The sequence below is a fragment of the Lithobates pipiens genome, unplaced genomic scaffold (genome assembly GCF_037356315.1).
Source record: "Lithobates pipiens isolate NorthernLeopardFrog02 unplaced genomic scaffold, aLitPip1_a1.2 Scaffold_16, whole genome shotgun sequence".
Classification (NCBI taxonomy): domain Eukaryota; kingdom Metazoa; phylum Chordata; class Amphibia; order Anura; family Ranidae; genus Lithobates; species Lithobates pipiens.
The window spans coordinates 464,507,971-464,652,149 of record NW_027507748.1 but is presented as its reverse complement, the minus strand read 5'-3'; positions in this window follow the sequence as shown (position 1 = coordinate 464,652,149).

Here is a 144,179-nt window from a genome sequence, read left to right as displayed (position 1 = left end):
GAGCCGGCTACACCCCCCAGCATGCACTCTGCTGAGGAAGAGAGAGAGATCCCAGGAACAAGCCGAGGGAGTAAGTGCTACACTGTAACAGCCAATTACAGGAGACAGGAAAAAGAAAGAGAGGACTGTGCTGGGGAAACCAGAGAGAGTGCCATGCTGCCCAACACTACCAGAGAGCATCACGCTGCACAGCACCACCGGAGAGCACCACACTGCCCAGCACCACTAGAGAGAGCCCTACACAACACAGGGTGAATGAACATCCAGCCAGAGGGATCACTGCTGCTGTTTTGCTGGGTCTGGTAAGAGGGCCCGTTGGCCATTATGCATTACTGATCTTAGGGACTTGTATTTTTGCTAGCTGTTTTTTTTTTGGTAAGGTTATCTGAAAGATGGGTTTCAAATGTTTTTGGCAGGGGCACAGTTTCAGTGCTTGCCAGAGGCGCCATTCACACTAGATATGCCTTTGACTATCAGTCCTTATTTCTATAATCTTGGTTCCACTTTCCTGTTACAGTAGTACTGTAGGTCTTGGTTTTAAAAAATTAATTTATTTATTTCATTACAGGTACTTATATAGTGCCATCAAATTATGCATCGTTTTACATATATATTGTACATTCACCTCAGTCCCTGCCCTCAAGGAGCCTACAATCTAAGGTCCCCAACTCACATTCATTCATATACTAGGGCCATTTTTTTAGACAGGAGCCAATGAACCTACCAGCTTGTCTTTGGAGTGTGGGAGGAAGCCAGAGTACCCAGAGAAATCCCACGTAGACCCAGGGAGAACAGGCAAACTCCAGTGACATGTTTAGGATAGCCTTTAGTGAGAGCTTGCCTGACAAACTTCTCTCTTTCTTGAAAACATACAGTAAGTCAATTTAAGTGTGGCTATTACTCAGCTCAGCTAGGATAGAACACTGGCATGTGGGGGCAATAAGCTAGACTAAAAAAAGTAATTAAAGCTTTTTTTCCAAGCAAAAAGCGAAGTATGTTTGTACAGGACTATGCAGAGATAAAACCATGTAATATTTCAGATTGGCTTTAATAGGCTTTAGATCTTTGTAATTTGTGGGCTATACAGTATGTAGTATGTACTATATACATACACTACAAACTATTTAGCAGAGTTCTTTTAAGTAGTAGAAAGGCATGTAAGGATACAGAGGTTTGGAAATCCCTTTAATTGGCTTCATAGTGCAGAAAAACATATAGGCATCTCCTGTAAATAATTAACTAAGTGACAAAGTTCCTTGTAAAAGTTGTTTTTAAACATAATTAGTCATGGTGTTTAAGCTTGGGTTGCTGGTAGGAGGTTGATATTGAACACAACAGAAAGACGATGGATAGAGAGGTCTTACGTGGAGGCAGGGAACTAATCACTAACAAACACACAAGGTGCGACATTATAATTAGAACAAGGTCTCTTAATAAGATGACATTTAATTGATGGTTGTTAGTGATCACTCATCATTCACCAATGTCTTCTGCAAGTCTCACTTAGCCATTGTACCAAAATAACCTAACTCTGGCAACATGGAATAAGAATGTCCTCCCAACCTTGTTTTATGACAGGAAAGAAAACAATACATTGACTCAAACTCAATGACCTGTATTGTAAGGTTAGTGTGAAATCACCTTAACGTGTCAATCTAACTAAAAATGATATTTTGGTTGTACGTAGATATTATTAGGTTGAAATACTGGGAATTCCCAGTATGTAGGATTTATGTCCTTCAATTGAGACTGAGTTTTAAAAACATACAGGCTGATTTACCAAAGAAGTTGAGAATGTTAACGTAATGAAATGCGTAAAGATTCACTTTAATGATGCAATCATGTGCAGTTAAAATAAGTAAACAGTCTTTTCCCAATATTGGATAATGGAAGTTAATCTTTACATATTTTATTGTGTGAACATTTTCAAATCCGTTAATAGATCAGCCTCATAACTATCAGTAAGAAATACTGTATACATTTCTCTGTAAAGCTCATTGTTTCCACAGGATTTACAATTCTCAGTTGGGATAAGCCAAATCTTGGTTTATTTTCAAGGCTAATTTGCATTTAATTAAACAATTGCATGGGTAGCTAAGCACTGCGATGACAGACATGTATGAATGCAAAAAAAATGTATATTTCAAAATAACCATTCAGTTGGGAGAGGGTCTTTTATTGCTGCTAAAAGTGCAACATTAAAAATACATACCGTAATTCCTTTAGGGCTCATGCCTACAGCAGTAATAGGCCATACAGCATATAGAATGGAACATTTTTCCTTGCCTGGGAGTCACAGGTGTAGTGTACAGCTACAAACAGTCAATCTGTTCAATTAAATGACAGGCTGACAGTTGTTGAAAGTACAGATACATAGGGACATCATAGTGGTTATGTGCATACAGGGACACATACTGTGATGCACATACCCTACCATACCACACACATACCCTAAATGCAGACAGTCTGTGTCTGGAGTAGGGCATACATCCCTGTACACATGTAACCTCTCTGATATCTTTTTTTTTTTTTATTGACAATGTTGTTGTTGTTTTGAATAGACGGGCTGTCCGTAGCTGTACACTGCACCTGTCATTCTCGGGCAAAGAAATGCACACATTCTGTATGCTGTACAGCCCTTTACTGTGGTGTGCACAAGCCCTTAAATAATAAGGTTGGGGAATGCCATTTATCTATGCATGAAGTTACAGAGAAGTACAATTTAGCCTTTAGAAATGACTTGTTGGTTTACAAACAGTAACCATGAATCTGTAATTGGGCACGCATAGCACTACCAATGCTTAAAGTGCTACTTAACCCAGGACCCTGCATTCACTATATCTGGTCTCCAACAGTACACAGAACATGGAAATGCAGTTAGTTTAATAAATATAAACTGCTAAATAAATTTTCTTATCAGCAGTTAAAGCAGTCATGTGACTTCTATCCGTGTCTGGTTAAAGCTTATGAGGAGTTTTCATTATGCTCTGACTGTCCTATAAGACTGCCATACCCCTGAACCTCTGTCTAGGCAGCGCTGATTGGCCCTGTGCTGATCACAGGTACTCTGCCAAGAAAAAATAACTGTCTAATAATACACACCAAACTGAGCATGTGCAACTTGCCCCCAAGGCTTTGTTCTATTCAGCAGATAGATTGGTGCCTGTGGAAGAAGGGGGTGATCAGAGAAGACAAGATCAAACAGCCTTTTTACACAATACATAGGATTAACCCCTTAGGTTTCACAGTTGGTATAACAAGCATACTTTACTGTATGTACAGACTGATTTCCCTGTTGTGGGTTCAGTAACACTTTAAAGATCAGATACCCGACCGACCTCTGGTTGTAAACAATCAGTCTGGGATCTATCATTTTGTTTGCAGTAAACCTACTGCTGGTAAATGACAGGTCCCTTAAAGTCTGCTGTCTGTAAAAAAAAACGGCAGGTATGATTATGAAGGCATTGAATTTACATTGGGGACATTTATTTATTTTTTAACAAAGAACTTTGTTATGCTCTGGGTGTTTATTAAATTTCAAATAAGTAACAAGGGGTACTAATGTACACCATACTCATTTCCTAGGGGGACAGATTCTGGGGAGCCATTATTCTAAAGGGGTATTCTAGATTCTAATAAATACCCTCTTCACACATCCTCTTGGGATAGATGTGAGGATGAGGCTCCTGTTCATTCAATGTGGAATCAAGGTGCCTTGCAAGGAAAGCAGGCTTTGTGTCCCCCCACTACAATAGCCCTCCCAATGTTTGGAGGTACTAACGCTGTTAAAAATAAAGGTAAGGAAAAATAAAGAAAAAGCATGCTTTTTAAGTGTAATCTCATATTTTCAGATTATAAATATAAACATATACTGTATATACATATATTATTATTTTTCTGCTATGGGATACATTTATACCTTCTGCTCCCCTAGACCAATTGTCCAGTGTCCTAAAAAACACCTACACATCTCATTCTCCAGTCAACTGGTTAAGCTTAGTACTGTATAACGCTAACATAGTCTGACATCATAGATGCACAAGGCACATCGAGGCTAGAAGCTAAAAAGCTTAAGAGACTGTGTGGCCACTCTTCACCAGTAATCCTAGAACTAAGAGAAGATTAACTGCTGCTCTACCCTGTTAGATGTCCTGTATAAGGTGTTGCAACCAGAGTTTGTGAACTATAATTACACAGTACATTATACTAATTAAATACATGGCAAAACTGTGCTAGGACAGTAAAGGATCCCGCAGGACTGTACCGGCTGGTTGGGTGACACTGTAGAACCTACTGGTATACACAGGAATATTTTACTGACAGTCACGTGACATGAGGCATTGAAGGCTGTGTGCTGCCCTTGACTATCTCTGAGCTTCTCCAGAGCATAGGCTTTGGGCCAGCTTATTTATCTAAACAAACCAAATTAGTTCAGTGATACCACCAAGGATCCCAAGATGTTCTTTTTTTACAAACACCAGCAAGATGGGGATCTGTCCTGTTGCAATGGTAGTGTGAATATGGCCATTCACCAAACTGGGATCAAGACTTGGTACAACATGGGGAAGGCAAATATTCTGTGTGATTTTGGCATAGTAAGTGGGCATATTTCTAGGGTTTACAAGCAAAGAGTGTCTGTTCCCTTGCTCTACAATGTTTACAAGCATTTATTGAAATTATTTAAACATCTTGCCACATATTCAATATTAAAGAATATATTGTCTCTGTCTGTATAAACTGCAGTTGGCTTGGTAGATGGTAAAAACAAAAATAATCATAAAAGTGTATGTAGCACTGACCCCCAAAGGAGCGGCTGGTTTTCTTGGGCTTATCGTTTACCTCCTCCGCCTTGTGGCTAATCGTTCTTGTTTAGGGGTTCCCGAGGTTGATGGCCCAATGACTGCAGAGACTGACACCTGAATTCCTTTTGGAATTTTTATTTTCTTAAAACATTGAACAGAAACACAGTCTCTCAATTGGGAATAGAGTGTATAGGTATGGAAGCTCAGGCACTTTGAAACTGCTGACACTTAATAAATGTCTCTCTCTCAACAATCCAGGGAGTAGCCACTCGCAACTGGATATTTCCACTGTCGGATAAATCATGGTTTATGGACTTAGCAGCCGACACAGGACTCAAACTTAGCAAACTCTCTGCCACAGACTTGGTTGCAAACTTTTAGGTGAACACAGAAAGTCTCTCACAGGAACTTAGTTGTAACAGAAGGATAGGAATAGGAACCTTCTTGCGGTACCAGCATCTTGCAGCCGGTACGGCGATACCGTAAGAAATGTGGATTCAATTATTGTTCATACAGCTCAACATCCAGGCTCTTACCGAGCAGCCAGCCTCATGCGTGGCCCTCTTCTGCAGAGTCCTCCCCTGGTTGCATGACGAGTTGCTGGGCCTCTCCAAAACCCGAGATGGCACCGGACTACTTAAATATCCTCCTTCCAGTTACTGTGCCTTGGACTAGCCAGTTCCGAGACTCGGAAACAGATGGATCGACACTCCAGGCCATGAGGGCCTCTGGGGGCTGGTCAGGAGGACCAGGACCATGGAGTCAGAACATACTTCTGGACCGGAACCCAGAACCAAGTGACTTCAGCACCTTAAGTACCCTCTCCCAGAATACACAGCGAGACGACACATCCACTGATTGGCTCAGAGAGAGAGATCGGTACCCAATGCTTCCAACCAGACTGCGTTCCAATGCCTGTCAAAGGTGCTAACTACACCTATGACCAGGCAGAACATTAGTACAGCCCAGCCAAACTGATGCCAAAACCACAATTTAGAATAATTAACCGCAAGATTCAACTATATTCTTGGGAAAAAACTAAATTTACAGACATAGCGCGTACTCTTCAGGAGTACCTGCGCTACATGCATATAAAGGCAAAACTTTTTTTAGGTTTAGATGAAGTAGGATAGGGTTAGAAATCACATTTTCTCCACTGTCTGTTTCAGCGATGTAGAAATTCACCCATCTATATGTCCAGGGGACCATTGTGAGTAGGACAGAAAGGTAAGGGAAAATCCAAAACTTTAAGTTGTCATACGAACAAGAGTTGAGAGGAAATCTTTCAACGGAGATATTTGTTCTGTTGGCAACTGTCTAAAAGGAATTTCCCCAATTTTAGAGAAAGATTTTCTTTTACTTTGTGTTGTGCTAGTCAGACAGGGAACCTTTCACTATTAAAAAAAAATTGCCTTTTAGATAAAAGTCTCTACATTTACTTAAATAACAACAAAAAAAAAAAAAACCCTTCCTGATCCAAAAATGTGAGGAATAAACTCTAGTTTATACAGCTGATATCCTCCATGGCACTGCATTATACCTGTAACAATGAAAAAAAGAAAAACAGTTAATGAAAGGGTAAAAAAATATATTTAACTTCCACCCAGTTTTGTACTATTCATTTCATTTTACTACTTCAAATTGCCTATTTTAGCTTTTAAATATATAACTTTTTTATTATTAACCTTCACTTACCATGTAGTGGACTGATCAGGCACTACATTCGGGTAAACTGTAAGTCAGGGATATATTGTGAAGATAATTGCACAGAATGATATAACTTCAAAGGTTCCTCCAAAAATTTCCATGTAATTCTTTTCATAAACAACATAGGTAAGGTAGAGTACATTGGTGATGTTACACCAGCATAAATAATATTTTACTGTGAAACCTCACGTAAAAAAGAAAAAGCAAATATAAAATTGGAACTCTTTATCTCTAGTTTCACTAGTGGGATTTGTCTTTGTGAGTCAGCAGCATGCCAATCTCATCTATTTTGCAAAAAACATTTACACATGAGGGGCCCTGTAATAAGTGGTTAAAGTATCAGGCCTGAATAAATTTGTTTGCAGGTTCATTTCCTCAGTGAGACTCTTACATTCCTCATGATCTTAGCCAAATGTATTTACTTTTGATGTCACAGGATGTGCAGGAGAAGAGAAGATGTGTATCTGTATTTGTCATGCCAGGCAAACTGTCTTAATTCTGAATTGCACGGAACAACCACTATATGAGAAACCTCTGGGGTGTACTGTATAAAATGTGAAGATGAATGTGTAAAAGCTGTAGGAAAATATCTTAAATTCATTTTTGGGGTGAACATTTCTTGATTTTTAGAGGTACTAACTTATAAAGGTTGGGGGAAAAAAAAGGAAAAAGCGTGCTTTTTAAGTGTAATCACATATTATAAGATTTTATTTCCTTTTTTTATATATCGCTATATATATATATATATATATATATATATTTATATAGTGCCTTAAAAAAAGTATTGTTACCCCTTAAAATTTTCCACATTTTATCATGTTACAACCAAAAATGTCAATGTATTTTATTAGGATTTTATGTGCTAGACCAATACAATGGGGCACATAATTGTGAATTGGAAGGAAAATGATAAATGATTTTCCAAATTTTTTCCAAATAAATATGAGAAAAGTTTGACGTGCATTTGTATTCAGGCCCCTTGAGTCAATACTTTGTAGAACCACCTTTTGCTCCAATTACAGCTGCAAATTTTTTTTGGGGATGTCTCTACCAGCTTTGCACATCTAGAGAGTGACATTTTTGCCCATTCTTCTTTGCAAAATAGCTCAGGCTCTGTCAGATTGGATGGAGTGCATCTGTGAACAGCAATTTTCAAGTCTTGCCACAGATTCTCAATTAGATTTAGGTCTGGACTTTGACTGGGCCATTCTAACACATGAATATGCTTTGATCTAAACCATTCCATTGTAGCTCTGGGTGTATGTTTAGGGTCGTTGTCCTGCTGGAAGGTAAACCTCCGCCACAGTCACAAATTTTTGCAGACTCTAACAGGTTTTCTTCTAAGATTGCCCTGTATTTGGCTCCATTGGTCTTCCCATCAACTCTGACCAGCTTCCATGTCCCTGCTGAAGAAAAGCATCCCCACAACATGATGCTGCCACCACCATGTTTCACGGCAGGGATTGTGTGTTCAGGCTGATGTTCAGTGTTAGTTTTCTACTGCACATAGGGTTTTGCTTTTAGGCCAAAAAGTTCAATTTTGGTCTTATCGAACCAGAGCACCTTGTTCCACATGTTTGCTGTGTCCCCCACATGGCTTCTCAAAAACTGCAAACAGGACTTCTTATGGCTTTCTTTCAACAATGGCTTTCTTCTTGCCACTCTTCCATAAAGGCCAGATTTGGGGAGTGCATGACTAATAGTTTCTTCCACCTGAGCTGTGGCTCCCTGCAGCTCCTCCAGAGTTACCATGGGCCTCTTGGCTGCTTCTCTGATTATTGCTCTTCTTGCCGAGCCTGTCAGTTTAGGTGGATGGCCATGTCTTTGTAGGTTTGTAGTTGTGCCATACTCTTTCCATTTTCAGATGATGGATTGAACAGTGCTCCATGAGATGTTCAAAGCTTGGGATATTTTTAATTAACCTATCCCTGCTTTAAACTTCTCCACACTTTGATCCTAGACCTGTTTGATGTGTTCCTTGGCATTAATAGTGCTGCTTGTTCACTAAGGGTCTCTAGCAAACCTCTGAGGGCTTCACAGAACAAGCTGTATTTAAACTGAGAATAAATTACACACAGGTGGACTCTATTTACTAATTAGGGGACTTCTGAAGGCAATTGGTTTCACTAGATTTTAGTTAAGGGTATCAGAGTAAATGATGCTGAATATAAATGCACACCACGATTTTCAGATATTTATTTGTAAGAAAATTAGAAAACCATTCATCATTCTCCTTCCACTTCACAATTATGTGCCACTTTGTGTAGGTTTATCACACAAAATCCCAATAAAATACCTTTACATTTTTGGTTGTAACATGACAAAATGTGGAAAATTTCAAGGGGTACAAATACTTTTTGAAGGCATTGTGTGTATATATATATATATATATATATATATATATATATATATATATATATATATAATTATATTCCTACCCAGGGGAAGATTCATACCTCCTTCTCTCCTAGACTGACTGTCCAGTGCCCTAAAAACCCAACCTCATCCCCCAGTCAACTGGCTAGGCTTAGTATAATGCTGGTATAACATCATAGACATACAAGGCACATTGAGGCTAAAAAGCTTAAAGTGGTTGTAAACCCTTACAAACCCCTTTGACCTACAGGTAAGCCTAGATAAAGGCTTACCTGTAGGTCCAAGAAATATCTCCCAAACCTATACGGTTTAGGAGATATTTGCCCGAAGACGGGCACCGCTGTCTACGGTAAACTCATCAGGGTTTACTTCCTCTTTATGAGACTATGTGCCCATGCTTCATTAGTAAGCCTAGAGCTAAGGGAATATTATTATTACATTATTTTTTGATTCATTATTTATTTTATTTTTTTAATACCTTTTTCTCTCCAATTGTCCAAATCATCTAGTCTGACATATCTATAGGTAATGCCTCCTCCATTTTGTGCTCCAGCGTGTAATGCATGGAGCTTATGGCTTTGAGTTAATTTCTGGTATTGAGCCCATTTTTTGTGCACATTTTGGTTACCTTTTTCGCATCTGCAGGATAGCACACCTCCTTTATAAAGCAGTTATGCCATTAGCAAATTAGCTACAGACGAAGTCAGTACTAATCCACAAAACATAAAGTTATTCAGCACGTGCCCTCAGTACCTTATTGAAGTATTTTATGGGTATGGACTCCCTGGCATTTAATTAGATTGCCAATTCTTTGTCACTTTGTGTTCCAATGTAAGCATTTTGGGAGAATTCAAAAAAGCTACTGAGCCACTTTTCTAGGGTTAATTCCTCTTGGTAATATAATTCTCCATATTCATGAAGCATATGTGACACTTTTGGTTCTGACAGGGACTTGTGTACCAAATTCAGGTAGTTCTAAAATGCACCACTTTTACATTGTGGTGCAATGAATGCATCAAATTTAAAATAGAATATTTACAGTTCGTATCTTATAAAAGTAGAGCTAATTAAGATCAACCCTCCTTTGGCATACAGACAGAGAAACTGATACAGGCAGATTTTGCGAAAGTGCCTCGCATGCATTCTAAAAGTGGCATAGCATAAGTCAATTCAAGTACAAGTTCTAGACAGGTACAATCATTTTGTCTCATGCTGCCCGAGAGACACTTTAGCAAAATCTGTCTTCACCAGTCTTTAGGAATTCCAGGGTTTGACTCTACATCTATTTGTTTGCATCTTTGCATGTATTAGGATATTTGCAATCATGTTTGGTATATAGGTGGTCAGTGCACATTTATATACATTTTTGTGTCCAGTTACTTTTGTAGCTATTGCTGGTATTATCATTATGGTATGTTGTATACATTTGGTGTTATATTTATAAATCCTGAGTGTTCCCCAGATATAGTAGGTGCTCCTGCTAAACACAAAAAATGCAACAGAAGGTAGAGAAAACAGCTGTCATTGATGGAGTTTCCCTTCACATTGGGGAGATTTCCTTTCATTTCCTGTTATGTCCCTGTGATCTCTAGTTTCTCTTTAGTATTTTAGGCATATCTGAGATAAAAAAATAAAAAAAGCATAAACTGCAAAAGGAGAAAATTTATTCTTACCTTTACAATGAAAATCAGCTTACTACCACTTACGCTTGCTGAATGCATTACAGGCATTGCTATTATAACAGAAACAACCATCTCCCCCTCCTAAACACAAATGGAAACCATTCTCATTCTGATATGGGGTAGTGCCCCGTAGTCAGGGGAGGCCTCCCGGCTTCTACATACTGAGAGGGTAAAACAAAGTGTTTGAAAAATGTGATTGTCTGCTTCATGTGAGACTCTTCTTTGAGCACATCAGTTTTTTCATCCCTTCTTCTAGGCTATTGTGTTAAGGCTAACTAAAATAAGCAACCTTGGCAAGAAAATCCCCTATCTGTGTAGATATGAGCACTTACAAAGTGTTTTAAATCTTTGCAGTCTTTCAATGAATCTTGGTGCATGTCTGTAATTTATAACGTGAATGGGGTGTCAGACACATTATCACACCTTTCGGTTTATGAAGAACATTACAACAAGATTTTCTGCTTTGTCCATACATACCACTTAGATTGTACACTTCGATTTATACCCAACACTGAAAGAATGAAGGGTGATTGCAGCATACAATAGAGACAAGTCTTCTTTCAGACATTTTCATACATAAGGCCTATTATTATTTGTAGAAAGGCCATGTGTTTCATGAAGTGTTACTCAATATAATTCCCCTGCCAGCATACTGTCAATCAATATGTAAATAGCATACTGCCTGCAGGATAGAGGGAACGGTTGCTGCAAACATATGAGACCTTCTGTGGGACTTTTGGACATATGGAGACCATGTGCAAGTAACAGGATGGGATGATGTTCAGCTTCTGTGAGTTTTAACCAAGGCTGAACAATCAAATTAGTTCATATAAAAACACTAACTTACGATGTTATGCTTCTGTTTATTATTGGAGTCTAGATACAGAATAATAATCCATCTAGGAAACACATGAATATGAACATCTTTAAGCTGGCCAAACTTAAGGTCATACAAATGTACCTCTCACCAAGGGCCTCACCATGCTCAACCTGGATGGATCCAAATTCAGTGTGCTGTTGATAGTGCTTTGGCTGAGGCTCCTATAAACTTTCACAATCGACTACATGCAAAAGCCTGCACACATCCACATGTTGTACAATCTTCTTTAGTAAGACGTGTTTCTTTACTCCATCTATGCGCAGTAGGGTGCCATTGAACACACCTGTCCTGAGGAACTATAGAAGCTGCTATTTATAACCCATCAGTCTGAAAATGCCTGTCTAATTATACTTATACAATGGTTTTATTAAATTCAGAGTCACTGGTTTGATTATAGGGCAGTAATTCAGAAAGAACTGAAAAACTAGTATAGCATTGGCACAGTGGCCAGTAGCACGTATGCCCTGCAGTACTGAAGTGCTTTGTTTGAATATTGGCCAAACACTATTTGCAAGAAGTTACATGTTCTTCCTGTGCTTGATTGAGTTTATTGTAAAAGGCCTTCAACCATATCAGTCATGGGGCCAGCAAACTGGCCTATAAAATCATCCAGTTACAGGGAGGGGGAAGCTCTGTGCATGTTATTTAACTGGTGCAGAGAAAATGGCAGTGTCCCACCACACCAGATAGTGCTGTGCTGTGTGGCAGAGCCACATATTTTCTGAACTGGACAGAACTACAGATCCTATTACAGATATGTAATATGTGTTTCACCTGTGTATTTACAGTAGCTGTTTGGCTACAGTTCAGCTTTAAGGAGCAAAATCAAATGTTGCATGTCACAGGATTTCGGAACAGTGTGCTTAAAGTGGAAGTAAACCCATTGATTTAAACAGTTAAAAAAAAAGGCATGCCCGGGAATGCTAACTGCACATTGGCTGTGCTCTCAGCCAAACTATCAAACCATCCAATGGCTAGTGTCATAACGAATCACATGTGCGGCACCATAGCAGTTGAAGATTAAACAGAGGCAAAGATGGCAGCTTCCTTGGCTGAAAACGATAGGGGAGTTTACTTCCACTTTAAGATGCAGCAGGGTGGCTTCCACATGCATTTACAGGTGTTTTTGCTGGCTAGCTTGAAAGTGTGCTGGGGATCCCTGTTGTGGTAGTTTCAAACAAATTGCAGTGGCTGCCACTATTGCTTTTTTAATTTGATTCAGACACATGCTGGAAACCTTCAGCTGCCTTGTAAAGGTGATATTTACATAGTTAGTCCATCCAGGTCAATCAATAAAGTGATGTATAGGCGTATGGTGATGTATAGGCTTATGGTGTTCTTTTAGGGCTGGTTCACTCTGGAATGTGCGCATTAGAACATAAATGTCCCAGCCCATTCCTGCGTGATCTGGTTTTGACAGCCCATTGAATGAATGGGCTGCCAAACACACAGGAACATCCAAAAAGTAGTATAACCATTACTTTATCAGATTGCTTCACACCAAACCGCATGGTAAAGCATTACCATGCGGTTTGGTGGCCATAAACACAATGTTAACAATTAATGACATCTCACAAGGGCAGCATATTCACGTGTGGTGCGGGAAAGGTGCATGTGCGAACTGCCCTTAAGGTGGATGGGTCTTCCCCTGGGTGAGTATATTCTCTGTTTGTGCATTTCTAGATACAGTATGTTCCTTAGTTGAGAAACTCTGGTGGTTTAGAGTTAGGGACCGCACTTATTAGAGGCGCCTTGACGTGGTAGTGTGGCTTCCACATGTTTTTGCAAATATATGCAAATAAATCCTCTGTTTTTAACCTGAGTGGTTAAACAAATTAGCTAGCTTTCTTTGCTGGCTAGCTTGAACATGTGTTGAGGACAGTAGGGTTCTGAACAGAATGCTAGATGTTGCCATAACTGACAATAATAGACTTTTCTCAATAAATATGTTTAGATGCCACTAAAGTAAGACTAAGTTTTGCTTCATGCAGAGACCTGTCTAGATACAAGAACTTTAACTGTCATCTCAGAAGTGAAGTGAAAGGAAGCATACAGAATAAAAGCAGATTCACAGTCACTTGACTAAACATCGGGAAATATACTCTACAGACCAGATTTATTGTTGGCTGGTTTTGACACCTTGTTGGGTCTTTGTCCCTTATACTGCAGTTATACTGCAGTATAAAGTATTATCAAGAAGGCATTTGTAATGTTTCATAATCTCATTATATTGGAAATAACAAACAGACCTCTCATTGATATATCTGCAAAAAGAACCTCCCCCCTTTAAAAGCAGATAATCTGTTTTTACACATATTATATATACTTGTTTTAGTATTCAAGCTCTTGTCTGTCAGGAGCATCTAGTGCTCCTGCTCCTCATTCGAGCATCCGTGGTTTTGGCTATGACACTGTCCTTGTCTGTCTATCCACCTTCAGGCTAATTAATGTGATCAATCTCTGGGTGGAAACCAAGCCTGTTATAAGCCTGTTATGAGTACCAGTAGGCCTGCTTGCCTTATGGGAAAAGGGTCTGTTATTGGTGAAGAACACAGTAACCTGCATTGGGGTAGACGTGACATTGTCTTTTTTCCTCATATCCATACAGCAGCTGACCCCACATTCTTTTGGACATTGTTCTGCATAGCAGATTCCTCTGCTCCTCATTGGTAGCCACTTTCTTGCCTAGGAAAGACTAGCTCAGATTCTTCAGGCCTAGACTCAGGATTCAGGCAAAGAACCTTTCACAGCAGGCCTGGGAGGCAAGGAGGACTACACCGTTTATACATACATCTTGTGGGTCCTTTCTATATGGTCTCCCCAAATATGCCAAATATGTACCCTTACCAAGCATACATCACTAGCATAAAGCCCCCCACATTTTGGCCTATGTGAAAGTTAAAATTCAGAACCCATTGCATTTGATCTTCTAACCCTATCTATTGGAGAACACTTCAGAGAAATAAGCAAAAGCAAGCAATATGCTGGCCTTAGGGGAAACTTACCAAACCCAGATATTGTGAACAAACAGAGCCCAGGCTGACTACAACCTAGCTACCAACAATACATTTAGACTAGGGACACTCCAGCATATGACAGTGTCCTTAGACTATCTTTGGACACAGAACTGTCAATGTCAAGGTCAAATTTTTACTTCTTTTCCTCCTAAGCCAACTGTCTTGTGCTGCAACTCCAGCTGTCTACCCAGTATCCTGTTTGGACTTAGCATCCCACTAACACAAATAAATGGTCACTAAAGGCATGCTAAAGAGCAGGGAGATTGAAAGACACACTTTGCCCATTCTGTGCCAATATAGCTTTTTGTGATAACTAGAACAGCAGGGTAAGCTATGGTTTCACTTTGTCACTAATTAAGGTCTTTGAGTGCAGGAGCAGAACAGTACAAAGCATGGATAAAAAAGTACACTGTACAGTACTCTATTGACAAAAACAGCAGCAATAAATAAATAAATGCAGCTATAAGGACCCAGCTGTATTGCGTTGGCAGGCAGATTTGCAGTCTGGAACCATTTATTATACACAGTGATATGTTATTGACAGTCAAAAACATGATGTGTTGTTGGCTGTGTGCCACAACTTGGAGCTCTTCTGCTATAGGCCAAGAAGGTTCTGATTTGGTTGGTTGTCATTTGATTTGTTACAATAAACAACAACAAGGGACCTTCTTTCAGGCACTCAGAAAATAGTGATCCATGGTATATTACAGTTGTTTACTTATTCAACTGGTATCAGTATTACTGTTTAGTGTACCACTATTGCTACTACAATCATTACTGCCAGTGCTAATATTATATTACCACTACTATCACTGCTTCTTTATACAATGCAATTAAAAGAGATTTTACTGATTACCACTTGATAGTCAAAAACATCTATTACCAAATATTTCTAACAAAACATTTCCATTATATTGTATTATGCCGTGTACACATGGCCAGACTTTTCGAAAGCAAAAGTCCGATGGAACGAGTCTGTCAGACAATTCGACCGTGTGTGGGCTTCCTCGGACCTTTGCTGTCGAAAAATCAGACTGACTTTAGGTTTAGAACATGTTTCAAATCTTTCTAATGGACTCAAGTCCAGTCGAAAAATCCATTTGTCTGTACGCTAGTCCGATAGATGAAAACCGACGCTAGGGCAGCTATTGGCTACTGGCTATGAACTTCCTTATTCTAGTCTGGTCATACGTCATCACGGTCAAATCTATCTGACTTTGGTGTGATTGTGTCTAGACAAGTCCGTTTCGGCAGAACTCTGCTGGAACTCCGTCAAAAAGGCCTTCGGAGCTCAGTCCCACGAAAAGTCTGGCCATGTGTACATGGCATTAGACTACCAATAGATATTAGATGGTGTGGATGAAGAGGTAATTTCATGTTGAATGCTTGTCATTCATTTAAAACCTCTTTAGTAGAGTAAAACCTTCAGAAAAAAAAAAAACATTCTACTGAAATTTTGTTTCTGCGAGGTGAACAGCTTTTTTCATGGCTATTTTTCTCTAGTCATATACAATATATCTGAATGATATTATCAGGCAACATCACATGCTCATTTTGCAGACAAATTATTAAGTAATTAAGATGATCAGTTTATTTACTGTTTATGGAACAATGTTCCACATAAATGACAATTTGTATGAAAAATTGTTCACAAGTCTGATGAGCATTCAAAAAGGAAAACAATTCAGTAGCTGAACTAAACAAGCAACATTAAACCAATGAATATGCTAACTGAACAGGGGGTAAAACTTTTCCTAAGAGGCAGCAATAAAACCTCCATGAAAACTTTCTTGACTACCTGTAAAGAATTGAAGATAACATTATACTTACCAGGTGCCTAGTGTCTGTCTCAATGAAACTATATACCCCTTGTGTTTAGGTCGGTGTCGTATTCCTATTACATAAGCATTAGGACTGTATTCAGTTTTTAAGCTGGACAAGCTTGAGTTGATTGTATTTTTGTGAATAGAAAACAAGTTTACAGTGTTAATGACTGGTGTGATTGGTGGGAACTGTTCTGGTCCAGTGACTACATAATAATTATTTAGTACCAGACTTTGTTTTAGCCTGCAATATAATTAATTAAACACTGCAAGTTGCCAAGAGGTAAATTGATTGGATCTTCACTCCTTGGTGGGTAAATTTGACTTTTTTTCATTTAGATGTTAACTCTAGTAGGAAACTAGGAAACTAGGAAATTACAACACTATTGGGTGGGTTTTTACTTCCAAATTGCTAGTAGTTTGTAAACATTGATTCATCTGGTGCTGTTGAACTGGGACAATAAATTAATGGATTGGTTATTTTTTCTCAGTTCTGCATCTTGTAGTTATTTAATCTTCGCACACTATAGATGCTCCACTAAAAATCCTAAAATCATAAAACATAGAGTGGTTTAGGATAGAAAATAGATTAAGAAAGGGATACTTTTAGTAATAAATATTTGAATGTATATGTAAAGCACTTATTGAAATGGCAGTGCTATATAATAACCTGAAATTAATAAATACATTTTACATTTATGAAAACGAATAAAGAAATGTAGTAGAAGAAAGGGTGGATCTTCATTGAAAAAGCAAATCAGAAGTAGATCTGAAATTTTGTGTTTTCCTGCTCTCTGTTAAGGTCACGTCTATAGGTCACATATCCCAATTTTAGGAAAATAAAATCCCTTTGGCAGGGAGCAGTGATTTAATAACGTTTAACATGAAGCATTAAAGATGTACAATTCCTTTAAATAATATTCTTGCAGGATGCAATGAACTTGCCTATAAAGTAGCACATCTGTTCAATGTTTACACCATACAACAGCAAGTTGAAAATGTCCAAAGAAAATTTTAATTGCTAAATACCAGTTCCTGGCCACTTAGTTTTGTTTGTAAACAAAGGAATTCCCTTTATCTTAACAATACCCTTATCCTAGATGAGAGTCTGGTACAGTTGTTAATGGGCCCATGCAAAAATAACAAAACACATACCAGACCCTTACCCATGATGAGGGCCTGGTATTACTGTCAAGGAGCACCCCACGCAGAATAAAAATGGTGTGTGCGTGATCCCCTGAAAAATCCACACCAGACCCTTATTTAAGCATGAATCCTGGCTGTCCAGGTGAGGGGAGGATAAGTGTGTGCCCCCCTCTGAAACTTATCAGGCCACATGCCCTCATGAAGGTACACGAGGGTAACTTTCCAGGGGGTACCTTGTTGATTCAGATAAGGATCTCTTCCTCACAACCCTACCCCAGTGGTTGTGAGCATCTGTGAGAGGGGTGCTTATCAGAAACTGGAAGCCCTTTTAAAAACAAGTGGACCCCCAGATACTGGTGCCCTCTACTTATTCACAAAGAAAATCTAAACACACCACACCCTTTGATGCATTGAACAATGCCTTCCAACATGCCAAAAACTAAAAAAAAAATGGAGACCACCAAGATGATATACTCCTGATTGAGACTTGCGCTAAATAATAGGTATAAACAAAAACAATTATTGCGAAGGTATACAGACTAAATATAAAAGTGCAAGCTGCTGGCAACAACACAACAGAATCAATCGTGATAAAGGTGAAATAAAATGTGAAATGTTGCCACGTTAAACATAGATATTGAATAAACAAGTGTCCATAAAGTTTGAACAACTAGTGCTATACCAAATAGTGCAGATGAATTCTTTGATGAACATCCAGTAACATTGAGTATAGTTGATGTGTATTTTCATCACCCAAGTGTACCTCCACCGATATTTATATAAAATGCCACCTTGCCAGAGGTCTAGGCTCTAAATCATAAGAGTCTAGACAGGCGTGATAGGCAAGTTTAGAAGATCCAATAAGCTTCCTCTAATATATTGCAGGAGGTGGTACTGTCATGGCTGATGGTAAAGTTTACTCCATAATAGGGCCCATGAAGGTAAGATAAAACAGCCGCATAGTGTAAAACTGCTTGACAGTTTATTAAAATAAATCAGTGCTAAACACTTATAGAAATCCTTTGATTAGAGTCCATGTCCATGAGGTACCATGCACGCCAACATTGTATACTGGTGACTTATAGGATGTCTAGGATCTATTAATGCTTGTTTTATACCAAATTTCTGTATGTGTTTAGCACTGATTTCTTTTAACTACTTAACCACTACAATACAGGGCACTTTCACCCCCTTCCTTCCCAGCCCAATTTTCAGCTTTCAGCGCTCTAGCGCTTTCAGTGACAATTGCGCGGTCATGCTACACTGTACCCAAATGAAATTGTAATCATTTTGTTCGCACAAATAGAGCTTTATTTTGGTGTTATTTATTCACGACTCCGTTTTTTTTTTTTTTTTGCGATATAAGCGCAAAAATAGCGGAAATTTGGAAAAAAAACAATATTTTCTTTTTTCTATTTGAAAAGAAATCCAATAAAATCAAATTTTGTCATAAATTTAAGCCAAAATGTATTCTGCTACATGTTTTTGGTAAAAAAAATTCCGTTAAGTGTATAATAATTGGTTTGTGTGATCACGGACATATGTACGCAAATGATCATGTACATATGTGTGCAGGTGATCACGTACATATGTGTGCAGATAATCATTGGGACATGTGATTTTAGTGGGACATATGTGGGGGACATGTTTTTATTATTAGGGACATGTGTTTTTATTATTTGGGGACATGTATGTTTTGGGGACATGTGTGTTTTGGGGACATATGTGGGGACTGTGTTTGTACTGTGTGGTGTGTTGTGTGTTTACACTACACTGATGATCAGTGAGTAAAAAGCTGTAAAAAGCAGCCCATACTCACTGATCATCAGCCGGCTGCAGCGTTCTGCTCTCCTCTCCTCAGCGGTGACTTCCGTGTGAGGAGAGGAGAGCCGATTGCCTAGCAACCGGCTGTTTGTTTACATCACATGACGGCCGTGATTGGACACGGCCGTCATGTGATCAGGAGGGCCAATCACAGAGCCCTCCTGCCAATCTGAGATGTGCCGTGTCCGGGTGACACGAGCACATCGGGATCGCGGCGCTGCGCGGGCACGCGCGCGCGCGATCCCGCTACTCCTGAAGGACGTTCCTGAACGTCCTATCAGGAGTAGACGGCTCCCACCCGGCCATATATATGCATTGGCTGGGTGGGAAGTGGTTAAGGACCGGGCCTATTTTTAAGACTTGGTGTTTACAAGTAAAAATATATTTTTTTGATGGAAAATGACTTAGAACTCTGAAACATTATATATTTTTTTGCTTATTGGATCTTCTAAACTTGCCTATCATGCCTGTCTAGACTCTTATGATTTGGAGCCTAAACCTCTGGTAAGGTGGCATTTTATATAAATATCGGTGGAGGTGCACTTGGGTGATCAAAATGCACATCAATTATATTCAATGTTACTGGATGTTCATCAAGGAGTTAATCTGCACTATTTACAACAGCACTAGTTGTTTACACTTTATGACTAAATAAAAGATACCTGACAGCTGAATTGGGATTAAGACCATATTTGGTCAGTGAGGTCAACCACCATGCCTGTCCCTTTTTCTACATTTACCTGTTAACTGGGTATCCACAGCTGACAGCTGAAAAGCCAGAGGGGGTGACTCGCTGTTTCTTTAGGACACCAACAGCTGCCAGCTCCCTGAAGGTCCAGTCACACAAGCTTTTCCACCCGGAAGACTCTGCTTCCGGGATCTGCTGATCAGGCGGAGATGGACCTGTCAGAGTCCTGCTTTTCTCTATGAGCAGATTGGATGAAAATGGACCACCTGTCCATTTTCATCCAATATTCCAGACGGATGGAAAATAGGGTCTCCATCTGTCTGGATTTCACGGAAAGGATCGGATCAGATAGAGGCGGGTGAAAATGGACATTTCACTGCTGACATCTGCCGCTCTATAGGAGTGAATGGAACATCAGATCAGGTCTGCCTGAAAAACTGACAGGTGGACCTGATTGGAAAGCCCGTGTGAAAAGGCCCTGATAACCAGCATGAATGGGAAGCTGTCACTTTTATCAGCAATAGTAATACTGCTCCTAAATGTACCAATTTCTGCTATATTAGCAAAAATATAAAATGTAAGTTCTATATAAACAGTCCATCCCTACTTATAAACAAAGCTTTTTTTTTTCACACAATGAAAGGGATTTTTTGTTTATCCTTTATGTTTCAGCCAAATTCTCCCCCTCATACCTACTCAAAAATATTTATTCTATCTTATTATATCATATACTCTAATGCTTTCATTTTCTGCTCTACTCAAGAGACACTTCTTAGAACCTATAAGTTATTAACAGGCTGAAATGAGAAGTGATCTCAACATTTAAAACGTATCCAATAAACTTTTATATAACAATTAGTTATTACAGAAGTAAGTTGTCCAGCATTTGCATACCATGTTGTTGCTAATTAGCAGGATTTATGGGAGATGACATAAATTGTGGCCTAGGGTGGCGAACTTGGTAGAGTAATGGAAGACTGTCTTTTAAGGTCTTTTAAGATATATTTCTTTATAAGTCGTCAAGGGCACAAATATTAGGAAACTAACATAATGTCACATTTCCTGAGGAGCACAGAATGGTACAGCCATAAAGAACATGAAATATTGTCTTTGTTATCACTGACCATTAGATCAAACATTTATATGCCATGCATCTTAATCATCATTTACAGCACCATAAATGAACTAAAAAGCTATTGGAAAAAAAAAAAAAAAAGCTTGGACAAAAACAACCTTCATTTAACTTAGAAAGAGAGTGTATTCTAAAGACATGAACATGTGGAAGGTTTAGAGATGGAGCTGTCTGCATAATTTATAGTCATCCATTAGTATTTATTAATTTTGATAAAACCGCTAAGGCTTTTGGAGATAACTATAGATATACTGAAAGGGTGTTAAATGATTACTAACAAGTCTAGGGTTGCTATCTATTTATATACTGCTATAGGATGTTGCCTATTTTATTACAACACATATTATACATTTACAAAAGTAACAAATTGGTTGTAGATGTGTGTGTGTGTGTCTGCAAATAACTTATTCCACGAACACTGACAACCGTTTATCTACAGAGATGTTAGCGATCTTTTTATGTGCCTGCTTACATTTTGTTTCTATAGCAGTGCCTTCCCTTGTTTTATTTTCTAACCAAAACCATTAGTTGGGGAATGTTTTTCAATTATTTACTTTTCTCTGTCTCTTTATATTCATAACATAACAGACTAGGCAGCAAGTATAATTGCAGAACTTTTTTAATAACATTTTTATTAATTCACTTTTAAATGAGAAGAAGGTACAAATGCAAAATATGAAAGAAATGTATAACATGGCAGTTAACCATGAGTTTAAGCCAGAGTAAATATTAAAGTAATTGTAAAGTCTCGTTTTAAAAAAAAACATTTTGAAAACCATTTATCATTTTCCTTCCACTTCACAATTATGTGCCACTTTGTGTTGGTCTATCACATAAAATCCCAATAAAATAAATTTACGTTTTTAGTTGTAAAATGACAAAATGTGGAAAATGTCAAGGGGTGTGAATACTTTTTCAAGGCACTGTAGTTATTCATTGGAGTTGGAGATATGAGCACAATGTCTCCCGAGGCAAGAGACGTCCCCTGCAAGACTTTTTGCAGTTATCAGCAACACCTCAAAACAATACAACTACAATAAAGTGAAAAAAGCAAAATAAAATAAAATGCTAAATAAGAGCGCAATTTAAAAAGGCAAGCCATACACTGCTGCTAGTCATACAGTATCTGCTAGCAATGTAAGTGATTCAAGCATGAATCTTAATAGCTCTGGTGAGGCAGCCTCCACATAGCAAGGCTTTCCTCAATGGGCACCCAACAGTAGCTCAAACCATAAAGGTACAAAAAGGAATGCCAGACCAAAACCAGATAAGAGATTTAAAGATAACTTTAATTGTTGGTAAAAAAAAAAAAAACATATAAAGACTGCCAATGTGTTTCAGGATAACACTGCTCATCCCTCATCAGGGCTTAATACCAGATACAACTTGAATGGACATGGAGTTACATGGAGCAACAACTTGACAGCAGTTGCTGAGTCTTTTTTTTACCAACAATAAAATTGTCTTAGAATGTTTATCCAGTTTTGGTCTGATGCACATTTTTGTATTTCTATGGTTCAAGTCACAGTTATTACATGTAATGGCAATACAGTCTGGCCCAGGGTTCAACACCACCTAGGTATGGACAAAGTGGGAGCAGTAACACACAGATTGGGTCATCCTTTGCATTTCTCCTGTAGCTATGTTCACAGACAGCACTTCACATACCATAAAGCCATAATTGGTTCACACAGGCTGAGGTCAAAACAAATAAGTACCCACACTGGTTCCAGATATGACTACTGTACATTTAGACCCCTTTCACGCTGAGGGCGTTTTTCAGATGCTATAGCGTTAGAAATAGCGCCTGTAATCCTCCCTTAAACTGCTGCTCCATTCATTCCAGTGTGAAAGCCCGAGGGCTTTCACACCGGAGCGGTGCACTGGCAGGACGTCAGGAAAAGTCCTGCCAGCAGCTTCTTTGGAGCGGTGAAGGAGCGGTGTGTTTACTGCTCCTCCACCGCTGCTCCCCATTGAAATCAATGGGGCAGTGCTGCATTACCGCTGGCAAAACACCGCTATTGCGGCATATTGTGGGCGGTTTTAACTCTTTCACGGCCGCTAGCTGGGGGGTAAAAGCTCCCCGCTAGCGGCTGAAATGCACTGCAAATCCGACAGTAAAACTCTGCTAAAAATAGCGGCGTTTTACCGCCGATGCTATGGGCACCGCAGTGTGAAAGGGGTCTTAATGATATTAGTACTATTTATAAGTACATTTAATGATCTTTAACTAATGCATTACAATTTTTTAATATGTGTGTGGAGATGAGCTTTTAAGAACTCCAAGCATATACAATGTAATGCAATTTAATATAGTATTTTAAATAATTGTTTATAATTTCTGAAGTTATAGAAAGTTTCTCATCCCTAAATCAATAGAAATGATAGAATAGGAGAAATTTGGACATTTCAGGCACCACAAAGACAACATATGAAATCTTAAAAAAGTCAATTTATTTAAACATCCATTAAAATAGCTAAACATAAATAAAATACCCATCTAAAACCTTGAATTCTTTGTGTTTAGGTTTAATATTACAACAGCAAAAAAATGAATTCATTGACTCCTTTATCAATGTCCAGCTATCATAGAGTATGCATATTATGGCATTTAATATATATGTGTCAAAAAGATGTCCCGATGCTAATTTTACGGTTAAACTGGCACAGCTTGATTCAACGAGTTTCACAGTATGTTAGTAGTACTGTTTCATCATTAGTATCATTGAAGGTAGGATCTATAATAAATCCCAAAGCATTAAATAAAAAGTGCAAATGGAAAAAATTATTCCGCGCTAGGAAAGAAACATAAAAGCAAATAAACTAAATGTGAAACAGGCAGCAGCAATAGATGTGATATAACACCAAACAAATATGCAAAAATAAAAAACTGCGCCAACCCTATAGTAAAAAATGTCAAAAAGTAATATCAAAATGAATAGACATTGACCTTAAATAATTATCACAATGAAAAAACACCTTAAGTGCATAAAAAACAAAACAATGTGTAAAGTGAAAAAAATATAAATCAAAGTCCATTCAAGGAAAGTTCCTGTGTGGATCCAAATAAGAGTTGGTGTCACCACGGTGATTTAAACACGATCCAAAAACTCATAAAAGTGCCCGTCACCGTACAATGAATGTGCTTACCAGAAAAATAAGCAATTTGGGCGTTTGTAAATAATCGATGGGTCCCGTCAAAAGATATCCTCCTTTTAAATGGGTCAAATCTCCATCTCCCAATAATGCCCTCCAGATATTAATGTGCCTCGTGGAGCTCAGTAATTCCCGAAAAAGAAAGGGGCTAACATGGCATGATATCGTTTGAACAATTTATTAAAGAAAAAGGTAGCACACTTACATGTGGATGAATAAAATACAGCGTATACGAACAATAATAAGAAACCGGCCGGTAAAACAGGAGCCCGTCCTCCTCTCAAACAGCGTGGTGGCGTCACTGCGTGCCCTCCCAGACGCGTTTCGTCACACCTGACGTTGTCAATGGGGAACGGTCATTGGGAACCGGCCGGTTTCTTATTATTGTTCGTATACGCTGTATTTTATTCATCCACATGTAAGTGTGCTACCTTTTTCTTTAATAAATTGTTCAAACGATATCATGCCATGTTAGCCCCTTTCTTTTTCGGGAATTACTGAGCTCCACGAGGCACATTAATATCTGGAGGGCATTATTGGGAGATGGAGATTTGACCCATTTAAAAGGAGGATATCTTTTGACGGGACCCATCGATTATTTACAAACGCCCAAATTGCTTATTTTTCTGGTAAGCACATTCATTGTACGGTGACGGGCACTTTTATGAGTTTTTGGATCGTGTTTAAATCACCGTGGTGACACCAACTCTTATTTGGATCCACACAGGAACTTTCCTTGAATGGACTTTGATTTATATTTTTTTCACTTTACACATTGTTTTGTTTTTTATGCACTTAAGGTGTTTTTTCATTGTGATAATTATTTAAGGTCAATGTCTATTCATTTTGATATTACTTTTTGACATTTTTTACTATAGGGTTGGCGCAGTTTTTTATTTTTGCATTAAATAAAAAGTAGCATAGTTTACATAGCATATATTCAATACAAAGTTTACATATTGTTGCAATCACAACTGTTTCTTGCCACAATATTACTTTATATACAGCAGATATCTATCGACCAGGCCCAGTACCAGTGGCATGGCCAAATATTCCTTCACAGTAGTGGGTACATTAGCATCCAATAGGTCAGGGGCTTACCCCTTGGTCTTCAAAGGAAAATAACTATAATGACAAAGACATCAATCCTAATCAACAATTTCCTAAGGTGACAGAGCTCAAAGGATAATAGAAAGCATGGTGGCAAAATATGTCAAAATCTGGACTGGATTCCACCAAAGAAGCCCAGGGAAGGCTTCCCACCACTTGCACTATAAAGAAAATTATTTTACTTATGGATTTGTGCAACCACATCAGACTGCACTATCATGAAAGATATTAAAGACGCAATACACTGTTGCTGTAATTAACTTCAAAGACCAGACCACTTTTTGCGATTCGGCACTGCGTCGCTTTAACTGACAATTGCGCGGTCGTGCGACGTGGCTCCCAAACAAAATTAACGTCCTTTTTTTCCCACAAATAGAGCTTTCTTTTGTTGGTGATTGATCACCCCTGCGGTTTTTATTTTTTGCGCTATAAACAAAAATAGAGCGATAATTTTGAAAAAAACGCATTATTTTTTACTTTTTGTAATAATAAATATCCCCCAAAAATATATAAAAAAACATTTTTTTCCCTCAGTTTAGGCCGATACGTATTCTTCTACATATTTTTGGTAAAAAAAATCGCAATAAGCGATTATTGATTGGTTTGCGCAAAAGTTATAGCGTTTACAAAATAGGGATAGTTTTATAGCATTTTTATTAATAATTTTTTATTATTTTTTTTTTTACTAGTAATGGCGGCGATCTGCGATTTTTATTGTGACTGCGACATTGTGGGGGACCCATCGGACATTTTTGACACATTTTTGGGACCATTGTCATTTATACAGTAATCACTGCTATATAAATGCAGTGATTCCTGTGTAAATGACACTGGCAGTGAAAGGGTTAACCAGTGGGTGGCAGTGTAGGGGTTAAGTGTTCCTAGGGGTGTGTTACTAACTGTGGGGGGGTTGGGCTTTCATTTAGTGTACACTGATCTCTGCTCCAATCACATGGAGCAGAGATCAGCGTCACTAGTTGCTAGGCAGAATGGAAAAATGTTGTTTATACAGCATTTCCTCCATTCGGCCGCTCCGTGAGACGATCGCGGGGATGCCCGCGGCGATCGAGTCCGCGGGTCCCGCGACCGGACTCACGGGGGTCCCGACCAGCGCGGGAGCGCGCCGCCGGCGGCGCGCTCCCGATGGCACGGCGGCAACGAATATTGGACGTACATGTACGCCAATATGCCTGCCCGTGCCATTCTGTCGACATACATCGTCGTGCGCTGGTCGGGAAGTGGTTAAAGACTGCTGTAGGTACCCATATGTGATGTTGGCCAATATATCACTAGCTATGCTGTAGAGTTCTTCTTATGTTTGCTAGCCATTTAAGTAACTGTAGGTACCTAATAGAAAGTATTAAGTAAAGTCTTTTTTCCTTCTAATATTTTCAGCATATTTTGTTATCAATAATTAAGAGTAGATGAATGCCATTGCTATTTCTGAGTATTCTGAGCGTCCCCAAAAGGGGGTTTAAAAGTGTCCACAAAGTGGATTATGTAACTACAAAAATCTCTAAATTACCAAGAAAAATGTAAAATAAATTATTAGTACCAACCTCTGAGTTTGAGGAGAGGGGGATATAGTTGCATCCCCCTCTACACAATGTGTATCCATACCATAAATACAAGGTGTAAAGTTAATACTTATATAAAATAGTAAGGTAGCAAGGCAGGGGTCAGAACACAACATATTCCTCCATCTAACATCAATAGTACATCAGGCCACTTCTCATCCAGCAATATCTAAAACAGTCCTCAAAAATTCCACTCACCTGCTTGCATTGTGCAAGTGGAATTTGAGGGCTGGCAATGGTCGGCTGCCTGGGACCAGGGTGGGGGGGGGGGTGGATGAGCACCGCCGGCAGGGGGTTTTGTAGGGGAGCCATTCATGGAGGGAATTAGAGAGGAGCGCAGGCGGTTGGATGTTCAGAGCACCAAGGAACATCACAGCTTTTATTTCCATTGCTTTGTGTTCCCCACACTTTCTGTCACATACAGCCCCTCCTCCTTGTTCGGCGACTTTGATAGACAAATCTCCTGTCAAATCCCAAAGTTCTCCAGCCAGGAAGCGAGGCTGTATGTGACGGCAAGCGGCAGGAACATAGCAATTGAAATGAAAGCTGTGATGTTCCTCATCGCTCTGATCATCTGGCTGGAAATTCCCCTCCTCTCTTCCCCTGCGCAGGTAGACTGCATTGTTAGGCACAGGCTGCATTAGTGGACACAGGCTGTATTGGTGGACACAGGCTGCATTGGTGGACAAAGGCTGCATTATTAGGCACAGGCTGCATTGGTGGACACAGGCTGCATTGTTAGGCACAGGCTGCATTGATGGACACAGACTGCATTAGTAAACACATGCTGCATTGGTGGACACAGGCTGAATTGATGGACACAGGCTGTATTGGTGGACACAGGCTGCATTGGTGAACAAAGGCTGCATTATTAGGCACAGGCTGCATTGGTGGACACAGTCTGCATTGTTAGGCACAGGCTGCATTGATAGACACAAGCTGCATTAGTGAACACATGCTGCATTGGTGGACACATGCTGCATTGATGGACACAGGCTGCATTGGTGGACACAGGCTGCATTAATGGACACAGGCTGCATTGTTAGGCATAGGCTGCATTAGTGGACATGGTGCCCGCGGGTCCCGCAGACTCGATGTCTGCCTTTGGCAATGCGATCATGGCATGGAGAGGCAGAACAGGGAGATGCCTATTTAAACAATGCATTTCCCTGTTCTGCTTAGCAGCATGACAGGGATTTACTGCTCCCAGTGATTGGGAGCAGAAATCTCTGTCATGTTCTAGTGAGCCCATCCCCCTACAGCTAGAACCCACTGAGAGAACACACTTAACCCTTTGATTGCCCCCTAGTGTTTAACCCATTCCCTGCCAGTGACATTTACACAGTAATCAGTGCATTTTTATAGCACTGATCGCTGTATAAATGCCAGTGGTCCCAAATAGTGTCAAAATTGTCCGATATGTCCGCCGCAATTTTGAAGTCATGATAAAAATCACAGATTGCCGCCATTACTAATAAAAAAGTAATAATAAAAATGCCATAAATCTATCCCCTATTTTGTAGACACGCTAACTTTTGTGCAAACCAAACAATATACACTTATTGTGATTTTTTTTTACCAAAAATATGTAGAAGAATACATATTGGCCTAAACTGAGGAAGAAATTCGTTTTTTATATATTTTTAATTCAATACCTTCGCCATTTCTCCATCCTTAGTAACCAGATTCCCTTCATTGTTCTTTATAGGACCAATATGATCTGAACTCCCTTTCTTGCTATTTATGTACTTAAATAATTTTTTTTGATTTTTTTAGTCTCCTCCACTATGTGCCTTTTGTGTTCTATATTAGCCGCCCTGATTGCACCCTTACATTTCTTGTTGTGTTCTTCGTAACGTTGGAATGCTGATGATGATCCCTCAGCCTTGTGCTTTTAGAAGGCCTTCTCCTTTGCTTTTATATGCATTTTTACGTTGGAGTTAAGCCCCCCAGGACTTTTATTAGCTCTTTTATATCTATTTCCCATTGGGATGCACTGGCTAATGACCTTATTTAATATGCTCTTAAAGTATACCCATTTTTCCTCTGTGTTATTTTTTCCTAACATTTTATCCCAATTATTATCTTCTAGCAAGGATCGTACTTTAGGGAATTTGGCTCTTTTGCAATTCAGTGTCTTTGCATTCCCCTTATGTTTGCTATTTGTGTGATTTATACAAAAACAAATTGACCTGCGATCGCTCCCCCATTACAATGACACTTCCCATTCTTGCCGCTAATCCAAATTGTGATAGGAGGTCCACCTCCGCCTCCTCCATCAGGTTAGGGGGCCTATAGCATATTCCTAGTATAACTTTCCCCTTAGTTTCCTCCCTTTGCAGCTCTACCCATAAGGATTCCACCTCCTTCCTTGCTCCCTTGGTGATGGCATCTCTCACATTCACTTGTACATCATTTTTGATATACTGGCATACCCCTCCCCTTTTTCACCCTCTCTATCCCTGAGATATAGGGAATACCCTTGAATGGTTGCAAGCCAATCATGGGAGCTGTCTAACCATGTCTTTGTAATTCGTACAGAATCAAAATCCTCCTCTTACAACAGTACCTCTAGTTCTCCCATCTTGTTCACCAGACTCCTGGCATTGGTGAACATGCCACATAGTTTAGACCGGTCACATACTATCTCCTTATTGGGTGCTCTGTGGTTGCAAATAGGACTTGTTACTATGCTTACCTCAGGTTTAGGTGCTTTAGTCAACCTACCACTAATGCCCCCAATACTACCCTCTGGAATATGTTCCGCGCTGACTATCTCTACCTCTGATCACTCCCCCGTCATCTATTTTAAAAGCCCCTATTTTTGGCCATCTTCACTCTCAGCAGATCTGTACCTTCCCTGTAACTTATTCAACCACATCCAGAGCCTGGTAAGCTACAATATATAAAATCTTTTTCTTGGGGTAAGTTACACATATATTCATTGTACCTTGAGTCACAGGCTGTGTTCAGTTTATTAATTACCACCCTCATCTAGTTTATCCTATTATGCATAACATATCATCATGCATAAAAGGCTATAGTACATAGAACGTATATAGAGGATGAGGATATAGTCAATGGGGTAGTTAGGTCAACATACCAAATAAATAGAAAGAAGAGAAACAACCCCCTGGTGGGACTTTAAAAGCTTGCAGCACAAATCATAGTGAAGTATAAATTGCCAAGAAAGTATTTTAAATAATCTCAAATACATTTTTGTTTTTGTAAAATCATTAAAAGACAGATTAAGGCTGGTGTAGAGTGAAGCCAACATATTCCAAGGTTGACACCATGAGAGCACCATGGCAGGGCATACATGGAAAACAACCAAAGCATTTCAGAAGTTCATTCTTTCCTCAGGGGTGTACATTAGTAGAACAGATCACTTATCTTGTCAGCAAATAGAGCTTACATACATCAACCAAAAATGTTTAAAAAGGCAACTATCCCATTGCCAGGGAAGAGAATGACTTAGAAATATAATCACCCCAAGTGAGGTCCATGAAGTACAGCAAGACCTGCCAGGGTGCTCGCCAGAGAGAGGGAAATGTATATGTACAAATGGGTCTAACAAGTAAAGTATTTATGCTCAATTGTAGCCAGTATTCCACACATTCACTCCCATAGACCGAGGGGATGGGTGTAGATAGGGAATAGTACACCGAAAGGATCTGAAATGCATTTTTTGACTTTTTAATTTCTTCATATAGTGCTGTACATTGCTCATTTTCTTTCATACAAGGTGAAACGATTTTAAACTCTTCCTAGTTTTATCTTAGCCCTTATACACATGGTCGGACATTCTGACAGCCAAATCCGTTGGATTTTGTCCGACGGATTTTGTTCGAAACTGTTGCATACACACGGTCGGACAAAGTTGTCGGAAAATCCGATCGTTCAGAACGTGATGACGTTATTTTGTTACGATGGGACTACGTTCAGGCTAGTAGCCAATAGCTTTGGTCTAGGAATTTGATCTGAGCATGCGTGGCACTTTTTCCGATCGGAATTCTCTACAAACGATCGGACTTTGTCCGATCGGATCATGTTGTCGAAAAATTTTATAGCCAAGCTGGAAAACTTGGTCCATCGGACACCCTGACGGAAACAGTCCGATGGAGCCCACACACGGATTATCTGACAACATGGTCTGATCGGACATTTTTCGGCGGAATGTCCGACCGTGTGTACAAGGGCTTAGACTGATTTTACTGATTTAGCCATTTTTACTGAAAGCGCAGATAGCATTTTGTGTGAACTTCTGAGTTAGATACACAAGTGCATACATTTTAAAACAAAACCATATAAAAAGTCAGAAGAGAAGTTCTTAAAAAAATAAAAATAAAAATCTTGTTGGAAAAAAATATATTTTTTGCAAATTTCACATGTGGTGGTGGAAGATAGTATCAAAAGATGATCCTTCCAGATACAGGAATGTTTATTTATAATTGTTCAGCTGTCCTAAAATAAAGAGATACTTCTGAAATACAGTCTATAATAGGTCTGAAATACAGAACTTTTTGCTTTATATGAGTCTAGGGCCCTAGGGATATCCACCCATTTTACTTTAACTATAATTTGCCACTGATACCATAACTTCTCTTACTGCACCTGATCTTTCAGATTCTTCCCAATAGGCTTGATCACTCGTGTACAAAGCAGTCTTTAATTTCAGCCATTCACCATCCTCCCCTTCACCTTTCTTTACCTTTACTTTTCAGAAGGGCTCAACTGTCATGATCTTTAGATCATCCATTGCTTAACTAAACTGCCTCAGTAACCATCTGGGACATGAATGCAAATCTCTACTCCTGCCTACAACTATAACTAGCTTCCCACTGGGGATTGGTAGAGCAGCCAAAAAAGTAGAATGTGCAGGCATTGGAATGCAAATTAATCCTACTACCAGTGTTCATTGACAGTGTACATGTGTGACCGTCTAGAAGAAAACCTTGAATCAGTCTGCTGGCTAATACATCTCTGCTGGTACTCTGCATAACACATATAAAAACTCATTGTATCCCTAGATCATATTGTTAAAATGTGCTACTCCTTTACTTATGGACAAGAGGATAATCACAAAGTTCCAACTTTAGCAATAAAAAAATAATGATAGAACAGTTATAATTGCTGCCATACTCACCTTCAATATGGTATTGTCCTCCACAGTAATTTCTTTTTACCACTAGATGTTCTCAGTCTTTTGGTTGCCATTCCTCTAAACCAGTGGCCATCAACCTTGTCCTCGGGCCCACTAACAGGCTAGGCTTTATGTATTACCTTGGGGAAATGCAGACTAGAATACTGCAATAACTGAGCATCAAATTATATCACCTGTGATGTATTTCAGTTATCTTGCAAACATGGCCTGTTAGTGGGCCCTGAGGACATGATTGGTGACCACTGCTCTAAACCCAGGCTGCCAAGGACCTGCCTTCTGTAAAGGTGTCATTGTGGAGCCAGGTCTCAGAATATTACTACACTGAATGGCACTCACACATCAGTACATGAGTGACATTCAATGTAGCAGTAATTTAACATAATCAGGCTGGACGGAAGACCCATGGAAAAAATGTATATATATGTATATGTGTGTGTGTGTGCTTTTATGTATGGGGAGACCTCAGTGGGGGGGGGGGGGTGATGTTTTTTGTAACCAGACTATAGCTGTAAAATGTTCTGTATAATATCAAATATTAAAATATGATAAAAATTATGGATGTGACCATAGAGAGTAACATTGAAAGGTGAGCGGAAATGTTTCTAATGCTTTAAAAAAATCACAGTAATCTGACATTTCATAGTTATAATGTTTTGGCGATCTCTTTACCCTGAGCTACCATTTCTGATAAGAGGAAGATGAGATAGTTAGAGTAAAAGTGACAACTGTATGACAAAAACCATTAAATGTGATTTTAAAAGGTAATATGCCCTTTCATCCTTCCTTTACAAAACTGATTTAAGATGTACTTGAGAATAAAACAGAGCATCTACGCAGTACGAACTCCACCGGCTGCAGTGCCCTCTGACTGATGCAATCAGTCAAAGAGTCTTCACTAATATCCTGATCACAAGACCATCTTAGGTCAAGCGGTAGAGTCAGGAAGACTTTGCTGTTCTTAAAATCACTGTTCTCACTTCCAGCCAGTATATTTAAAAACCTAATATAAGACTAGCATAAAAGTCAAGTCAAGATAAGGTTCAGGATGTTTTGAAAGTTATCTGCAAATAATACATAATTTTTATATATAAAGTAGCAAAGATTGTGGCATTAGTAACATAAAAAATGAACAGTATAATTAATACTATTATCTATAAACATAAATAGACAGCATAACAGCTAAGACAAAATATTTCTTAAAACAAAAGGTAACATTCAGTATGTTAAGAAAGTATGTTAAGAATGTATGTTAAGTATGTTAAGAAAGCTAGTAAACATAATAATCATTATTAGCATTTTTATATCTCATATAAGGATTGATAGGTAGAGTGACTGATAAGTTATTACTTTAGGGAATTATAGAAAATAATTACATGTCTAAAACACTTACCTTCCCTATCTCAAAAATAATCTGTATTGTTCATTCTAGTACAGATCATAAAGATAATAATCATGTTTTTGTAGCTGCTTATTTTATTTATGCAGCATTGGTATTACATTGGATTAGAGCAGATAATTCAGTAATGCCACACAGCAAAAGCAGTGTAAAACAAGAGCAATGAGACAAATTAGGAGACACTCTTACAACGAGATCACAGCTTAAATCAAATATTCTCCCATATGCCTCTCAGAAATATAATTTAATCATATAAAACATTTTTCTGACCACTTCTTAATTGTGCTTTATGAGCGTAACCCTGTCTGCGGAGCTTTACCATATAAGCCTTGACAAAGGAGGGATGTATGAACCCTTGAAACACATTAGGGTTGATTTACTAAATTAGTTATTATTAGTAAATCAGGCCCATTTTTTTTATTAAATAAAATACTACTCTGTACTTCATCACTATCTGTGTGGCTCACTTATTGCTATCTATTGGATTTTCCTTAGGGCCTTCTTTCTCTTTTGGGGTTGTTTGTCATATGAGAACACAGAAGCAATTCAGCTTAACTAGTGAGATGGTCATATACAATATCAGACATTAAAGCAGTAATACACCCAAAACATACATTTTATATATTGCAACTTACCAATCCTTAAACTCGATGGATACGTTTGTTGTTGTTTTTTGGCTTTATTTTTTCCTTTCCTGGGGATGCCTCCATTCTGGATGGAGGAGCAATGGAGACAGCTTTGGTGAGATAACTTGCCAGTCTGGGATGAGGGTAGTGTCAGATGCACTAGCAGATTTAAATGAGTGGACAGCTTATGCCCTTTGTTTTTTTCCTCAGCAGATATGCCTCCAGTGCAGTGGAGTCAGGCACCAGACTGAATACAAGTAATGGCAGCTATGGCAAATGTGGGGAAACAGGAGTGTGTTTACATCACTGTTGCACACATGCCAGATTTGTCTGTTTTAAAAATGTGTAAAACCAAAGCCACCTAGTAGAAAGGGGGCCAGCATTTTCAATTGGGTTTTCCCTCCTCAGCAATGCCTATGGTGCAGTGGACCCAGCCACCATCAGGAAAGGAGGCAAATAGTTTTTTTGCTATGCATCATCAGTGTGAGGCTCTTTGTGCTCCTTCTTGGATGGTGGCATTAGAACCCTGCATGTTTGTTCCCTTGAATCAGGGAATGGTGACAAGCCACCTCACATTTCCCCCTCTTCCTCTTTACCGCCAGTATCCCAACCTCTCTACTCCTCCTCATATTAATTTTCTGCATCCTGCTACCTTGTGTTAATCCACCTGCTTGTGGAGGGTAGGGATGGCTTATTGTGTAGAGTAATGGTGTCCTTTTGGCTAAAGTAATCATAACCTAGTACCTGATGGTGTGGAGTAGCACAGGTCATAAAAAAATCTCAAATGGGAAGTTTGTCAAAGCTGGCATTGGGACAATAAGCATGGGGGTAATTTGGGGAAGTTTTTTACTCCACTACTGTAGCAGTGCAGCAGAGGTCTGTCTATTGGCCCTGTGGATAGTATCCAGACAAATTTCAGCTCAGTTGTCAGGGATACTGCAAGAATATTAAAGTAGAATTTGAATAGAAATAGAAAAGCAAGTGGCTGCTCTGTGCCATTGAGAAGGAAGAAAGGGCTCATTAGGAATACCTAAATCACCCTATAGTGGAAGGGCGGGTAGCCATTTTTATATTTGATAAACTACTCCTCCTTAATTCTACATCCCACATCCTCACTTCGAGGGAGGGGTAACTCGCATTAGGATCCATATAAAATTGTAATGAGCATCTGTGGAGGAGAATGAGGAAAAGGGCAAATTAGCAGTCCAGAAAACGTGTCTGCAATGTGCTCTTGGAGAATAAATAAGAGGAAAATGGTGCACTGGCAAAATAAATAAAAAAGTGTCTGCTATGCACCCTGGAAGAATGAGAAGAACATTTTGCTGCCACTTTGACAGTTCCCACCTCCCTACACCCTTTCTTTAACAACCATGTGTCTATTATTTAAAATGGCCAGAATTGATTTTCATGATTTGCTCCCTCTTCAATACATTTCAGTGAGGTTTGAATTGAACGTTAAAGGAAAGGCTACACAATAAGTCAACTGTCATCCTCTTATTATTGTCCCCCCTGCATATACTCGATGGTCTAAAAATTGCTTTTGGAATACCTAGTTTTTCACATGGCGACAAAGTTCTGGTGCACTGGCTCATTTCTGTCTCTGCTTGTGTGTGGTGGGCGCAAACTTTCTCCTACCTGACAAAGTCTTGACAACACCTTGGAGCTATGGACAGTGGCAAGACTTGTGTCTTGAATCTTAGGGATTCAGCAGAGTTGTCGATTCATCACCTTTTAAAATCCAGTGTATTATTTCAAAAAAGGTAATCAAAATCAAAAAAAGTCCTAAAAGAGAAAAGAAATGATTTTGGGGCAATCCAACAATACATTCAATTACTCCTTTGTCACGGGACAAATGACGCAACACATCGGATGGGGCCAGTGACATAATTTTCTGTATCTCCGATACCCGCAAGGCGATTAGGAGACGATTAGCCAAGTCTTTTATCTTGTTCAGCATGCTGTTTTTAGACGTTCACAATGTGAGTGCATACTTCCATTCAATTAAAAAGCGATATACTGTAGCAATATTGCTCTATGAGTTCTTCCTTAAAAATATTGAGTAAACTGGAAGTGTGAGAAGTGGATTCAGCTATTTCTAGCAGGGTGATTTCTGGTGATTCATACCAAACCAGGTAAAACTATACAGGACTAGAAGACTGTAGAGAAGGTGTCTCTCTACACAAATAAAGCATTTTAAAAATGTCTATTAGATGATTTTTAAATTCATTCTTCTTTTTTTTTTTGCTTTTAAACTTGAACTGCTCTGCATATCCTATATACACTCTTTATGGTTTATATTTTCACATTACTTTCATCTATCACAGCCTGTTTCCCTTGTTGAATTCAACTCCCCTGCGTGTCTAGAAGCTTAATCTCAGGTGTGACAGTGAGTGGAAAGATCAGCAGTTAAAATTACTGCACGGTGGGAGAAAATGACAGCTCTATCCTCCCCTTCCAGGGCTTGGGAAGTAAGTGACAACTAGTGCCTAAAAGAGTTCTTATGCGCTGCTGTCAGCTTCAACAACATGCTGAGAAGGGCACGGTGGATACTTTTCTTCTGTCACATAGAAAACGTATTTTAAACATTTCACCTGCCATTTTGACATTACTTTTATGTGCTTTACAGATTGAAAACACAGTGTCTTTATCCTCTAGAGAAATATTTAATACACATATCATTAAATGTCCACACTATACAGCATCTGTTATGCTTTCAATAACATAAACCGAGCAAGATATGAATGCCTTCTAAGCACTGTTAGCATCAAAAGTGACCACATAGCATAACTCTGCTACAATTTCAGAAAACCACTATCCTTTCTTATAAAACCAACATATACTTCTTGTGGTTTCTCCTTTGCTCTTACATTTTTAGATATGAAGGAGATAAAAAAAAAAGAATATATATATATATATATATATATATATATCATCTGTATGTAGCCACCACTCCTTAGTATGTCATAGATGAGTATGTCTAAATCAAAATTAAAGAAACACTCTGAACCAATAACTTTCCTTTCCAAGTCAGGTGCCAATTATCATGACAAAATGGTGACCCAGGCACAGAAACAACATGCTTTCTCCTAGCACAGGATGATATTAAAGCAGGCCAGTCACAAACAACAAATGAATGCATGGTTTAGAAGATTAGCTGATTTGCATATGAACAGCTTCAGAAAGTGAGAGAAAATTCTTAGTAGGTTATATTTAAATATCTAAACAGCTCTGTGATTGTAAAGGATATGTTTAAACATGGGTTCTAATTTAAATAAGTGAAAATGTGATGAGGCAATTAGGAATATACTATGAGCGATATTTGCAGAGCCAGCATCATGGGGAGGCAATAAGGGGCATAAATCTTTTTTAAACTAAGGCTGGCTGAATATGGCTCAAATTTCTGAAGATTCCAGTGACTCAACAAATTCAACTCATGGGTGGCTCGGTCAGCAGCACCCGTTCCAAAAAACTTACATTGGAAAATTGGAGAAGCCGGATGGAAAAAGTCAACTGATCAGTCACTATAGCCAATCAGCTGAATGGTCCTCTGAAAGTGTTTGTTAACCTAAAAAAAAAAAAAAGAAATAATTGGATCCTGTTCACTTAAAACATGTTATATAGCAAAGTGCTTGTGCTGTGTCATTTGGCCCCTTGTATCACCTGAAATATCTGGCTGTTCCTTCCAGTTTCTGCCCTCCCCTGACCACGCTATATCATGGCTGCTGAGCCCTGCTATCGTGGACAGTTTATGTGCCTCCATCATCTCCTGTCTCTCCTGTCATCCTCTCCCCCTTCCTCTCTGCCTTTTGGCTCCTGTGTCAGGGCCCGCCCCCTCCATTCCTGCTGCTGAAATAACATTTCAAATCATATATAATCCTCCTTGTCTCCTAACAATTGGTGCTCCTGTGTCTGTGTTTTATAAAAAAAAATGCAGACTATACTTCATTTCAGAGTGCTCAGATCGGCGCTCATGAGACCGTTCGGCTCTCTCCTCCTCCCCTCCTGACTGACATCAGCAGGGGAATCTTGGCCCCATGTGCTGCATCTGTCCAATGGCCGCTCACATTTTTTTATAAAACACAGACACAGGAGCACCTATCGTTGGAAAACAAGGAGGATATACATTTCTTACAGTGGGTTAACAACCACTTTAAGTATATGCTCCCCCCCATGCCCCACATACCCTTAATTTCCTGGTATTTCTTAGGTAGTAATGGTGCCTGCTTCTTAAACATATAATGCCATGCCTCCTCTGTTCAGAGTCTGCAGTCAGCTCAGTCTAAGTTTAGTGGTGTTGAGTATTTACTGTTTGTTAGGAAGTGAACACAAACTCACTTGGCTAAGAGGGAATAAATATCTCTTTTAGTGACCTACCCCCTTGATGAATTTTTATGCCTTTATGACATGTTCATATCAAACAATGGTCATTAAATCAGAACTACAGTATGTACAGGCAACCTGAAAGGTCTCTACAACCTCTAAAGTTCAACGCAAAACAAGCTGGATACTATAGCTGGAGAACACAGGTCAGTGATAATTTTGGGCTTCTATGCTCTTTATCTTGCTCTCTTCTGTATGTGTAAATTTTGTTAATATATATATATATATATATATATATATATATATATATATATATATATATATATATAAACTATTTAGCCACTTGGAGTATCTTGGCATGCTGTGGGAGTATCTTGGTGCATGATAGAAGCAGTGGGAGGGCCCTAGGTCAACTTTTGCATCACGACCCACAAGCTTAAGCTTGGGTTCACATCACAACATTGAGTGGCTCACAGCAGGGGTCTGGTGTGTCCCTGTTTACCAGTTCAGGTCCGATTTCATCTCGAGATTTTGGCTGAAATAGAACCTGAAATGGACCTGAGGACGCACAGGACTCCTGTGCAATTCCCACTGGAGCTGCTCCGGAGATGTGTGAACTGGCTCCATAGAGAGTCAGTCACAATCTCCTGACATGTGAATTGGATGTGGGAAAGCCCACACTAGTGTGAACCCAGCCTTAAGCTAAGCCATTGTATACTGTATATCTATCTATCTATCTATCTATCTATCTATCTATCTATCTATCTAAATATATATATATATATATATATATATATATATATATATATATATATATATATATATATATATATATATATATATATATATATATATATATATTACATATATATCTTACAAAAGTGAGTACACCCCTCACATTTTTGTAAATATTTTATTAAATCTTTTCATGTGACAATACTAAAGATATGACACTTTGCAGTGAGTGTACAGCTTGTATAACAGTGTAAATTTGCTGTCCTCTCAAAATAACTCAACACACAACCATTAAAGTCTAAACTGCTGGCAACAAAAATGAGTACACCCCTAAGTGAAAATGTCCAAATTTGGGCCAAAGTGTTAATATTTTGTGTGGCCACCATTATTTTCCAGCACTGTCTCAACCCTCAAGGGCGTGGATTTCACCAGAGCTTCACAGGTTGCCACTGGAGTCCTCTTCCACTCCTGCATGACGACATCACAGAGCTGGTGGATGTTGGTGACCTTGCACTCCTCCACCTTCCATTTGAGGATGCTCCACAGATGCTCAATAGGGTTTAGGTCTGGAGACATGCTTGGCCAGTCCATCACCTCATAACCCTCAGGTTCTTTAGCAAGGCAGTGGTTGTCTTGGTGGTATGTTTGTAGTCATTATCATGTTGGAATACTGCCCTGCGGCCCAGTCTCCGAAGGGAGAGTGTCATGCTCTGCTTCAGTATGTCACAGTACATGTTGGCATTCATGGTTCCCTCAATGAACTGTAGCTCCGTGGTTCTGGCAGCACTCATGCAGCTCCAGACCATGACACTCCCACCACCATGCTTGACTGTAGGGAAGACACACTTGTCTTTGTACTCCACACCTAGTTGCCGCTACACACACTTGACACCACCTGAACCAAACGTTTATTGTGGTCTCATCAGACCACAGGATATCGTTCCAGTAATCTATGTGCTTAGTCTGCTTGTCTTTAGCAAGCTGTTTGCAGGGTTTCTTGTGCATCATCTTTAGAAGAAGATTCCTACTGGGACAATGGCAACGGAGACCAACTTGATATACTGACCCCCACCCCTTCAACCTTTGCAGCAATGATGGAAGCACTCATATGTCTATTTCCAAAAAACAACTTCTGGATATGATGCTGAGCACGTGTACTTAACTTCTTTGGTCGGCCATGGCAAGGCCTGTTCTGAGTCGAACCTGTCCTGTTAAACCGCTGTATGGTCTTGGACATCATGCTGCAGCTCAGTTTCAGGGTCTTGGCAAACTTCTTATAGCCTAAGCCATCTTTATGTAGAGCAACAATTATTTTTTTGAGATCTTCAGAGACTTCTTTGCCATGAGGTGCCATGTTGAACTTCCAATGAACAGTATGAGAGAGTGAGAGTGATAACATAACATTTAACACACCTGTTCTCAGTTAACACCTGAAACTAATGAGTCACATGACACTGGGGTGGGAAAATGGCTAATTGGGCCCAATTTGGACATTTTCACTTAGGGGTGTAATCGCTTTTGTTGCCAGCAGTTTAGACATTAATGGAGATGTCTTGAGTTATTTTGAGGGGACAGCAAATTTACACTGCTATACAAGCTGTACACTCACTTCTTTCCATTGTAGAAAAGTGTATTTTCTTCAGTGTTGTCACATGAAAAGATATAATAAAGATTTACACACATGTAAGGGGTGTACTCACGTTTGTGAGATACTGTTTATATATATATATATATATATATATATATATATATATATATATATATATATACTACAGCATTGTTCCTTCATTCCTTCATATACATGTACATGTTTTCTTTTACATTCTTGATTATTTGTTTAATATCATTTTATTTTATTTTTTTATATTTTCTATGTAGCAAACCTTATGCAGTTACTAGTGTCAGTCTTCTATCCCAGAAATGTCACCGGTTATGGAGCAAGAGATTGAAAACAATTTTATGGCTATAAGAAACAAAAAGAATTCTAAGTATTAGTGGTTGTGATGTATGATGTGGACAATGTTCATTTGGCACAAAAGTCTGACATCCAAAATAAACTGGCCTGGGTACACCTGCCTGACAGCAAATTGCCCCTTACTCAGATGTTGACAACTATGGCAAATTGCAATGAAGAAAAGATTTGTAAGTCCTGTTATTGCATTTTCTCACACAGCCAACAAAATGGTGTCAAGTTGGCTGTTACATTCTCAGTTCTGGGACGGTTCATGAAAGCAAATGTTCTCACTGTTAAGTAGTGTTGTCACCTCAGCATTCACAAAGTTTAAAGCACTGACATTTTTTCAATCACATTTTATATCACAAAGCACTTAAACTGCCAAAAGCAAGCATGAGAAACACTTATGCCTAAATCTTATGTAATATGGAACTTCCAAAAGTGTAATTGTGCCAGGCATTGTCTACCTTATTTGCAATGTGCTATATAGTACACACTAATGTTTCAAATATATAAACAAAAATTGGTTCCATACTCAATATCTAAGAGCAACTATGCATATCATAATTTAAAATGTTACTTAAGTAAATATACTATCAAGAGGAATGAATGAAAAAAATAATCCGTGAATTGACTTTGCAGTGAAATTACAATTTTTTTTCATCTGCAAAATTGTACCAAAACAGAATTTCAGAGCTTCCAAAAATCATCTTGTTAAATTCACTTTAAAAAATTGCCTTTTTTTAAGAGTAGATTTTTTTTTTTTTAATAATATTTATTTGATTGTGTAGAGGATGTTTTGCAATGTATACTTTTTTTTCTAAAAAAACCAAAAAACTTTAATTAATGAGGCTAAAAACGGGTCCAGGTTAGTTTTAAGACATTTCTGTAGTCATCAGGAAACATTTAAAGCCAACTGTAAATGTAAGAATATGCATAAACCACCTTCATTTTTCCTTCCTTATTGTGACCAGTGCTTTAACTTTTGCCAGTCTCTAATTATCAATAAAAGGACTAACACAATGTTCTGTGAATAAAAAAAAAAATCAAATACATTTTTTTTTTTTTGCTAGGTAATGAATTAAAGCTGTCCTGCACCGACCTAACCACTTTTGTCTATAACGCTTCACTTTTAACCTCCCTGGACACACTGGCCCCTCCCACTACAAACAGAATCAGGCCCAGTCCCCTTTAACCATGGCAAACAGATGACACTAGAAGTCTGGAAAAACATAGCCATGCTCTTGAGTGCCTGTGGTATAAGATTAAGTCTCAGAAAGATTTCAACCAATATAAATCTGCCCTCCAAAAATACAATTCCTGCCTCCTACCTGCCAACCAGACCTATTTTATCACTCTCATTAACAATTGATCATCATGTCCCCATTAACTCTTGTTTACCTTCAACTCTCTACTTCGTCCTTCACTGCCTAACCCCACTAACCAACTGACTGTCCAGAAGATTGCCAATCACTTCAAACAGTAGATTGATACAATTTGTGAGGAGATCCCTGCTGTTTAGATACCTTCCACGCTTTACACTTCATGCCCACAGGTACAATCATTACTTCCCTCATTTAACCCCACCACTATAGACAAGGTTTCTAAACTACTTGCTAATGTCCAACCAACCACCTGCCCTCTGGATCCTGTTCTACATTCACCCTCTGACTCTATTCTACACTCTCTAACCCACATATTTCAAACCTTCCCTCTATTCTAGCATCTTCCCCAACTTTATATGGTTGCTTTCACACTGAGGTGGTTTTCAGTGTTTTAGCACTAGAAATAGCCTCTAACTAATCCTTGAAAACGACCTCCCCATTCATTTCAGTGTGACTTTTCACACTGGGGTGGTGCACTTGTGGAACGTTCTGAAAAGTCCTGCAAGCAGCATCTTTGGGGAAACTTGGGAGCGGTGTATACACAAAATGCCCTGCCCATTGAGATAAATGCAACACGGGTGCTTTTAACCCTTTCTACAGCCACTAGCGGGGGTTAAAAGTGTCCCACTAGTCAAAAAGTGTCTGCTACTCCTCTTTGTCAATCCCTCCACTGGCACCCGCTCACACAACAAATTAAATTCAAAACACTAACAACAACTTACAAAGCCATCCACAATTTAACCCCCAGCTACATCACTAGTCTAGTCTCAAAATACCAACCTAATCATTCTTTTTGATCCTCTCAAGACCTCCTGCTAGCTCCTTTGTCACCTGCTCATTTGATCGCCTCCAGGACTTTTCCAGAGCCTATCCAATCCTATGGAACTCCTTACCCTAACCTGTCCAATTATCAGCTACTCTATTAACTTTTAGACGATCCCTGAAAAGCCTCCTCTTCAGAGAAGCCTATCCTACCCACACCTAACAACCCTCCTCTTCAGAGAAGCCTTTCCTACCCAGACCCAACAACTTTCATTTTCTCCATAAGTTTATCCCCCACAGTTATTACGTTTTGTTTCACTTGACCTTCCCTTTTAGTTTGTAAGCTCTAACAAGCAGGGCCCTCTGATTCCTCTTGTATTAAATTGTATTGTAACTTTACTGTTTGCCCTCATGTTGTAAAGTGCTGCGCAAACTGTTATATTGCTATATAAATCCTGTATAGTAATAAATAATAATAATAGCATGTGCAATGTATTATGGTCAGAACAATGAACAATATTGTTTTAATTTTATAGTCTTTATGACACTTAGTCCCCGTTCACTCCGGTGCAACTTGTCATGCGATTTGATAGCTCAAATTCGCGCGATGAGTCACACCCTATTGTCGGCAATAGAACCGTTCAAATTGCGAATTTGGATGACATGGATGAGCGAGTTTGGGATGAAAGAACTTGACTGGCCTGACCTCAACCCAAAAGAACACCTTTGGGATGAATTAGAGCGGAGACTGCGAACTAGGCCGTCCACATCAGTGCCTGACCTCACAAATGCGCTTCTGGAAGAATGGTCAAATGTTCCCATAGACACACTCCTAAACCTTGTGGACAGCCTTCCCAGAAGAGTTACGATATATATATATATATATATAATATATATATATATATATATATATATATATATATATATATATATATATATATATATTGTTTTTTGTTTTTGACACCAGAGTTCAGTGTCACTGTATTTTTCTGTCCATAGTGTGCTTGCATCTCTGCATGCCTATTGAAAAAATCCTTCAATGCACAGATTTACCAGAATTCTGGATATTTTCTGTACTCTATCCCGTTTAACTTGCAAAGGCCCCTAGATATTAAGGCCTCATACACAGTGGATGTATTTACAGCTGCTGTTTTTGGCTTCAGGCATTTTTTTCTGCAGCCAGTAAACTCCCCAGCACATTATCCTATGTGCCCATGTACGCACAGGCTGTTATCAGCATTTTGTGGCAGGGGCGTTTCCTGGCTGGAAACCCCCCTCCGGCCCCCTCCCAGAACTAGTGGGTTTTAAGAGGAGATTTTCAGCTGTAAAAATGCTCTAATGCCACGTAAACAGGATCAGAATTTAGACCAACAAAAGACTGATGAGAGCTTTTCATCTGAAAATGCGTGTGTATGCTCCATCGGAATTTAGCTGGCCGAATTCCCACCAGCAAAAATTTGAGAGCATGTTCTCAATTTTTCCAACGGAAAAACTTTCTATTGTGTGTATGCAATTTCCAACACGTAAAAACTCACGCATGCTCAGATTCAACTACAAGACGGAAGCTATTGGCTACTGGCTATTGAACTTCCTTTTTCTAGAGTTGTACGTCACCGCGTTCTTGACGGTCGGAATTTGGTGTGACCATGTGTATGCAAGTCGACTTGAGCGAAATCCTGTTGGAATTTGGTCGGGAAAACCATCAGAGCTTTTCCCGATCAAAATTGTGATCATGTGTATGCGGCATAACTCTGATAAAAGTTTAAAAACACTGAAAAACTCGGCTATTCTGCATTAATCAGCGTTTTTGAGCCATAAGCCTTTGTGGGAGTATAGTTCTGCTAAAAAATGCTTCTGCAAAAATGCTAAAAAAAACCTCATTCTACATCTACAGCTACTACAGTTAATTCTACTGGTGTTTTAATAACGTTCAGTGTGCATGAGGCCTAAAATGTACTTTGTAATGTTTGCACTCTTGAATGCAGCCCTAGCAGTCCTGGAATGTGCTGACATTATCCAGCTTACCTGACGCTACCCATAACATCCATGCATGTTTTGGAGAGCTATACATAATGTGATCCTAATCAACAAGATAAACACACAGCCGGAGAGCAGCCATGCCCCGTATAAGAAAGACTAGACAGAAAAGTGCAAAAAAAACTTCCCCGTAAAACATTTCTCATTGAGACATAAACAAATAGGAAAGCAGAGAAAGGGGAAGTGATGGGGATTACTTTTTATCTTTGTGAATGAATATATCCCGTTCTGAGCCCTGGTGTGTCCCTGCTTCTCATCAAAAACCCCCCAATCGGCCTATTTCTGGGGTACTAAGCCTATTATTGAGTAGCTCTCCTCCCTCAGGAGCCATTAATGCAGAAATCACCGAGCTGCCAATCACCTGGCATCAGGAAATGTGTTCTTTTACAGCAAAGCGGCAATGTTTGTCCCTTGTCATTTCCAAGTCACTTAGTTTGAATCTGTGAACACAGAAGCCAAACATTTTGTCTTTGAAATGTATAACAGATAAGCGAGTACAACAAAGGCCCCATTGGCAGCTTGTGACTCACGCTAAAATGGTCTGCCTATGTTTTGACTAAATTCCTAAAAGCATTACACATACATCACTTTATTAAGCCTTTGTGTCATGAACGCTTTTGCCGCTATTTACTTTTTTCGAAAAACCTTTAAATATTACCTTAAACGAGTGCGAATACCAACACGATTACTCATACGAAATGTACAGCTAGCAGTTAGTTTAGTCACATTCAACTGGACTTGTTCTAGAATGTTCAAGATGTTTTGTAGATTAGCCAAGCATCTTCTTTTAGTTCATACAAAATGTTCTTTTATTCTTTAAAATTCTTTAAAACAGTTTTTTTTTTTTTACCTAGGTAACTAAAGCAACAGACTGAAGATTATTTTATTTATTCTTTTTTTATATAGTGCATGAATTGCTGAGCACAAGTAAGTAGGTGGTTTCTGTGTAAAAAGAAACAATGTTTTACTGCAGAGTTTTTTTTTTTCTTTTTTTAGGAAGGATTTTGTTAAAGGTTGGCAGGAGTTTTCCTGCACCAAGATCAATTCTGTGGGACATACTGCCATCTGGTGGCCAATGCGGACACCATTAGAACAAAATTGCCAAACATTTTTCTTTACTTTTTTAACCAAACTACTATAAATTTATATTTTTTACATGTTCCAATTAACAAAAATATTTAAAAATTGTGGGTTCACTTGTTAAAAGGGTTAGGAGGGGGATGTGGAGTAAAGTATAAAAAAAAATAGAAATCAAATGCACATATTTTAATTATTATTTTATTAATTAAAAAAAAAAAAGAGTGCCTTTATTTTTTTTTATTTTTTTTTGGAGCATTGCATCAACAATCAGTAATCATAGTTACAACGTCAGCCTCCTGCATAGCCTTTCTACAGCTCTATGCTGATACCTTTATATGGGCTATCAGTTTCAGAGCTGCAGGAAGACTGAATACACTAATGGCCTGAACACGCGATCTGAAAATCGGACGAAAAATAGCTTTTGACGCGATCGTACGATAATCGGAACATTGTACAGAGATTTTGAGAGTCGATCAGGACAGTTCATCCGATATTATCCGATGGGACAAGCACAAACATTTTCTCATATGATACCAGATCATACGATTTTAGTTTAATCAGTACAGTTGTCGTTCGAAAATACAATAGAAATACACTATAACACATGACATCACTTCAGAATTTTTATTCTGTCATACAAGAATTTTCGTAACTTTAGTAAACTCAATTTTTTATAGGTAACTAGCATGCAAAAAAAAAATGGACGATCTGTCGTCTGTGCTTAGCATTTCCCTTGCAGTCCATTGAAACTACAAGTCCGTCTGACACAGTGGAAGAGGGGGCTTGTAGTGTCTTCATTCACTGATTAATGTGAATAAACAATGCAGCTGTGCAGCTGGAACCCCGCACAGCCACTCTGTATTTAAAATGTGACAGCAGGTGCCGGGAGAGGATCCCCTTCCCACTGTTACAGAAGGTTGGGGGGGGGGGGATAGGGTGCGGCATAGTAACATGTAATATTTTACACACTAAATACAGGTGGAATATGTCACATGTTACTAAAGAAGAACTTGTCCTTTAACCTCCCTGGCGGTAGGATTAGTTCTGGTTTTAGGTGCTGAAAGCGGTACAATTATTTTGCATGCAAATTTGGGCGTTTTATATTGTAGGCCTGCAATTCTTAGGAATAACTCTCTTAAATCTGTTCAAAGCAGAGTCTAGCAGACATCCCGGGTATGATAAAATTTATAATATAATAAATAATAATAAAAATTATTCAATAATGTAATCAAATCCAAAAACACAGAAATTTGCTCATTTGCAGAATTGTCGCTGTCATTAGATTTAGTGTTTGATGACGAATTTCCCCACAAATCTCTATCACTCAATTCTGCAAGTGATTATAATTTATTATCCCTGTTTTCTAGTTGGTTTAAAATCACTTTTGACATAAAGGGACACTTTCTGGTTACTATGGGCAATTTCCAAATTCCAGGCAGAAAAAACAGTATTTATGATATAAAAGTGCATGCAGGGCACTGCACAGACCACTAGGGACAAAGGGGGTGTGTAATTTTTTTATACAGTACTGTAATCTGTAAGATTACAGTACTGTGTGTGTTTTGTGTGTTTTTACTTTTTTGAATTTTGCACCGATCTCCGCTCCCGTGCGTCATAACGTCGCAGGGAACGGAGCTCGGCGACATTCGCGCACTGTGTGAATTGAGCGGAGGACAGCTCGATCACACAGCAGGGGGACATCGCTGGATCCAGAGGACAAAGTAAGTAACTTCTCCCTGTATGCGATCCTGAATCTGGCTCAGGGTTACTGCTCGTGGAACTAAAATCCCAACCCGAGTCAGACTCGGGATCACCGCCAGGGAGGTTAACATAATGATCCCTCAACTGTAAACTAGATTTGAACACTGTCTGTCCTAGTGCACCCTCCTGCATTGTATATTATTGAGGTATAGCTCACTCTGTGTGGGGACAAGGACACTGTGAGACTGTTCAGAAAATCTTTGAATCAGCTATGGCACATTCCCATCAAAAATGTCTGAAACATATAAAAAAAAAAAAAAAAAAAAAAAAAAAGACATAACATAATGTATATTGTTTTTTTTCCCCTCATATTTGAATGCAAAAATGGAAATGCTTTAAACACTTATTTTGCAATTCGGCACTGTATCGCTTTAACAAAATTGACGGTCTTTTTTCCCACAAATAGAGCTTTCTTTTGGTGGTATTTGATCGCCTCTGCGGTTTTTATTTTTTGCGCTATAAGCAAAAGAAGAGCAGTTCATTTTCAAAAAAACACATTGGGGGTTATTTACTAAAGGCAAATCCACTTTGCACTGCAAGTGCACTGGGAAGCGCAGTTGCTATAAATCTAAGGTATAGATCTGAAATGAGTGGAAGCTCTGCTGATTTTATCATCCAATCATGTACAAGTTAAAATGCAGTTTTTTTATGTCCACCTTGGATCTACAGCGACTTAACTTCCAAGTGTACATTCAGTGCAAAGTGGAGTTTCCTTTAGTAAATAACCCCCAATATCTTTTACTTTTTCCTATAATAAATATCCCACATTTTTTATCAAACAAAATATTTTTTTCCACAGTTTAGGCCGATATGTGTTCTTCTATATATTTTTGGTAAAAAAAAACACAATAAGCGATTGGTTTGCGCAAAAGTTATTGCGTCTACAAAATAGTGGAAAGATTTATTGTATTTTGTATTATTATTTTTTTTTACTAGTAATGGCGGCAATTTGCTATTTTTATCAGGTCTGCGACATTATGGCGGACACATCGGACACATCGGACACTTTTGACATTTTTGAAACCATTGACAATTATACAACTGTGTTCCCTCACTGTGTGTTTCTAAATGTGGGGGGATGGGACTGTCTAGGAGGAGAGATAGATCGGTGTTTATACATAGTATGAACACACGATCTGTCTCCTCTCCCCTGAGAGAACTGGGATTTGTGTGTTTACACACACATATCCCGCTTCTCTCTCTGTCATAAGCGATCGCGGGAGCCCGGCGGTCATCGCGCCTACCGGGCACTTGCATCAGGGTCGGGCACATGCTGCGGGAGTGCGCCCCTAGTGGAAAGAAGGCAAAGCGACGTAAGGTAACATTGTTTCGCTCAGCTGTGCCATTCTGCCGCAGTTAAACTGCGGCGGCTGTTCGTCAAGCGGTTAAAGTGGATGCAAAGTCTAAAGTTTTTTTTTTTTTTACCTTTATTGCATTAAGGTAACAAAATTCCCACAACTTGTCCCACCCACTCCCTGTCCCTAAACACTTATGCTCCATTCATACTTGTGCAACTCAAATGTTGCACGACTTTGATGCCACTTTAATGCAACTTCTATGCATATTTGAATGGTTGTCATTGAAAAACATGGGTTGCGACTTGTCATGTGACCTTAGTGTCCAAAGTCGCATGAAAAGTTGGACAAATGTGAATGAATCCTTACCTGGTTCCTGTCACTACTCCAGCTCTGTCTTTGCTGCAGCCCCACTGGTCTCTAAGGAGACAATGAGCATGGGGTAGCTAGAGGCTCCTTTTGCTGCCAGTCAAACTCCTGTGAAGAGGGAACAGAGGCGTGGCTTACTGGCGCTGTGTGTGTGTGTGTCTATGGACACACACAGCCCAGCTCAGGAGCACACACGCATGAGTGCCTCCTCAACACCCGGCTTGATGAGTGAGCACCCGGAGGAAAAAGAATCTGATAGTACCTGTAAGGGACTGCCAAAATAGGATGTAAATAACCTTTCTGTGCAATGTCATTCTAGGGACAGCCAATCACATCCATATCCCAGGGGTAAAGTAGAATCAAAGAAAAAAACCCAACCCTATATTGCATGGTGTCAGAACCTGTAGGAACAGTCTGGCAGACACTGGGCCATACTTTAGACATATAGATAATCCTGGCAGGTCTACAATATCAAAAACAGAATACCTGTCTCAACAATTGTAACATTTACCGGATATCATTCACAAGGTCTGACTTCTTTTTTATTTTAAACAAAAAAAAAAGAAAACAATATCCTCTGGTATCACTTTAAGCTTATAATCTAGAGCATTTGGTGAATGATAGATAACCATAAATACACATGCAGTTGCACAAATGCATTTTTAACAAGGATAAATACATACGGAAGTTATGTTTCTATACGATAGCAGGGTCATTGTGTGCTTGGGAACAGAATGCTTTTGTTATACGCAGAACTTTCTGAGATGAGAAAGAAGGACACCTTTTAGAGTAAAGTATGTAGGCAAAGGACACATTCCTACGATGCACCAATTATGTGAAGCACAAAGAATTAATACGCAAAAAAAATAATTGGTTTAACCCTGAAGTGTATTTTTCAGCACTACTTTTTCTTTACTGGTTTCTTAAACTAAAGGAATTCAATCATTTAGTGGTTGAATGTATAATTTACTGCAGTGTACCACTTCTTTTAGCTAAATAGTATATTTCTTTATAAGGGTATGTACATCAGACCAAAACTAATGACAAATTAGAAGGAAAGAGGGACAGAGGGATTTGGTTCCAAAAGAGGGACAGTCACCCCAAACCACTTATGATCAGTGCCCTGATTACATCCCTAGATGTCCTCTGTGAGGAGATGCCACTGATCGGCTCTCCTCTCCTCACACTCTGTCAGTGTGAGGCGAGTAGCACCGATTACCAGCGTCTCCATGTTTACATGTGACCGGCTAGGATTGGACACATGGTTAAAGAGCCACGGCCGCGGAGATCCTAGCAATAGAGGGCGGCTGCAATCGCCACGCTGTGTGCCCCCACGGACGCGTGAGAGTGGTCGTTCTGAGAAGCCGTCATATGACGTCTACCCAGAACTAGAGCCGCACCACCCAGCCGTCATTTGACGGTGGGTTGGCGGCAAGTGGTTAACCACTTGCCGACCGGCTCATGTACATATATACGTTGGCACTTTGAAGATGGGTATTTCTATAACAGCAGCATCTGCTGCCACAACCGAGATATCCATCTTTTAAGGAGCCAGTCATATTTACGATAATGGTGGTCTCTGTGGCAGATTCGCCGCAAGATCACCGTTAAGAGGACCTGCCGTGCTTTTTTCTATTACAAGGGATGTTTACATTCCTTGTAATAGGAATAAAAGTGACCCAATTTTTTTTCTAAAAACAAAAAACTTAAAAATTTATAAAATTAAGTAAAATAAATAAGGAAAAAATTACTTTTAAAACGATCCGTTCCAATGAGCATACATGAATAGAGCCCGCATATGAAAACTGTGGTCGAGCCACACATGTGAGATATCGCCACGATCGTTAGAGCAAGGGCAATAATTCTAGCCCTAGACCTCCTCTGTAACTCAAAACATGCAACCTGTAGAATTTTTTAAACATCGCCTATGGAGATTTTTAAGGGTAAATATTTGACACCATTCCACAAGCGTGACATGTTGGGTATCAATTTACATGGCGTAACATTATCTTTCACAATATAAAAAAAATGGGCTAACTTTACTGTTGTCTTATTTTTTTATTCAAAAAAGTGAATTTTTTTTTTGCTTGTAAGACCGCTGCGCAAATACGATGTGAAAAAAGTATTGCAATGACCACCATTTTATTCTCTAGGGTGTTATAATGTTTGGGGGTTCTAAGTAATTTTCTAGCAAAAAAAAAAACAGTTTTAAACATGTAAACACCAAAATCTTAAAACGAGGCTGGTCCTTGCTCCTTTTCAGCAGGGATGTTTTTTTTTTTTATTACATGCTTACTACGTATGCACCCATTTTCCCTTCTCTTACAATTACCAAAAAAAAAACAACAAAAAAAAATGATTACCTGTCAATTTTTGTAAGAATCCTGTACATGCTATTTAATTCATTCTTCTTTATTCTATAATCTGATCACTTACTCTTATCTACAAAATGCCTGATTTTAAAATATTAAAGTATATGTACATTAAAAAGTAAAAATCAACTAAATAGTAGGGCACAGACCTTTACAGATGCACAGTGTAAACTCTTGATTGTTTTTCATTTTAATACAATAAATATTACTTGGTTATTTTGCCAGTTTTACCCGTGCACATTGAGCTGTGATCATTTTTGAAGGTGACAACACTCACACATCTGCCCCCAATGTGGCACAGCACTGCCACCCTTCTCAGTTCTGCTGTGAAAGACTGAAGCCACACAAGCAATACACACAACACCAGCATGTACAGTAGCTTTCATTAAACTAATACTGGATGATGCCAGTAATACTGTGTGATGCCAGTAATATGTGTGATTTTTCAAACATCAGTTATATCCATAGCAAATATTCAAACAAACCAAACATTTGTAAATGGCTAATTCTCCTAATGCACTTATTGACTAACGGCATGTCTCAAATGTGTTACTATACTTCATAGATGACAATATTCCTGATGTCCCCAATATGATGGTTATTAACTGTTGTTTTGGGATGATTTTTCTTTGAAATATAGTACAACACGTTACAGGTACCAAAAAGTTTCCACAAAACCCTATCTGGTTATTTTTAGAGTTATTGATATGCACTGACAATTTTTACGCAGCATTTTACTTACTGTACATTCATAGCAGTCCTTGCCCTCAAGGAACTTACAATCTAAGGTGCCTAACTCACATTCATAGTTACATATAATTAGTAAGGTTGAATAAAGACACCAGTCTATCCAGTTCAACCTGTGGTGTGTTTGTATATGTTTATGTCAATAGTAAATCGCATATCCCTGTATGTTATGATCGTTAAGATTCCCATCTAATAGTTATTTTTTTTTAAACTATCGATGCCCGCTACTGATACCACTGCTTGTGGAAGACAATTAGGCTGGATTCCCACCTATGCTTTTTGCATTTTGCAGATTTGCACTACAGTCCATTTAACATGGTTTCCTAGGGAACATTTTCTGTAGTGCAAATCTGAAAAATGCAAAAAGCACCAAAACTGCATAGGTGTGAATCCAGCCTTAGATATCCTTATCGCTCTGACAGTAAAGATCCCTCTACGCAGTTTATGATTAAACCGCTTCTCTTCCAATTTCAATTAATGTCCGTGTGTCTTTTTAAACTCCCTCCCAATGAAACATTTTTTCCCTATGCTAAGGTTGTAATATCGCTATCATATCTCCTCTTAAGACCCCTTTCACACTGGGGCACTTTGCAGGCCCTGAAACAGCTGCTGCTTTGTCTCCAATGTGAAAGCCTCGAGGGCTTTCACACTGAAACGGTGCGCTGGCAGAGCAGTAAAAAAATTCCTGCTAGCAGCATCTTTGGAGTGGTGAAGGAGTGGTGTATACACCGCTCCTCCACCGCTCCTGCCCATTGGCTATACTTTCTTTGCCACTAGCGGGGGTGAAACTGCCCACTGGTGGCCAAATAGCACCGTATATCCGACAGTAAAGCACCTCTAACTTTACCGCTGATGCACCTCCTGCCCCAGTGTGAAAGGGACCTAAATGTGTCTCTTCTCCAGAGAGAATAAGTTTAATGCTTGTAGTCTTTGCCAATAACGGAGGTCCTCCAGTCCTTTCATTAGCTTTGTTGCCCTTCTTTGAACTCTTTCTAGTTCCAGCATGTCCTTCCTGAGGACTGGTGCTCAGAACTGGATGGCATACTCAAGATGTGGCCAGACCATACATACACGCACTAGGGCCAATTTAGACAGAAGCCAACAAACCTACCAGTATGTCTTTGAAGAATGGGAGGAAACCCATGCAAGCACAGGGAGGACATGCAAACTCAATGCAGATAGTGTCTTTACTAAGGTTTGAGCCAGGGACTCCAGTGCTGCAAGGCAGAAGGTCTATTCATTTACATGACACCAAATTGCATTCTTATTCTCCAAAAATAATCCATGCACATCTACTACTTATTGGCCTTGTAATCTATTTTTCATAAAATTATTTCTTTCCATTTTTCTGCCTCTTTGTAACATCCTCTGTGAGCATCACAATGTTACCTTTTCCCCCATACCTCCATTTGTTTGGACAAAGCAGCACATGTTAATTGCGGTCATGTTGCTCAAAACCCCATAGACCATTACGGGAGTGAGCAAGAGATGGTGGCTATGTCCCTACATACAGTGGGACCATGGAGTCTTTCCTTTTCCCTATCAGTAGAGAAAGCAGTTCACGTCTTTTGGTAAACTAGCTAACACGTACCATTATTGGATGTCAGCCCTGGAGCTTAGCATGCCTTAGAGCTGAAAGAAGCAAACAGAGGTAATGGCACAAAGGTGATGCCAGTTTGCTTATTTTACAAAGTCACTGAATTTTATAGAGCTTTATAAAGAATGAAATTATGTCAATTTAGAAGAAAGTAATTTATTATTTTATTTTGCTGCATGTATTTGTAGAGTCTATAAGTGTCATACACTATTTACAGCTGCATAATGTTAAATCACAATGATCCCAACTGATGGAAACCTGATTACTTATACCAAGAACAAACATGAGCTTGCATTCATTATGTGCTATCCAGTGAAGGATAAACTGCCCTTAGAGATGTTTGTGGTTTTCAGCCTCTTGATGTATTTAAAGTCTGCAAAAAAATACAATATCATAAAGAATGACTTTTAGCTTTTGTGTGGAATTAGACAGTATTTTTTGTAAACCTGATTTTAAAGTGGTTGCAAACCCTTATATATACCCAGAGAAATGACTAGCCCCAGATGATACACATAGATTAAACAAATCCTTCTATGTAAGTTGCACCCATTTATCTGCAGTCAGCTGTCCTGTACAGCCTTCTACAACACACTGATAAAATCATTTTTCTCAACAGAAGAAAGCAGGGTGCAAGGATCTGACATCACGCAAACTGCAGAGCTAGAGCACAGAGATGAGTGTAATCTGAGTGCTGAATGGAGGAAACTGGCAGGTCAACCTCTTCATATGCTTAGAGAAACATAGAGCTGAGGTTATGAGTCATCTGCTGTGTGCTGGAGGGGTGGGGCATCTCCAAGGAGGCTGAGGTGTCATCTCAATCTCTTATGAGCAAATCATGCAGAGAGAGGAGAGATCAGAGAGAAGCAACACTCAAGCACTTTGGCTTAATGTTAGTACACACTATAGTGAGATGTGCTCTTACATTTTCCATGCCTGAGGTTTACAACTACTTTAAGGAATGCTGTACTGAGCACTGTATGGAATATGCCAAGGCAAGCCTCCTTACAAAAATGCTAGTGGCCTGGCTGCCTGGATTTAATACTTTCTGAATCATCAACTTGGAACGCCTCCACAGATTAGAATGTTTTATCTCACCTTGAGTGGCACAAAAAGCGTTGAAGCCAGATGCTCATCATGGCAGCCAGGCAACTAGCATTTGTTGCTTTAGCAATAGCAGACTTTGTATTGTTTCAGTACAGGTAAAATTAAATTTAATGTGCACAACTGATGAAGAGTATAAAGCTTTGGTGTTCTATTACAGCTGGTACTTAAAGTGATTGTAAAGGAAACATTTTTATGTAAAAAAAATAACAAATGTCATACTTACCTGCTCTGTGCAGTGGTTTTGCTCAGAGCAGCCCGATGCTCCTTTTCTCGGGTCCCCTGCTGGCTCACTGGGTCCCTTGCCCTCCCTGAGTGCACCCATAGCAAGCCACTTGCTGTGGGGGCACTCGTGTGTGCTCACTCCTGAGCCAGCTCTCTGCGTCCATAAGACACAGAGAGCACAGCTCACCCACCCCCTGCTCCCACCTCACTGTGATTGAGAGCAGGGGGATCCAATGAATAAGCACTCTCTGTAGTGTGAAACGCGTTAGCTGTTGTTGCTTCTTGCTGTGATGTCCCTTGTAGTGCTCCTGTGATTTTTTGAATAAAGGCACCGATTTTGTTTTGGAGTGCGGCCATCCATAGTCTTTTAATTACCTAGATTAGCGGGATCCAATGGCTCCTGCTTCTCCATCTCAGCCAATCAGGAGGGAGAATTGTGCAAGAATACAAACATAACACATTAATTGTGCAAAATAAAATAGAGTACTAAGTGCAAACAGCAATAAAGGAATATAAATACAATTCATAAATTGAAATCACTAAAGAATCCATATATGTGAAATTGCATTGTGAATAAATAACCCATGAGAGGAAAAAAAAAACAGTCCAAACAGGTGAAATTAAATAACAAGTGTTTAGCTAGAAATTAATGTTGAAACTGAATATATATTTGACCTCTGAAGGATAGTTGAGTTTCATCTTGATATAGCGTGGTCCTTTACCCTGCAGGGTCCCAACATGCTTACAAACACATACTAGGGCCAATTTGTAGACAGGATCTGATTAACCTACCAGAATGTCTTTGGAGTGTGGGGAGGAAGCCAGGGTGCCCAGAGGAAACCCACACAGGCACAATGAGAACATGCTAACTCCAGGCTGATGGTGTTGTGGTTGGAATTTGAACAAGTGATCCTATTGGCTGCTAGGTGAGGGTGCTAACCACTACACCACTGTGCTGTCATCCAGTAATAAATCATCATAGATCATGAATCCACCACCAATGAAAAAAAATAGACACTCTTACCGGACTCAGTGGACCCAATGCCAGTTGTACGGAGTCAAACAGGCATGGAACTGGGAACATGTTCACTATAGGCGCTAACGTGGATTTGAAGCAGCAACCCTATTGCTGCTAGGTGAGAGTGCTAACCACTACACCACTGTGCTACCATCCAGTAAAAAATCATCATAGATCGTGAATCCACCACCAATGGAAAAAAAATTGGACACTCTTACCGGACTCAGTGGACCCAATGCCAGTGGTACGGAGACAAACAGGCATGGAACTGGGAATGTGGTCACTCTCTGCAAACAACATGTGAGGTAAGCTTCCGTTCAACCTTGTCACCGGACCCAATCATGGACTCCAACATTCATAAAAGAAAAAGGCCACCACATAGTGTAAAACCATCAAATATGGATTTTATTGTAAAATGTAGAACCGGTCCGTAGCAAGGAAGAAGCTTTATTCATAGGTATCGATACATATAGGTGAGGTCCTTACATGCATAGTTTCAGAGGAGGAGTCACACCCAGTGACCATAGACTTATCCTTCAATTTTAGTAAAAAGAGGAAGTTACAGAAGTCATAAGTCTCTGGGCATATGTTGGCAGCTTATTGGACTTACCATATATAGTTATAGGAAAGAAAAACAACATTTAATCGCCATCTTGCAATACTTCTTAAGAGTCCTTAATTAAGCCTATGAGATGGAGAACAGGCACAAACAGTTCATCTAGGGCATGAGCCAGCCCCATACACACTACACATATATATAAGCTTATAAATCTCATCTACCGTATATACTCGAGTATAAGCCGAGATTTTCAGCCTCTTTTTTGAGGCTGAAAGTGCCCCCCTCGGCTTATACTCGAGTCATCGCTGTCTGCCCGCTCGATCAGCGTGTCGAGCAGACAGACAGCGGCCATTCTATAGTTCAAAAGCCGCGCCTCCGGCTCCGCCTTCGCCTGTGATAGGCGGAACACTGAATTTCCCAGCAGCCTGTGTTCCGCCTATCACGGACATCGTATCATCCTCGTACTACGGACGAGGATGATACGATGTCCGTGATAGGCGGAACACAGGCTGCTGGGAAATTCAGTGTTCCGCCTATCACAGGCGAAGGCGGAGGCGCGGCTTTTGAATTTTACAATGGCCGCCGAGGCGCCGACGAAGAGGGCACGGGACGGAGGCAAGGCAACGCACGGCACGGCACGGGACGGGACGGAGGCAAGGCACGACACGGGACGGAGGCAAGGCACGGCACGGGACGGAGGCAAGGAGGCAAGGCACGGGACGGAGGCTCGGGACAAAGGCTCGGGACACAGGTAGGCTGGACACACACACACACACACACACACACACACACACACACACACACACACACACACACAGGGATGGATGGATGGATGGATACACACACACACACAGGGATGGATGGATGGAGACACACACACAGGGATGGATGGATGGATGGATGGAGACACACACACACAGGGATGGATGGATGGATGGACACACACACAGGGATGGATGGACGGACACACAGGGATGGACGGACACACAGGGATGGACGAACACACAGGGATGGACGGACACACAGGGATGGACGGACACACACACAGGGATGGACAGGCATGTCTCACCCTCGGCTTATACACGAGTCAATAAGTTTGCCAGTTTTTTTGGGGGTAAATTGGGGGCCTCGGCTTATATTCGGGTCGGCCTATACTCGAGTATATACGGTAATTAATAAAAATAATAAAAGCTAGTCACATACAGCATCATGATCAATACTGACATCCAGTATACACAAACAAGCCTCAATATGAAAGCTGGTATACAAGAAAGAACCAACAAAATGGCACCGGTCACCTTGAGGGTAGGGACCGATGTGACTGTGCAGTGTACAGGGATAGGAGCAATTGTAGACACTCACTCAGGTTGAACTGGATGGACTGGTGTCTTTATTCAACCTTACTAACTACTAACTATGTAACTATGTAACCAAGCCTCGATTCGGCTGTGGTCCATGTGTTCTCGAAATCTCAACAGAGGGGCAGAGAATCAACACACGCCATCTTGTGGAGATATATAAGATCACCAAAATGCCAGCAAAGTTTGTACAGCTAAAATTACTATCTCTAGCAGCATCCAAATGATCTAATAATAAGCACTGCACCTAATATTCCCATTATCCTCTCAATTTGTCTGATTGTAGTGTTTTCAGCTTTTCATAATTTGTTGGGTATCGCAGTGCACATTTTGAAATTTTAATCAGGAGGGAGAGAGGCCTCAGGTAAAGTAAAAAAAGCCTGAAAAATAAACCTAATGCTGCCACTATGGACTAGTAAGTTATATTACTTTTTTGTTTTTGGGCTTAGATACATGTTAAATTTAACCACTACCCAACCATATAGGAAAATAACGGCTCCCCTTTCCTACCTACCGCACTTTACTGGGTCCAGTATTTTTTTTTATTTCAGTTAGCGCCTATAGTACCACCTACTACTGTAGCTAGATATTGATATTATGTAATGATACTGTATGAGCATTTTTTTTCATTTCAAAGTTTGGCAAGGTCCACCTAGCATATTGTAAAAACAGCAAGATAGTGGTCCAGCAGTTATTTAAGAGGTGGTTATGAAAGGAAAGCATGCCTTTATCTTAAAACGCCATGCTCTTTCCCAGGTTTTAGTTGATACCAGAGACTCGGTTTAAACGTAGCCCTTTCATAAACATTTCATTTTAACTGTAAAACCATCTCTTTGTGCAGGATTGTGCAAAGATATCAAATATACAGGTGTGGTTATGATGACAGAATATATGCCTACCTGTCATATGTCTGCAAATCTAATCTTCGCTTTCAGTGGTTTACCAGGCCTGTAATTCTATAGCGTTCTCACTATGATATGAGTCAATCACGAGCATGTAAACCAGATCAATGGTTTTTACTGGGATACTAAGTAAGTGGCGCATACCAAATAAAAATGTGAAAATATAAATCTTTTCCACATGATAGATTCTTGTCTTTGCTGTATCCTTCTGCTCGACTTTGAAGTTGATCTGGTATAGCCTTTCCATGGAAATCAAAGCTCGGTATTACTGAAATACAGTTGGAACTGCTGATATCTGCATATAAAATATGACTTTCCTCTGAACATAATACATTTTATTTGCAGCTGTCTTCAAATGTAAAAAAATCCGTATTACAAACCATCCACTGAATCATTATATAACTTGCCTTTTCAGCTCTTTATTGCCGATCTCTATCATAAAAAAGACAAATATGCATTTTTTAGCATAGTGATTGTCAACATCTGTCATTTACTTCACAATTCAATTTATTGCCTCAAAAACTGTATTTAAATCTGAAAGTAAATCAGTCAGTGTTATGGTATGAAACATTCCCCCGACTGGGAAACAATAAAAACAATGAAAAAATCAAAGTATTTTATGTCAGTAATGATTTCTAACTGGTACTGAGATAATGCCCTAACTCAGTAAACTGCACTTGCATTGAAGGATTTGATAGGATTTAATAGTTTTGTTATAAACATACTGTTCCAATTCTAAAATAGAACAGTCTGCAGACTGTTTCTGAACACTCCATTCGCTCTGGAGATTGTTTCTAGTTTAACTCTTTCAAAGAAATATAATTACCTGGGCAGTTTTCAGAAATATAAGACTTTTCATACCATAGTTTGTACTATAGTTTGTGTTTAGGCAATGTTACCTAAAGGTGCCTACAGACATGGTGGAGGATGGGTAAACTTTGGACTTCTCATGGTAGGGGCGGTTTCATGGGGCTAAAGAAAGTGCACTCACCTTGCTAAAACACTAAATAAAATAAAACATCAACTTCATGAATGGTCCCTGCTATTCAACTTCCAAAAACAAATGAGAAAAACACATTTGCCATCTCTCCACATTTGGGCACATAATATGCCAGAGTTGTACAAAAAAAAAAAGTTGATGCTGGAAGATTTCCCTTTGCCATGTCCTGAAATCTCAGGTCTGACCAGGGAGCAGATAGCATTTGAATGCCCACCTAATGTCACTGACTACAGTTTTTTATTTTTCTGATGTCTGAATGGGAGAGTATTTCTACCCAAGACCACCAGGTCAACATGTATCCTTTGTACAGGCCCATGGGGCAAATGCCCAGTCATCCTCTGTACAATCACAGGCAAACTTACACCAGTTACAATTATTGCTTATTCTGGCAGACATCTCCTTGCTGAGCATTGTTTTAGAAACAGCATTTGGTTTGCTGAATTTCTACCAGCCAGTCTGTATTGCCTTCGTCTAAAGGTAAGCTGGCATACCCTCCCTCATCATATGACAGGTAAGTATGCCATAATGTACTAAAATGCTGTGCATACTAGCACTTAATGGCATAATCCACCTGGGGGGCCTTTAAACACAAATTTTATAGCAGACTTTACTTCCGCTTTAAGTGCAAATATTAGAACCCATTCACCCCAATGGCTTTTAAAAGTATATGCTTTTATGTCATATATATCATCCTGCCAAGGATGATGGCATAACGCGTAGAGGTAGAGCCTGGCGGTGATATACGTGAGACCTGTTGAATTTTATTTATGCTGTTTTTATGTGAGTTATAATGTATGAAACTGGGTGAGTGAGGTTTTATTCCACTTAACACTTGGTTCTGCACTATTGGAAGCACTTTTATATTTTCATGTTGGTTTGGAGTTGATGATGATCATCACAGAGGCTATATTAAAGGATAAGTACATGGAGTGCAGATCGTGTTTGATCCCTGCAGAGTATTTACAGAAACCATTAGAGATCAATGTTGAGCCATTTGCAGATGTGAATCACTGAGTTTCTGAACGTGTTTGACCCTTTTAGGGTTTATAAAGGAGGTGAGCTTCCAATGCACCTGGTGAAGGGAGCACTAGTCATGGATTGCTCTTTGGTTTATGAAGCACGTTTTTCACAGCAAATTTTCTATTGCATAAGAAGACTATCTTGTTCAGTTTATATCACTATTTTGCATGGACCTTTGCTATTTGCATTTAGCACTCACAATTGTTTTTGTACCTTATTGATATTTTTCTTAATTTATCTTTATTATTTGGCATTTAAAGGGGTTTTAAAAGTTTTCACCTTAATACATCCTATACATTAAGGTGAAAAAACATCTGTCAGTGACCGGCCCCCCCATTCTACTTACATGAACCCTCAAACTTGTCCCATGGGGATGCGCTCTCTCTGCGCTCGGGTTTCTCAGCTCTCAATTGGATAGATTTTTAGCAGCACAGCCACTGGCTCCCATTGCTGTCAATCAGATCCAATGAAGTGGGCACGAGAGTTGGGCCTCTATGGATGCTGAATACAGGACTCGGGAGCGTGCCTGCAAGGTAACCCCCCCCCGGGAGAGCGCTTCACCCAGGGAGTTATCTGATGTGGGGAGGAGCTGCGAGAGATGCCAGGGGGCCCCAGAAGAGCAGGTTCGGGGCCACTTTGTGCAAAACGAGCTGCACAGTGGAGGTAAGTATGACATGTTTGTTATTTAAAAAAAAAACCTGAACCTTTATTGTCACTTTAATGTGCAGCAGTGCTATCACACTTTATCTAATGCATTTATAGTGAGTTTTTGCTCATTGCTGTAAGCCTTTAGATATTTTTAGTTAGCCACATAGTTGTTTTCTTCTCATAAAAACACATGAGAAACAATAGGACATAAAAACAAATTAAACTCCTTGTATATGAGTTAACAATATCAAACTGTTTTGGGATCATAGTAGTTTAATAAAGCGTAGTGCATGCTACCACACACAAGTGAATGGTCCAATAAGAATGAATGGAAAATAGCTAATGGCCATTTTGGCTGTGCTTTGTGTGCCTTTAGAAATGCATAAAAATTGTGGGCAAAGTGCACAGGTGTGAAATACCCAATGCAGGCCAAGCATCCTGGGTACAAATTACTAAAGTGGAGCTCATGCATCCAGTCAGGATGAGCAGTGTTTGCTTTCTCAGCACAATGATAATGGTGGCTCATGCATTCTTGTTCTTGAATGTTAGCATGCCTGAACAAGGTCATACTGAACAACCTCTGCAATGTAACCTACCATAGAACTTGCAGACATAATTGATCCTTAATTATTTCCAACACAAGGCATGTAAAGAAAAGTATTAAATTTGAATGTACTGAAAAACTTGTGGAATATCAAATGTCAATGATAAAAATTACGACTTGTGAATAAATTCTGAATAATACTTTCCCTTTACTTAATTTTTATAAATATGTTGTTTAACTAACCAGAAGTATTTTCAACATTTAAATTTGTATTTAAAACTATTTGTAATCTATTTACTGGTAGTTGACTTCAATGTCAATTGCCTATGCCATTTATTTCAGTAATAGAACGACCTGGTACACACAGGACTGGATAGAATGCAGGACTAGCTGCCAGCTCCTTCAAACATATAGCCATGATATGGTAGCTGTTAGCTGTGTGCATAGATAAAGCAGCATGTGTTATCATAAATAATATTTAGTGTACAATTTAGTATATATATATATATATATATATATATATATATATATATATACACATATATATTCTTAAAGAGTAGCTCCACTTTCAAAAGAAAATGTATCAAATAAAATTTCCTTTTCACTCTGCAGTGTTGTAATTCTCTGTCAAATGAAATCCAATTTGGGGCAGAAAAGTGGCTAAGTGGTTATCAGTTCCACCTAGCAGCACTAAGGTCATCATTTCAAATTCCAACCATGGCACTACCTGCCCGGAATGTGCATGTTCTCCCTGTGTTTGCCTGTGTTTTCTCCCACACTCCAAAATCATGCTGGTAGGTGAATTGTCTTCTGTCTAAATTGGCCCTAGTATGTATGAATGTGACTTTGGGGACCTTTGATTGTAAACTCCTTGAAGATACATTATATATGTAAAGTGCTGCATAAATTAACAGTGACATAAATTGGCATTGCCATATATTGACAGCGCAATATAAGTAGTACCTGTAATAACAATTTGGACTCATTCTGTACACAGTTGGTGTAGGGTACGCCTTCAGAAATATCAATTCCTGCTTGTGTGATTGGCTCACTGATTTTTCCAGAAGTCTACACCAAGTCTGATTTTAGGCATCCTCTACAACACAAATGCCATTTTTGGTGAGATGTTCCTATAAGGTTAATTACTTCTAAATGATGCAGACCCTGCCAATTTTATTACTATTATATTATTATATTATTATTATACACGATTTATGTAGCGCCAACAGTTTACGCAGCACTTTACAATGTATAGGGGGGACAACACAATTACAGCACAATCATCTTCATTAGAGCATTGCAAGTGCACCAGCTGATTAACAGTGAACAAAAATCACTCCCATTCAGAATCAGTATACAAAAGACATAGAAGAACAACACAGCTTTTTCTTCAAAGCAGAAACAGGTTAGGATCTGCAACAGAGTTTGTTAAAATCCCTGCATTGCTCATTGATCACTCAGAGGGGACTTTTTTTTCCCAACAAGTGTGAAATTACACTTTAGGCGGCATTAGAGTGGGAATAATCAGAGTGATTAGCTTAGGGATCATGTGACCAAAGACCTTAGAACTTGGTCACTTAACCAGCACTGGTGGAAAATTGCAGCGCCATTTTCTCCAGAAAAAGTTTCAAATTCAGGCTTTCTATTACTTTTTATCTATCCATCCTGGAAGCCTGCTAACATAGCATAAAAATAGTATTTGCTTTATTTATGCTGGATATCAGCTGAGTATGATTAATTAAAACAGCTTTTCATTTTTAATTGAGCCCTATAGACTACACTATCCATCCTGGAAACCATTATTTAGCAAGTAATGCATGTGAAACATATTCCCACCCTTCTTAAACATTTGTTTTGACTGCAAGATCTTTGTTGCAATCCCCTCTGGCTTCTTATCATAGAAGAAAGCTTATCTATCATTATTTCTGATAACATATGTATGCACATTATCACTTTCAACTTATCTTTCGGTGTCAGGCTTCTATAAATATATTAGCCATAATTCATAGCTCTACTGTATTCCCTGGTGATTTAAAAGACAAACAATCCCCCCCCTTATAGAATCCTCAGGTCAAGGCTGCTGTACACTTTTCTGTGTATCAGTTTAAATCGAAGTGAAAATGTTTTCAGACACTATTCCAAGAGCCTCACCTTATGAATTAATTACCAGGGTGCTTTAAAAAAAAAGAAAATATCTGATATGATTCCATTACGTTAACGCTTCCAGTAACATCAATAAGCTCTTTAATGTGTAGTTTTATCTGAGCACTTAAAGAATTTACGATACGGGGTGCAGACATTACAGATAATATAAGCACTCTGGAATGCCTCCACTTCTGCACAGTGTGTATTGTAAATTGCTGCTTGGCTACGTAACTCTGCATACTACAGTATAACATTGAAGCAACAGTTATTTACTGTATATGCAATTATTTTAGGAGTGTACTGCTGTATTGGTCCTCTGTCAAGATGCATGCTTATTTCTGCATCAGTAAAGAAAATAGAGGTTGCTTTACAAAAATTATACTTTTTATATCCCACATGAATAGATACCATAGGCTTGAAAGCACTGAAAACAGTGGCACTCTTTTGATTTGTGCTACCAGCATAAAAAAATCAGCAGGGCCTAAGTAAGACTGTTCTCATCAAAGGTAAATTAATATTTATCAATCAATCTACCCAAAACTGATATTTCAGTGGTTGGTAGATAAAAGAAAAGTCCAACATGCATTTTCAGTTTAAATTAGCTACATTTCAGGTGCATCGAAACAAAAGGTGCGCATTGTTTTAGAATCTCTTTTCTTTAGAAACCACCCTGAGTAGAAAAGTCTGTCCCCTACCAGCATACTGCAGAGAAAGACCCTTAAAGTGGATGTAAACCCTCTCCTATGAAAAAATTGTTGTAGTAATTTAAAATGATAACCAATTGAAATAAATAACAGTGATCAGTCCATGAAAAAGTCCAAAATAATTGATATGTGAAATATCCTTAGTGGTCTTGTCTCAAGGATGCTATATGACTAAACTCCCAAAGTGCACCTATCACCATGATAAGAAAAGGCTGTGCCCTTACCAGATGGCTAGACTCATTATAGGATCCGTCCTCTAGATATAGACAGGCTACTGCTGGTATCCACTCCACTGGTTACTCCCTTTGTCTCTCGCTCCCAGGTATGGTGCAAAAAAGAGAGGAAAAGATTGCCAACATAGCATAAAACCGTGATGGTTTATTTAAAAATTATATACAAGTCCAACAAGACGTGAATAAAATCAGTGGATAAAACAACCTGCAGATGAAATAACAAACTAGTGTGGTGTGAAAGAGCAAAAACTCTACCCTACTAGTTTCGACATTACTGAGATCATCTTATACCCAGTGAAGTGAACAGCCACAGATGATAAACAGAGATGAAACAAATCTCCCTATATAAGTTTTACTTGTATATCTACTGTCTTCAGCTTTAGAATGTGCACATCATGTTAGAAATGTTTCTTCCTTTTCCAGCAGAGGGTGTGGAGTCTAGGCATACACTGTGTGATAGCTGATTGGGGGAAAGGCTAACATCCCTCTCCCCTCTACAGAGAAACAAATATAATTACAGAGCTGAGATGTGCTCTGAATAGACTAGCTCTCTGCTTATCTGTCTCTAAGTTCCCTTCACGACACAAATTTTCAGCTGCTTGTCAGAAGTTATCATGCTGATAACAGAGGAACAGAGCAGCAGAAAGACACGGGACTTAGGGCTTTGGAGAGAGATAAGTAAACACTGCAGATATATGTACCTAGGTCAAATTTCATGAATGGCGTTTACATGCACTTTAAGCCTAGCACACACCACTAGCGGGTTGAATGAAAAAATAAAACAGACAGCTCTGGTCGAAGCCACTGTACTAACAATCCAATGTTAGTACAGCAATCTCCCCTGCTGTTCTATTGTGTACAGACAGGGGGATCCCCCACAGAACACATCAGTTGGCTGCTAGTTTTCCAGCATGCTCGTCTGACAGAAGCCAGCCAAACATCTGGCTTCTGTCAGATTGGCTACCATACACACGGGCCTAATGTCACCCAACATTAGGCCTGTGTGTACTAGGCCTTAAGTGGCCTTAGATAAGTTGTTTCTGTTCGTCCAGCCAGCAAACCAAATGAAATTTTTTTTTATGAATTTCCCCATCCACACAAGGGAGGTAGATGAAGGAGTCTCCCCTGCTGAAACGTTGTATTCTGACAGAACTGTCAGAAGACATTGATCGGTGGCTGCAACCAATCAATCATATTTCCAGTTCGACAGAAAGATTGACTTCTGATGAACAGGGACAACCACACTTGAATCAAAATTCAACCAGTCCCTGCTGAAGTGGACACATTTTGATACAACTACTGTATGACCAGCCTTAATAGCTGTGTAGAAAGAGTATTATCTCTGTAGAGGTCCAATATCCTCCTTGTTGAGTCAGCCCTATAAATCAGCAATTCGTAAAGCTTGGTAATTGGAAGGCTCTGAATCAACAGGGTATTTCAGGATTCTGTAGAAAGACTACTGCTTCCACACAGAGATCAAGGATCCTTTTCTACAACATTCTGGTAGGGGACAGGCTTTTCCACCCAGGCTGATTTCTAAAGAAAACAAACTTTAAAACTTTGCACATCTTTTGTTTTGATGCACCTGGAATGCAATTAGCTGATTTAGTATAGGTTCACACAACTGGGTTTTTTATTTAATTTTCAATGCGATTACGTACTGCAACTTTGTTGCATTTTAGATGTGGTATGCATATTTTATGGGGTCAAAATCATGTTGGAATCACACCAAAGTATTACAGGAACCTTTTCCAAAATGGTGCAGTGTTGTGTTGCTTTGATGTGAACAGGCACCTTTGAAAACATTGGGGTTGATTTACTTAAGGCAAGTAGACTATGCACTTTGTAAGTGCAAGTGCTCCAAAGCTTAGTAAATGTGGTAAAGCTTCACCTTGCAATCACATGCAAGGAAAAAAAAAACAGCAATTTTGCTTGCAAGTGATTGCATAATATAGGTCAGCAGAGCTACCCCTAATTTACTAAGCTCTGGAGAAACTACACTTGCACTTCCAGAGTCTATTTGCATTTAATAAATCAGCCCCAATTTGACTTCCATTTTCAAGCAATTCTGTGTGACACAAATCACATCTCAAATCACATGTGAACCACGCCTTAAACTGAAAGTTCAGTTTGGCTTGAAATCACCTAGTTGATATTTTAGATCTCACCTGATTTATCATATCTGCACACATCACAGCAAAAACAAAGCAGTCCTCCTGCCACATCCTTTGGAGTTTTGTATTTATTTTTATTTTTTGCGAAAGTGCAACTAGAGGAGCGGGCGCATCCAAAGATGGCATGGCAACTCCTAAAACTTCACAAAGAGTGGAAATAAAGCCAGGAACTATGGCATTGCATCTCCTAAAGAAGCATAAGAAGCCACCAGCTAATTCAGCCTACACACTGTAACTATAAGTGAAATATACGGTAACTATTGGATAGATTTACCCTTTAAGGGAACATAAAAATAATGAAATAACAACATTTTTTATTGTTTATTGTTGGTAGGTTGGCTTGTGCAAAAATCTATGGCTGGCAAGATATTGTATGACAGACAATTTAACAACTCCATCACAATCCGGCAGGAAAATGATGCCCAGTAGGGTTTAATTTGTGCTTATACATTGAGAGATGAGCCAGCTCCACATGTACTTACTTGTATAAATAGTAATGGAGGATTCCACAGCATGCACTGAACATACACTGAATATTTATGTTGGACAATTCCCCTCCTGAAACTGCTAATGGATGTGTATGTCAGGTGAATAGGGGATTATGCAGGGTCAACCAGCACATATGGCCAGCATAAGCGTGGCTTAAACTACAGGTGAAATAAGACCTGTGATTGTGTTTCCAACTACTGTGACAGATGTCCTTCTCTGACTACCTTTCAGCACATTAAATGCGGTCCCCATTCTACACTCTGCAGCAATTACAAGTATTTCTTATTCTTTTAATTCTGCTGCCACGCACTTAACGAGGGTCTAAATGGCCATGCAGGTGTCAAGCAGCCACACATTATTACTTTTAATTATTCAGCCCTTTTCCTTTAAGTACCAAGTACTTAAAATGTAATTTTGGAAGACAGTGTAATGAGAGAGCTATGCTCTGTAATTGCAATCAAATCTGTCCTTTTGAATAGTTGCTGGACTCCTGCAAGCCCAGTAAATAGAATAGGTAACTATACAATGTTACACAATGTGCTAGTGCCTGGGAAAGGGCGGTCATTGCCGTTAGCAGCATTACAGAGTTGGATTACATGTAGTGTTGTGATTCTTATTCCTTCTGCTAGGTCTCCCTGTTTGCTGCAAACTCACACTATTGATTTTGTGATCTCATGCTATTTTCCTGTTTATCATTTTTAATTGTCTCATTGTTGCCTTGAATTTGCACTTAGTTGTTTTTCCCACGCAGTACACAGGAAACCATTCTATGGCGTTTCGCTTCCTTAGATTGATTCTCACAGGGTCGAAGTCCTGCCTACTCCTGTGCGCTTTGTAATCTGTGAAAGAGTCCTCGTTTATCCAACCTCAGGAGACTTCCTTCCTAGGACCCTGTGCAGACAGTAGCCTAATCATGTCTGTTCCCAATAGGAGCCCCATATAACCGTGTCATTCTTGTCCAAGGACCTGTCACGGCACTTTTGACAGATAGTTACTGGCATTTTTTTTTTTTTTTTTTTTGCCCCTTCAGCCTCACATTAAATTATATTTTAAGCAGCTTATTGCAAAAAAATAGACACTAGCCTATAGACTTCACTTTATTTGTAGTTTCACTTCTCCGTATTAATGCAACGTTTCTAAGCTGCCAACTAGCAGAGAAAAACCTGTTGTAAAGCAATTGAAAACTTACTAAAGCTATTTGTTATGGTCCATAAATAAAAAGAATGAGTTGCTAAAAGAAAGAAAAATCCCCAGTTTCTTAGGAAGCTAAGATTCCTGATTTATACTGAGGAAGACAATCTTTAATACCTAATGGGCTTTTCTGACATCCAGCAGCAATGATTAATTTCATGCATCCACAGGATATACCTTCCATTGAGAATGACCACTTTATACAGACATCCCACTGAGAAGTGAAAAAATGAATGTGTATTATTAATTCTGCTACTGAATGGTAATGCTTCATAACACAGCAGGGTTTATGCTCAGAGCCAGCAGTGGAGGGCAATGTCAATGTATTGACTATGTTCTCTCATTGTACTTTCAGATGTACGATATGATGAACTAAAAGCACATTTGTCGTGTTACCAGCTTCTTTCCAAAAGAAAATCATGTTTCCTTTTAATTTTGTATTGAATTCTTTTCAGTGGATTGACAGACTATACAAGTCATCTTGTAACGCTCTTTTCAACTAATGTTTTTGGATTTAAACATGCATACCAGCAATGTTCTTATGAAGAACAGCTATTGTTAATTTTAAGGTGCGGTTATAATGATAGGTGTTTACTGCAGTATAAAAATGCATAATTGCCAACAAGTCAAAAACAAAATTCCAGTGGCCCCTTTTTGCTGTACATCCAGCAAGCAATTTTAGGCAGAGGATGTAATTGAATTAGGAAAGGTGCATTCATGTAAAATAGGTGTGGTTCCACAATAGGCATAGCGTTAAACTATTGTACAATATAATTTAAAAAAGACTGTATATACAGGAAGAATTATCAAAACACAAGCAAAAACACAGCCAAAAAGGTATTGTTCCTTTATGTATTAATTTAACTAGATACAACTTTCAGCTTGTACATTCTATAGAATGTGTCTATTTAAAGCAACCCAGCAGCTCTTGCAGAGAATACAGTGATAAGCACCAAGTACACTGCAATCACATTTGGCTTCAAATATTTAAAAAACTTAATTTGACACTGACCTTTCCTGACTGCTGATGGGTTGAAGGTTTTTGTAGGTGCCAAAGATAGGCTTTATGTTATCAAAATAGTTAGGACTTTGTTGCTCACCATAACACCATAATGCAGCATTGGGCTCGGAAGTATAACATACAACATGACGTGTACAGTGCAGGGGTCAGGAGTATAATGTACATTATAGCAAGTGCCATGCAGGGGTTAGAAGTATAAGGTATGGTGAGTACAGGGGTCAGGGCCCAGGGCCCAGTAAGGGCCCAGTAAGATACAACACTGTGGGGTTGATTTAGTAAAACTAAAGTGGTAGCTAATCAGCTTCTAACTTAAAGTGGAGTTCCACCCACTTTTTCATGTTCACATCATCTTCCTAACTGTCCAAAATAACAGAATTGGGCAAAAAATTTTTTTTTTTTGCTTACCCTTTTTTCAATGCTCTTTCTGTCTCCTTCCATCTCCCCCTCCCCCCATCCACTGCTATGTATGCAATTTCCTGCGGCGCACTGGATCCTGGGAGTTGGTTGTCATAATTCCCAGGAGTCGGTGTGCATCACCGCCTCTTAGCATCACAAGATTCAAAACCAGAAATGACGTGATAAAACATGTTATCAATCGCCATTTTAGAAAAGGGCAACCAGTGTATTATTGCCACTGTTAAATGCAGTTTCTGTGCAGGAGGCATCCAGCAGCTAGATCTTAGTTTTTCCAGCGATGTAGCTGCTTCATCTGCCTTATATGCTAGGGCATTTCTTGTTTTGCTGGAGATAGATTGCTTTTCTTGGTTGCCATAACAACGGAGCGGGCTGGTTGATGACAACCAGACCCACTGTTGGCACTTTGTCCTGCGTACAATGCACATGCATGAGTTTGGGACGTGCATGCAGGGTAGACAGCAGCACCTTATCCCGGAAACGTATCCTAGTGGGTTTCACATGCCCGCGAGCAAGATGGAAGTACGCAATAATGAAAAAACAAAGGTTAGCTTTACATAAATAATACTAAATATAGCGTCGGTATTACTAACAATAGCGAATACAACATGATATTAAGAACATCTTAACAGTTGCCTTAGAAAAGAAAAATGTAATATGTCAGTGGAACTCTGTTTTAAGCTTGTTCAATTAAACTTTGACAAAAAAAGCTGGAAGCTGATTGGTTCTTATGTACACTTGCATCAGATTTTCAACTTTCCAGTTTTAGTAAATCAACCTCTGTGTACAGAGTGCAGTAGTCAGCAATACTGTGCCCCTTAGTGCTGATCAGTGGGAGAAAATACACTATATTGTCAAACGTATTGGGACATTCATAAAAGGGAGAAGATTCCAGCACTCCAAATAGTGTGATGCCCTTGTAAACAATGGTGCAATGGTGGCTTTAATAGCACATCTTATGCCGGCCATACACGGTTCGAATTTCGAAAGAATTTTCTTTCGAAAATCGTATCTAAGAATTTTCGTATGAATTTCGCACCATTAGTGGGCTGCAGCAACAGCCGATTTTCGTGCAGAAATAAAATTTGAGGAATCGGACATGTTGGAAATTTTTAGAAAAACGAACGATTTTCTAATCAATGATGGGAGAATCGTGCGAGAAACGTAAGAAAATGTACGGAGATAAAAGAAAATGTACGGAGATAAAAGAAAATGTACGGAGAGAAAAGAAGATTCCCAGCCAAGAAAATTCTTTTCTGTAGCAACATGAGGTGAAATTGAAGGCTTGGTCGGCCGAATTTCGAAAATCAATGGTGGCATCATCGGATCACAAAAAAAACGAATTTTCTGATTTTGAAAAGAAAATTCGTTCGAAATTCGACCGTGTATGGCCTGCATTAGTCAATCAATACCAATATCTATTATGGGAAGGAGGCAGCCATCCTCAGAGGATGTCCATGACCTCGGTCAGCTAAAAAGGAGTTAAAAAAAGGGGGCGCCAACTGAAATAGTCCTACTGACTGTAGAATGTTAGTGTAAAATGTAAACTTACAGGTTCATGATATGAAGATACCTGTCAGGGATGAGGGTGTACTGAGGTACTCTGAAGCCACTCTGCGGGCTCCGGTAATGATCCCTTGGCTGCGAGGGTGTGGAATTTGGTCACAGGCTTCTCTCCAGTATCCACTTGACAGGAATCTCCCCGCTGACCAGTCTGGAATGTGAAAGTAGAAGTGACATCACCACAACAGGGCGGGCATCCAAGCTGAGGGTAGAGAATGTACAGGCTACATGCTCGGAGCTCATAGCTCCTTCTACTGGCCTATTGCTCTCGGGAGGAGAGCAGTTTAAATACATGGGTAGGATGGCCACGGCTGTGGAACCATAACAGCCAGTGGACCCACGAAAATGTAAAAACACTTTTATAAGATATTAAAAACCAATTGTTTAATAACAAAATATAAAGGATTAATATGTAAACAGGTAAAAAAATGAAATAAAAATGCACTATGAAAATTAAGCAATGGAACACACTGTTGGGGATATATATATATATATATATATATATATATATATATATATATAGATATATATATATCTATATATCTATATATATATATATATATATATATATATATATATATATATATATATATATAAATAAAAGAGGAATGAAAGACAAAATAAGATGTAAATGGAGAGGGGGGGAGGGGGCAGGGAGTTACTTACTATGCATATGAAAGGGCACGATCCCCAACTAGTGAGGAACTCGATGTCTAGGAGTGAGTGAAAAACGATCATAAAAATTACGCTGTAAAACATCAAACAGAAATATGGGAATTATAAAAGAAGGAAGAATGGTAAATTGGGACTATAATAAGGAATGTGTCTCTTTTTCTTTGTTGAGTCCCCTCTGGCAAGAGAGTGTTTAAGGAGTATATCCAGTAGGTCTCCTGCTGACATAGGCGTTTAAAATGTTCCGCAGGAGGAAGACCTCTGGGGATGGCCTCAATGACCCAGACTCTGAGGCCCATGGTAGATTTGTGATGCAGGAGAGTCAAGTTCCTCCACCCCTGGCTCACTCATCCTTGTCTTTATGGACCTTGCTGGTGCACAGTCATGTTGGAACAGAAAGGGGCCATCTCCAAACTGTTCCCACAAAGTTGGGAGCATGACATTGTCCAAAATGTCTTGGTCTGCTGATTCCTTATGAGTTCCCTTCACTGGAACTAAGGGGCCAATCCCAACCCCTGAGAAACAACCCCACACCATAACCCCCCCCCCCCCTCCACCAGATGATTTGGATCAGTGCACAAAGCAAGGTCCATAGAGACATGGATGAGTGAGTTTGGGGTGGAAGAACTTGAGTGGCCTGCACAGAGTCCTGACCTCAACCTGATAGAACACCTTTGGGATGAGTTAGAGCAGAGACTGTGAGCCAGACCTTCTCTTCCAACATCAGTGCCTGACCTCACAAATTCTCTTCTGGAAGAATGGTCAAACATTCCAATAGACACTCCTAAACCTTGTGGTCAACCTTCTCAGAAGAGTTGAAGCTGTTATAGCTGCAAAGGGTGGGCCAACTCAATATTGAACCTTTACGGAAAAAGACTGGGATACCATTAAAGTTGATGTGTATGTAAAGGCAGCCACCCCAATACTGATGACAACATAGTGTATGTCCTAAAGTTTTAAGAAAGTGTGTAGGTAGGGCCATCTTCTCCCTGCATGCAAGGTACCTTTCACATGAAGTATGCTCATCATTGCCAAAGACCAGGTGAAGACTATGGTCATGTGAAGAAAATTAAACATTAAGGCAGTTCCCAAACTTAGAGATGAGCCTTTACACCATGTGCAGTATTAGTGCAGAATTCCTCTGAAAAAGAACTGCCCCATGTTGCTACACACTGTAACTTTGTAGATGTTGCATTAGGAGGGACGTGCTGAGCCTGCGCCTACTCAACCAGCCCAGCGTACCTCTGTTCCCTAACTCCCAGTAAAAGAATAAGGTCCCACCAAGCACATAGCATGCACCTCATACGTGCACTCATTATCTCTTTACTTCCCATACCTCATGACCAGGCCATAATGTGGGTTTGGATCCAGTTGCTATTGGAAGCTGACCACTAGGGAGAGAGCCAGAACATTGACCCCCTCTCTACTAGAGGACCTGTCACCTTACGAGGTACCACATCTAACGGCTGGTTGCCTAGTGTCTTGATTATTAGCAGCTACACTCCTTTTTGTCTTGCCTAGTTAAGCCTTTATAGTGGTGTTACTCCATACCCTATTGTGCTATGCAGACCTTGTTTTTTTTAGCTATGACCAAAACCAACATGCACCTATTTGAATAACTTTAGACCAGGCCCATTGGAAGATTTCATCTTTTATTACTTTTCTGGGGATAACCCAACATTTTGGATTTTACTTTAATTTCACTTTCAATGATATTCATAAACGTGATAGTTCGAAGGGGTGAATGTCCTTAAAGAAGAACTCCAGCTTTTCCTCCCTAAAACAACAGATGCATGACGGATGGATGTTCAGATTGCTGAGGCTACGGTTACCTATAACAATCACAATTGACCACTTCCTTCCCTTTCCAAATTAAACAGACAACACAGTAAATTTTGGAGTCAAAATGACCAAAGCAGCCTTTGTTTTATTATTTTAAACAATTGAAATACACAAATTCCATAAACAGGGAATGCATAACTACATACCATATATAACCCATTAACAAAAACCTCAGTCTAATCTTACCAGGTCTAAAAGATCTTTGAAGGCCTATTTTCTTTTTACCAACCGGTTGTATCTGTCACCCATGAAAGGTCCCAGCTGCAATTTACACAGACTCGGGGACAAATACCATTTACTTACTACCAGATACAACCAACTTAACCCCCCCCCCCCCCCGATGTTACCATTGTATTATTATAAGGGGAAGGGACACCCATACCTCCAGATGGGCCCAACCCCCCTAATTCTCCAGTATTTTTTCCAGCACCTCCTTCAAAGACCCAATAGACCACCCGCTGCTGCAATGCCCAGTAACAAAAGAACCCTCAAATTGAACTGTAAGGAAAATCTAAAACTCCCTACAGATCCCACCATAGAATCAACCACACCCTTATTTATAATAGACACATATCCCAAACCAATCAACTAGGGAGGGTGGGTGGGAGACACCTTCCTTGTCCTGTGAGACGCTCCAACTACTCTCCAACTGAACACCTTCTCCCTACCACAGCCTGCGGGACACCCCCATCCTTTCAGGACCCAATCAAGTAAGTGAATACCCCCTATTTCAAATCATACCACTTAATTACTCCGCCTCACTGCCCACTCCCATCATGCTGGCCCTCCTCCCAGTTTCACTTCTGCTCCGGGCCATATACTTTATGTATGTAAATGAATCACAACTGCAGTGTCAGTTTATCGTTATCGTACCTATTTTAGCTGTATAAAGCAGGTTTTTGTGTCTGTGATGTCACTTCTCCTGGCTGAATTTCTACGTTTTCTGACTTCCTGTTTCCTTGCTTTGCCAGTCCTGATACTACATGTCACATGATATGGGAGTCACTTGTAGCAGCTGTGGGAGTTGATGTGGGCAGGTCTAAGGGTTACTGTGGCTGTTCTGGGCCTTCACGTGGGTGATGATTGGGGGAGGAATGGAATTGGGTTATCCCCGCTCACATTCCATTCCATTCCTCTCTGCAGTGAAGAGGGAAGAAGTAGGAAGTGGAACTTTAGTCAGCAAATGTAAGTGATTTTAAAGGTAATTATTTTACTTAAAAAAATAAAAAATAAACATGTCATACCTCCCTGCACTGTGTAATGGTTTGTCATACTTCCCTGCTCTCTGTAATGGTCTGTTATACTTCCCTGCTCTGTGCAATGGTTTGTTATACTTCCCTGCTCTGTGTAATGGATTGCCATACTGCCCTGCTCTGTGCAATGGTTTCTTATACTTCCCTGCTCTGTGCAATGTTTTGTTATACTTCCCTGCTCTGTGTAATGGATTGTCATACTGCCCTGCTCTGTGTAATGGATTGTCATACTGCCCTGCTCTGTGTAATGGATTGTCATACTGCCCTGCTCTGTGTAATGGTTTGTTATACTTCCCTGCTCTGTGTAATGGATTGTCATACTGCCCTGCTCTGTGTAATGGATTGTCATACTGCCCTGCTCTGTGTAATGGTTTGTCATACTTCACTGCTCTGTACAATAGTTTGTTATACTTCCCTGCTCTGTGTAATGGTTTCTTATACTTCCCTGCTCTGTACAATGGTTTCTTATACTTCCCTGCTCTGTACAATGGTTTGTTATACTTCCCTGCTCTGTGCAATGGTTTCTTATACTTCTCTGCTCTGTGTAATGGTTTCTTATACTTCCCTGCTCTGTACAATGGTTTCTTATACTTCCCTGCTCTGTACAATGGTTTCTTATACTTCCCTGCTCTGTACAATGGTTTCTTATACTTCCCTGCTCTGTGCAAAGGTTTGTCATACTTCTCTGCTCTGTGTAATGGTTTCTTATACTTCACTGTTTTGTACAATGGTTTCTTATACTTCCCTGCTCTGTGCAAAGGTTTGTCATACTTCCCTGCTCTGTACAATGATTTCTTATACTTCACTGCTCTGTACAATGGTTTCACTGCTCTGTACAATGGTTTCACTGCTCTGTACAATGGTTTCTTATACTTCCCTGCTCTGTGTGATGGTTTGTCAAACTTCCCTGCTCTGTGCACCGGTTTGTCATACTTCCCTGCTCTGTACAATGGTTTCTTATACATCCCTGCTCTGTACAATGGTTTCTTATACTTTCCTGCTCTGTATAATGGTTTGTTTATACTTATCCGCTCTGTGTAATGGTTTGTTATACTTCTCTGCTTGTGTAATGGGTTGTTATACTTCTCTGCTCTGTGTAATGGCTTGTTATACTTCCCTGCTCTGTGTAATTTTTTTTTATACTTTCCTGCTCTGTGTAATTTTTTTTTTATACTTCCCTGCTCTGTGTAATGGTTTTGCAGAGAGCAGCCCAATCCTCCTCTTCCCTTACTGCCACTTACTAAGAGGGCACTCATGCTTGCTTGCATTACGCAACCCATTCAGAAAATGCATGGTTACGCTCACCTAACATGCGTCGCTCTCATGGTGTAGTTTAGGCTGGGTTTGCAGCTGCGTGCTTCTGAATGCTTGGCAACCCACACAGAAAAGATACACTTCGATGTGCGTTTCTAAAATGAGTGGCAATGCACATCGTACTTTCATTACCATTTAGGCTGCATTTTCATCTGTACATTTCTGTGTGCATGACAACCTGCAAGAAAATGCACACTTTGCTGTGTGTTTTGAAAACAAAACTGAACATTTGCATTACCATTCATTCCCATCTGCCTGCTTCTAAATGCATGGCAACCTGAAATAAAAAATGTATGCTTTGCGATGTGTTTAGAAAATGTGCAGCAATGTATGTCATGTTTACGAATGCAACCAGCACAGAAAGCATGTACTTTGTTGTGAGTTATAAAAACACTTAGCAATGCATGTGTGGCAATATGCACAAAAATACACACTTTTTAAAATGCACCGCAAGCCACATCACACTTGTTTTACCATTCATTCACATCTGCACTTTTCTGAATGCACGGCAACTCGCAAGAAAATGCATGCTTTGTTGAGCATCTCAAATACATGTGGCAACGTGCGGCTCACTTGCATTACCATTTGTTTGCATCTGCTTGTTTCTGAGCGCATGGCAGCCTGCAATAAAAAAACATACCCTTTGCCATGTGTTTCAAAAACGCTCAGCAATGTGTGTCATGTCAGTGTTACCATCTAGGCTGTGTTCTCATTTACACGTTTCCAAATGCACAGCAACCAGCAAAGAAAACGTGTGCTTTGTCATGTGTTTAGAAAACAAATGGCAACATGCGTCATGTTTGCATTACCATTCGTTCAGATCTGCGCATTTCCAAATGCATGGAAATCCACAAAAAACGCATGAAACGCTTACGTTACCATTCATTTGCATCTGTGCATTTCTGAATGTACAGCAACCCACAAGAAAATGCACACCATGCCATGCTTTTTCAAAAATGTGCAGCAATTCGCTTTATGTTTGTGTTACCATTCAAACGCATCTGTACATTTCTGAATGCAAAGCAACCCTTAAGAAAATGTATGCTTTTATGTGCACTTAGAAAACATGTGGCAATTAGCAGTGCGCTTGCATTACCATTCGTTCACATCTGCTCTTTTCCAAATGTGCAGCAAGCTGCAAGAAAACACATGCTTTGCCATGTGTTTGTGCTTTGCAGGCGCTACAGCGCTAAAAATAGTGCCTGCAAAGTGTCCTGAAATAGCTGCTGCTGTTGCTCCAATGTGAAAGCCCTGAGCCCTGATAGCTAAAAATAGCGCTGCTTTACCGCTGACGCCCGGGCACCGGAAGTGTGAAAGTGATCTTAGGCTGCATTACCATCTGTGCAACAAGTGGCAACCTGCATTTTGAAAAACTCATGGAAACGCATGTTGTGCTTAAGTCACCAATCGCTCACATCTGGGAATTTCTGAATGCAGGGCAATTTGCGAGAAAAAGCACACATTTTCAGTGTGATAGTGATAGTCTATGATAGTAGCGCTGGAAGTCATTAGATTTTCATGTGGTGCTGTGTGTACCAGGGCTGTCTATTCATCCCTCACAATAGCAGCACAACTAGCTATCAGAACAGGCTCTGTGTGAAGGCTTGTAGTATGTGATTTTGAATAATGCTATGATCTGTGAGGCAGGACAGGTTTGGACTGTATTCCATCCCACCCACCATCAGAACTGTGAAGGAAGTTCCATCATTTGCAGAGTCTGAAAGACTACAGAAAGGTGTGTTTTAGGCTAGAGATGCTGCAGGAAGTGGCTGTGGAAGGCCTTTGGTCTACATCTAGACTATACAGAGTGTCACATGATACAAAGCCACAACTAAACGCAGCATATCAGGAGATCTGCAAACAACATGGTAAGCATGTGTGATCTATGCTGTGGCTGATCATGCCATTCAGTTCTAGTTAAAAGAAAGTTGGAGTTCTGCTTTAACTAGGGCCCAGACAACAATAAAACCTAAGAGGTGTTCTAATCCATCTCCACTCTTTCCAAAACAAAAAAAAAAAAGTTTTTTCCCTTAGATATACCTTAAAATTTTATGTATAAGTGGAAATGTGGAAAAAATAACTCTTTCGCAAATTCATTATCACCCACTGGAGGTGTTGGACTTTTCTGCTAGATATGTATAGGTTGCAAACCTGTCACATCTGTCATGCACCTTAAACCTGCTTAATCAATACAATTACCTCAAGTAGCCATCAATGCTTTTAAGTATATCATTATGCTGTGTGCGCCTTAAAACTGTTCCATTTTGCATATTGTTTGCCTTTGGATTAAAAGTTATTTCCACTGTACATTAAATACTTACAACATGCACAATGCAAACAAAAACAAATGATATTCAGTAACTGTTGTACATACATCAAAAATAGAACAGGAACCATAAATTCAGTTAAATTTAGAGACTGCCAAGTGTAAGCCGTTAGTTTATGCTTACAGTAAGCAAGTGTTCCATTTAATTGACTGATGGATGGATTTGCCCACATGCAGTGAAAAAAACTTTTTTCTATCACATCTGTTATATGAGAAGGCTCTGACTATGTCGAATAAGCTTGTCATATACAAGAAGACAATTTCTGAAGAGGCATTTTTGGATTATTTAACCTTTAAACAGCAAATGTATGGCAATTCGAATAAATATATATGATTCCTGCACTGATGACCTATAAAAGCTATTTTAGGACAGTCTAATGAGATTCTAACAGCAGGCTACTGTGACATGCCCCTGTAATGTTTTTCCATCCCACTATGATGCAAAAAGGCTCAGCCTATGTTAGAGTGCCAACACTGCTCTGAATTTAGGAGCAGTGCAGCATCGTTGCCACCCCATCACAGGAATCTGCAGAAGCTGGACTTCAGGGGCAGGCAGACCAAGTGAGAAAAATTAGCTGCACACCGTCCAACAGGTTTATTGAAAGGCTGCCACCAGGACTAAAACAATGGACCAAGGGGTGACAACGTTTCACACATACATTGTGTTCTTCAAAACCCAAAGGAAGACTGACCTACTGAACCTCTAAGTAGAGGACACTCCCACCCCACACAGGTATAGGGTGGTGGGATCAGCTCTCCCTTATCTTGATAAGCAAAATGAAAAACATTTTGAAGGACAAAACCAGGGACATGCAGTCAGGGGAGACAGGTGAGGCAGGGCCACAGAGACCCACAATTTGGGGGTATGTAGCCTAAGTCCTACCTCACCACTGGTAAAAATTTGTCAGAGCCTGTCAGAAGCTAAATACAGACCGGCCACTTTAAATACAAAGCTGCATTTGATGGGCACAGTGAGGCTGCGATGATAGGCACAGAGAGGCTGCATTGATGGGCACTGTGAGGCTGCAATGATGGACACCGTAAAGCTGCATTTGATGGGCACAGTGAGGCCACATTGATTGGCACACTGAAGCTGCATTCATGGGCACCGTAAAGCTGAATTTCATGGACACAGTGTGGCTGCAATGATGGACACAGTGAGTCTGCAATGATGGGCACAGTAAGACTGCAATGATGGGCACAATGAGGCTGTGATGATGGACACAGTGAGGCTGGGATGATGGGCACAGTGAGACTGCCTTGATGGGCACAGTGAGACTGCATTGTTGGGCACAGTGAGTCTGCATTTGATGGGCACTGATGAGGCTGCATTTGATGGGCACTGGTGAGGCTGCAATGATGGGCACCTTAAAGGTGCATTTGATGGGCACATAGAGGCTGCAATGATGGGCACCATAAAGTTGCATTTGATGGGCACAGTGAGGCTGTGATGATGGGCACAGTGAGGCTGCATTGATTGGCACAGTGAGGCTGCATTCATGGGCACCATAAAGCTGCATTTGATTGGCATATTGAGGCTGCAATGATGGGCACAGTGAGGCTGTGATGATGGGCACAGGGAGGCTGAGATTATGGGTACAGTGAGGCTGCAATAATGGGCACAACGGGGCTGTGATAATGGGCACAGTGAGGCTGTGATGATGGGCACAGTGAGGCTATAATGATGGGCACAGTGAGGTTGCAATGATGGGCACCTTAAAGCTGAATTTAATGGGCACAGTGATTCCACATTGATGGGTACAGTGAGGCTGAATTCATGGGCACCATGAAGCTGCATTTGATAGGCACAGTTAGGCTGCATTGATGGGCACAGTTAGGCTGCATTGGTGGGCACAGTTAGGCTACAATGATGGGCACATTGAGGCTGCAATTATGGGCACAGTTATATATATATATATATATATATATATATATATAAATCCCTATATACTTTCTTTTCTATATATAGTACACTCTTTAAATGTGCTTAAAAATACATGGTTTTCCCTTTCATGAAGAAAATAATGACGTTATGGTGTTGGGCTGGTATAATAATGCTATGGGGCTGGTATGACATTTTTTCTAGGGCTGGTTTTTATTTCCAGTTTGGCCCTGCTTACATCCCGCTCAAAGTTTAAACCAGAGGATTTTTGTTCCAGCGGGGCTGGAGCAAAAAAATACAGAACAGCTCCCTGCGGCATAAAATAAGGAAACTATCCCCACCTATCTTGGGAGTGTGGATCTTTTCAATAACCTGAACTTTCATAGCAGAGATATCATCAGCATGGGAATCCCTGAAATGTCTCGCTACATTGGTATTTTTATTAAAGGGGCTTGCTCAATAGGTATTTGTGAGACTTTGCAGAAAGGCTAAGTGAAAAGTATAAGTGCCTCAAGGGCGTGCATAAAGTTCTAAAGTTGTTCAAATCAATTCTACAAGTAGTGGAAAAGCATAGAGCAGCAGTGGATAGAAACATATCAAAGTGACGGTAGAATGAAAGACCAAATGGTCCATCGAGTCTGTCTTTCTGTTAATGCATACATGTTAGAAGAAAACATTTTATGTAAGTAATGTAAAGTATCTTATATAGTGACAAGCATCTGAGCTTTCCAGATTTAAGCATGTTCTGGTATAGCCAATGAATTGCAGGGCCATCCAAACAAGCAAACAAAAGAATCTTATTGTACATTGTATTTTTATTTTTTTATTTTTAAGCGGAAACAAACCCTGTTTACGTGTACTGAATTTGTTATTCCTGGTTAATCCCCAAGAAAGAAGTCTTCTATTGTGGGAATATAGTATCCTTCAGATATTCACTATGGCTAAAATCCCCTTCCCATTTCATATGACGATAGGATGTGATGCTGCATCTTATTTGGCTCAGCATAGTAAGTGTGCAATTTGGATGTTTTCCAAGGCTGAGGTTCACCTTTTACATAAATATTTGCATAAGAATCACAGGCTAAATGAAACGTAATGTAGAGCATTCGAAAAACTGTTCTTTAATTGTTCAAAAAATAATGATAGCAAAGATTCAGCTTTAAGGCTGGATTCACACCTATGCATTTTTAGTGCTTTTTACATTTTGCAGATTTGCACAACAGAACGTGTTCCATAGGAAATAATGGTAAATGGACTGTAGTGAAAATCTGCTGTCTTCTCCACCTTCTGTTCTTCTCTTCTTGAGCTGTTGACTCGTCGCTGTCTCTGGCCACAATGACAGGCACGCGGCGTGCGGAGACTTGTATAGGGACATCGCCGGGTGATGTCCCCGCCCATTATGATGTCACAGTCCCAGCATCCTCTGGCAGGCCCGGCAAGAAGAACCAAAGAGGGGGACAAGACCCCCCGAAGAGGGAGACAAGACCCCCGAAGTCGGAAGAACAGGGCAGCGACGAAGAAGAAAGCCGGGCTCCTCCACTAGTAAAAGAGCTAGAAGACCCCCGAAGATGGAAGAAGACCCCCGGAGCTGTGGAATAAACTGCAATAAACTATTTTTAACCCTTGTGTGTTGTGTTTTTTTTTACATTTTTTTCATAGGTGAATGGGTAGGGGTACATTGTACCCCATACTCATTCACATAGGGTGGGGGGGGCAGGATCCGGGGGCCCCCTTATTAAAGGGGGCTCACGGATTCCGATAAGCCCCCCGCCCGCAGACCCCGAGAACCAATGGCCAGGGTTGTCGGGAAGAGGCTCTTTTCCTCATCAACATGGTGCTTTGGGGTGGGGGGGCCACGCGACCCCCCTTCCCCAAAGCACCCTCCCATGTTGAGGGCACGTGGTCTGGTATGGCTCAGGAGGGGGAGCGCTCGCTTGTCCCCACCCCTTTTCCTGACCGGCCAGGTTGCGTGCTCGGATAAGGGTCTGATATGGACCTGGGGGGGACCCCCACGCCGTTTTTCCAGCGTAGGGCTTCCCCTTTAAGTTCATACCAGGTGACGGGGCTAGTGACGCTTCATGCGCTGGTCCCGGCTACCTTTTCTCAGTGCTGAAAAAGTCCGTTCATTTCAAAAGTATGGTGGACTAGCACACACGGCCGTATTGTCCGCCAGACTCGCAATACATATTTTGGTGCAAAACTACTTTCTTAATCCGCCGGACTTTTGGGTAAAAGAAGTCCGCCGGAGCCCACACCCAGGGGGATTGTCCCACGGACTCAGGTCCGCCAGACTTTTCAACCGGATTGTTTGAGTGTGTGTACGTGGCATGAGAGTGCATTTTTCATGAAAGTATGCTAAAAGCTTGGTTCAACTTCCAACTTTAGGCTGGATTCACACCTATGCATTTTTAGTGCTTTTTGCATTTTGCAGATTTGCACTACAGAACGTGTTTCATAGGAAACCATGGTAAATGAACTGTAGTGCAAATCTGCAAAATGCAAAAAGCACTAAAACTGTGTGGGTGTGAATCCAGCCTAAATCAGCTAAATACATTAAAGGTGCTTCAAAACAAAAGTGCAAAGTATTACAATTCTTTTTTTTTTTTTGAGAATGCAGTAATAGCCTGAGGAGAAAAGACTGTCACCTGCCATAATGATACAGAAAAGGATCCTTCCTCTCCATGTGGAAGCAGTGATCTTTGCTATGTCAGAGCAAGCATTCTATCCAGCAAAGCTCATGCACCTTTTCTTCAGCCCGTGAAGCACAGGCCCACACCTATGCCTCTGGACCCGGCCTGAAGACAAATAGTGGCGGCACTGGCTTGCTTCCTTGCGCCAGCCATGGTACACAGGTATATGAACAGGCTAGGATAGTATAAAGACAGGCTAACTGTGTAACTGCCTGTCCGTACGAGCAGACAGATACACTGACAATGACTAAAATAATAATAAATGCACATTTTTTTACCTTTTTGCAAAAAGATCTGCATTTATTATTTTTTCACAAAGATGAACTTGAACCTGCACACCTCAAATCACCCCAATTGCTTCATCAATCCCCTGAACACCTGTTCCTCGCTGCACCCCCCCCCCCCCCCACAACTTTGTTTATCTCTGTACCCTCCATGCACCTGTGTACCCTCCCCGCACCTCTGCTCATCTCTTTACCCTCCCCACACCTCTGTACCCTCCCTGCACCTCTGTACCCTCCCCACACCTCTGTACCCTCCCCGCACCTCTGTACCCTCCCCGCACCTCTGTTTATCTCTATACCCTCCCTGCACCTCTGTACCCTCTACGCACCTCTGTACCCTCCCCGCACCTCTGTTTATCTCTATACCCTCCCTGCACCTCTGTACCCTCCCCGCACCTCTGTTTATCTTTTGTAGCCCCCTGCACCTGTGTTCCCCACTGTATCCCACAATGTGTTCCCCTCTGTATCCACCCCCCACACACCTGTTCGCCTCTGTAACCTCCTCCCCCCCCCCACACACACACACACACGTACCCCTCTGTCCCCCCCACACACCTGTTCCCCTCTGTCCCCCCATACATCTGTTCCCCTCTGTAACCTCCCCCCCACACACACACACACACACATGTTCCCCTCTGCCCCCCATACATCTATTCCCCTCTGTAACCTCCTTCTCCACACACACACACACATGTTCCCCTCTGCCCCCCCCCACACATCTGTTCCCCTCTGTAACCTCCTCCCTCACACACATGTTCCCTTCTGCCCCCCCACACATCTGTTTCCCTCTGTCCCCCCCATACATCTGTTCCCCTCTGTCACCTCCTCCCACACACACACACACACACATACACACATGTTCCCCTCTGTCCCCCCACACACATGTGTTCACCTCTGTAACCTCCTCCCCCCACACACACGTTGACCTCTGCCCCCCCACAAACACATCTGTTCCCTCTGTCCCCCCCTCCATACATCTGTTCCCCTCTGCCCCTCTGTAACCTCCTCCACACACACACACACACACACACACATACACACACACACACACACACACGTTCCCCTCTGCCCCCCCCACACACATATGTTCCCCTCTGCCCCCCCCCACACACATCTGTTCCCCTCTGTAACCTCCTCCCCCACACACACGTGCCTCTCTGTCCCCCCCTACACATCTGTTCCCCTCTGTCCCCCTCTGTAACCTCCTCCCCTACACACACACACACACATGTTCCCCTCTGTCCCGTCCCCCCACACACATCTGTTTACCTCTGTAACCTCCTCGCCCCACACACACGTTGACCTCTGCCCCCCCCCACACACACATCTGTTCCCTTCTGCCCCCCCCCTTACATCTGTTCCCCTATGTAACCTCCTCCCCCCACACACGCACACATGTTATCCTCTGCCCCCCCACAAACATCTGTTCCCCTCTTTCCCCCCACACATCTGTTCCCCTCTGCCCCCCCACACATCTGTAACCCCCCACACACACACGTTCCCCTCTGTCCCCCCCACACTTCTGTTTCCCTCTGCCCCCCCACACATCTGTTCCTCTCTGCCCCCCACACATCTGTTCCCCTCTGCCCCCCAATACATCTGTTCCCCTCTGTAACCTCCTCCCCTCACACACACATCTGTTCCCTCTGCCCCCCCCATACATCTGTTCCCCTCTGCAACCTCCTCCCACACACACACACACACACACACACACACATGTTCCTCTCTGTCCCCCCCACACATCTGTTCCCCTCTGCCCCCCAATACATCTGCTCCCCTCTGTAACCTCCTCCCACACACACATGTGCCTCTCTGTCCCCCCCTACACATCTGTTCTCCTCTGTAACCTGCTCCCACACACACACACACATGTTCCCCTCTGTCCCTCCCCACACACATCTGTTTCCCTTTGTAACCTCCTCCCCCCACACACACGTTGACCTCTGCCCCCCCACACACATCTGTTCCCCTCTGACCCCCAATACATCTGTTCCCTTCTGCAACCTCCTCCCTCCACACACACGTTCCTCTCTGCCCCCCCCCCCCCACACATCTGTTCCCCTCTGTAACCCCCCCACACACCTGTTTTCCTCTCTAACCCCCCCCCCCCCGCACACACACACTTGTTTTCCTCTGTACCCCCCCCCACCTCTGTAACCCCTTCCCCCACATATCTTTTCTCCTCTTCCCCCCCCCAGCACATCAGTTCCTCTACGCACCCACCCCCACACCTCTGTCCTGTCCCCCTTTGTAACCCCCCCCCCCACACACAACTCTGTCCCCCTCTGTACCTAATGCAATATGAACCTGACAGCAGTAAAAGTCTTTTTTTAAATTCAGGTTACTGGGTGCTGTTTTTCCACTGCCTGTGCGAACGCCATGGTAATAACCTCACTCCAAGCAGAGCGGCGCTGCTTCCTGTCCTCACAAACTATCTTGACAGTCCAGGAGAAGGAGGGTGGGGAAATTCGCGCCAATCCCGATCTTACATGCAGCCGGGGCTTCCATCTCATTCGGCCGGTTCCATGTATCCTGCAGGCAAGCACTTCAGGGCCGGCCGGTGCTCTGCTCTTTGTCCAAGTTCTCTCCCCTCCTCTTCTCACTGCCGCCGCTAGGGAACAATAGAGACCCACGTGTGGTGGTACAGAGACAGGTCACACTCACTGGCAGTGGCACTGTGATCATCAGGGGAGTGCAGCGGCGCAGGGGATGTTTCCTTTCCTTCCTTTATAATGGATTAGGATACAGTACCCTGCCGCCGCTGCACTGGCGCCTCTGATACTGTATGGATAAACTTGGGAGCAGAGCGGCTGCTTGTCAAGTTAATTGCTGAGGGAAAGAGGGAGTAGGATCACCAGCGGCCGGGCGCCCTAGGCGGCAGTGCGCCCTAGGCGGCTGCCTGGTTTGCCTAGTGGTAGCGCCGGCCCTGTCTGCAGCATTCTGGTAAGGTACATGCTATTCTACTTAATCTGCAGGTGTTTTCTAAGAAAAACAATCTCTAAAACTTTGTACACCTTTTATGACTGTTGCTGTAACAAGCTTCATTCAGAGTGCTGAGCTTCCAATCCTAGTGTTGGGGCAAAGGACATGAACATTATTCAATATGCAACATGTGTGGTGGTGACAAAGTCAAAGTGACAGCTATAAAGATAGGATATAAGAAAGGGTTGGATTTGGCAAACAGTTAAAGTTAATTCCACATCAACTACATGAATTAGACATTTAAAAACACATGGAGCAATACATGAATATTAACAGTCTGATAATGGGGCAAGAAGGTTGTTGGCCCCTGCTCTTTGGTGAAAGACAGCCAAAGAAATAAAAACAAATAATTTAATAATAGAGGTATATACAAACACATAAGTGAAATAAAATGTTATACTTAAAGTGGATGTAAACCCTGACATATACCCAGTGAAGTGAACAGCCTCAGATCATACATCGGGATGAAACAAATCCTTCTACATGAGTTTTACTTGTATATCTGTTGTCTTCTATTTTCTACACTCTTTGAAATGTGCAGATCATGTTAGAAATCTTTCTTCCTCTTCCAGCAGTGGATCTGGAGTCTGGGCTTACACTGAGTGAGAGCTGATTGGAGGAAAGACACACCCCCCCCCCCCTTCATATAGGCAGAGGAATGAAGGAACATGCAGAGCTGTAGTCTGAATAGATAAGCTCTCTGCTAATCTACCTCTAAGCTCCCTCCCAGACACAAATTTTCAGCTGCTGTTATCTCATGTTTGGAGAACTTGTCAGAAGTGACTCATTAATAACAGATGAATGAAGCACCAGAGAGAAATGACACTCAGAGCTTTGGAGAGCCATAAGTGAACACCATATATACATGTGCCTAGGTCAACATTTATGAATGGGGTTTACAACCACTTTAACCACTTCCCGACCAGCGCACGACGATGTACGTCGACAGAATGGCACGGGCAGGCATATTGGCGTACATGTACGTCCAATATTCGTTGCCGCCGTGCCATCGGGAGCGCGCCCTGCCGGCAGCGTGCTCCCGCGCTGGTCGGGACCCCCGTGAGTCCGGTCGCGGGACCCGCGGACTCGATCGCCGCGGGCATCCCCGCGATCGTCTCACGGAGCGGCCGAATGGAGGAAATGCTGTATAAACAACATTTTTCCATTCTGCCTAGCAACTAGTGACGCTGATCTCTGCTCCATGTGATTGGAGCAGAGATCAGTGTACACTAAATGAAAGCCCAACCCCCCCACAGTTAGTAACACACCCCTAGGAACACTTAACCCCTACACTGCCACCCACTGGTTAACCCTTTCACTGCCAGTGTCATTTACACAGGAATCACTGCATTTATATAGCAGTGATTACTGTATAAATGACAATGGTCCCAAAAATTTGTCAAAAATGTCCGATGGGTCCCCCACAATGTCGCAGTCACAATAAAAATCGCAGATCGCTGCCATTACTAGTAAAAAAATAAAAAATAAAAAATTATTAATAAAAATGCTATAAAACTATCCCTATTTTGTAAACGCTATAACTTTTGCGCAAACCAATCAATAATCACTTATTGCGATTTTTTTTACCAAAAATATGTAGAAGAATACGTATCAGCCTAAACTGAGGGAAAAAATGTTTTTTTATATATTTTTGGGGGATATTTATTATTACAAAAAGTAAAAAATAATGCGCTTTTTTCAAAATTATCGTTCTATTTTTGTTTATAGCGCAAAAAATAAAAACCGCAGGGGTGATCAAATACCACCAAAAGAAAGCTCTATTTGTGGGAAAAAAAGGACGTTAATTTTGTTTGGGAGCCACCTCGCATCGACCGCGCAATTGTCAGTTAAAGCGACGCAGTGCCGAATCGCAAAAAGTGGTCTGGTCTTTGACCAGCAAATTGGTCCGGTCTGAAAGTGGTTAATGCCTCTCAGTTGAAAACAAAAAACGAAAGTATCCCCAAAGTGGGGTTTTTTAACAGCGTAAATTACCTGTGGAGGCTAGTTTATGTATATATGGAAATAAATACTGACATGTGGCAAAAAACTAATAATACAAATGTTTATTAGTAAAAAAGAGGATTGAACAGGTGACACAGTAGTCAGGGACTGAGCTCCACTATGTGAATAAAAATATATGATATTACATGGATAGACAGAATACAATTATAATGCCTAGACCATAATGCCACTGTAAATACAGTAAAAAATAGATAATGTGGACCCTTTACGCGTTTCGACCCTCTCGGGGGTCTTCTTCAGAAGGTTTTTATCTATTGTAAAAGAAGGAAGACAAACATAAATACATATCCATATATGGTGCACTGTACTTTACTAGAAATAATCTGCTGTAGGCAGAATATACACCAAACATTGCATGGTTACATAATTAGCAGTCAGTTGGTATACATTGCATGATAGATACCTATATCATTCACGTAGGAGATCCTCTTTAAAAGACAGAAATAAGCTCCGCCATTTCTCCCATATCCTTCACAGATGCGCCAAACCTGCATAGTTGAAGTTGGTCGCTATGCTCTACCGAAAGGGGAGAGCAAGGGAACGGAGTTCAAGGGATAAATAACTTACAGGGGATCACATCGCTATTGCTACCTCCAATATAAAATAGTGGAGGAGGGTATAGGTATAGGTAGACAGAAGTCGGGAGGGGGACAACCTACAATGAAAACAAAAGAAAATATAAGGATGTATATATATATATATATATATATATATATATATATATATATGAAAAATCCCTATTCAGGGGCTGTCCCCCCTGTGTAGGGGGACAGAAAATATACCTACATGTAATATGACGGGTATATAGATACAGAGGTAAGCCATACTACTTGAGTGTAGCATACCATACACGATTAGAGTTTAAGCAGATGATAATAAAAGCTAAAGATCATTGTAAGTGCCCAGTGATGAGTCAGCAACGACAGACAACGCCAGATGACAAAGAAGAAAATAAGTGAAATAAAGACACAGCATGTGCAAAATCTAATACCCCAGCGTGACTGGTGGTGAAAGTAAGATGGTGAAAAGTAAAATAAGAATACACCATGTGTCTGGAGTCCAACGTGCCCCAGCGTAACAAAAGTAAGTGTGGAAAAAGGTGGTATATATATACCTGTGGTTAATATCAAGTAAGTGCACGTTATGTAGCAGAGCCAAAAAGGGGCAATAAAATGGAGATAGTAGTTGATTAGAAATAATGGGCTTTACAATCAAACCCCTCAGATACTTGTACTGTCATGGGACAGAAAAGACCTTTCATCTGCAAATAAACAAGAGATAGTATTAAACTATGTATACATGTAAACATGTATACCAACTGACTGCTAATTATGTAACCATGCAATGTTTGGTGTATATTCTGCCTACAGCAGATTATTTCTAGTAAAGTACAGTGCACCATATATGGATATGTATTTATGTTTGTCTTCCTTCTTTTACAATAGATAAAAACCTTCTGAAGAAGACCCCCGAGAGGGTCGAAACGCGTAAAGGGTCCACATTATCTATTTTTTACTGTATTTACAGTGGCATTATGGTCTAGGCATTATAATTGTATTCTGTCTATCCATGTAATATCATATATTTTTATTCACATAGTGGAGCTCAGTCCCTGACTACTGTGTCACCTGTTCAATCCTCTTTTTTACTAATAAACATTTGTATTATTAGTTTTTTGCCACATGTCAGTATTTATTTCCATATATACATAAACTAGCCTCCACAGGTAATTTACGCTGTTAAAAAACCCCACTTTGGGGATACTTTCGTTTTTTGTTTTCAACATACCAGGGGTGATCAGCGCCCTCTGACCCTGCATAAGGGTGTTACCGTCCATTTTTTCTAGTCTTCTAAAACCCGGGTGGTTAAACACCCTTCCCCATTCGGTAACATACAGAGGTCTGGGCCATGAGCTCTACTTGGTTTAGTACTATTTGAATTTGGCATTTTTCGGCTATTGTCGATCGTCTTTTGTCTTTTGTTGTCAACATGAATAGCTTCCAAGGCGATAATTGGAACAATTTTGGTTTGGGCCTTAGATATAGCCCCCCAAGGCACCTATAAAGTTAACATATCACACACGTGTAAATGTTCACATTTATATAGGTGCTCCACTAATTCTCTAATAGGATGATTATATTGATTATCCTTATTTGCTCCTCTCTGCGCCTGATGGGAGTATATGTGCATATATGTGATACAGTAACGTAGTATGTATATATGGCCTCACCATCCGATAACCAGCTTGCCATATTCTTTACATTAACCAGTAGATGATTTTCTTATGTATACCCAGTTTACCTGTAAATGATATACTCATTATGAAATGTTTTTGTGCTATTTTTATATTTATTTTTGCTCCTGACATGTTGCTATTAAATGTATTAAAATGTCCTTTCACATATCTTTCTATACACTCTATGACGGATAAGCTCGTGTGCATTTCCCCTCTTTCTCCATCAGGTGGTGCCATTTGAGCATACTTGTCCCTTTCGCTGCACATAGGGCGGACTGCTTGGGTATGACTTCCCGACCAGAAGAGGGGAGCGGCATTGGTGCACGCATGCCTTTCCCCGTTCGTCCCGGGGCTTGTGCGGGTAGGCGCCACCCGTCCCCCCGGGACAATGCATCTGGTCGGCGGCATTCCGGAACAGTACCGGACGCGGCACCTCACTGCGCATGCGTGTTGTACGCGTGCGACGCGACGTGCCGACGTCACGCCGGTGCGACGCTACTGTGTACCTTCCCGCCATGTTGGAAAGGTCACTTCCGGAACGCCGAGGGGACCACATCCGGTCGGCCTATATGGCGACCAAATGAGGCTATGGTTAGACAGGTGGAGTTTCTAATTTGATTCAGCTAATTGAACGACACATGGGATATTCATATCCCACCTCTTCACACTGGCAATTCACTCTGCTTACTACAGGATAGCATTAACACTGACTTTAGGTGCAGGGCAAGTCACTGGATTATTTTACTGAATGCTTTACTACTCTCCTTACTGCCTATATATAGCTCTGCTTGCAGGAGTTTAATACTATCTCTTGTTTATTTGCAGATAAAAGGTCTTTTCTGTCCCATGACAGTATAAGTATCTGAGGGGTTTGATTGGAAAGTTCATTATTTCTAATCAACCAATATGGCGACCAAATGAGGCTATGGCTAGACAGGTGGAGTTCCTAATTTGATTCAGCTAATTGAACGACACATGATTTATATCCCACCTCCTCACACTGGCAATTCACTCTGCTTACTACAGGATAGCATTAGCACTGACTTTAGGTGCAGGGTAAGTCACTGGATTATTTTACTGAATGCTTTACTACTCTCCTCACCGCCTATATATAGCTCTGCTTGCAGGAGTTTAATACTATCTCTTGTTTATTTGCAGATGAAAGGTCTTTTCTGTCCCATGACAGTACAAGTATCTGAGGGGTTTGATTGTAAAGCCCATTATTTCTAATCAACTACTATCTCCATTTTATTGCCCCTTTTTGGCTCTGCTACATAACGTGCACTTACTTGATATTAACCACAGGTATATATATACCACCTTTTTCCACACTTACTTTTGTTACGCTGGGGCACGTTGGACTCCAGACACATGGTGTATTCTTATTTTACTTTTCACCATCTTACTTTCACCACCAGTCACGCTGGGGTATTAGATTTTGCACATGCTGTGTCTTTATTTCACTTATTTTCTTCTTTGTCATCTGGCGTTGTCTGTCGTTGCTGACTCATCACTGGGCACTTACAATGATCTTTAGCTTTTATTATCATCTGCTTAAACTCTAATCGTGTATGGTATGCTACACTCAAGTAGTATGGCTTACCTCTGTATCTATATACCCGTCATATTACATGTAGGTATATTTTCTGTCCCCCTACACAGGGGGGACAGCCCCTGAATAGGGATTTTTCATATATATATATATATATATATATATATATATATATATATATATATACATCCTTATATTTTCTTTTGTTTTTATTGTAGGTTGTCCCCCTCCCGACTTCTGTCTACCTATACCTATACCCTCCTCCACTATTTTATATTGGAGGTAGCAATAGCGATGTGATCCCCTGTAAGTTATTTATCCCTTGAACTCCGTTCCCTTGCTCTCCCCTTTCGGTAGAGCATAGCGACCAACTTCAACTATGCAGGTTTGGCGCATCTGTGAAGGATATGGGAGAAATGGCGGAGCTTATTTCTGTCTTTTAAAGAGGATCTCCTACGTGAATGATATAGGTATCTATCATGCAATGTATACCAACTGACTGCTAATTATGTAACCATGCAATGTTTGGTGTATATTCTGCCTACAGCAGATTATTTCTAGTAAAGTACAGTGCACCATATATGGATATGTATTTATGTTTGTCTTCCTTCTTTTACAATAGATAAAAACCTTCTGAAGAAGACCCCCGAGAGGGTCGAAACGCGTAAAGGGTCCACATTATCTATTTTTTACTGTATTTACAGTGGCATTATGGTCTAGGCATTATAATTGTATTCTGTCTATCCATGTAATATCATATATTTTTATTCACATAGTGGAGCTCAGTCCCTGACTACTGTGTCACCTGTTCAATCCTCTTTTTTACTAATAAACATTTGTATTATTAGTTTTTTGCCACATGTCAGTATTTATTTCCATATATACATAAACTAGCCTCCACAGGTAATTTACGCTGTTAAAAAACCCCACTTTGGGGATACTTTCGTTTTTTGTTTTCAACATACCAGGGGTGATCAGCGCCCTCTGACCCTGCATAGGGGTGTTACCGTCCATTTTTTCTAGTCTTCTAAAACCCGGGTGGTTAAACACCCTTCCCCATTCGGTAACATACAGAGGTCTGGGCCATGAGCTCTACTTGGTTTAGTACTATTTGAATTTGGCATTTTTCGGCTATTGTCGATCGTCTTTTGTCTTTTGTTGTCAACATGAATAGCTTCCAAGGCGATAATTGGAACAATTTTGGTTTGGGCCTTAGATATAGCCCCCCAAGGCACCTATAAAGTTAACATATCACACACGTGTAAATGTTCACATTTATATAGGTGCTCCACTAATTCTCTAATAGGATGATTATATTGATTATCCTTATTTGCTCCTCTCTGCGCCTGATGGGAGTATATGTGCATATATGTGATACAGTAACGTAGTATGTATATATGGCCTCACCATCCGATAACCAGCTTGCCATATTCTTTACATTAACCAGTAGATGATTTTCTTATGTATACCCAGTTTACCTGTAAATGATATACTCATTATGAAATGTTTTTGTGCTATTTTTATATTTATTTTTGCTCCTGACATGTTGCTATTAAATGTATTAAAATGTCCTTTCACATATCTTTCTATACACTCTATGACGGATAAGCTCGTGTGCATTTCCCCTCTTTCTCCATCAGGTGGTGCCATTTGAGCATACTTGTCCCTTTCGCTGCACATAGGGCGGACTGCTTGGGTATGACTTCCCGACCAGAAGAGGGGAGCGGCATTGGTGCACGCATGCCTTTCCCCGTTCGTCCCGGGGCTTGTGCGGGTAGGCGCCACCCGTCCCCCCGGGACAATGCATCTGGTCGGCGGCATTCCGGAACAGTACCGGACGCGGCACCTCACTGCGCATGCGTGTTGTACGCGTGCGACGCGACGTGCCGACGTCACGCCGGTGCGACGCTACTGTGTACCTTCCCGCCATGTTGGAAAGGTCACTTCCGGAACGCCGAGGGGACCACATCCGGTCGGCCTATATGGCGACCAAATGAGGCTATGGTTAGACAGGTGGAGTTTCTAATTTGATTCAGCTAATTGAACGACACATGGGATATTCATATCCCACCTCTTCACACTGGCAATTCACTCTGCTTACTACAGGATAGCATTAACACTGACTTTAGGTGCAGGGCAAGTCACTGGATTATTTCACTGAATGCTTTACTACTCTCCTTACTGCCTATATATAGCTCTGCTTGCAGGAGTTTAATACTATCTCTTGTTTATTTGCAGATAAAAGGTCTTTTCTGTCCCATGACAGTATAAGTATCTGAGGGGTTTGATTGGAAAGTTCATTATTTCTAATCAACCAATATGGCGACCAAATGAGGCTATGGCTAGACAGGTGGAGTTCCTAATTTGATTCAGCTAATTGAACGACACATGATTTATATCCCACCTCCTCACACTGGCAATTCACTCTGCTTACTACAGGATAGCATTAGCACTGACTTTAGGTGCAGGGTAAGTCACTGGATTATTTTACTGAATGCTTTACTACTCTCCTCACCGCCTATATATAGCTCTGCTTGCAGGAGTTTAATACTATCTCTTGTTTATTTGCAGATGAAAGGTCTTTTCTGTCCCATGACAGTACAAGTATCTGAGGGGTTTGATTGTAAAGCCCATTATTTCTAATCAACTACTATCTCCATTTTATTGCCCCTTTTTGGCTCTGCTACATAACGTGCACTTACTTGATATTAACCACAGGTATATATATACCACCTTTTTCCACACTTACTTTTGTTACGCTGGGGCACGTTGGACTCCAGACACATGGTGTATTCTTATTTTACTTTTCACCATCTTACTTTCACCACCAGTCACGCTGGGGTATTAGATTTTGCACATGCTGTGTCTTTATTTCACTTATTTTCTTCTTTGTCATCTGGCGTTGTCTGTCGTTGCTGACTCATCACTGGGCACTTACAATGATCTTTAGCTTTTATTATCATCTGCTTAAACTCTAATCGTGTATGGTATGCTACACTCAAGTAGTATGGCTTACCTCTGTATCTATATACCCGTCATATTACATGTAGGTATATTTTCTGTCCCCCTACACAGGGGGGACAGCCCCTGAATAGGGATTTTTCATATATATATATATATATATATATATATATATATATATATATACATCCTTATATTTTCTTTTGTTTTTATTGTAGGTTGTCCCCCTCCCGACTTCTGTCTACCTATACCTATACCCTCCTCCACTATTTTATATTGGAGGTAGCAATAGCGATGTGATCCCCTGTAAGTTATTTATCCCTTGAACTCCGTTCCCTTGCTCTCCCCTTTCGGTAGAGCATAGCGACCAACTTCAACTATGCAGGTTTGGCGCATCTGTGAAGGATATGGGAGAAATGGCGGAGCTTATTTCTGTCTTTTAAAGAGGATCTCCTACGTGAATGATATAGGTATCTATCATGCAATGTATACCAACTGACTGCTAATTATGTAACCATGCAATGTTTGGTGTATATTCTGCCTACAGCAGATTATTTCTAGTAAAGTACAGTGCACCATATATGGATATGTATTTATGTTTGTCTTCCTTCTTTTACAATAGATAAAAACCTTCTGAAGAAGACCCCCGAGAGGGTCGAAACGCGTAAAGGGTCCACATTATCTATTTTTTACTGTATTTACAGTGGCATTATGGTCTAGGCATTATAATTGTATTCTGTCTATCCATGTAATATCATATATTTTTATTCACATAGTGGAGCTCAGTCCCTGACTACTGTGTCACCTGTTCAATCCTCTTTTTTACTAATAAACATTTGTATTATTAGTTTTTTGCCACATGTCAGTATTTATTTCCATATATACATAAACTAGCCTCCACAGGTAATTTACGCTGTTAAAAAACCCCACTTTGGGGATACTTTCGTTTTTTGTTTTCAACATACCAGGGGTGATCAGCGCCCTCTGACCCTGCATAGGGGTGTTACCGTCCATTTTTTCTAGTCTTCTAAAACCCGGGTGGTTAAACACCCTTCCCCATTCGGTAACATACAGAGGTCTGGGCCATGAGCTCTACTTGGTTTAGTACTATTTGAATTTGGCATTTTTCGGCTATTGTCGATCGTCTTTTGTCTTTTGTTGTCAACATGAATAGCTTCCAAGGCGATAATTGGAACAATTTTGGTTTGGGCCTTAGATATAGCCCCCCAAGGCACCTATAAAGTTAACATATCACACACGTGTAAATGTTCACATTTATATAGGTGCTCCACTAATTCTCTAATAGGATGATTATATTGATTATCCTTATTTGCTCCTCTCTGCGCCTGATGGGAGTATATGTGCATATATGTGATACAGTAACGTAGTATGTATATATGGCCTCACCATCCGATAACCAGCTTGCCATATTCTTTACATTAACCAGTAGATGATTTTCTTATGTATACCCAGTTTACCTGTAAATGATATACTCATTATGAAATGTTTTTGTGCTATTTTTATATTTATTTTTGCTCCTGACATGTTGCTATTAAATGTATTAAAATGTCCTTTCACATATCTTTCTATACACTCTATGACGGATAAGCTCGTGTGCATTTCCCCTCTTTCTCCATCAGGTGGTGCCATTTGAGCATACTTGTCCCTTTCGCTGCACATAGGGCGGACTGCTTGGGTATGACTTCCCGACCAGAAGAGGGGAGCGGCATTGGTGCACGCATGCCTTTCCCCGTTCGTCCCGGGGCTTGTGCGGGTAGGCGCCACCCGTCCCCCCGGGACAATGCATCTGGTCGGCGGCATTCCGGAACAGTACCGGACGCGGCACCTCACTGCGCATGCGTGTTGTACGCGTGCGACGCGACGTGCCGACGTCACGCCGGTGCGACGCTACTGTGTACCTTCCCGCCATGTTGGAAAGGTCACTTCCGGAACGCCGAGGGGACCACATCCGGTCGGCCTATATGGCGACCAAATGAGGCTATGGTTAGACAGGTGGAGTTTCTAATTTGATTCAGCTAATTGAACGACACATGGGATATTCATATCCCACCTCTTCACACTGGCAATTCACTCTGCTTACTACAGGATAGCATTAACACTGACTTTAGGTGCAGGGCAAGTCACTGGATTATTTTACTGAATGCTTTACTACTCTCCTTACTGCCTATATATAGCTCTGCTTGCAGGAGTTTAATACTATCTCTTGTTTATTTGCAGATAAAAGGTCTTTTCTGTCCCATGACAGTATAAGTATCTGAGGGGTTTGATTGGAAAGTTCATTATTTCTAATCAACCAATATGGCGACCAAATGAGGCTATGGCTAGACAGGTGGAGTTCCTAATTTGATTCAGCTAATTGAACGACACATGATTTATATCCCACCTCCTCACACTGGCAATTCACTCTGCTTACTACAGGATAGCATTAGCACTGACTTTAGGTGCAGGGTAAGTCACTGGATTATTTTACTGAATGCTTTACTACTCTCCTCACCGCCTATATATAGCTCTGCTTGCAGGAGTTTAATACTATCTCTTGTTTATTTGCAGATGAAAGGTCTTTTCTGTCCCATGACAGTACAAGTATCTGAGGGGTTTGATTGTAAAGCCCATTATTTCTAATCAACTACTATCTCCATTTTATTGCCCCTTTTTGGCTCTGCTACATAACGTGCACTTACTTGATATTAACCACAGGTATATATATACCACCTTTTTCCACACTTACTTTTGTTACGCTGGGGCACGTTGGACTCCAGACACATGGTGTATTCTTATTTTACTTTTCACCATCTTACTTTCACCACCAGTCACGCTGGGGTATTAGATTTTGCACATGCTGTGTCTTTATTTCACTTATTTTCTTCTTTGTCATCTGGCGTTGTCTGTCGTTGCTGACTCATCACTGGGCACTTACAATGATCTTTAGCTTTTATTATCATCTGCTTAAACTCTAATCGTGTATGGTATGCTACACTCAAGTAGTATGGCTTACCTCTGTATCTATATACCCGTCATATTACATGTAGGTATATTTTCTGTCCCCCTACACAGGGGGGACAGCCCCTGAATAGGGATTTTTCATATATATATATATATATATATATATATATATATATATATATATATACATCCTTATATTTTCTTTTGTTTTTATTGTAGGTTGTCCCCCTCCCGACTTCTGTCTACCTATACCTATACCCTCCTCCACTATTTTATATTGGAGGTAGCAATAGCGATGTGATCCCCTGTAAGTTATTTATCCCTTGAACTCCGTTCCCTTGCTCTCCCCTTTCGGTAGAGCATAGCGACCAACTTCAACTATGCAGGTTTGGCGCATCTGTGAAGGATATGGGAGAAATGGCGGAGCTTATTTCTGTCTTTTAAAGAGGATCTCCTACGTGAATGATATAGGTATCTATCATGCAATGTATACCAACTGACTGCTAATTATGTAACCATGCAATGTTTGGTGTATATTCTGCCTACAGCAGATTATTTCTAGTAAAGTACAGTGCACCATATATGGATATGTATTTATGTTTGTCTTCCTTCTTTTACAATAGATAAAAACCTTCTGAAGAAGACCCCCGAGAGGGTCGAAACGCGTAAAGGGTCCACATTATCTATTTTTTACTGTATTTACAGTGGCATTATGGTCTAGGCATTATAATTGTATTCTGTCTATCCATGTAATATCATATATTTTTATTCACATAGTGGAGCTCAGTCCCTGACTACTGTGTCACCTGTTCAATCCTCTTTTTTACTAATAAACATTTGTATTATTAGTTTTTTGCCACATGTCAGTATTTATTTCCATATATACATAAACTAGCCTCCACAGGTAATTTACGCTGTTAAAAAACCCCACTTTGGGGATACTTTCGTTTTTTGTTTTCAACATACCAGGGGTGATCAGCGCCCTCTGACCCTGCATAGGGGTGTTACCGTCCATTTTTTCTAGTCTTCTAAAACCCGGGTGGTTAAACACCCTTCCCCATTCGGTAACATACAGAGGTCTGGGCCATGAGCTCTACTTGGTTTAGTACTATTTGAATTTGGCATTTTTCGGCTATTGTCGATCGTCTTTTGTCTTTTGTTGTCAACATGAATAGCTTCCAAGGCGATAATTGGAACAATTTTGGTTTGGGCCTTAGATATAGCCCCCCAAGGCACCTATAAAGTTAACATATCACACACGTGTAAATGTTCACATTTATATAGGTGCTCCACTAATTCTCTAATAGGATGATTATATTGATTATCCTTATTTGCTCCTCTCTGCGCCTGATGGGAGTATATGTGCATATATGTGATACAGTAACGTAGTATGTATATATGGCCTCACCATCCGATAACCAGCTTGCCATATTCTTTACATTAACCAGTAGATGATTTTCTTATGTATACCCAGTTTACCTGTAAATGATATACTCATTATGAAATGTTTTTGTGCTATTTTTATATTTATTTTTGCTCCTGACATGTTGCTATTAAATGTATTAAAATGTCCTTTCACATATCTTTCTATACACTCTATGACGGATAAGCTCGTGTGCATTTCCCCTCTTTCTCCATCAGGTGGTGCCATTTGAGCATACTTGTCCCTTTCGCTGCACATAGGGCGGACTGCTTGGGTATGACTTCCCGACCAGAAGAGGGGAGCGGCATTGGTGCACGCATGCCTTTCCCCGTTCGTCCCGGGGCTTGTGCGGGTAGGCGCCACCCGTCCCCCCGGGACAATGCATCTGGTCGGCGGCATTCCGGAACAGTACCGGACGCGGCACCTCACTGCGCATGCGTGTTGTACGCGTGCGACGCGACGTGCCGACGTCACGCCGGTGCGACGCTACTGTGTACCTTCCCGCCATGTTGGAAAGGTCACTTCCGGAACGCCGAGGGGACCACATCCGGTCGGCCTATATGGCGACCAAATGAGGCTATGGTTAGACAGGTGGAGTTTCTAATTTGATTCAGCTAATTGAACGACACATGGGATATTCATATCCCACCTCTTCACACTGGCAATTCACTCTGCTTACTACAGGATAGCATTAACACTGACTTTAGGTGCAGGGCAAGTCACTGGATTATTTTACTGAATGCTTTACTACTCTCCTTACTGCCTATATATAGCTCTGCTTGCAGGAGTTTAATACTATCTCTTGTTTATTTGCAGATAAAAGGTCTTTTCTGTCCCATGACAGTATAAGTATCTGAGGGGTTTGATTGGAAAGTTCATTATTTCTAATCAACCAATATGGCGACCAAATGAGGCTATGGCTAGACAGGTGGAGTTCCTAATTTGATTCAGCTAATTGAACGACACATGATTTATATCCCACCTCCTCACACTGGCAATTCACTCTGCTTACTACAGGATAGCATTAGCACTGACTTTAGGTGCAGGGTAAGTCACTGGATTATTTTACTGAATGCTTTACTACTCTCCTCACCGCCTATATATAGCTCTGCTTGCAGGAGTTTAATACTATCTCTTGTTTATTTGCAGATGAAAGGTCTTTTCTGTCCCATGACAGTACAAGTATCTGAGGGGTTTGATTGTAAAGCCCATTATTTCTAATCAACTACTATCTCCATTTTATTGCCCCTTTTTGGCTCTGCTACATAACGTGCACTTACTTGATATTAACCACAGGTATATATATACCACCTTTTTCCACACTTACTTTTGTTACGCTGGGGCACGTTGGACTCCAGACACATGGTGTATTCTTATTTTACTTTTCACCATCTTACTTTCACCACCAGTCACGCTGGGGTATTAGATTTTGCACATGCTGTGTCTTTATTTCACTTATTTTCTTCTTTGTCATCTGGCGTTGTCTGTCGTTGCTGACTCATCACTGGGCACTTACAATGATCTTTAGCTTTTATTATCATCTGCTTAAACTCTAATCGTGTATGGTATGCTACACTCAAGTAGTATGGCTTACCTCTGTATCTATATACCCGTCATATTACATGTAGGTATATTTTCTGTCCCCCTACACAGGGGGGACAGCCCCTGAATAGGGATTTTTCATATATATATATATATATATATATATATATATATATATATATATATACATCCTTATATTTTCTTTTGTTTTTATTGTAGGTTGTCCCCCTCCCGACTTCTGTCTACCTATACCTATACCCTCCTCCACTATTTTATATTGGAGGTAGCAATAGCGATGTGATCCCCTGTAAGTTATTTATCCCTTGAACTCCGTTCCCTTGCTCTCCCCTTTCGGTAGAGCATAGCGACCAACTTCAACTATGCAGGTTTGGCGCATCTGTGAAGGATATGGGAGAAATGGCGGAGCTTATTTCTGTCTTTTAAAGAGGATCTCCTACGTGAATGATATAGGTATCTATCATGCAATGTATACCAACTGACTGCTAATTATGTAACCATGCAATGTTTGGTGTATATTCTGCCTACAGCAGATTATTTCTAGTAAAGTACAGTGCACCATATATGGATATGTATTTATGTTTGTCTTCCTTCTTTTACAATAGATAAAAACCTTCTGAAGAAGACCCCCGAGAGGGTCGAAACGCGTAAAGGGTCCACATTATCTATTTTTTACTGTATTTACAGTGGCATTATGGTCTAGGCATTATAATTGTATTCTGTCTATCCATGTAATATCATATATTTTTATTCACATAGTGGAGCTCAGTCCCTGACTACTGTGTCACCTGTTCAATCCTCTTTTTTACTAATAAACATTTGTATTATTAGTTTTTTGCCACATGTCAGTATTTATTTCCATATATACATAAACTAGCCTCCACAGGTAATTTACGCTGTTAAAAAACCCCACTTTGGGGATACTTTCGTTTTTTGTTTTCAACATACCAGGGGTGATCAGCGCCCTCTGACCCTGCATAGGGGTGTTACCGTCCATTTTTTCTAATGCCTCTCAGTTATGCCATTGCGGTAGCTGAAGCAGACACAGGTATAGAAGGTAGTGGCCATATGTATACAAACAAATGTCATCCTTTAAATTACTATAAATGAAATAACAATAGCTCGGGGGGCGTGGCCTGGACGCTGAGGAGAATGGCAGCCTAACTTGTGAGCTCCTGCTGTAACGGAGGGAAAACAGCAGATACCGGAGGTAAACTCGAATCCACGGTCTACGAACCGACATGGGAACATCCTCCCGTAGATCCTCTACGTCCCGATCCCGGTCTCCTCGAGATTTGTCTCACGAAACGAGTCAAAACATCCCTGAGATGGTCCGCTCTCAGGCCAGCAATATGGCGTCCACACGAGGCCCGCCATTACCTCAAATCACCTCACAATCCTCACGGTCTCCCTCAGCTACTGGTGAGATTGTGCTCGAACCGCAACACCACCCCAGTCTTACCGATCTTCGATCGGTCGCGGATGATATTAAGCAAACATTAACGGCGGCTATTTCGGAGCTCCGCATAGATATTCAAACGATTGCGAACAGAGTACAAGATGTTGAACACAGAACGGCACAACATTCCACGGTACTTCGTCGGTCCTGCCAGGTTATAGATACTCATACCCTGCAACTTAGAGATCTGAATCGCCACATGGAGGATCTTGATAACCGCGGTAGACGACATAATCTTCGTCTCCGCGGACTCCCTGAATCGGTCGAAGCCGATCGTTTGAGACCTGAGGTAACGGGCCTGTTCAACGCTATCCTGGATCGGGACCCCCTCACCCCTATAGGATTGGAGCGCATTCATCGCGCCCTACGTCCACGAGGCAAGGAGACGGACCCCCCCAGGGATGTGGTCTGTTGTGTGATAGACTATCAGCTCAAGGAAGATATTCTCAGACAAGCGCGGGTGAAACACCCGCTGATGTACAACGATACAGAAGTTCGTTTGTTTCAAGACCTATCCTCCATAACGCTTCAACGTCGCAAGGAACTCCGCCCACTTCTGGAGGTTTTGCGCGCCAAGGGCATACAGTACAGATGGAAGTATCCGTTCGCATTATCTGCTTCTGCGCAAGGCCGTTCGGCTTTGTTGAGAGTTCCGGAAGACCTCCGACGCTTCTGTGCCACCCTAGAGATTCCCTTCACGGATGTACCGGATTGGTACGCGGAATTTCGTCCACAATCCGGGAGACGTCACCAGCAAGAATACGAACCGATGGAAGTTCAAGAACATCGCAACCGCAGACAACGTTCGCCTTCACCTGATCAACCTCACGGCTTCCGCACCGATCCTACTCACAACTCCAGTCCGATGAAAGCGCCGACCACGAGAAGAGCTCGTCGAGATCGTTGATCAGAAATGCAGGGGTATTAACCCTTTCTTGGAGTTGCTAAATGGGATTCTTCTGTTGATATACTGACACCTCTTTCCCATCGTATTTCTTTTTTCTTTTTATTGACTCGAGGGTTTTTTTTTTTTTTTTTTTTTTTTTTTTTTTTTTTCTTCGGGCCACATTAAGTCTCGGGGACTTATTACTAGCAAACTTGCTCCCCTTTTTTCCCCTTTTTTCTCTTTTTTTTTTTTTTTTTTTTTGTGTGAATCTCAAGCTGTTCAGAGATTGTTATTCTGTAGTCTATTCTGGGATTTTTATTAATGTACTCATTATAAACCTTTATGTTGGGATGAAAATTTTTCTTTCTTAAAGCATGATATTCCTTTCATAGGTGTAATTCACATGGACCCAATGCAACGTCTCATGGGCATTTTCCTTAGCTAGAGAATACACATAACTTACCAATCAGGCGATGTATGTTACCCCAGACCTGTCTTGGGTATTCAGTGAGCTGCTCAATTTCGTGGGGGACCATTTGTTGTCATTCCATCCCCTTCACTAATATGCGCTGTGGTCCCTGTGGATTACCCCTCCCCCCAGTTTTTAACTGTTACCGAAACTGAGGGAAACTATGATTACTGTTTTTATGATTTATGTTGTGCTCAGAAGCCCCTCTTTACATTGGGTCCTCTACTGCCAGGAAACAAAGAGATCTATTTAATTTTTTGAGGAGCACCCAGATGCTTACTGGATACCCGGGGTAAGGGGTGACTTAATAAGCACAAATGAATCCATCTGTGTCCTATTTTAGATTACTAACATCATGGTTAGCATCTACCATTTTAAGAGTCTTGTGTTACGACACCTCCTCTATTTCCCATTAGGATGTGGTCATTTTCACGCTCTCCCCTTATTCTTAATGGGGGGGGTCACAAACATGCAATTTAAGTTCCGTACTGTGTCTGATGGCTCTCATCCCGGGTATTATTAATACCTTATTACACCAATCACAATTCAGACGCCTTTTTTTTTTTTTTTTTTTTGCCCGGTTTATCATTTCCCCTACAACTCTGTTATTACAATCTCCATAGGGGTATTGCTAATGATAGATCCTTGACTTGTCCTCGAGACTATTCTAGTTCAATTTGGGAAAGAGCTAGTTTTGCTTTATTGCCACAAGATACCTGTTTAGTCTGACAACAATACTTTATTTTGAAATTGAAGTTTATTATCGGTTTAGTTCTGATGTTGTATAACCCTTCTTCCATGTTTTACTCCATTTCATGGGTTTTTATTTCTATCTCTCAATACCTCTTCGCCTTGACAATGTTTTATGCATGATTGTGTCCATTAGAGTTTCCAGTTAAACTTTACTAGGCCTCAGGCCTGCACCCTTTATCCTCAATCCTGTTTTGCCTCTCATACTCGTGTCTGCAGACGAAGTGTCTTTTATATTGAATAGATCCATTAACCGATATACACTCCTTTTTTTTTTTTCTCTTTTTCGGGTGTTTCCTCTAAATGTTTTGACAAGATTCTAGACTGTCGTTAGGCAGCTTACATTTTTCACACCTCCATTTTAAGCATTCATACCCTTCCCTCCGTTCAGCTGTCAGCATTTCTTAATCTTGTATTTACTCTCCTCAATAACCCAGACGACGTTTCACACAGAGATATTCTGCTCAGCCATACCACTTTTACTTCCATTAGTTCTTGGAATATCTCACACCTGTTTAGGTTTAGTCCTTTGCATTATATTTGTTGCATCGGACATAGCGAGCTGGTTCTCGCTACAAACCTCAGAGAAATTGATTTCTTCACTAGTCTCGACTACGCTTCTATATAATCTACGGGTGTAAGATCCTTCGAGACTAGCACTCCCCCCCCTCTTTTTGACCCTTTACCCCCCGGGTTCCTTTGTCCCCTTTTTCTCCTAGTGTTTTTCTTTCACAACGTAGTATAAACTCCTTTGGCTAGTCTTTTTGTCGACCCCTGTCATTATATTTCTAGGGTGCTCTATCGCGTCTCTCGCACATCTGAAGATAGAATGGTCTCCCCTTCACACAAGACACATTCCAAGGCGCTCTCGCTGAGACTGGTCTCCATTAATGTCAAAGGTCTTAACTTACCGGAAAAGAGATCCCAGTTCCTGCGAGAATGCCATACTTTGAAAGCGAATATAATATTTGCACAGGAAACACATTTTCTGACAGACAAAACTCCTAAGCTGTCGGATAAAAATTTTCCCACGGTTTTTCATTCGACGAATAGCCACTCCAAAACAAAAGGTGTGTCGACCCTTATCTCTAAAAATACACCCTTTCAACTAATAGATTCACTAAGCGACACTGAAGGGAGATACTTATTTCTTAAAGGGACCATTCACTCCAAACCAATCACAATTGCTAATATATACTCTCCCAACACAAAACAAGTTACTTTTTTTCGTTCTATCTGTGATCTTTTGTCTTCCTTCTCATCGGGCATCCTCATTCTCGGGGGGGATTTCAACGTCCCCCTGAATCCTATCTTAGATTCCTCCTCTGGTTCCTCAGCCTTGCCATACAAAGCTTTGAAACAAATAAAATTGCAACTCCAAAACATCCTGCTACATGATTCCTGGAGAACGCTGAATCCACAGGGAAAAGATTATACATATTTCTCCCCTACTCATCAAAAATACTCCCGAATTGATTATTTTTTTATCTCACAACCTGACCTACCCCTCTTGACTAAGGCCACAATAGAACCTATGACATTTTCTGACCATCATCCAATATCCATTCTTCTGGAATTTCCCGAAACTATAACCAAATCTAAAACGTGGAGACTTAATTCTGCCTTGCTCAAAGACCCAATCAACGTGGCAAACATAAAAACTTGTCTTACAGACTATTTCAGACTTAATGAAATTGGTTAAATTCTGGAGTAAGCTGTTGATCTATTAACTATTTATCTACGCCTTCATGCCTTATTGTGCCATGTATATTCTGATGCTATACTTACTCCATTGTTTGTATTTCTCTGTATGACTTCTTTACCTCAATAAAAAAATTTTGTGGAAAAAAAAAAAAAAAAAACAATAGCTCACCCACCATATAGATAAGGTGTGAGTTGTTTGGTCAACAGCATGCATTGCAGACATTTAATGCAAATTTAAAGTAAAACCACCTATGCAATATCAAATACAACTGGAAAGCATTTTGCATACTCAGAGGAATTGCCATTTTTCTAGGTATGTGGACAAGATTAGAAGGAATATTTATGTGTTGAATGGGAGCTACAATGGTAAACATGACCCTGGCCAAAACTCCTGGGTAAGCCTGCTTGAGAGAATGTTATTGGACTTTCTCAGCCAATCACAATTGTTAACCAACCCCATCCCCCTCTCACCTCCATAGGCACAGATTTTCAAGTCCAATAACCCCTCTATTTTTAAATCTACCTAGATTTGCTTCAGTGTTTCAGGTGCAATGGAACCAAGTATTTCTTCTAGTTATGTTTGGTTAATAAATATAAATACAACCACCAGCAGTCAAGTGTAAACAAAGGGTACAAACAATTGAAGTCACCAATGTCCAAAAGACCATTTGGATTGTCTCTCAGTAACTACTGATTGCAGAATAGGGATGAGCTTCGAGTTCGAATCAAACTCATGTTCGACTCGAACATTGCCTGTTCGCCTGTTCAGCGAACAGTGAACAATTTGGGCTGTTCGCGGCAAATTCGAAAAGCCTATACAAGTCTATGGGAGAAATCTAAAGTGCTAATTTTAAAGGGTAATATGCAGGTTACTGTCCTAAAAAGTGTTTGGGGACCTGGGTCCTGTCCCAGGGGACATGGATCAATGCAAAAAAAAGTTTTAAAAATGGCTGTTTTTTCAGGAGCAGTGATTTTAATAATGATTAAAGTGAAACAATAAAAGTGTAATATTCCTTTAAATGTGGTACCTGGGGGTGTCTATAGTATGCCTGTGAAGGGGTGCATGTTTCCCGTGCTTAGAACTGTCCCTGCACAAAGTGTCATTTGTGCAGGAAAAAAAATCTCTTAAAATCACTTGCAGCTATATTGTCGGCTCCCGTAATACAGAGAACACTCAATGAGTGTTCTCTGTATTAGCCGACAATTCATTCATTCATTGATAAAAAAAAAAAAGTGTGGGGGTTCCCCTAAATTCAATTACCAGGCCCTTCAGGTCTGATATGGATATTAAGGGGAACCCTGTGTCAAATTTTTAAAAAAAATTGACGTGGGGGTCCACCTAAAAATCCATAGCAGACCCTTTATCCGAGCACGCAACCTGGCAGGCCACAGGAAAAGAGGGGGGGACGAGAGAGCCGCCCCCCCTCCCTCCTGAACCTGAACCTTTTTTTAATTTTTTTTATTTTTAATAAAGGAATTTTTCAAAATTGTGTTTGTCTTATTTAACCATTTTTACACTTTCTTTGTGAAATGGTAGGGGTACTTTTGTACCCCCTTACCATTTCAAACAGGGGGGGGGGCGGGATCTGGGGGTCCCCTTGTTAAAGGGGGCTTCCAGATTCTGATAAGCCCCCCGCCCGCAGACCCCCACAACCACCGCTCAGGGTTGTGGGGATGAGGCCCTTGTCCCCATCAACATGGGGACATGGTGCTTTGAGGGGTCACAGACCCCCAAAGCATCCTCCCAATGTTGAGGGCATGTGGCCTGGTACGGTTCAGGAGGGAGGGGGGGCACTCTCTCTTCCCCCCTCTTTTCCTGCGGCCTGCCAGGTTGCGTGCTCGGATAAAGGGTCTGGTATGGATTTTTAGGGGGACCCCACGTCAATTTTTTTTTAAATTTGATGCGGGGTTCCCCTTAATATCCATACCAGACCTGATGGGTCTGGTATGGATATTTAGGGGGACCCCCACGACAATTTTTTTTTTATTTGACACGGCGTTCCCCTTAATATCCATAGCAGACCTGAAGGGCCTGGTAATTGAATTGAGGGGAACCTCCACGCTTTATTTTTTATTTTTTTTTATCAATGAATAAATGAATTGTCGGCTAATACAGAGAACACTCATTGAGTGTTCTCTGTATTACGGGGAGCCAACAATATAGCCGCAAGTGATTTTAAAAGACTTTTTTTCCTGCACAAAGTGTCAGTTCTAAGCACGGGAAACATGCGCCCCTTCACAGGCATACTATAGACACCCCCCAGGTACCACATTTAAAGGAATATTACACTTTTATTGTTTCACTTTAATCATTATTAAAATCACTGCTCCTGAAAAAACGGCCGTTTTTAAAACTTTTTTTTGCATTGATCCATGTCCCCTGGGGCAGGATCCAGGTCCCCAAACACTTTTTAGGACAGTAACTTGCATATTAGCCGTTAAAATTAGCACTTTAGATTGTGAACGTTCAAGTCCCATAGACTTTAATAGGGTTCACACGAAGTTTAGGTCTGTTCGCAGGTTCTGGTGTGAACCGAACAGGGGGGTGTTCGGCTCATCCCTATTGCAGAAGATTACCCATGGCTCTCAGCTCCTTCTAGACTGGGAAATCCTCAAACAGATCTACAACATAAACACTATTTATTAAAATAGATATGTTGTAATCACAAAAGTGCTTGATATATTTCAATATACGTCTATATTACAGTGACTAAGCGCTTCTGCCTAGCAACACTAGGGTCATCAGTTTGAATTCTTTTGCATTTACTCCCTGTGCCTGCCTAGGTTTCCTTCAGGTACTCCCCTTTCCTCCCACACTTCGAAAACATTCTGGTAGGTTAATTGGCCCTAGTATGCATCTGTATGAATGTGAGCTAGGCACCTTAGATTTTAAGCTCCTTGAGGGCAAGAACTGATGTGAATGTATATATATATATATATATATAGATGTAAAGCACTTCATGAATCAAATGCACCATATTAGTATCTGTAATAAATAAATAATATCACTGAAGAACCCATCAACCAGTAGGTGCAATTACTGACTGCTGAGCTCTCACAGTAAAACTGTATAAAATATGCATGATGTCTTACATGTTTCAAGGATGTACGCTCTTCATCAGAGAACACCAAAACAATCTTTAGATAATCCCTCTATTTCCCATCAGGCTTCAGCTATAAGGAAGTAGCTCATTAAGACCTGTAGGAAAATAGAAGGGTTATTTAAATGTTTGTTTGGTGTCCTTCCCTGCTGGCAGGGGAATATTTGGATTGGTTCTAATGAAGAGGGTACTCCCTTGAAATGGGTAAACCATCATGCATGCTTGGTATAGCGGGTAGGTTTGCTGTAAGAATTCAACATTTGGTAGTTTGTACCTATTGGTTGGATGGATCAATGATATGGATTTATGTTTTATGCAATTAGAGTAACATATTATATTTAACCACTTTCCGACCACAGGGTGGCCGCGCTGTGCAGGATCACATATATATATATGATCCTGCACTTCTGGGTATCAGGCGCTAGTGCGTTCCACCAGCAGCTCGCTCCTGCTGTAATTCTACACAGCGGGAGCTGATCAGCAAGTCCCGTGAACCTGATGTCCGCCAGCACCCGCTGATCGTTCTGTACACAGGCAGAGTGACAGTCTGCTGATGTAAAAAGGCAGATTGTTGTTCTGTCAGTACAGAAGGCATGGAACACCAATCTATGCCTTCTATTAGTAAAAGCACCTACCTCACAGTTAGAAAACACATTTTAGGCACACAGTTAACCCTTTGATTGCCCCAATGTTAACCACTCCCCATCTAGTGTCATTCATACAATGACAATACATATTTTTAGCACTGGTGACTGTATTAATGTCACTGGTTCCCAAAAAAGTGTCAGTTAGGTGCCCGATTTGTCCGCCACAATATCGCAGTCCAGCTATAAGCCACCAATCGCCACCATTACTAAATAAATAAATAAAAATTATATAAATATATCTCATATTTTATATACTATAACTTACAAACCAATCAATATACACTTTTTTTTACCAAAAATATGTAGCAGAATACATATTGCCCCAAATTGTTGAAGAAATTAGATTTTTTACATTTTTATATTGGATATTTTTAGAACAAAAGGTAAAAAATATTGTTTTTTTTTTTCAACATTGTTGGTCTTTTTGTTTATAGCGCAAAAAATAAAAAATGCAGAGGTGATCAAATTCCACCAAGAGAAAGCTCTATTTGTGGACAAAAAAGACACATTTTGTTTGGGTAAAGCGTCGCACGACCATGCAGTTGTCAGTTAAGGTGACACGGGGGTTTATTTACTAAAGGCATATCCACTTTGCACTACAAGTGCACTTGGAAGTAAAGTCGCTGTAGATCTGAGGGGGACATGCAAGGAAAATAAAAAAACAGCATTTTTGCTTGTACATGATTGGATGCTAATATGAGCAGAGCTTCCCCTTATTTCAGACCTTCCCCTCAGATCTACAGCGACCGGAATTCCAAGTGCACTTGTAGTGTAAAGTGGATTTGCCTTTAGTAAATAACCCCCACAGTGCCATATTGCAAAAAATGGCCTGGTCATGATGGGGGGTAGATCTTCCAGAGGTGAAGTGGTTAATACAGTCAGTTAAGGATTTTATACAATGATGGTGCACTCTCTGCTTACATTGTATGTCTGGTTAATGTTTGTTTTTATAATAAACATAACCTATGTACGCCTCCGAAATCAGTTAATCAGTATTATTTTGTTCATTCTTTAGTCAATCTTAACACTTAATTAGGAAATGTATAGAATTAGCTGCCCACATATTAGACTAAGCTCATCTATCAACATAACCATGGGTATAGGAAATGATTTTGTTAAAGAATGTCTATGGAAGGAAATTTAATCTAATGTTTGTGTTCCCGAGCTAAATATTTCTCAGTGAACTGCTGCAGACATACCTAGTGTTACATATGATACATGGAACACATTTTGTGAATGAACAAGAAGTCCTCACTTTGTCACCAAGTCACTTGAGGTCTGGTATCTTACAAATTCTGTAAATGTGAACACTTGTATCAGTCCACTTCTTTATTACAATTCTTAACAAAATCAATAAATGTTATTAATGACACAACATGATATCAGACAGCTATAAACTGAAACTAGGATATTAAATTTCCTGTCTGCCAGAATGAATCTAGAGGTCAAGTCCTAGTGACTGCTGGTTTCAGAATGCCTTTAAAAGACATTTCCAGTCACCAATCAACTCCCATTCTTTTTCATGGTTTAGGAAATCTCAGGTTTCTGTTTTGGTATGAGTTTTTTTTAGAAGGAACAATAAAAACCTGAATGTTGTCATTGATGGCGATTCATAATGCCAGTATAATATGTCAGTCATCACTACAGCATTGTTCATCCATGCCACTCTACCTCACTAAATAAAAGAGACGTGCTAGAAATTTTCACTGTTCGGGGACAACAGAAATGATTGTAGCTAGGCATCAAGAAAGACAGATCGTCAATGATGTTTTGAATTCAAGCTTATATGAATATCCCCTTTCATTCACTGACAATGTTACATTTAATTGATATGCATGACAGTTTTTATCTTTATGTTCACCATTGGTTAAATACAATATAATGTGTTCATGGGTCAAAACTTGCCAGATTCCTCTCAGTCTTCCCAAATATTGGAATATTTCACTGAACTCATCGGTTAGAGCAGGTACTTCTCTGTTCTACAGGACTGTTGCTCCAATTTATTATTTATTATCCAATTTAATATGAAAATCAATATTAATTAGTGATTAGCCATACTGGATTTGGTTCAGGGTGTTTGACAAAGAAGCCAAATCTTAGAAACCAGTAATGGTCATTTTCTAGTAAAAGAAGAAATTGACCAGCGCAATTCCTATAATATCACAAAGTGCAATGTGCAGATAAATACGTCCAATGGCAACCTTCCAAGTGCCCCTGATGAAGTCAAGTGACGTGACTTAACGCGTAGGTTGTGGTCAGAGTGAGACGCGGACTGGAAGTGATGTGAGAAGTGTTCTAATGCCTTTGTTTTTATCCCATTGTGTTTTTAATTACTTTGTGATATAAGCTTCCATTTGTGTTTAACCACTTACGAACCGCCCGCTGTTGTTATACGTTGGCTGTTTGAAGAGAAATATCTAGCTGCTGCCATAACCCCAGTATCCTCTTCTTCAGCGGGCAGTCCACTTTCAGATAAAAGTGTTCTCTTTGGCATTCATCACGAGATCACTTTTATCGGTGGCAGGAGAGGGCACCCCTCCCACCGCGCTCCGGTACCCTCCGTCGCTTACTGGAGCCGTCGTAGCTGTGGAGGTGATCGGATTCTGTGCTCTTAAAGCAAAATTTTTTTTTCAAACGACATACTTTTTTTTATTGCATTTTAGTGTAAATATGAGATCTGAGGTCTTTTTGACCCCAGATCTCATATTTAAGAGGTCCTGTCATGCTTTTTTTCTATTACAATGGACGTTTACATTCCTTGTAATAGGAATAAAAGGGACACAATTTTTTTTAAGGAACGGTGCAAAAATTTAAAAAAAAGGTTAAATAAATAAGAAAGACATTTTTTTTAAACACTCCCCGTCCCACCGAGCTCGCGTGCAGAACCGAATGCAAATGTGAGCGCTCGCATATGAAAACAGTGTTCAAACCACACATGTGAGGTATCACCCTGATCGTTAGAGCGAGAGCAATAATTCTAGCCCTAGACCTCCTCTATAATGCAAAACATGCAACCTGTAGAATTTCTTAAACATCGCATAGACTCCCTGCAGAGGTGGTTCAGGCCAACTCAGTAGATTGCTTTAAGAAAGGCCTGGATTATTTCCTAAATGTACATAATATAGCTGGTACTAACATTTATAGGTAAAGTTGATCCGGGCAAAATCCGATTGCCTCTTGGGGGATCAGGAAGGATTTTTTTCCCCTCCTTAGAAAATTGGATCATGCTCTGCTGGAGTTTTTCACCTTCATCTGGATCAACTGTGGGTATAGAACTGGGTATATGAGATTGTATGATATTATTTATTTATTTTTGTGGCTGAACTGGATGGACTTGTGTCTTTTTTCAACCTGACTAACTATGTAACTGTGCATATGGAGATTTTTAAGGGTAAAAGTTTGTTGCCATTCCACAAGCGGGCACGATTTTGAAGCATGACATGTTGGGTATCAATTTACTTGGCGTAACATCATCTTTCACAATATAAAAAAAATTGGGCTAACTTTACTGTTGTCTTATTTTTAATCCAAAAACGTGTATTTTTTCCAAAAAAAGTGCGCTTGTAAGACCGCTGCACAAATACGATGTGACAGAAAATATTGCAACAACTGCAATTTTATTCTCTGGGGTGTTAGAAAAAAAAAAATAATAATAAATAAATTATATATATATATATATATATATATATATTATATATATATATATATATATATATATATATATATAGTAACATTGGGGTGTTTAGCTCAAGTGGTTAGAGGCATTTTTCAGTCCACATCAGGCAGGCGTTTATAGTTAAGGGCCTGGTAGCCCACGTTTATTAAAAGGAAAAACAAAATAGTCCATCCAGGAATCCCACGCAGGGGTCCAATCTTAAATTAAATACACACAATCCAAATGAAAAATGCTATCCCACCTGGCTACTCTTCAGCAGTAGTGCTGCTATAAGTACTTGCCCCTCAAACGAGCTGCTTGGATACACACAGTCTTAGGCTCCTTGGACGCACACAGCTTCAACCCTTCAACGCACACAGCTTTGGGCTCTTTGGACGCACACAGCTTCAACCCTTCAACGCACACAGCTTTGGGCTCTTTGGACGCACACAGCTTCAACCCTTCAACGCACACAGCTTTGGGCTCTTTGGACGCACACAGCTTCAAGCTACTCCACCATCCTCCACCACTCCATTCCCAACAGCCCTTCATTATATGGCCTGTGTGCAGCTGGGCACACACCCTGCTTGTCATCATCAAGACCTGGACACAGGGCTGGAGATATGCAAACTCTGTCTCTTTTTCCTCCGATTTCATAAGGACAGAGCCTCGCTCTGTCACAATATATATATAATGTTTGGGGGTTCTAAGTAATTTTCTAGCAAAAAAAATAAAAAATATTTTAACAACAAGTAAACAACAAGTTTAAAAAATAGGCCGGTCTTAAAGTGGTTAATAAACCATTGCATGTCTATACTATGGGAGGCATTTTATTCCATTTCTACATGGAATCTGGAGCCCGGAGTGATACATCAAGAGCTGACAGCTTGGAGGTTGGAGATCATTAGCACTTATATGTGTCCTTAAGGCTGATTTTTCATTACATGGAGGTGAGAGTTCTGTGAGCACTGAGCAGTGAAGGCACGACATGATTATGATTGTTGGTGGAAGTTCAACTTTATGAGGACTTTGTTCATTTTTTCCCTGGCACGTGGATGGTTGTCTATGGACTTATTTATCTGCACATTGCACTTTATATACACATTGTAATATTATAGGAATTGCACTGGTCACTTTCTTCTTTTATTGTTATTACATATATTGTGAACACTTCAGATTCAGCAGCAATTTCATATTTATTTGGGTTCTCACTTTTTATTTAGCAATTACCTACCTGGTAGCATGAGGGATTACACATTTTGATTTTCATGCCCATTTTCTAGGCTAATAGGCAAGGTGTTGTCAAATAAAGGGCATTGTAAGTTGGGCAGTATCCTGGGGACAATGTAACAAAGCACAGGATTTTTTTCTTGAAATTCCATTTAGCAGGAAGCAGCAATTTTAATAATGTTTAAAACTAAACATTAACTAGTTCCCCTCTTTGGACATGTCGGGTACCTCCAAAATGTGCACAGGTTAAAACAAGCCTACAACGGCAATAGCAACAATGAGTTTGTTTTTATTGTTATTAGTGGGCTCTGGGATTTGATTTACAAGAAATCCTAGGGGCTGTGGAGCTGTCCAGTTATTTATGGTTTTCTATAAACTGATGAGCTGTAAAGCCATTTAAAGCATATCCCACTAATAATTTTGAGTACCACATTTTTTTCTCATTTCACAGACAGACAGTTTTGAGGCTTAACACATTTGGTATCTATTTTTCTTGATCATACATCACGGGACACAGGAGCTTCATTACATAGTGGGTTATATAGGCACCTCTGGTGATTGGACACTGGTTAACCCCAATTAAGGAGAATTCCTCCCCTATATAACCCCTCCCATATGGGAGGCACCTCGTTTTTTTCGCCAGTGTCTATGGTGGTTGGTCACATAAAACATGTGCTATGAAGAAAGCTCTGTGCAGGTCCCTGTGGGGGTCTAAGGGCTACAACAAACCGGATCCATATCTTGGGCCGATATTTGACTCCCAAGATGATATGGTACCCGGGCCTCGTCAGCCGAAGAAACAAGGTTTGGCCTGTAAGTCCTCTCCTATTGGAAGACTGGGCTCTGGGAAAACCAGACTTGGTGTACTGTTTACACAGAGCGCACGAAAGCTTCTGGCAGAGTCTTTTACATGGTCCAGGTAGGAGGCTCTTCTGAGAAAGAGCCCCAGATAAACCTGAAGGTTGGCTAACACTGCCCGCCGTGATGGGTGAAGGCTGGAATTTGTCTGTTTCAGCAATTCCTGCGGCGAGGACAGGTAAGGGAAGTTAATCCTATATATATAATTATATGATGGATTTCTTCATTTTGAGTAGTTGTATGTCTTACCTGGTTTCCACCACTAGAGGGAGTAAGAGCAGCCTGATGCATACTTACATGCCTTTCAGTACACACGCTCAGTGAAGCCTGGTTCTCCAGCTGTCTCACATCTCCACTGCAGTCCCTGCCACAATAGAGGTAATACAGGGGTCCCACGTAGTCTGGGGGTCCCACGCAGCCCTGATGGAGTTTCCCTTTCCCCCCTGGATTCCACGGTCCACGTGCATGCGCAAGCTCCCTAATGGAGGAGGGGGGAGTGTGGTTGTGAGCCGTGCACGTCAGTGTGCATGGCGCTGTACTGCGCAGGCGCCAGACGGCAGTTTTAAAAATCCCAGAGCATCAGGGGGCTGTAAGTGGAGACACTGGAGCTGTGGGCAGTAATCATCCCAGGGGATTGGATCCAGGCAAACCTTAGACACCTACTCAGCATCAGGTTGTGCAGTTTAAGCATATATATTTATTGTGAGACTTTAAGCACAACAGTGATTGCACTTTGTACTACTACCTCTGCTTTGTAGCTTAGGACGATGTCTCCTCGTAAGAGGGCCTCAGGGGGAGATAACAAGAGCACTGGTAATTCACCGCCTAGGTCCAAGGGTTCTAAAAGTACCTGTAAGTTACCATCCCCCCCTGCAAGACTGGAGCCAGCCTCTCAGGATGAGTCAGTGCCCCTGTCAGGTTTTGCAGCCTCTCCTAATGTGTCAGCCCCGGTATATGTCACTGAGGACTCCCTTACGGCTACATTGGAGGGTCCTAAAAGGTTTTCTATGCATTATCCTCTGGAGGAAAGTTTCACCAAGAAGTGGGGGGTCCCATCTGTTGATGCGGCTGTTTCTTGCGTGAATAAAAACCTGTAGTACAACCTACAGTCGCAGCCGTGGGGTTGTGTCAGTTCCTTTAAGAAACAGGTTAAGCAGATGCTTGGGCTCCTTCCCAGTGAGGAAGTAGAGAATTATGCAGAGATACCTCATATTCTGTGTTTCATGATTGATGCGATTTTGGATTCTGTCCAACAAGCATCACGTTTGTCTCTCCTGTTGGTACACATGCGAAGGGCCCTATGGCTAAAGAATTGGGCAGCTGAACTGTCATGCAAGAAGCATTTGATTGGGTTCCCGTTTAAAGGGGAACGTTTGTTTGGAGAAGAATTAGACAAATTCGTCCAAAAAATTTCAGGGGGTAAATCTACTCTCCTTCCAGTCAAAAGGAGCAAACGTCCTTCATTTAGGCGTGCTCTCTCTCCCAGGGCATCAAGCTCTAAGCAGTGGTGACGGCCTTCTCAACCCTCCTCTACAGGAAAGGCTCAGGGCCGGGCCCAGGGGCAGAAAAAGACTTGGGGGCGAAAACCTGCCAAGCAGAGCCCAAAAGCTTCCTTGTGAAGGGGTGCCCCCGCTCGGCCGAGCGGCGGGAAGGCTCCTGCAGTTTTCAGGAGCCTGGCGGGAAGAGATCCAGGACAAGTGGGTGATCTCTTCGGTATCTCTGGGCTACAGGCTAGAGTTTCAGGAGATTTCACCTTCTCGCTTTCTAAGGTCAAGGATCCCCAGGGATCCAGTAAAGCAAACACCTCTATTTCTGGCCTTAGATCACTTACTATCCGAGGGGGTGATATTAGAAGTGGACCCAAAAGAACAGGGTTCAGGGTTTTACTCGAATCTCTTCACTGTTCCGAAGCCAAATGGAAGTGTCAGACATATCCTAGATCTGAAGGATCTGAACTGGGTTTTATGCATCCGAATGCAGTCAATCCGCACTGTGGTCTCCTCCCTGCAAGGGGGTTAGTTTATGGCATCAATAGACATCAAGGATGCATATCTCCATGTGTCAATTTTTCCCGCACACCAAAAATTTCTAAGGTTCGCGGTAGAGCGGCGCCATTTTCAATTTGTGGCCTTGCCGTTCGGGCTTGCTACGGCCCCTCGAGTCTTCACAAAGATTCTGGACCCTCTCTTGGCAAACCTAAGAGCTCAGGGTATAGCCATCATGGCTTATCTAGACGATTTGCTTCTCATGGAGAAAACAGTAGCGTTCCTGAACCACAGTGTTACCAGAACGCTAGAACACCTGAAACGCCTAGGTTGGATTATAAACCTAGAAAAGTCATCCCTACAGCCTGACACCAGGTTGGAATACCTGGGTATGATCATCGACACCACTCAGGGCAAGGTGTTTCTTCCAAGGCCAAAAGCCTTGGCCATTGGGGATCTGGTGTGCCTAATTCTGGGCAGGAGATCTTCCCCCATTCGATTGTGCATGAGACTGTTAGGGAAAATGGTCGCCTCCTTCGAGGCTGTCCCATTTGCCCAGTTCCACTCAAGGCCTCTGCAAAGATGCATCCTTGCGGCTTGGAACAGGAAGCCCCAATCCTTGGATCTTCCTATGTGTCTATCCCCAGGGACAGGCAAGAGTCTCGTCTGGTGGTTACAAACCAAGAATTTGCTGAAGGGAAAAACGTTTCTTCCTCTTCCATGGAAGATTATCTCGACAGATGCCAGCCTGACAGGCTGGGGAGCAGTGTTGGAGGAGATGTGCTCGCAGGGGAAATGGTCTGCGATCGAGAAGCTATTGCCCATAAATGTCTTGGAGATCCAGGCAGTTTATATGGTTCTCATAAAGTGGTCTTACAGACTATGAGGTCTCCCTGTTCAGGTTCAGTCCGACGATGCCACAGCAGTGGCTTATATCAATCACCAGGGTGGTACCAGGAGTCTGTTTGCGCAAAAAGAGGTGAATTGCATACTTGTCTGGGCAGAAAAGCATGTTCCGTGTCTTTCTGCAGTCTTCATTCCAGGAGTGGAAAATTGGCAGGCGGATTTTCTGAGCAGCCAGCAGTTGTGCCCAGGAGAATGGGCTCTGCACCCTGATGTGTTTTGGAACATATGTCACAGGTGGGGTACTCCAGACGTAGATCTGTTTGCATCCAGGTTCAACAGGAAACTGGACAATTTTGTGTCAAGGACAAGAGATACACTTGCTCAGGGGTCAGATGCTCTGACAGTTCCCTGGGATCAGTACAATCTGATCTATGCCTTCCCCCGAGACTGACGCGGTTCCTGGGAAGAGTCAAGAGGGAGACAAAATCGGTCCTTTTGGTGGCCCAGGCGACCGTGGTACACAGAGACCATGAAGTTGGCAGTAGGCAGGCCATGGATCCTCCCTCTCCGGCCAGATCTGCTCTCCCAGGGTCCAATTTACCATCCTGCTTTACACAGTCTGAATTTGACGGTTTGGCTGCTGAGAGCCACATTCTGAGAGACCGCGGCCTTTCGGGGCCAGTCCTTTCTACTCTGGTCAATGCCAGAAAGCCAGCCTCCAGGCTTATTTATTACAAAATCTGGAGGGCATATGTTCCTGGGGTGAACTCAGGAAATGGCATCCTAGAAGTTATGTCATTAGCAGGATCTTGGCCTTTCTCCAGTCAGGCCTAGATGAATTTGGCCATAAGCACTATCAAGGTGCAGATTTCGGCCCTGTCAGTGTTTTTTCAGAAGCCACTTGCATCGCATTCCCTGGTGCGGGCTTTCATAAAGGGGGCCATGCGGATAAGACCGCCAGTCAAACCTCCAGTATGGGATCTGACTTTGGTTCTCTCGGCTTTGCAGGGGCAACCATTTGAACCTTTGCATCTGGCTTCATTAGTTCTCCTGACTAAAAAATTGGTTTTCTTGGTAGCCATATCCACGGCTAGAAGAGTATCAGAGCTAGCAGCTCTTTCCAGCAAGGAGCCGTATCTAATTATTCATAAGGACCGGGTGGTCATGTGTCCCAACAGGTCCTTTCTACCTAAGGTGGTTTCGGGATTACATTTGATGTAACCCTACCATCCTTTTTTCCGGACCCACAGTCCGCAGAAGTAGAATCTTTGCCCACTTTGAATGTGGTTAGAGCAATCAGTATATATCTTCAATCAACTGCTCAGATAAGGAAAACTGATTGCTTGTTTATTTTGCCGGAAGGCCCTAGGAAGGGCCAGGCGGCGTCAAAATCCACTCTCTCAAGGTGGATTAGACAGGTTATTCTCAAGCCTATAGTGTTAAAGGGAAAATCCCTCCTTTTCGAGTGAAAGCGCACTCTACTAGGGCTGTAAGTGCTTCTTGGGCAGTGCATCACCAGGCCTCCCTGGCTCAAATCTGTAAGGCTGCAACTTGGTCATCAGTCCACACATTCACCAGATTCTATCAGGTGGATGTCAGAGGGCAAGAGGATATCGCCTTCGGGCGCAGTGTACTGCAGGCTGCAGTTTAGGTCCTCCAATTCCTAGCGGTCTATAATTATGATCTGTGTCTCCCTCCCCTCAATCTGAGCATTGCTTTAGGACATCCCACTATGTAATGAAGCTCCTGTGTCCTGTGATGTATGATCAAGAAAATGGGATTTTTATATACAGCTTACCTGTAAAATCCTTTTCTTGAGAGTACATCACGGGACACAGTGCTACCGCCCCTCTTGGGTTTTACGTGGTTTCTTTTTGCTTTGCTACAAAACTGAAGTGCCTCCCATATGGGAGGGGTTATATAGGGGAGGAATTCTCCTTAATTGGGGTTAACCAGTGTCCAATCACCAGAGGTGCCTACATAACCCACTATGTAATGAAGCTCCTGTGTCCCGTGATGTACTCTCAAGTAAAGGATTTTTACAGGTAAGCTGTATATAAAAATCCCATTATTCTACACAATAACTTTTTTTTATTTTGTATGAAAAAAAATGGCAGTGGTTTGTGTGCACAAATTCTTTTTAGTGTATTTTTTCTTGAAAATATAGATTTTATATACAGTTGTATCTTTTTATTCTAAGGCCTCTGATTTCAGAAATTAAAATGTTCTTTTAAATAGTTAGAGCCAAAAATGTACATTTTAACATGTGTGAAGAAATGTAAAATGTTCTAGCGGGGGAAGTGGTTTAAAATGCAAAATTTATAAATAACTAACATGCTTCAGGGATTCCCTGAACCTGCATGTGAAGTGCCTCATCTGTATTATATACTGTATACAAAAAAGCTGTTTCATTTATTGGGAGTTGACAGCTCCTGACTGCTTCACTCTGCTTGTAAACAAAACAGCCTGGTATTATACCAGGCCTTTTTCCTAGATGAGGGTCTGGTATAGATGTTAAGGAGGTTCCCTTACTGGCAAAAAAGTATGAAGTCCCCCCTAAAAAATACACACCAGATCGCTATTCTTGATGAATGTCTAATATTGATGGGAGACCCCATGCTAAATAAAAACAAAAAAACACAGCATGAGGTCCCCCAACTTCCATACCAGACTCTTTGGGTCCTGTATAGATTTTAAGAGGGAACCCAATGCAAAAAAACAAGAAAAAAAACATTGAATGGCCTCCAAAATTCATACCACACCCTGATCCAAGCATGCAGCCCGGTAGGCTAGGAAAGGAGGAATTTGTGCAGACACCCCCCTGGCCTGGGTCAGCAGGCATCATTCACCATGGTTTTCTTTTACTTTCACTTTTGGTGAGGATGGTCAACATGAAAAATAGAGATCTATTGCTGATATGCTGATCTGTATCATACCTAACTCTTTAACTCTCGACACCTTAGCTACTTTATTCTTTTAAATGGGGTCTTTAATTTAATTTAGGAGTGCATCAGGCAACATATAATACATATGAAGTTGACATTACTTATGCAAAACAAGTAGGCAGATAAGGACTTCTGACCTTATATGCATACTATTCCTTTTAGTGCTTTAAAAATCACTGAAGCCAAGGAAGAAGCATTTTTAAGAAAATGAAAGATTTACTTTAAATGATAGCTTTATTTTTGCAAAAAGGCAAAGAACGCCTTATTCACAGGCGGCAACTTGACTAGTTATTAGCAGTGTAATTGTTCAGGGCCACCTACAGTTAACCTGTCCTGTTAAACCGCTGTATGGTCTTGGCCAACATGCTGCAACTCAGTTTCAGGGACTTGGCAATCTTCTTATAGCCTATGCCATCTTTATGTAGCGTAACAATTTTTTTTCCAGATCCTCAGAGAGTTCTTTGCTATGAGGTGCCATGTTGAGCTTCCAGTGACCAGTATGAGAGAGTGAGAGCAATAACACCAAATTTAACACACCTGCTCCCCATTCACACCTGAGACCTTGTAATACTAATGAGTCACATGACACTGGGGAAGGAAAATGGCTAATTGGGCCCAATTTGGACATTTTCACTTAGGGGTGTACTCACTTTTGTTGCCAGTGGTTTAGACATTAATGGCTGTGTGTTGAGTTATTTTGAGGGGACAGCAAATTTACACTGTTATACAAGCTGTGCACTCACTATTGTAGCAAAGTGTCATTTCTTCAGTATTGTCACATGAAAATATATAATTAAATATTTACAAAAATGTGAGGGGTGTACTCACTTTTGTGAATTACTGTATATGGCAGCCAATTGTGCTGGCCCTAAGTAACATGGTTGCATGTCACAGTCCAACCAATACAAATGTGTAGCAAATTCATACAAATATATATATATATATATATATATATATATATATATATATATATATATATATATATATATATATATATATATATATATATATATATATATATATATATATATATATATATATATATATATATATATATATATATATACATACACTTCTCTCAGCCCTCAATTTGTCTTGCAAGGCTTCACATGTTTGTTGCACAATTGCAGCAAGTCCACATTGCATGATTCCAGAATAACTTTCTTTGCAAACATACTGCAAGCCTTGGTACAGTTATGTTGTGCAATAGTCATCCCACCACAGGGGTCACTGTGACTGAATTTGGAAAAGTGTCAACTAGAACTTGTGCTTCAAGTGCTTTCCATTTGTACAACTTGCCAGTGAAAATGTGTAGAAAGTTAATAAGATTTACAGTTCAACACTTCCACAAATTTCCACAGTTATTTTTACTATCTGTGATGATGGCTTGCTATAGAGTAATCAATAACATTGATGACCTATACATACATGGTTCTCTTAGCCTCCTATGGTGGCATTGCTATAATTGGGACAGACTATTTTAGCTAGTAGTCATGTAGCTACATCTTTAATGAAAAAAATATCTCCACAATCCCAGTTGGTTAATTGATTAGTATGGTTCCAGCAATGTAAGTTAGAACATAGGATTACTTGGTTTACATACATAGATCCTTTGGGTGCTTACAATCACATTTTAGCAGAATTACCTCTTTAGAACAACAGATGATTGGGAGCTATTTTGACTTTTATATAAGGGGCCTTAAATGTGATGATATAATTAGACAATGTGCTAACAGCTGTATACCCTTAAAAACACAAAGTGAAAGTAAACAGTAATCCTGTCATCATTTTCATTCAAGGAAAGTTGTTCATCTAGAGGATTACATCGGATTAGCATAGCTAAATCAAATTTGTCATTATATACTAAAATAGTTAACTGGAGATTAAGTTATAAAACATAGCATGTTCTCTTCATCCATTTCAACACTTTTTTCTTGCAGACACTCGGGTACATTCACAAAAGCAAAAGATCAGTTTCATAGGAGAGATCTTATTGCAGATAAACTGCTTGAATCTTTTAACAATACCCAACATTCTTCCTTTGTCTTAGATGAGATACTCGTCAGCACCTGAAAGATTATTTCAGCGAGAAGGGGAGGTTTTTGTCTTATGTCTGACCACTTCCTTTAGATGATATCGCTTATATGATTCATGTTTCACTACCATTAATACTGAATAGTACTTTGGAACAGATGTGAGCTCTTCAAGAAAATTAAAGAAACAATAGGTACATCTTTACTAGCTTTAACCTTATGTATATCACTCAATAAATGCAATTTTTTTATGCTTTGTATGTTTTACATAAAGTAATTGTCAGTTGCTCAACTAATTTAACCCTTTTTATTCATATTTTTAATTTCTCTTGTATTTATCTGTATTGATATGTTACTCTCAATTTGAGAAAGTAAATAAATTAAGTTAAGTTAAGTTAGTGATGAAAAAAAATTGCCTTAGTGGAGTTGATTTTACTTTTTTCCTTTGAAAAGAATATATATATAATGACACCGACTCCTATTTCTTTGGAAACCAAAAGATAAACATACAAGGGTACTTTGTCAAGTGTAACAAGTCATATAGGAATTCTTCTCCAATTTTGTCCCTACAGTACCAACTTTGACTACTAATTTTACATGGGAAAGTGGAGTCTTGGTAGTTTTACAAGCCTGTTTAAAGTTGTTTTTCACATTTATGAGCTGTTTTCATTTATCAAGCATCACACTGCTGTTCCCAACACCAAAAACATGCTTTCACTGTAATTGCAGCAACTGGGACCTCTCGGGGCAAGTGTTCACCCACACCATTTTTTATTAGAATACAAACACAACAGGCTGATCATATGCACAGATAAAATAGAAGAATATGATAAGAAGGTAGTCAATTTAGGATATATCACAGAGCCTAGGGGCAAATGGTATTTTCAGGAACAACAGTTACAGACTAGATGATCTGACGTTTTCAGTCTCAGTTCACACTATGAATCACACAGGAACTGCACTGCATTCCTGTGCAATGCACATGAAATTCAGGGAGGTGTAATTTAAATTCATTCAAATTGCACCGCATCACAAAAAAAGACTTGCATGCATATTTTTCTGAGATTTTTCACAGCTGCACTCAAACAGGATTGAAAGGTCATTTTGTACCATGCGATCAAGTACGATCTAGAGCAGGCAAAGGCACTTTGCTTGCGACCTGCATTTGGGGTGTCGTTAACTTTGTACTGACATCAGCAGTGGATCACAAGAGCAGTGTGATTGTACTGCAGTGCGGGAAATGCACACCGATCCAAAAATGCATGAGTGAAGCTAGGCTAAAAGTCTGTTTTTATTCTAGAAACACAGGCATGCATGATCCTGTGATGCAATGGGCAAACATGTCTACAGTATCTCCAGAGTAGACATCCCAACACCACTTCTATCACTCTTATATCAACAACGGCATATCATCTCCTATCATCAGCCCAAAAAAACTTTATAAGTGTTATGATCATCATTGGCATTGTGATAGGCACAAATAGAATAAAAATAGCATTGTGCTAGGCAGCCATTCATAGGAAATGGGATATTGATGCACAATCAAGGCAAAAACAAAAAATAGGTCCTGCGTACACTGCCACAAGCTTTCATCCAGGTGTATAGCAGTGCATTGTGGCTCAATACAAACTTATAAGAGAATAACATAATAATAAGCTCTCCAGTTGCGCAACCCAAACAATACATCAAAAAGTGCACAAAACTAAATCAAATGTTTAAATCACAGTGAAGCCCGTATGTGATTCCAATAAAGTTCAGAAATACCTGTGCACATTGATCCATGATATCTTCATGAACATAGACCAACAATATTCTTATTCTTTATAACTTGGGGAATGGTCTAATCCACCACCATGGTGCATAAAATGCAAACCACTCCCACAGGTCACCATACTCATCAAAATTATTTGCCTCTCATTGGCAAAAAAGGCATTCTCCTTTTATGTAGCCTGGCCTTTAGGAATAAGCAGTCAGCTCACCATATTCTCAGCTTATAACAATGATTGGGAAGATGAAAAGTGGCCCACATTGCGTAATACCAAAAGTTCTCTAATCAAATTGGACCCCCTCTACAAGGGGTAAACTCTATCCACCCATCATGGAGGAGGTCCAGTTTGGTTAGAGAATTTTCTTAAACAGAAGCTATATGGGTCTATATGCTCAATATGTTGGCCCCTATGGATTTGAATGTAGAATTGGATAGCAACTGCTTTTTCAGTGACCATTACATTTTAAACATCTAATCTTCTAACATTCTAATATTTCAATAATCTGAATTTGTGGGTTTTATTTTTTATTCAGTTTAGCATAGTATTACCCATAGTATGTCATATAATTAGGAGGTCTTTATTGCCCTTATTGATTCACATTTAATAAGGGAGTAAGCTATTTCCCCTATAAACTATATATGAAGGGTTTATTTTCCTATTGATCGTACAGATAGGGTTAATGTGTATTGCACTTTGAAGGTCTTAATCCTATTTGTAGTATGACCTTTTTTTTCCATTTTTGTTTTTTATATTGTTACTAAGTATGTTATTTAAGGTAAATGTATGCATAATTGATGTATTAGTGATTTAGTCTACTTATACCGCAGCTTTAATATTGTTTGTATAACCATTGATGTCAATGAGTCACTTGGAGTACAGTCTGCATGCTAAATTCTGTCCATTTATGCCCTCAGACAAAGTTGGAAGTGACAAAACCAATCAGATCGGGACTACACAGCGGCCAGATGTGACATCAATCGCCTAACCAGAGGTGATGCCAGATACCATGTCCACGTGGTTTGACAGGTGGATGTGGTTAGAGAAACCTTTGTGCTTCCATCTTGTACTTGCTTCAGAGCATGCATCATTTTTGATATGTCGGAACAGCATACAGACGAGCGGTTTTCCAGATAGGAATTGGTTCCGTTGGAAATATTTAGAACATGTTCTATTTCTAGTTCCGTCAGAATTTTCGACGTAAAAAGTCAGATGGGGCATACACACGATTGGAATATATGATGAAAAGCTCCAGTCTGACTTTTTCTGTTGGACATTCCGCTCGTGTGTACATGGCATTAAAGTTTCATTATTATTATTATTATTATTATAATTTTTGTTTCTATGCACAGGGTATTGTGAGTTTTCTAGCACGCTGTGGTTGTGCTTTGGGGTGCTTTTAAAGCAACTGTAATGCATTGTGGTAATACACAATATAAGCCATGCCATGATGTGCGTTATGATAGGAGTTATGGTGTGAATGGTTTCAATGCATGAATGCATTGTGCAGCACCTCGAGGAAAGCACAGCCACTTTCAGTAATGAGCAAATATGGCTGAACGCATGTACATATGTTATTAAAAACTTAGTAGAAACATTTTTGACATTACCATAGTGATAATATCAGAACACATAAAGTGGTAAATGTTTGAACATGTTTTCAAGTTTTATTAATGTCTTTTAAAAAATGTTAAGGAGGACTTTCAACAATTATTGTCACCCTTACAAGTATCAGTGGTGTTAAATATAGGAATTGAAGGGAAATTACTCCTCTAGGGGCACAAGTAGCAAAACATGTTTGTTTTTTTCTTTTAGTGGGGAAGGGCCACAATTAATACATCTGCATGCTTTTTTACTTTTGTCTACATCCCCATCACAGGACAGGAAGTGAGGTGACATAGCCCCAACAGGCGCACCAACAACAGAAAAATATTGCAGAGTTTCTAATCTTTCCTCACACGTTACAAACAAAAAAAAGTTTTTTTTTTTTTTAATGGAGTTACCTTTTCAGTTTATTCTTCTCACATACTTATCTAAAAAAAAAAAATCCTCTTAATACAGCTCAGTACAAATCAGATGTTGTTAAGATATAAAAACATCAAGAGATAAAGCTGTGAAAATAAATTCTGACAGAATAATGCGATTTTCAGAAGCAGCAGACAGTCTGTCATGCCTCTTGGAGATTGATATGGGTCATTTCCATTGGATATGTTAAACATTTTTCTTTTTAGTTCAATTATTTTGGTTGAGAAGGGGATTACAAGACTTCATTGTGCTCCAGAGCACATTATTAATCAGCAGAAAACTAATATATTAGGCACAAAGTTATGCTACTGAATAAATGTAGACACTGCCAGTTCAAGATGGAACAACTAATTATTCAGCACAATTAATGAAAGATCACACAGTTCATAATTTGGGTATATTGCTATAAATTCTCATTTATTTCACCATTCACAAACTGAAGTTAATTTCTTACTGGAATTAAATATTTTACCAGTGTGCATCCTTAGTTTACATTGGATGCCTGCCTCTTTTTTCTGTTGAAGTCATGAACAACTGAATATGGGTGAACCACAAAATAATTAATTAGGGCAATCAAAGTGCAACTACGGGAAGAATAAACAATGAAATATATTATGCAGTCTGTCAACAGCATTAACATGGCAGCTTTTGCTTCAACAGAAAGAAGCCTATCCTGCTTCTAACACTGTTTTATTTCCTCCATGAGCTCATCCCCCACAGCTATTACCTTTTGCATCCAATGACCCTTCATTTTTAGATTGTAAGTTCTTATGAGCAGGGCCCTCTGATTCCTCTTGTACCAAATTTCTAATGTAACTGTAACGTCTGCCTTAATATTGTTAAGCGCTGCGCAAACTGTTGGCTCTATATAGAACCTGTATAATAATAATAATAATAAGAATTTTGCTTTTCTGAGCCCCCTTGTAACATATAAGTATTTCCTGTTGATCCTGCCAGTGGGTCTGTTATTTTTTAACCTCCTTTGTCACCAAGCTGTCCACGAAAATAGCAGTTAAAGGGTTAAATTAACCCATTTAACACCAATCCTTCTAAGATCCAGGGAAAGAGTAACTGTAGTCACCTTAAGATAGAAAGTATGTTACTGGCCAGACTACCAGGTGAAATAAAATAGCCAAAAATAAAGAAAATTAATGCAACAACCACATGAAGGAACTGGAAATCTGCAATATTCCTTTTTCTGTTTTTGCATTTTATCAGCTTTAGTAATCAAATAATCAAACAACAAACACCTTGTTTTTGAATGTTCACACATTGTGTTTTTTCCCCCTAATTTGTTATCATTAGTATTGTGCCTACTCGGTCTTTTTTATGTTTGCAAAGAATGATCTGTGGCACAAAACTAAAAACTTCCCACGCTGCCCATTAAACATTAGGAAGCGTTTGTCTGTAAAAGTGATAGGATTATTCATCACTTTGGTTTAATCTGCACAGGGACTGCCAATTGGAACATCATAAGTAATTATGTTCTGTTCTAATGTAGACACTAGACACACTGGGCTGGGACCACCAACTCATTTCCTGTCAACTGCCAAATATCAGTCTGTCACTAATGTGGTTATATTGTTGTTTAATAATGAGAGCTGCTTGTTTGTAAGTAACAATAATGATGTTGAAATTGAATCATAGGAAGTCCTGATAACGAGAGTATATGCAAATAATATATAGTCTAGAACATGGTCGGTTATAAAGAATTACTAAACTAGTTTAAATACATATTATATATTTTTTAGATTTGTATAGATTATTCTGAGCAGCGTATATAGTGGTGTAACCTAGGCTAAAATAAAAATTGACTGGGGGTTATTTACTAAAGCTGGAGAGTGCAAAATTGGTTGCAGTTCTGTACAAATCGGCTTCCAGGTTTTGTTGCCAAAGCTTAATTGAACAAGCTGAAGTTAGAAGCTGATTGGCTACCATGCACAACTGCACCAGATTCCGAGTGCTCCAGTTTTAGTAAATCTCCCCCACTGTGTCTTAGGTAAACTCTTAGAATGGCACTACCCAGCCATAACCATTTGATTGTCATTGGTAAGTAATACCTTTGGTAATTGGAATATATATTGCAGTATGTCTTATAATGTAATTCACTAAAGTTACTAAATAAGTAAAAACAGATATATATGATCCTAACAAGTACTAGTTTATAGATATATAAAAATATATATATATACAATATGCAGTTGTATGTATGTTTTTGTTATTGCCCAGAATTTAAAATTTGCAATTCCCACGAAATAATAGCCCTGGCAATGTGTATTAACCTGTACACTCAATGGAAAGTCTGCCAAGCAGTTTAAAGTCAGTAGGGTGACAATTGCAAAGTATTATGCAATCACTTGGTCATGTTTAGATCTAACAAATAACTGAAACTTGAATATAAACCTGAACGTTTTTTGACGCTTGTAAGTGGGTTTATACTCACCAGGAGCACTGAGCTGTAGCTGAATTGAAATTGCAGTTTCACAAAATGTGGGAAAGCTGAAAACTAAGACGAACCTTTAAGTGTTACTAAATCCACAACAGTAAAATCAGTCTGTATATGTAAAGCATGCTTGTTATACTCACTGTGGAACCTAAGGGATTATTTATTCCTCTGCATTGTTCTTCCCCTTCTTCCACTCTCCACAATCCATCTTCTGATAGACCACAGGCTAGGTGACAAGGTGTAAATGCTCAGTTTATTGTGCATAGCTAGAGAGTGCACGTGATCAGCACATGGCCAATCATCACTGTCCAGACAGAGGGTCAGGGGGTCTGGCAGCCTCATAGAACAGTCAGAGGAGAATGAAAATGCCTCCTACAAGCTTTAACCAGACACTGATAGAAGTCACAAGACTGCTCTAACTTCTGATGAGAAAAGATATTTAGCAGTTTATATTTACTAAACTATTGCATTTCCATGTTCTGTGTATTGTGGGAGACAAGATATTGTGAATGCAGGGCCCTTGGTTTAGTAACTCTTTAACACAACCCTAAGGCCGCGTACACACGCGCGGACTGTTCGCCCAACTTTGTCCGCTGAACAGTGTTTGGGCGGACAGTCCGCTCGTGTGTGGGCTTTCAGCGGACAGTTTCAGCGGACAGTTTGACGAACAAGGTTTTTCGGAAATTCCGTAAAACTGTCCGCTGAAACCTTGTTTCAGCGAACAGTCCGCCCGTGTGTAGGCTTGTTCGTCAAACTAAGTTCCGCGCATGCTCAGAAAGGATTTACACGCCGAAAGTTATAATGCAGTGTATAGGACGTCGTATTTTTCGTCCCGTCGTACGTGCCGTTCACGTCATCGCGCACGGTTTCAGCAAACTGTTCGTTCGTCGTGTGTGGCCATGTCCGTCCATGCTAATTTTGAGCGGACTGTTTGCCGAAACTGTTGGACGGACAAAGTTGGGCGAACAGTCCGCGCGTGTGTACGCGGCCTAACACTTAACCACCCCCTAAGTCAGCTAATCCCTGTCAGACTACCTTAACCTTTGTGAATGTTTAACCTCTCCTCACCTAACATTTAAAAAGATCTTGTCGTTAGATAATTTCTTGCAATAAAAATCTTCCCACAAGATTAAATGTTCACTGAACAAAATCAATGCATGTTATTTATCTGTAAAAGCCTCTCTTGTGTAGACATCCAAAAGCCCAGAGATTGTGACTGGGTGCTGCTATCTTGAATGTGATGTCAGCAACCCAAGCAGAACTTAGTGGGCTATGACGAGCAAGGAAGGAAGGGACTGGGCTTTCCTGGCGTAGTCAAATTTTCTATCAAGTTCAAAGGCACATTGCAAGTGAATATATATATATTTTTTAACGGAAACCTGTGTTACACGTTATTGGGGAATTGGGGAAGCCCCCCTTCCCCATCGCATCAGAGGGGGCGGGGTCAGGTGACGGGTGGCCCCACCCTCTGCATATAAGAAATGTCAGGCCGCCGGGAACCCGCAGTGTCTCCTCCGTGAAGACAGAAGATGGATGGATTTGCTGCGCTGGATCAGATCAGCCATTGCTAGAGAGATGATCATCCGTCGCTGGATAGCAAGAGTGGATTACCACCGCTGGAATATTTTTTTGTTTTTTTATTTTTAATAAAGGACTTTTTCAAAAGTGTGTTTGTCTTATTTAACTATTTTTTACACTTTCTTTGGGAAATGGTAGGAGTACTTTTGTACCCCCTTACCATTTTAAACAGGGGGTCCCCTTGTTAAAGGGGGCTTCCAGATTCTGATAATCCCCCTGCCCGCAGACCCCCACGACCACCGGCCAGGGTTATGGGGATGAGGCCCTTGTCCCCATCAACATGGGGACATGGTGCTTTGAGGGGTCACAGACCCCCAAAGCATCCTCCCAATGTTGAGGGCATGTGGCCTGGTACAGTTCAGGGGGGACGCTAAAGGGTCTGGTAAGGATTTTTAGGGGGACCCCACATCAATTTTTTTTTAATTTGATGCTGGGTTCCCCTTAATATCCATACCAGACCTGAAGGGCCTGGTAATTGAATTTGGGGGAACCCCACACTTTTTTTTTTTTTTTCTCAATGACTTTCAATGAATGTTCTCTGTATTATGGGAGCCGACAATTCATTATAGCCGTGAGTGATTTTAAAGGACTTTTTTTCCTGCAGAAATGACACTTTGAGCAGGGACAATTCTAAACATCAGAAACATACGCCCCTTCACAGGCATACTATAGACCCCCCCCCCCCCCCAGGTACGAAATTTAACCTCCCTGGCGGTATTCCCGAGTCTGGCTAGGGGTGGAATTTTTATGCCAAAAGCGGTAACCCCGAGCCAGACTCGGGACCGCATTGCTGGGTCTAGGAGGACGCTTACTTACCTTCTCCCTTGGATCCAGCGATGTCCCAGCTGATCTCCGTGCCCTGCGAGCGTTGCGACGCACAGGGACGGAGATCGGCGCCAAATTCAAAAAGTGAAACACACAGTATACATACAGTATAATGTAATCTTACAGATTACATTGCTGTATGTTATAATTACACATCCCCTTTGTCCCTAGTGGTCTGCCCAGTGCCCTGCATGCAATTTTATATTATAAAAACTGTTCTTTATGCCTGGAAACTGGAGATTGTCCATAGCAACCAAAATTGTCCCTTTACATCAAAAAAATGTTTCGACCAGCTAGAAAACAGCAATAATAAATTAGAATCACTCGCAGAATTAAGCGATATCGATTTGTGCGGAGATCCGTCATCAAATACTGAAAAGTAATGACAGCGACAATTCTGCAACTGAACAAATTTCTGTGTTTTTGTTTTGATTACATTATTGAATAATTTTTATTATTGTTATATTATTATTTGGTACAATTATTTATAATTATTTATTATATTATAATTTATGATTTAATTTTTCAAACTTTATCATACTCGGGATGTCTGCTAGACTCTGGTTTGGACAGATTTAAGTGAGTTATTGCTAAGAATTACAGGACTACAATATAAAACACCAAATTTTCATGCAAAATAATTGTACCGCTTTCAGCACCTAAAATCCGAAATAATCGCACCGCCAGGGAGGTTAAAGGAATATTACATTTGTATTGTATCACTTTAATTATTAAAATCACTGCTCCCGAAAAAACAGCATTTTTTTTAAAACTTTTTTTTGCATTGATACATGTCCCCTGGGGCAGGATCAAGGTCCCCAGACACTTTTTAGGACAGTAACTTGCATATTAGCCTTTAAAATTAGCACTTTAGAATCTTTTCTCTCTGTCAAATCTTTTCTCTCTGTCGAATATTTTCTCTATATAATCTTGGACTAATAGAGGTAAGAGAAAAAAGAAAAAGGGAAAACACTGCGCTGTATCTAGCTAGCAAAAAAACATGCAAAAAACAGCTGCCAACACTTCAAACAAACAAAGTCAAACAATGCTCGCATTTGGCTCGCATCTGACACCCCACATTGCTTCTATCCTGTTCTTTTGTGATCACCAGTCATAACTTTTATCCATTTTTATGACCTTTTAATAAAACCTGATGGTTAATATTTTTTGACCTGCACCATTTGGAGCTTTCTTTTTTCTTTTTTGTCTTAATTTCTACAAACCCCCTCCCCCTTCATTTGGGGTTGGAATTCCAACTGAGCTACATCCGATTTGGATAACCTGAGGAACATTCCGAAGAACATCCTGAGAGACGCCCCCCAGGGTCCTCCGTCGTTTGGAGTCTTCTTGATATCCGGTCTGACCACCACCAGCCTACCATCTGGTCCTAGGTCTGGACCCTAAGCGCTTCTGACTCAACCGTCGTAAGACCGTGTGAGTCCAACATATCTGGTAAGAGTATTTTACCCACCTTTTAGATCTCTTCAGACAAGTTGATACATTGGGTTGCACTCGACCAGTGAAACGTCTATTTCTTTTGAAGACGTTTTATCACAATTTTTTGTGCACCAGTCACATTACAGAGGACTTTATTTACTATCATTTATGATTGTATACGGATTTTTTTTTTTTCTTGTGATTACACATTCACTTAAAGTAGCGCTACACTATTTGCTGTTCTAATAGAGGTAAGGTTATGCACATTCAACCACAGGTTTTATAGACACAGATTGTTATTGTCAGAGTCACGTCGAATCTCCTATTCTATATCGAACTGTTGTAACAACAAAAATGAAAATAAAGCATTTATTTATGTCGGATCTTTTGTTTTTCGGATTCCACACTTTCGTTATCGTTTGTCAAAACGAAAACGAAAATACCCAAAATTTGGACGAAAATGCATTCGGATGAAAATGAATGCACATGTTTAATGTACACAGTATCTATACGAACCAGTTTATGATGCCTGAGATTATTATTGCCTCCACCTGAGAAGTATTAGGATAGCATGTGATACCTTTCCTTACTGTTTCTATCAACAACTAAAGGACACTTATTGTTGATTTGCTACAGGAATCACCTCTGTCTATATGTATTTGGAACTGTGCACTTGGTCACTTTATTTTGCACATTTGCACTATTTTATCACATTTTTTTTTTTTTACAGCGCAACACTAATTTTATCTCATTTTTATACTAGAGTTCTGTTCTTACCTTTAGTGTTTGCAGCAGTATACGTCACACTTATTGGGTGGCGCGGGAATATCATTTATTCCATGCACCCCACTCCTCTCTTTCACTCTTCACATACATACTTACATAAACGTATTTTCCAGAATAATAGTCTCTCAAGAGCATGTCCCCGCAATGTATGTAGGGAAAGAGCTCTTGGTAGGTGTAATTCCAGGGGCTTGCCTACATCAGCAAGAATTAGGTTTCTAGGAGCTGCACCTGCATGACTTTTGCAAGCCTGGTGACAATGAGAAAGAGAAACAAAAGCTGTTTCTTGTTACAGGAACAAGGTAAAAGAAAAAAATTATGCTGGGATATCTCTAGAGGGGAAACTTCTGTAACACAAGGACACAATGATCTAACATTTGAATGATTTGTTTTCAACATAATTTGCATTTGTTGTGAATACTGCTCCATAGTTGCTGATGGCCTGCATTCTTACAGAATCTTGATATCTCTTACTTCACTGTTTATATCTATTTTCACTGTCTGTTACAGTTTCTTAACCTCATACCTATTGAATGCAGCTGCCTGCCAGCTGAACTTGTATTGAATAAAAGCTGGTAATACACATATAGATTTCTTATATTCAACCTGCCTTTTCTTTGGGGAAAGGGGGGACATACTAGCTGGTTCAGAATGGATTTCGGGCCCACTTGTTTTTTAATACACTTATCAAACAGATATAACTACAAAGTTTCAGTGGTGTATTTAACAAACTTAAATAGAGCTAGCAAGAGAGGAACATTATTAGGTAGGCTATAGATGGAGCAAATTTCTTTCCTGCAACCATGGGTTTAAAAGACCATGTTGAATCCGTATGGGGCCTGCCCATACATGGTTGGAGCTGTCTATCTAGTGATTATAGTGTATTTTAAATGACATTATTGGTCTATAACACCTCGTTTTCTAGAATTGTTTAACCATGCACCAGACCATATGCCTGCAAAATCCTTAACTGTGTGCAAGTGTGCCTAATAAATATATACAAACACACACACACACACACACACACACACACACACACTATATTACCAAAAGTATTGGGATGTTTGCTTTTACACAAACATGGGCTTTATTGGCATCCTAGCCTTAGTCCGTAGGGTTCAATATTGAGTTGGCCTACCCTTTGCAGCTTTAAAGCGTAAGTAAACCCATCCATAAAACAGCTTCATTTCCGGGGCATGCCGGAAATGTAACACTCCCATTGGTTGCACTCTCAATCAAACTGTTAAACCATCCAATGGCTGGTGTCATGCCTGATCACATGTGTAGCATCATGGTAGTTTTATATTAAACAGAGGCAAAGATGGCAACTTCCTTGGCTGAAAACGATAGGGGGGTTTACTTCCACTTTAACAGTTTCAGCTCTTTTGGGAAGGCTGTCCACAAGGTTTAGAGTGCGTCTATGGGAATACTTCCAGAAGCGAATTTGTAAAGTCAGGCACTAATGTGGACAAGAAGGCCTGGCTTGCAGTCTCCACTCAGCCTGGCTTGGCCCCTTATTTCCAGTGAAGATAACTCTTAAAGCATCAGCATACTAAGACAGTTTGGACAATTTCACGCTCCCAACTTTGTGGGAATAGTTTGGGGATGGCCCCTTCCTATTCCAAAATGACTGCACACCAGTGCACAATCAAGGTCCATAAAGACATGGATGAGGGAGTTTGGGGTGGAGGAACTTAAGAGTCCTGACCTTAACCCTATAGAACACCCTTGGGATGAATTTGAGTAGAGACTGCTAGCCAGGCCTTCTCATCCACATTAGTGCCTGACCTCACAAATGTGCTTCTGGAAGAATAATCAAACATTCCCATAGACACACTCCTAAACCTTCTGGACATCCTTCTCAGCAGAGCTGAAGCTGTTATAGCTACAAAGGGTGGGTCAACTTAATATTAAAACCTACAGACTAAGACTGGGATGTCATTAAAGTTCATGTGCGTGTAAAGGCAGGCGTCACAATACTTCTGGTAATATAGAATAGCATGTGTGTATACAGTGTATATTATATATATATATATATATAGGCATACCCCACTTCTAAGTACACAATGGGGTTTATTTACTAAAGCTGGAAAGTGCAAAATCAGGCTTACTTCTGCATAGATACCAATGTTAGTTCTGCATAGAAACCAATGAGCTTCCAGATTTTATTACAAAAGCTTAACTGAACAAGGCGAGGTTAGAAGCTCATTGGTTTCCCATTGTGTACTTAAAAGTGGAGTATGCCTGTATATGTATATATATATATATATATATATATATATATATATATATATATATATATCTATTTGTCTAAATTTTTAATAAGCACAATAGTTCAAGACATTATGTTACATGTTACTATGTAGTGGTTAACAAACCTAAATCTGGTTTCAGGAGTTTCTCACTCAGCTTTGTACTTCAAATGTGTAAATGTGATTGTGAAACAGATTAGGTGTGTTCAGGACAAATATTTGGGCTTTATGATGTGCAACAAAAATATGTCAGATTAAACCCGGTATTTTTTAATCTGAACAACATCAAAGATGGTCTTGTTCAAAGCTCTCACCTTTTAGAAGATTTCGACAACCTTTGTGATTCAGCTTTGTTTTGGATTATCTCACATTAGGTTCACTGAGTACGCCTATCACACTGTGGGAAAATGCCAAAGATTTTTTTGACGTTGCCAACACATCAAGGGCAAAGGCAGCTAGGTGCTGTTTATTCTATATTTTACTTAATATATCCATGCCTTTGTATATTTTATCATACATGCTGTAATCTATGCTAGTTCTATACTAGTTCACTTTAAACAAGTTTATTTATTGTCAGCACAATATGTACTAATATGCCTCTATCAGCTAAAGATGGATTTTTATCAAATTATATGATATCAGTGAGTGATAGTCAGATGATTTAGCAGATAATTTATTTAAACTCCCAGTTTATTATAATAGCAGCTCTGGGAAATCTATACAAGGTCTGTTCCAGCTTGCTGACAGATTTATTGTTCTTGTATAATTAATCTATGATTAACTAAAATAAATATAACCATTCTGTATTTGTCTTGGCCAAGTAATATGTGTATTTTAGCTTTAGAACATGTGAAGTTACAGCTGAGTTTAATCCTAATAATGTCTAGTTATCGCCTTACAATGAATCAAATGAATCAAATGTGAAATGAATTAAAATACCAAAATGTATTTACAATTATCATCCTAGAAGAGTTTTTTCTCTTAATTTTAAGTAACAGAATAGTATTATATTACATTCATTGAAGCCTTTAGTGAATACTATTCATTTAGAAAACACAAGTGAAAAAAAAACCCATGTGAACCAATTCCATAAAAGTGAGAAATGGCTAAATAAACAACATGGAAGTAATGACTGCTGATTTACAGTGCTTAGTATCCTGAGTTAGAGCGTTGCCAAATTAGCAGAAGATATAGTGTCTATGGTATATACTGTCATAGGCGTGCACAGCCTATTGCATTAGGGCACCCCAAAGCTCAAACACACATGCATGTGTGTGTGTGTGTATATATATATATATATATATATATATATATATATATATATATATATATATATATATATATATGTATTATTATTATTATTATTTGCTCAGCACTTTACAACATGAGGGTGGGCATTACAGTTACATTACAATTTGGCACAAGAGGAATCAGAGGGCCCGACACACACATACACACACACACACACACACACACACACACACACACACACACACACACACACACACACACACACACACACACACACACACACACACACACACACACACACACACACACACACACTATATTGCCAAAAGTATTGGTACACCTGCCTTTACACGCACATGAAATTTAATGGCATCCCAGTCTTAGTCGATAGGGTTCAATATTGAGTTGGCCCACCCTTTGCAGCTATAACAGCTTCAACTCTTCTGGGAAGGCTGTCCACAAGGTTTAGCAGTGTGTCTATGGGAATGTTTGACCATTCTTCCACAAGCGCATTTGTGAGATCAGATATTGATGTTGTATGAGAAGGCCTCGTTCACAGTCTCCCCTCTAATTCATCCCAAAGGTGTTCTATCGGGCTGCGGTCAGGACTCATGCCAGTCAAGTTCCTCCAACCCAAACTCACTCATCCATGTTTTTATGAACCTTGCTTTGTGCACTGGTCCAAATCATTTGGTGGAGGTGGGATTATGGTGTGGGGTTGTTTTTCATGGGTTGGGCCCTTAGTTCCAGTGAAGACATTTTGAACAATTTCATGCTCCCAACTTTTTTGGGAACAGTTTGGGGATGGCCCCTTCCTGTTCCCACATGACTGCGCATCAGTGCACAAACAAGGTCCATAAAGACATGGACTTAGCTAGGGTGGTAGAAAATTAACTTCAAGTTCAAAAATTCACTTTATAATAGTAACTAAAACATATGGAATTAAATGTAACAATCTAAAAAAAATGTATTCCAAAGTGCTATAATGGTGTGAGCCTCCCAACTAAAAAGTTGTTGCATTTGCAGTTGATTTGTATTGCAATTATCTGTAGAGGGGTTTCCACCATTCCTGCTAAGTTAAAAAATGTATATCATATTCTTATTTTGATGTGTATTACATGTGCAATCACACATCACTGGGATTATTGCACGTGAAGTTAATCTGTATGGCAAATATCTATAGGAGGGATTTCCACCACCCCTGCTAAGTTTCATTTATGTCTTTTTTTTTTCAGTTTGATGTGTATTATATGTGAAGTTACATATCACAGAGACTTGTATTGTGGTAATATTGAAGTTTATTGAGATTTCCATACATTAGAGGGTTCCACCATTATTGTTAAGTTATTGATCAGTAAGTTAGTGCTACACATTTTTTTTTGTGGTATGGGAACAAATAACAGGGCTTAGCAGCAAGCCTTTTACTGACACTTTTCATTTTACCTCCAGTAGTTTATTGTAAATAGTAGTGTGGTGATTTCCTATTATACTAAAGATCGGTATGTGGCATTAATAAATATCGACAAATTTCAGTTGTGTCCCACCAGGCCAGCCCCCCCATGGACAATGTGCCTGGCTGCTGAGTTCATCTCCCCATCCCTGCACCCAGTGCACTGATGGGCACTGATTGGTAGTACTGATGTGAACTGATTGGAAGCACTGATGGGAACTGATTGGCAGTACTGATAAGCAGCACTGATTGGTACTTATAGGCGACAATGATGGGAAGCACTGATGGGTGCTGATATGCAGGGCAGCCATCATAAATTGTGGGGCCCCTTAGGCAGCTTGGGCCCCCCCAGGCCTGACCGACAACATTCCCCAGGGCCTGCCCACTGGCCGTCCGACCAAATCCACCCACCAGCCATCCCATTAAGTCCTTCCGTGCACACACCTTTTATTTTAACACTTATAACATCATATATGAAAATGAACAGTGTATTATAAGGTAGCAGTGCTTTCATATTTATATTTTGCCCAAAAGAGACATCCCAAACCAGCAGCTGCATGCTCGCAGCCCCCCAAATCCTGTACGCTCTCAGCCCCCTTAACACCTGTACACTCTCAGCCCCCCTGACACCTGTACGCTCTCAACCCCCTTAACACCTGTACGCTCTCAGCCCCCTAACACCTGTACTCTCTCAGCCCTCTAAAACCTGTACGCTCTCAGCCCCCCTAACACCTGTACGCTCGCAGCCCCCCTAACACCTGTACGCTCGCAGCCCCCCTAACACCTGTACGCTCTCAGCCTCCCCTAACACCTGTACGCTCTCAGCCCCCTTAACACCTGTACGCTCTCAGCCCCCTAACACCTGTACTCTCTCAGCCCCCTAACACCTGTACGCTCTCAGCCCCCCTAACACCTGTACGCTCGCAGCCCCCCTAACACCTGTACGCTCTCAGCCTCCCCTAACACCTGTATGCACTCAGCCCCCCTAACACCTGTACGCTCTCAGCCCCCCTAACAGCTGTACGCTATCAGCCCCCCCTAACACCTGTATGCTCTCAGTCCCCCTAGCACCTGTACGCTCTCAGCCCCCCTAACACCTAAATGCTCTCAGCCCCCTAACACCTGTACGCTCTCAGCCCCCTAACACCTAAACGCTCTCAGCCCCCCTAACACCTGTACACTCTCAGCCCCCCTTACATCTGTACGCTCTCAGCCCCTCTAACACCTGTACGCGCTCAGCCCCCCTCACATCTGTATGCTCTCAGCCCCCCTCACACACGTACACAGGCACTCACATATGTACACAGAGACACACATGTACACATGCACTGGCACACACACATATGTACACAGACACAAATATGTACACATGCACATATGCACACACCCACACATGTACACAGACACAAATATGTACACATGCACATATGCACACACCCACACATATACACAGATACACACGCACACACACACACATATATGTACACAGACACACACACATATATGTACACAGACACACCCACATGTACACATGCACATAGGCACACACACACACATATGTACACAAACAAACACACATATGTACACAGACACACACATGCACACACACATATGTACACAGACACACACATGCACACCCACACTCACACACACACATATGTACACATACACACACATGCACACACACACATATGTACACAGACACACATACACACACATATGTATACAGACACACATGTACACATGCACATAGGCACACACACACATATGTACACAGACACACACACATGTACACCACCCCACCAATGTTCCTCTTCAGTTGTACATTAGTCCTTACTTGGAAGGTGCTGTTCCTGGTCTCATCTCTTGTGCAAAACACACGAGGAGCGCGCATGCTGGAATTGACCAGAGGTGGCAGCAAAGAGCCCAAAATCAGTGACACGCAGCAGCTGCTGACTCTGCACACATTCTGAGAGCCAGAACAGCCACGGAGCTTTCATACACCCTTCCCTGCCTTCTCTCATCCCCGCTAGACAATTGGGCCCTTCTAGACTCTTGGCCCCTTACAAGTGTGTGGGCTGTACCCCCCTGATTGCGGCCCTGCTGATAGGTACCACTGACTGGAACTGATAGGGGCCACTGATTGGCAGCACTGATGGTCACTGATAGGCAGCACTGGTTGGCAGCACTGATCGGCACTAATTGGCAGCATTGATGAGCTCTGATTGGCAGCACTGATAGGCAGCACTGATGGGCACTGATGGTCAATGATAGGCACTGATTGGCAGCACATATGGGCACTGATAGGTGGCACTGATAGGCAACAATGATGGGCACTGATGGGCACTGATTGGCACTGATATATGGCACTAATTGGCACTGATAGGCAACACTGGCTGGTAGCACTAAACAGCAGCACAGCTGGGCACCGATAGGCAGCACTGAATGCCACTGATTGGCACTGATAGATGGCACTGATTGTCATCCCTGATTGGCAGCACTGATGGTCACTGATAGGCAACACTGAGAGGCAGCGCTGATGGGAACTGTTTGGCATTGATATGTGGCACTGATTGGAAGCGCTGATAGAAAGCACTGATTGGCACTGCTAGGTGGCATTGGTTGGCACTGATAGGCAGCAATGATAGGCTGCACAGATGGGCACTGATAGGTGGCACTGATTGGCACTGATAGGCAGCACTTATGGGCACTGATTGGCACCGGTTGGTAGCACTGATTGGCAGCACTGATGGGCATTGATAGGCGGCACTAATAGGGAGCGCTGATGGGCACTGATTGGCACTGATAGGTGGCACTGATTGGAAGCACTGATCAGAAATCATAGGTGGCATTGGTTGGCACAGATTGGCAGCAGTGATTGGCACTCATAGGCAGCACTGATGGGCACTGATTGGCACTGATGGGCACTGATAGGCGGCACCAATTGGCACTGATAGAGGAGAGGGGGAGTTTAATATTGAGCAGATAGTGAGGCTTGTAAGAGCC